Source organism: Martes martes (genome assembly GCF_963455335.1).
Source record: "Martes martes genome assembly, chromosome: X".
Lineage (NCBI taxonomy): Eukaryota > Metazoa > Chordata > Mammalia > Carnivora > Mustelidae > Martes > Martes martes.
Window position 1 is genome coordinate 19438323 of NC_137897.1, and position 144179 is coordinate 19582501.

Below are 144179 nucleotides of genomic sequence, written 5' to 3' on the forward strand. Positions count from 1 at the left end.
AAAATACTGTAACACTCTTTCCATCTGTATGGAATCTTTCCATACTGTATCTTTCCAAACAATCTTTCCATACTGTAACATCTATGCTGTCGCTTGAGTGGCAGCAAGCTGTCCTGCTGTATTCATGTGGCCTTAGGTACTTACTGTTCCTCTATTGGGGGACGTTCAGGTTGTTTCCAGTTTTTTCCATTTCCAACAGCATAGCAGTAATCGCCAATGTAACTAAATCCTTCTTCATACGAATTTTAAAAAGGAGACTATCACAAGACGTGGTGAGATGTTGTTCATCGAAGGTCTTAAAAACATGGCAAATAGTGATTCAGCCAGTTTCACTACAGTGCTGTATGGAAGCAGGGAAATGGATTTAATGATCTCAGGATCCAATGGTGCTTGACACCTTTTATGTGTCTTTATGACGGTCTTAGTCTGTTGGGGCTGCTCTAACAAAAATATCATCCACTGGTGGCTTAAACAAAGTTTATCTCTTACAGTTCTGGAAGCTGGGAAGTCCAAGATCAAGGCACCGGCAGACCCAGTATCTGGCGAGGGCCTGCTTCCTGGTTCATAGGCGGCCTTCTTGCTGTGACCTCACACGGAAGAAAGCATGAGAGAGCTCTCTGGGGTCTCTTTTATAAGGGCGTAATCTCATTCATGAGGGTCATCCACCCCCATGACCTAATCACCTTCCCAATACCCCACTTCCTAAGACTATCACATGGCAGGGGGGAGTAAGTTTTAGCATATGAGTTTTGGGGGACCACATTCAGTCTGTTGCACTGACTAAGCAATTCACGTACTCACTTTACTCATTGGAGTGGTGAATTTGTAAGAGTAATGGAGGAGGGAAATAAATTCTTTTGTGATTAGAGAGAAATTCAATTATTTTAAACAGAAAGCACAGTACCAATCTGCTTTTATCATTTAAGATTTATCAGCCTCAGAGTAGCTGGCAAATTGAATTGTGATACATCAGAAAGTATTAACTATTTTCTGAGACTTAGCTGAGACTAGTTTTCAAAGATTATTTATTTATTTGTTTTTTAGAGAAAGCGAGTGCAAGAGAGTGAGAGTGAGTGTACAAGCAGGGGGAGGGGTAGAGGGAGAGGGAGAGGGACAAGCAGACTCTGCTCTTAGCACAGAACCTGACATGGTGTTTGATCCTGTGACCCTGAGATCATGACCTGAGCCAAAATCAAGAGGCAGGTGCTTAACTGAGCCATCCAGGAGCCCCTAGTCTTTTTTTTTAATACTGAAAAACTGAAGTTCACATTTTTCTCAAAGATGACAGTAGGGATTTTTAGAGGTGCTTCTCCTCATTAGGTGCTGACTTATTTAATTTTAAGGAAATGAGTCATTTCTAAGGACTGATTCATAATGCAAATGGATGTGTATAGAATTCTGTCTCTCCATGACTCTCACGATCACATTGGAGATGTGTTCTGAAAAAATATTTAAAATGAAACAATATGGGACCGGGGAGGGAGACAAACCATAAGAGACTGTTAATCTCATGACACAAACTGAGGGTTGCTGGGGGGTGGGGGTGTAGGGATAGGGTGGCTGGGTTATGGACGTTGGGGAGGGTATGTACTATGGTGAGTGCTGTGAATTGTGTAAGACTGATGATTCACAGACCTGTACCTCTGAAGCAAATAATACATTATTATATGTTAATAAAAAAATAAAATGTGTTCAAATGTGACCCTTACAATCTGTATGCCAGATGCTGTTTTCTTCAACACCTGTACTCTTTATATACGTGAGGTTTCCCAGTTTTTTTCTCCATTTGTGATCATGGCTACCTTTGCTGTGATTTGTCAGGCTTTACCCATGAAAGAGAGATTGAGACTGAGCCCTTCCTAATTGAGGATGTGCTTCTACTCTCATTTTTCAAGTTTTCCATTTTTTTCCCATTGAACTCCAGGTTCCCAGCTGCTGCCTGGTGGTGTTGGTCACTATCTCCCTTCTTGGCTTTCTAGGGTGTCTTTCTAGGACTGTTTTTCTCAACCCAGAAGTTAAATACATTTCATGTGTTCCTAGATTTGATGTGACCCCCTTCGGGACCAGGAGTGGGGGTGGCATGGAAGACACTTCCCCTTTCTTCCTGTATTGGCAGTCAAGTGGTAGCATTCCGAAAGTCAGAGCTAGACAGAATGAGTTGAGTAAGACAGAGTTAATTTAAATAGCTATGAAGGGCCAGGGCAAGGCCAGGGTGGAGACCATCATTCACCTCAGGGCATTTGCACTTGCTGTTTGCCCTGCCTGGATCATCCTTTCTTCATTCATTCTAGTAGCTGTCATGAGCACCCAAGGGCTTGATGTTTTACCTTGCTTGCAGGCTATCAAGTTAGCTAGCCCCTGTTCCATGGACTCCGGCAGAGGACCTGATGCTTCTGGGTTAGAGACAAAGGACTTTGTTACTCACAGCAGCATCTGAGGCCCAAGTATCAACATTTTGTTGTGCTGCTTGCTGGAGTGCCATTTCTCACAAAGAGATATGAAGAGGGCTGGATGACACCAGCCTCTGCAGTGGGTTGTTTATAGGAGGGGAACCAAGAGTTTAGGAAACTGGCATGAGTGAAAATGAGCAGTAAGCACGGCTGTCTTTCCCTCCACAGGAGGCTTTATCTTTATTTTACTGGAGAGTAGTGCTTCTGTGATTAACTTTGGAGAGAGAAATTATCTCTGTCTTCCATGGAGGTGTGCTATATGAACATCCTTGAAAAGCTATCCAGAACAAAGGCAATCAGTCAGTGCCTTTGTTCCCAAATTCTGCAAAAATGCATGGGACCCAGGGAGAAGTGTCTCCCCAGTATGACTTGCTTTTCATTTCCTTTGGGTCTCTGTTCAAATGTCACCTTGTCAGTGGAGCTCACCCTGAGCATCTTATATCAAATAGCCACTTGTGATCACTTATATCAAATAACTCCTTATCATCATTGGAATACTAAACTGTGTGTACTTAGCTTTATGCTGTTGTTGTCTGAAAGCTGCAAACTCTGTGATGGCAGAGACTTTGTGTTATTCACTGCTGTATCATCAGAGCCTAGCACGGTGCCTGGTATATAGTAAACATTCCATACATATTCACTGAATAAATGAATGAATCAATACATCACCACCACTCAAGGTTATGGAAAAGGTCTATTTTCTTTTTCTTTTTTAAGATTTATTTATTTATTTGAGAGAGAGAGAGTGAGAGACAGCGAGAGCACAAGCTGGGGAGGGGCAGAGGGAGAGAATATCCAAGCAGACTCCCACTGAGCAGGGAGCTCAGTGCAGGGCTTGATCTCATGACCCATGAGATCAGGACCTGAGCTGAAACTGAGAGTCAGATCCTTAACCGACTGAGCCACCCAGGTGCCCCCAAATGGTCTATTTTCACATTCCAGATATAAGATTTTATTATATTAAACTGGCTCTATTTCCCTGTATAATCTGCCTGCATCACCTCCAACTGGGAATGCTGTTCAGAGTATCCAATTCTATCCAGACTGCTGCCTTTCTGGCCTCTCCCTGGGACTGGTCTGTGCCTCTCTGCATATTCGCTCCTGCACTTTCGTCAGCTGCAAATCCTGCCTCTTTACCTTGTGATTTTTTTTTTTTAAGATTTTATTTATTTATTTGAGAGAGGGAGAGAGAGTGCGAGCGTGCATGTGCGTGAGTCAGAGTTGGGGGAGGGCCGGAGGCATGGGAGAGGGTCAGGGACAAGTAGGCTCTGCGCTGATCAGCGCAGAGCCTAGTGTGGGGCTCAGAATCCTGAGTTCATGGCCTGAGCCAAAACCAAGAGTTGGACGCCAGCTAACTGAGCCACCCGGTGCCCCTGCCTTGTGATTTTTTAATCTGGCACGGCTTTATGTCCCAGCACAGACTGTGGCAATCCTTTTAAAAATCCGCCAGTTCGCCAGTTCTGATCGACTGGTTCTCTGAATGAAAGCTCTGATGTGTAGTGTTTGCTGATTTTCGTGGTGTAAATACTCTCACTGTGGCTGAGCGCAAGATACCACAGGTGTGACAGCTGGCTCGTAAACTGCCTGGATGTTTACCAATTAGCTTTCCTGAGCTGGTAGGAGCACACCACTATAATAAGGAAGTAACAACATACATATGATATCTGGGGTATTTTTTTACGTGGCAAAATAATATAAAAGTTTAAAGAAAAATATGTTCATGGTTCAAGAGAAGTCCTTACCCTGAACTGGTGATGTTTCTCGTTGTTCCTTCCTTATGCCCACATTCTCTACTAACAGTGTTTCTCACACTCCAGCCCACATCAGAATTACCTGGAGAGCTTGTTGCAACGCAGATGGCTGGGCCCCACCCCCACAGTTTCTGGGCGCATGAGGCTTGAGCATCCGCGGGTCTGATGGTTTTCCAGATGCTGATCTGTGGGTCCTGGGACCGTCCTTGAAGAGCCACTACCCTGGGGGCCTCACAGCCAAGAGATTTTGCTCAAAATCTGTTCCCAAGTGCTAAGTGGAAGCGCTGTGTTTTTGTAAGTCTACAGTGTACGTGGACCAAAGAGAGGAAAAGCCACAGAATTGAAGATCAAAGTTCGAGAGGTGCTTACAGAATAACTAACAGATGGTGGTGCTAGGTAACCAAAGCTCGCTGCTACAGGTCTTCCTGATGGTGAAAAGTGAGTTTCCAGGTGTGTGCGGAGAAATAAGCCCTCCTTTTATAACTGTGCTCTAGCTAATTTTGCAGCGGTGGGTTTCTTCAGGGCGAGTTTGGGCTGGAAATGGTTGGGATGAGGGCCTGAATCTTGAGGCTTGCTGAGTAAACTCTCCGTTAGATGAAACTGAGCACCAGATCACTTGTTTAAGGGCCTGCATCTCAAACAACCTTGAAAAAAATTATTTCCCCATTACCATGTGGTACTCGTGCAAGTAAGAGGGCTTGGGCAAAGAGGGAACACTTAGCCTTGATTAGATGGGACATATTAGCTTCCTGAAATCTTCTCACCTGGTTAAGCAGCTCTCAATCACAGATCCTGACAGGATAGACACTCAGTGTAGGAAGGATTCACAGGGCTCCGCGAAAGCGAAGGGGTGTCACACTTAGCCTGGGTGTCCGGGGCCATGCACAGTCATTGGCAGCCCTCCCACCTTCCAGTTGTGAAGGCCTTGTATGGTGCCTCTCCCTTTGAGATTCTGCAGAAGGATGATGCCGTCAGATGTCCTCTTCAGGGCTCGCGTCTTCACAACCGATCCGAGGCCAGGGCTGGCTAATTCACGGACAGCTCAGCCGAACAAGATAGGAGTAGGATTCACCGCAGGGGTGGCTCGTGGGACATGGTGGCTGTGAGGGCCTGATTTCCCTGGGTTTCTCTCTTTTGTCATTTGCCAGGGACCAAACCTCTTCGTGGCACTCAGGCCAGATTCGTTTGGACAGACTTTGTTTGAAAGAGGTAGTGAGGAGAGAGAGTTCATTATCAGACACCTTCTGGGCACCGTAGCCTCTGTGAGAGAATTACTCTTTTTCACTGGGGGAAGAAAAGGGGCCACATCTCTTTCTTGCTGGGCTTTCTCTGTGCTCCTTAGAAGAATCATCTTGATTGCTTTAGGGATTCCTCTGTGACAGCTGTAATTCAATGAGGCCACTTTCCCCTTGGTGGCCTGCCGTAATCAGCAGGCTTTATCTAGCGTGAAAGCTTTCTTTACCCTTGTGGAGGGACCAAACCCCGGGGTACTACAGGATATGTTGGGCCTCCAGCAGGAAGCCACTTACTTTTTCTCTGAGGGATCTGTAGCCTTCGTTATGACCTGGACATCTCTCTTTAAGTCAAGGGATCTTCTTGTCCAGAATAGTTCTAGTCCCCTTTTAGAATTAGCTGTCAGCAGTGCTAATGGGCCGGACTTAAGGCCTGCCCCGGTAGTTCTCAAAGTGTGGTCCCCGGATCATCAGCAGCCCAGCCCTTGTCAGAAATACAAGTTCCTAGGCCTCCCCACAGACCAGCTGGGTGAGGAACTCTGGGGGTGGGCACAGCATTCTGTGCTTCCACAAGCCCTCCAGGTGACTGCGATGCTTGCCAAAGTTTGAGAACCCCAGGCCTGTAGGAACGTTCAGGACAAAGCGACAGCGGTCGCTTTGAGGCAGCGGAACTGAGCTGTTTCTTGGCAGTCATCCTTTACACTCTGTTTGCATTTTAAATAATACGTACTCGTTTCTTCCCTGGCATCTCTGCTTAATGATAAAGTGGCACTCTGGCTGTTTACAAGCTAAGTGAAACTGTTTCTTGGTACGTACACATGTCAAGTCGTATAAATACAGGGAGACAAGCTCTTTAGTATCCATCTTTCAGCTCCTGGGACTATGTGGCTGGAACAGGCGCTCTGATGAACTCTCCCCTCCACTCCAGATCAGAACGTTTCACCTCTGTTATCATGCGCCCTTTCACTTGGCTTGGAATCTCAGCGTCTGCCTGGCAGAATGTTCTGTGATTGTAGCATGGAGGTAGGGCCTAGTTTCTGACGTGTCCTTTGATGTGACTCAACTCCGTGACCCGGTGGCAGGAGCGTCGGCCTCGCGGGGCCCCAGGTAAAGGTGTTTGCTCACAGGTCAGACCACCATTCACCTTGTGAACGTCAACACACACCCGGGAGTGCTGCCTCGGCATTTATGATACATCTGAGGGTACACACAGCTTTTTCTTTTCCTCCAGGGCTCTAACAGGCCAGAGCTGTAACGAATGAAGATGTTGAAAGTACAACCGGTTGGCTGGAAAATGGGTGGGACTACTAAGGAAAAGAAATGCCTTCTGGAAGAGATGGACGGTGAGCCAGGATTTGCTTAGTAGCTGTGTGTGTGTGAGCCTCTCCAAGCTTTGTTTCCTCGTCTGAAGAGTGGGTATAACATAGGGAATGTCCGTCTTAGGGTTTTTGTGAAAATGACGTGAAGTTATCCACACAGAGCTGAGGGTTTGCAGCGACGTATGTGCTCAGGGATCAGGAACCCTTTAAACATTTACAGATGTGGTTGTGACCACACGCACACATTCATCGTCACTCACATTTGTGTGTGCTCTTGCATGGAAGCGCACAGACACACACACATGTGTTTATAGGTGTGCACGCATACACAGACACACTCCCACACGCTAATATCTGAAGGAATACTAGGCTAGTCCATGAATAGGAGTGATCGGATCAGGGTATATCTCACACTAGTCCCTTCCTTCTTGCCCTCTTTATTTGCCTTTGCCTACTTGTTGTCACTTTTACCTTAAGGTGGGCCGTCATCCCCATGAAAGCACTAATGTCTTTGGGACATCCATCCCATCCAAGTGTCGCTGTGATTTGGGGTGGGAGTGGGATGGGGCATTCAGAGCAGCAGGCTCTGGGGCACGGAGGTTGTGAGAAAGCATCTGAGAACAGGAGTGGGACATAGAAGCAGATTCCCGGTGGTGCTTGCCTCCCTCACAGCGTGCTCAGGGCTGTACGCAGCAGAGGGTGGTACATGGTAACTCTTGGCAATCTCATTTCTCTGTCCCTTGGAATCGTGTCTCTGCACGTGTTTGGACATGGGTCTTCAGTCATCGGGAGTGAGGGGGGTGGAGTGCAGGTGGAAGGTTTCACAGGCCCACAGTCCTCACGCACCTTGGCAAGTTCTGCACTCCTTTTCGCTCACTCTGCACTTACATCTTGTGTCTTATTTCAAGATGCTGCATTTTCTCTAAGCCCAGAGCCCTTGCCCATGCTGTTTTTTTGCTGCCTGAAGTACTTTTCCCACTCTCTTGGCCCAGCTACGTCTCACCCTTCAGGCATTAGTGCAGCTATCACCTTCTGAGGAGGTAACGCCAGCCTCTTCTACATGGGGTTTGTGTCCCTGCCAAGTCCTCTGTAATACTCTGAGAATTTTCAACCGTTATATTCCCAGAGCTTAACACAGGGCTTATTAGTACATGGGGGATGTTAATACTTTCTGTTGAATAATTAAGTGAGTACTAGGTGGGTGGTGGTAGCTGGGAGGAGGAAGGAGGAAACTGGCATTGGGTTCCTTTCTTTGACTCTTCGCTGTCCTGGTTAAAATTCGTTCATGAACCCCTGGGATAGAAGCTATTCCAGAATGGAAACAGCTACAGTTGGAAAAGGGGCCAAAAAAAAAAAAAAGATGTCATCACAGTTCATGTGAATTTCCTTCAAATTCTAGGGCAGGACAAGAAATCTCTTATCCTATCAGCCCCGGGGGCTCAATTGTTAGCTTATGGCTCTGGGAATGTATCTTCCCCATAAGCCTAGTTGCAAAATGGGTACTTTATAAATCTTAGAAATAAACACACACTTTACCTTTTCTAGCTTTGTAGGTGGGAGCTCCAAGAGTTACTGGGGATTTGAACATTTCTTTCACAACACTGTGCAGGAAGTGGTTTCTCGTTTTCCTTTGAGTTGATGCTCTTGGTAATAACATTCACATACTAGGATGGAGGCAATTGTTTAGCTGTCACCCCCAAACTTAGTCATACCATTGATCTGACATCAGAAAGTACTTATGCTATTGATCTAGTGTCAGATGGGCGGAATAAGAGTAATAATGGGCCTTGATTGACAGCTCAAGTTGACAGATTATCAAGTTGCATTTTCCCACAGCCAAACTGCTGACAGGCTTGGAAGGTTTCCTTGCCCACACAGATCCCCTTGACCTTTAACTTCTTGTTACACGTGCTAAATCCAGTTCTCATTTGGATTGGAACGCTCCCAATTCAGCTTATTTCAGAAGAACAGACAGAGAGTCTAGAATGATCTAAACTTAGCTGAGAGTATTATACATATGAGGTAAACAGCAAATATTTGTTTAATGAATAAATAGGCAAATTTAAATGTATGGGTCGTGTACCAAGAGAGGTGGTCAGGTGACACTGACCATGGCATATCGGGTATTCAGAGGTAGACTGTCACAGCAGCTGAGACCAACTTGTGTCAGCCATGAGAAGTTAGCTGGAGCACCGATCAGAATAAGGAGGGGAGGCAGGCCCTCATGTGGCTTGAACTCAGGGGTGCCCAGAGGAATCCAGGCCCACTTAGCACTTTAGCTCTATGGCTCAAGGACTTTCTCCACTGTGTCTTCTTGAACCAGAAGCAACCACAGGGAGCTTGCAAGACATATCATTTCTGCTTCCCCTCAGTCCGATTGAAGCAAAATCTGCATTTATATATATATATATATATATATATATATATACACACACACACACACACACACACACATATATGTATATATTTTAAAAGATTAAAATAAAATATATTTATTTTAAAAGATTTAAAATAAAAGATATTTATTTTAAAAGATTTTGTTTATTTATTTGACAGAGGAAGAGATATAGCGAGAGAGGGAACACAAGCAGGGGAGTGGGAGAGTAGGAAGCAGGCTCTCTGCTGAGCAGGGAGCCCAATGCAGGGCTCCATCCCAAGACCCTGGGATCATGACCTGACCTGAAGGCAGACGCTTAACCAACTGAGCCACCCAGGTGCCCCCAAAATCTGCATTTTAACAAGATTCCCAGGTGATTCTCATTAAATTTTGAGAAGCACTGGTTTAAGAGTTTCATCCCTCTGCCCCCCTTTTAAGTAGGCTCCACACACAGTACAGAGCCCAATGTGGGGCTTGAACTTGAGACCCTGAGATCAAGACCTCAGCTGAAGTCAAGGGTCAGTTGCCCAACCGACTGAGCCACCCAGGCACCCCAAGTTACATCCCTCTTAAGATGCAAATATGTTGGGGGCGCCTGGCTGACTTAGTTGGTAGAGCATCTGACTCTTGGTCTCCAGGTTGTGAGTTTAAGCCTCACACTGGGTATAGAGATTACTTAAGTAAATAAAACTTTAAAAAATAGGTGCAAATATCCTAAAGCAAAATCCTTCCTGGGACCGTAGGAGTTTAGACTCTGGGTCTTTGGTCCTTAACCTCCAGGTGTGACCTTTAGAAGGTCAGAGTTCTTAGCTGTGAGGAACAGAAACATTCTTGGGCTGATCAAAGTAGTTGATTAGAAAGACTATTTCATAGCTCTCAGAGTGACTGAGAAGGATGGAGAACCAGGTTGAGAAACCACAACAAGGGCTGCTGGTCTGCTAGGACCTCAACCAAAGATGCGCCACACAGCCAGTCACCAAGGCCACTGCTGGCACTGTGAGGCAGTGGGGTATGGGAGCCAGTTTGTGTCAGCTTGGGAGGGCCAGTTACCTGCCTTTCTTCCCAGTTTGCCATTCAGGGATGTCCAGTTCCTCTGGAAGCTCCGTATCAGCTGTGCTGGAAGTCTTCACATCATGGAAATCCAGAAACACTGCAGATCGTGGCTTTGTTTGGCTTTGAGAGCTAGCTGGGTTAGCAGTACACCCCTGTGCCGAGTCCGTTACTGGTACCGCTGCCCCTGCTGCCTCTGAAAACTAGCTCTTACTATTGTAGCTGAGTTCAGATGGATATACACCTGTTCCCCGGCCTTTTTGGTATCAGTAGCCTGAGGAAAATGTCATTTGACCTGGGTCTAGATCCGTGTTTCCTACCTTCGGCTACACAGTGGAATTACCTGGAGAACTTTAAAAATTACTAATGCTGGCCTTCCAACCACAGAAATTCTGATTTAATTTGTTTGGGGGAGGGATTCTCAAAATGTAGTCCTGGACCTGTGGCATGAGCATCACTTGGCACCTTGTTAGAAATGCAACTTTCCAGGTTCTGACCTAGGCCTGCTACACCAGAAACTCTGGAGGTGAGGCCCTGAGTTGTCGTAAGTCCCCCAGATGGTTCTGGCGGAGCTCGAGTTTGAGGACCAGTGGTCTGGGGTAAGGTGTGGGCATCTGGTCTTCAAAAGGAATTTCCGGGTGGCTCAGAAGTGCAGCCAAGGTTGAAAACCCCTGGTTAACAACTTTTAAAGGGCTCCATTTGCCTTTGCTTTAGGGACGGCAGATGATTTCTTCAGAGGGAAAGACTTCTTCACAGGATGGTAGGCTGGGATTAAATAAAGTCTGAAATCCACATTTGTGGCAAAGATGAGTAAATTCCAATTTGGACTCTCAGAAGTCACACTAATGTGTCCTCTAATGACACTAGTCGGTGGGCTTGTCAGTAGACTACTGCCATTGGAAAGGATTTCATATGGTAGTTTCTAAACTTTCTGACTCTTAGGTCAGAACCACAGGGGGTACTGGTGAGAACACAGAGTTTTTGGACTCACCTTGTACTCAGTCAGCTTCTGGGGGGTGGCATTAGGTAGAGCCTGACCAGCTATCTTTTTTTTTTTTAATTTATTTATTTGACAGAGAGAAATCACAACTAGGCAGAGAGGCAGGCAGAGAGAGAGGAGGAAGCAGGCTCCCTGCGGAGCAGAGAGCCCGATGCGGGGCTCGATCCCAGGACCCTGAGATCATGACCTGAGCTGAAGGCAGAGGCTTTAACCCACTGAGCCACCCAGGTGCCCCCTGACCAGCTATCTTTATAACAAGTTCCCCACACCGCTCTCAGCAGCACCTTTTTTTTTTTTTAAAGATTTTATTTATTTATTTGAGAGAGAGACAGTGAGAGAGAGCATGAGAGGGGAGAAAGTCAGAGGGAGAAGCAGACTCTCCAAGGAGCAGGGAGCCTGATGTGGGACTCGATCCCAGGACTCTGGGATCATGACCTGAGCTGAAGGCAGTCGCTTAACCAACTGAGCCACCCAGGCGCCCCTCAGCAGCACCTTTTTAAACCACTGAATTAATGTGGGGAGGAGGTGGGGCATGACATTTATGACTTAAATGCCAAGAGAACCATTTTTGGTCTGGAGCTGATTCTGTGTATACTGCTCATAAAGCCCCTACAAAAATAAAAACCAGTAGGTTCTAACAAACTCCAGAGGGTAGTAGAAACCTTGGCAATTCCAGAGGAACATTCTATATGCTCTTGGATTTGAAAACAGCAAAAAGCTATACAAACTCAAAAAGCTATACAAACTCCTACATGTATTTGACCTTGTGTTAAGATAACAGGGGAGAGAAATGTAAAGAAGCAACTGTATTTTCACTTCAGTTTTTATTGGTTTTAGTAAAATGTATCATTAAAATTTATGTTCTGGCTACTTTTGGATCATAGCAAAAAACCAAGGCAAAAAACCCTTGGAGAGGATTGTACTGGGTAGACCTTTTTTTTTTCTTTCTAATGTTATGTTAGTCACCATACACATCATTAGTTTTTGGTGTAGTGTTCCATGATTCATTGTTTGCGTATAACACCCAGTGCTCCATGCAATACGTACCCTCCTTAATACCCACCACAGGCTGACCCATCCCCCACCCCCTCCCCTCTGAAACCCTCAGTCTGTTTTTCGGAGTCCACAGTCTCTCATGGTTTGTCTCCCCCTCTGATTTTCCCCCCTTCACTTTTCCCTCCCTTCTCCTAATGTCGTCCGTGCTATTCCTTATGTTTCATCAATAAGTAAAACCATGTGACAATTTACTTTCTCTGTTTGACTTACTTCACTCAGCATAATCTCCTCCAGTCCCATCCATGCTGATGCAAAAATTGGGTATTCATCCTTTCTGATGGCTGAGTAATATTCCATTGTATATGTGGACACATCTTCTTTATCCATTTGTCTGTTGAAGGGCATCTTGGCTCTTTCCACAGTTTGGCGATTGTGGACATTGCTGCTATGAACACTGGGGTACAAGTGGCCCTTCTTTTCACTACATCTGTATCTTTGGGGTAAATACCCAATAGTGCAATTGCTAGGTCATAGGGTAGCTCTATTTTTAATTTTTTGAGGAACCTCGAGACTGTTTTCCAAAGTGGCTGCACCAACTTGCCTTCTTACCAATAGTGTAAGAGGGTTCTCCTTTCTCCACATTATACTGGGTAGATCTTATCATTGTTTTAAAATTATAAATGATACATCCCTGATTTTCAGAAATACGGCTCTCTTTGGCTCTTTCTGACAATTTTGAGAGGTAGTTACATTTATACCCAAGATGAGGAAGCCAAGGAATTAAGTATATTGCCTATACTCTCAAGCGGTGAACCTGGAATTTGAATGTACGGTTTTTTGTTTATTTAACGTAACTGTTAAACTTGGGATTTCCTCCCTCTACTATTTTGTGATCGAGAAAGAATAACCTTGGAAGTTTTTTTGTAGCGAGTTGTTGGAAGTCATGCTGTGGGAAGGAACCAATGCAGAATGAAGACAATAGAGATGAGCTAGTTGATCAGAAGGCCAAATGAGGTTATTTTGTTCTCCAGTGATTTAAGCAGAGTCAATAAACCATCAGGGACTGTGAGAGAGATGAGCTGACAGCTGTGGAATAGTCCTGGATGCAGTTTTAATGCTAACTGGCTCCTGGTCCCTGGAGGTGCAAAGTCCAAGAAAGGTTTAGTCTGAGTTGGTCAGCTAAGGCCTGGGGAAGAAATTATATTTAGAGTAAGCAGTGATTGGTTACACTTGGAAGGTCTAAAAAGTGAAGAAGCTTTTTTTTTTCTAAAAAGAAGTTTGTAAAGTTTGAGAAGTGTTGACACTGTTTTATCTGTGAGTTAAGTAAGATAAGTAAGTATGATTTTATTTTACGGAGAGGAAAGTGAGCTTTAAGAAGGTTCTGGAATTTACCCAAGGTCAGAGATGATAGAATAGCAGAGCTGACTGGAATTTTCCGACTCTTTCTCACACAACAGTACTTAAATATATATTTTAAGGCATTTGTTATGGGATTCGTTAATAGTTAAATCTTATTAGAAATTATGTATTTCTTTTATATTCACTGGTGCTCATGCCAAGCTTAATGTTTATTCTTAGTGATTTAAATAAGACTTTATCGATGCCTGAGGCCAAGTCCAGGGATTCTGATTTAGCTGGACTGAGGTGTGGTCTGGGATTTGGGATTTTTAGAAGGTGATTCTGATATGCAGTAAAGTACGAACCAGTGGACTGGAAAACTCACCAGCTCTTAGTCTCTTATCTTGTCTTTGCCCTCTTTTGGGAACATGTTTGGGAACATGAGGCTATAAACAATGCAGCTTCTTTAATCTGTTAGCATAGGAGTAGACCAAGGAGTAGCCTGGCGAACTCACACTTCTAAATGGGAAACATACATTGCACACTCACTTGGTCAAATTTTGAGGCTTGTCCTTGATTCATCCAGACACCTTCCTGAGCCTGCCCTAGTTAAAATTCAAATGCTGGCTAATTTCCACCATCATCATTGAGGCTTTTATTTGCTCTTCTAATACCATAGCACTTGAGACCTTGTCTTGGTGAGAGATGTTAGTGAATGCAATAAGATGTTGTTCTTGAATTTTTACAAATGTATTTATGCTTCAGTTTCAACACCTTGTCAAATTGAGAGAATAGCACCAACATCTGAGAGCTGGCAAGGAAGTCGGATGGGGTGAATTTATGCCGATCTGCTAGAACCCTTGGTGACACCAAGTAGCTCTTCCTGAGTGCGAGCTATCACAGCTACTCACCTGGCTTTGTTTTCCTCGGGACTTAGGCTCCTAAGACATTCAAGACTCAAACATCAATCAGATTGGATGATCTTATTCTAACAAGTGTACAAAAGAATGGTATAACCCGGGTTCAGATGCAACATATATATTATTTGCTGTTTTTTCAAGAGAGGGTATGGGGTATTTGTGGATCAGAAATGACATTAGCCAGAGTTGAGCTTATTTACCCCCATTTTCTCAATATGAAATCCACTCGCAGTCTAGACTTCCAATAAAAATAACAGTAGGTAAGTTTTTTCATTAATTTAGATCTGAATTAGGCATTTGAGCTACATAGACATCAGCTTAGAAACCTAGTGTTTGTGTTAACTTCCAGTCCTTTCCCTTGCAGGATTTTTGCTCCTTCCTGGAAGATCTACTCATAGCTGTCAGGTGATTTTTAGCTCAATTCTACCTTAGGTGCATATTATTACTTTTCTAAGTGTGCTCTTTCCTTGGTGAAAGAGGCCCATTTTAAATGTGTCCTTTGGGTATAAGATGGACTTTTCATGTCCTAAAAGTAAGGACAAGGAGAAATCGATAAATATTTCCTTTTGGACTTGCACGCTTTTCTTCCGAAACACCATGGCAGTAAATACAGAAACTTAGAACAACAACAAAAAGCACCACTGCAACATGTGTCTTGTCATGCTCTCCTCACCCCTACACCTGATTTCAAATGTAAATTGCACGGCATTTAGCGCTAATGAAAATATTCTAGTGAAGGAAATTGTTAAGATTTTCTGGCGCTCCCGTAGGGGTAATATTAAAACCCCCCGTTACTAACATCTCACTCTGAGAAGACAAAAATGTGCACTGAGAATACAAAAGCCCTGTTGGCATCTAAATGTGGGCCAATTAATTTGCTGTTATCGACATATGGGTTTACAAGGAGATGTAAAAGCAGGACCCGGGAAAGCTATTGAGATCCCCGTATTGCGGGGCTCCTTGACCCTGGATTTTCAATGCTTGCTTAATCATGGCATTCTGCTTTCTATTTATTTATACAGTTGCCTCAATGAACAAATTAATAATTATACAGCACATTGACAAACATGCCGGGTAATATTTGCCAGATTTTAAATTAATTTAATTCAAGGGCCACTTCATTTACAGGATTCATCCGCACATCAGGCATCAGCCTTACCTCGTTGCTATTCATGCTACACCAAGATTTTTCATCATTTCCCCCCTTCCTTTCTTCTCTGCAGACAAAGACAGCACAACTTGCCATGCCAAATAAATAGACACTAACAGGCAGGTGGAAGACAGATAGATGACAGACAAATAGGACTATAGATAAATGCACAGATGACATAAATTCAGAAGGAAGGATAATAGCTGTTACCATGATATGTGGAAAACAATTAGATCCAACTAAATTCTTGTATTTATTTTCTCTTCAGCTCCAATTTGTAATTTATCGTCTCTTGTTTCACACCCACAGACCTTCTTCACAATTTATAGAGTGGAAATTCAAACAAATAGCTTATCATTCCAGAAATGATCACTCTTCTTGGAAACAGAAAAACCATGGAAAAATGGAACTTCATGGGCTTGGGCAGCCAAGCAAATTTCTGGTTGCTCTGGACAGTAGTGAGGTTTGAGGAAGAGTCTGAGTGAGACTGGATTACATTGAAGGGGTCAGTTGTCTTGAGAAAAATTGCAAAAATTACACTTGTAGCTAAACACGAAACCTTGGCTAATAGGAGTGACACTATGGAAGTTAGTAAATCTGTTCTCATGTATATGCCTTCACTCAGCATATAAAAATATTCACTGATCCTGGGTTTCTGCCCTTATAGGAAGGGCTGGATGTCGGGGGGTCTTCTCTTATATTCATGGGCAGTAGTAAAGTCTGATGGTCCTAACGGCTTAGCTCGAATAACAGAACTGCAAACCAGATCCCATTTGAGGGTTTGCAGATTATTTTTCATGCTGCTCATGCTCTAATATTTGGGGCATTTGCTAGTCATAGTTGGCTTATAGGCTTTATAAACGCATATAAACCAGTTGGTGGTTCATACTTAGAGGAGATGAAAATTTTTCCTGCGTTGCATTCATAAATTGTTACGTATCCTGGGTGCGGATTGATATTTATTATAAGACTATCCTAAGATTGGTAAGCACTTTGCATGAAATCAGCACACTATATGGTCAATTGTATCTTAATAATATCTACCACCCAAAATACAAACATAGATTACTATCGTATGTGTGTTTACCACACTATCAAGATATGATGTTTTTTTCTCATGAATGTGTTCATTACAGTTGCTGTAGGTTTTTCTGGGTGTGGGGGGTGGTGCCGATAAAGACAAGTCTTTTTGGGGGGAGGCAGTAAATAATAAGCCTAGGGTTATATTACAGAGTCCAAGAATACTCTGCTGGTGTGCACAGCTGTTTGTCCCGAGGAGACTGTTGTTAGAATATTATATTTTCAATTCCTAAGCATGGACGGATGCTTAGGGGCAAGGCTATAGAATGGCTCTTTTTAAAAAAATGTAGTAACCACTTATAGAAAAATCTGACAAAGACTAGGCAGATAATTTTAGTGCAAGCTGCCTTTTGCTTCAGTACCCGAGATAATTGTCTCAATCTCCCTTTTACTCTGCAGGGTCACAGATGTCAAAAGGCATTCCCACATGAAAGTTGAAATTATGCAATACATAGCCCAGAAATTATGTGTCTTACTAAAAAAACCTGGGTAGACCTATATGCCACAATAATTATAAAAATTATACTAGCATTTATTTGGTTATGTTAATATGCTATTTGTATTAACTAGTTTTACTAATTACCTAATTACTGCCCGCTAGGGTAATTACTCATCTTGATGAAATGAATGTTGAAAGGTGAACTCTTAGGCATGAATTTGGTAATCATTTTCTTACCCAGAATAATAATGTTGAGGGCAGATGCTCAATTCGTTTGATGCTGTCAATGATTGCAGAGCTAGAACGAGATTATAAGGATTAGTCATAAAGCTAGTATACCTACATAGGAGGTTGGAGCAAATAGGTGTACATTAGGAGCACTTGGTGGTGTTTCCTTGATTAAAAGGGGGATTAAAATGGATGTTTCAAAGCAATTTTAGGAAGGTGTAGGGAAAGCAGCAAGGATGTTGGCACCAGATGGCCTGGAGTTTGAATCTTAGATTCCTAGGACTTGGAGGAAAGCAGCCTTGCCTCTTTGAGTCTCACTGTCCTCTTCTGTGCAACAGCGACATGGTGTTCAGTGTCCTCGTCTAGCTTTGCTGTGAGAAGCGAGTTAGACAATGCTTGTAAGTGTCTGGCACTGAGGGAGCAGCTTTTGAATCTATTCTTTTATTCTCCAGGATTTGGATTTTGTAATCTTGATGTATAGCTTAATTGTTGATAATGAAGCAAATTTTGAAATAAAAGTTACTAGAATGACTAATGGCGTGAAGAAGAAAGGATCCCTATTAACAAGTGTGTTTCAATAGCTAGACCCCAGTGTCGCTAGCCCTAAAATGTCCCGGTCCTGGTTATATAAGACAAGTGCAAATGGCATGGCTGTCACCTGTGTGAATATTAACAGCATGAAGGGAGCAACTTGTTTCCTTTTTTTTTTTTTTTAAGTAAATTCTACTTAAACTCCCCAGCTTGGGACTTGACCTTATGACCCCCAGATCAAGAATTGCCTGTGAACTCTTGATCGCAGTACAGGACTGAGCCAGCCAGGTGCCCTGAGACTTGGTTCCTTTTGTTTACTCTTACGTCTTCAGCATTTACCATAAATCTAGTACAGTATGCCCAATGTTTGTTGAATGGATAAAGGAATTAATGGGTAAATATCTGTCTAGATGCTTGTATAATAAATGGATCATAGTCTTTGTGTTCCCCATAGCTCTGAAGGTCACTTTGGGGAGCACATCATATTCCTCAGGCGATGAGACATTATCTCTGTGGGCAGTTTTGTGCGTGTTAGCTGCTGTGATGGTCTGGTGTGGTCTACACCATCCAGCTCTTCCCAATGTAACATTCAGTGTGATACTGAAGTAGACCTTGCTTCCCTCCCGTCATCACAGGTATGCAACTTATTTCACATCCCACCTTCCCTCTGCAGCTGCAGGTTAGCGTAGCTGACTCTGGGACTGGGTGAGAGATGGGGATCCACTTATCGCGGAGGGCAGGTCAGATGAGCCTTTTTTAGTTGGTGCGAGGACTCTCTCTGCCCACATTGATGGGCTAGCTATGGGGATTCCAAGGAGGATAGACAGAATCACTACCCAAGGAGTCCAGTGGGAAAACCAAACAACCAAATGAGTAGTTGCTGTCTTACAATAAATGCTCATGGGTCCATGTTCAAGTACAGAGGAGCATCTGCCAAACCCTTCCTGAGGTGGTCTGTCACTGGGCACAAAGGCCACATTGATGTCTCCTAAGAGGAAGAGCTTGCTGGGTGGACAAGAGGGAGGGGCTAGTCCAGTAAGTAACCTTGAGAGAGCCTGCATCATTTCAAACCCTGCCGGCTCTCTCAAAGATGTTGGTCATGAGAAACAGTGGAGTCACGTGACCATCAGTGACTGCAAATAGCACACTCACGGTGGCAGTGTGCTTAATGGCAAACGCCCTCACTGGCAGCGATGGTGCAGCGACAGTCGCAAACACGGCCATTCCCCCATGGATGGGAATTTGGAACAACACACAAATCAGGGGGGCGATTACTTGGAGAATTTTGAGTGGATGAATTTTTTTCTTTCACGAAGCAGCTATTTTAAATTGCAAGGCGCTCCTCATGCATTTGGTGGGAATAGGGTTGTATGCAACATTTCAGTGACACATTGAGACTCTAAAGAGAGGTACACCCACAGAGTTCCTGAATTTTTGCCTTAGCAAAGGTCAGAGAGGGCCCTCAGTGTAGGTCGGAAACAACACCGGCAATTCATTTCTCCCTTAACGACCCGTACTCAGTCTTTGCTTCTTGCTTTCACGCGCACATAAACAAACAGAACAGGACCTTGTGTTTTATGCAACGCAAGCAGATGAGAATTCCTTTTTCTTGTTTTTTTTTTTCAAGAGCTTTTAGGTATAATTCCAGTCATTTCTAGTATCATTTAAAAGCCTTTTAAAGAACAGCCTTCCCTCCCAATATTGACAGCCAAGACAACACCTTGGGGGAAAGGAGGTGGAGAAGGACTGAGGTGTAGATGTACTTGACTGAAAGAGCCTCTAAATTATGTTGTCAAAAAATTATAGCAACACCACTTTAAATGCTTTTCCCCCTATAATGCTCTCTCCTCCAATCCTAATGTCTCCAGTTTGTTTGTTTTGTGTGATCCACCTACAAGGTGAAGTTATGTTGTATTTTGGGGGGGGGGGGGTCACTTCTTATAATGTTAAACCGAGGTCCCAATGCTCCAGGCAGGAAGTGTTGGCTGCTAGGGTAACTGACAGTCTGTCTACTCCTGTTAACTATCGACCTGCTTTTTGGAGCTCTTCTCTAACTGCCTTGAGTTCTTATTATCTTCTTAGAGGACTTTGAGCTTATAATGCAGTCCTGATTCAGAGTCTCCAAGAATGTTTTCCTTGGAGGATTCCCTTGGTGAACCCGGGGAAGCAAGAGAAATAGGTAAAGTAAGGCCGGGGGGGCTTTGGAATTCCCTGCATTTAGGGAGTATCTGATAGTAGCTGAGAAGTCAAGGCACTCCTCAGTCTAGAGAGAGCGTCCTCAGAGGGAGGTTTTTGAGAGAAGCCATTTCTAGCCTCAGTGTGTGAGCAGAAATGTTGCCATCAGTAGCACCTTTAAGTCAAGGCATTAGGAATAGGAAGTACTAAGAAGGTGGGGATGCTACAGCCTTGTCTCTCACATGCTTAGATATCCCCAAATGCAGATTTTCTTAGGGACTGATGAGAGTCCTGTGGACTTTATGTCAACCTCAGTGGCTCTCTGGTTAAGGTTTTTTGCATCTGCCCATCTATCCACATATCCATCCATTCAGTCATGAAGCATTGAGCACCTACTGTATGTCAGCCTTTGTGCTAGGTATTTGATGCTGTGTGTTTTAGAGGTTTCTAGTTTGAGGCTCAAGGACATCACACATTTGATTGTTGCCAATAGAAATTTAAGACTTGCAGTTGTGGTCAGTGCCTCAATGCCTCTTGTCAATTCTTTCACTTACTGGTCTTTTCTCTTCTCAGAGTTGTTCTAGCTGCTATCCACTCTCCTTGAATCTGCTCTCAGTCTCTGAGCACATTTGTAGCAAACTGCCATTCAATTCACCCTTCCCTCCTCTATTCTTGAGAAAATCAAGGCCAAGAAGTTTGTGGCAGAGACCAGTTCGTTCTTCAGCAAACCATTTCTCTTTTCCAACTAGAAACACATTTTCCAACATCACTCGGTCTGGTGTGGCCAGATGCCTCAATTCAAGGTAATGCAATGTGGGCAGAAGTGGTGTATTTTACTTTCAGGCTTGGCTCATAAAGTCCTTCCAGGCTCGATCCTCCATTTTCTTCCAGTGGAATGGAGAGGGCTCCTGAGGCTCTAGAAGAGGGCAAAGCCCCAACATAGAAGAATCCTGGGTCCCTGAGTCACTGGAGGAGGGCTGTGTCTGGCCAGGGACCCCTGCCCTGGATACCGTGGAGGAGGGAGGATTAACATTCACTGTGTCTAGTCGCTGAAATTTAAGGATTGTTGTGGCAATTAACATATCCTCCTGTGACCAATTTGAGATAGGACCATTTGTAATTTTCCCCACATAGCCTACTGGTTCACACATTCTTCCGTCTGTTCTTCTTGCCTCCCCCTGTACTAGAATTGAGACTCAGTGAGGGTAGGGATTTTTATTTGCTTTATTCGCTGGTACATCACAAGCACTTAGAACGGTGCCTGACACATAGCGGATGCCCACAAAACGTTTACTGAATGAGTGACTATGCCCAAGAACATCTTCTCTTCTCCCTAAATCTACTTCTGTCTTACTGTCAAATACTCTTTCTCCGTGCCGTGTTTCTTTCATTTCCCCATTCTGTTGACCATATTCCCTCAGCACTTGGTTTCTTCCATCCTCAGAACATTCCCCTTGGGTCTCACATATTTTTTCTGCCAATTATCCCATATACCTGTCCCTCCTTCTGTACTGTGCTGCTGCGAGAATTGTCCGTGATCACGGTCTCTACCTCCCCATATTCCACTCACTTGGCAAGATACCGCACCGGCCAGTGAAGAAGTCAGACTAGCTCATTTGCTTATTTGCTGTCAGATCTTATTCTTTGTTTTCTCCTTCTCAGCTCTGTTTGGTGGGGAACACCTGCCTTCCCCCTCTGGCTTCTGGGCAGGTGCAGCTTTGGGCTGCAGTAGCAGGCAATGGAGGGTGGAGGGAGGAGCAGGAAATGGAAGAAGCCAGGCTGTTTTTCTCTTTTTCTCCCTCTCCTTCAGGTGTCATCTCTGGTGGGACTGTGTATTCTCCTGGGCTCCAGCTCTTTTACAGAGATCCTCCCTTTGTGGCATCAGTGACTGGAAGGCAGTCCCGCAGTGCTCTAGCTTCAGCCGTGGTGATCCCAGATTTGGGCTAAGGTAACACCACACTTCTCATCATCCTGCAGCCCTAGGCATGATGGTGGCTTCTCGCTGCTCATAATTTCTGGGATGGCTCATCATTCCCTATTGGGCCTCTCAGTTTTTCTATCACCTGTGACCCTTTTGCTGTATTAGATTCCCTCTGGTTGAAATACCTAGTGCTGTGGACTAAATCGTGCCCCTCCCCCATTCGTTTGTTGAAGCCCTAACCCTACTACGGTGGTATTTGGTGATAGGGCCTTTAGGAAGTAATTAGGTTTGGATGAGGACATGAGGGCAGGGTCCTAACGAAGATTGGTACCTTCATAAGAAGAGACACCAGAGAGCTTGCTCTCTCTCTCCCTCTCTGCCATCTGAGGACACAGCAAGAAGGCAGCCACCTCCAAGCCAGGAGGAGGGCATTTACCAGAACCTGGCTGTGCGTGCACCCTCACCTTGGGCTTCTAGCTTCCAGAACTGTGAGAAAATAAATTTTTGTTGTTTAAGCCCCTCTGTCTGTGCCATTTTGTTCTGTCAGTCTGCGTGGAGTGGCCTCTCCTTTCCTGGTTAGACCCTGACTGATACAGTCACCAGTCATTTAGTTCTTACTTTATTTTTACTACAATTAACCTACTGAACACTATTTTTAACCTTGTTATATTCTCTTCCGTTGGCTTCTGTGTTGTGTGTTACTCTCTCAGTTCTTCCCTGGCCCCCCAGACCATTCCATCTCCATTTTCCTCGGGCTTTTTCTTCTTCATCCTCTCTTAAATATTCTCTGGCTTTTAACCGTCGTGCTTTACCTGTTCTCCTTGGGTGGCCTCATCAGATTCAGTGGTGGTAATCGAGTGATTCTCAATTCTAAGCATCGGTTCTGGTCTCTCTCCTGAGTTCTAGACCTATGTATTCTCACTGTCTCCTAGATATCTCTACTGACTCTGGATGTCAGAGTCAGCATATCCAAAATGCTCCCTAAACTGCTTACCAAATCTTCACATCCTGTGCTTTCTTTCCTTGTGAATTGAGCCTCACAGAAGCCAGGAATCCAAAAGTTGTATATGGCCCTGGCAGTCCTGCCCCCTCACCGAGTCTTGCTCGAATGGGTCTTCACTTCTCACGGTCTCTCCTGAGTCTTTGCCCTGTTGCAGCTCCGCACTGCGGGGGTGACACATCTTTCCTTGCTTTTACTGTGATACCAATCTCTGTACTGTTCTCTCTGCTTCCGGTCTTGACCCGCTGCCCTGTCTCTGCTGCATACTGCCAACAGAGTGATCTTGAAACAAATACAATCATATTATTTCTTCATATGAAATTATTCAAAAGTTTCCCACTGCCTCAGGAATAAAGTCAGGAGCGGCACAGTTTTCCGGGGCAAGTATTTCTTGGTTCCTGGAATTCCAGGAATCTCCCTACCACCTCCTTTAACAGTGTTAAGGTCTGGAGGGGGCTCTGTTCCATACCCTCGGGAACCTTGGCTTCTCCCACCTTGTGAATCCTCTCTCCTCCTCTAGGTCCTCGGAGTCCTCTCCATTCAGCCAGATGGCTGATGGGGAAAGAGCATGAGCTCTTTTGGTTGAGAATGAGAGGAGGTTTATGGACCACGTTTGGAAGTGGTACACATCACTTCGGCTTACACTCAGGACTCAGTCCTATGGCAACATCTAACTGCAAGGGAGGCATAAAAATGTGATCTGGCCATGTGCCCCAAGGGAAGAGGAATATCAGTGGTTTCTGCCACAGTGAGCTGAAGAGAGGCAGCCTCTGCCTTTCCGAACCAGTTCAGGAGTTACTCCTCCCAGGCTTTCCAGCCCAAGGTTGCTCTGTCCTGTGTAACCCCACTGTACCCTACTCCCCTCAGTTGCGGCATGTATGGTATATATCGTGCTGTGTTACACTTAGTTCCTTACATGAGTGGCAGTGAGGGACCTATTGATTAGGGGATAGGCACAGTGCTTAACTGTTTGGGGAACATTGGCACCTAACCCAGTGCCTGGACCAGAGTTAAGGCGCAATGAACATTGTTTGATTTAATCATTAAACAAATTCATTGTAATTTTTTGAAAGGTATTTTAAGTATGCTTCAATGGTAGTTATCTTTCTAAATGAAGAAATTTTGCTAATTTTCTAATTAAGTCTCTGTTGATTTAATTCTCAGATTAAGTCCTCTTTCGGGGCCTCATAGCTCACCAAAAGATTATAATTCTCCACACCTTAGGTCACTCAGTAATTAGGTTTCAGGGCTAAAGGGCACGTGGAAGCACATTTAAAAATTTTTTTAATTTTTTAATTAACATATAATATATTAAGCCCCAGGGGTACAGGTCTGTGAATCCCCAGGTTTACACTTCACAGCACTCACCATAGCACATACCTTCCCCTATGTCCATAACCCTACCACCCTCTCCCTCCCCCCTCCCCCCAGCAACCCTTAGTTTGTTTTGTGAGATTAAGAATCTCTTATGGTTTGTCTCTCCCCCCATCCCATCTTGTTTCATTTATTTCTTTCCTACTCCCCAAGCCCCCCATGTTGCCTCTCAGCTTCCTCATATCAGGGAGATCATATGATAATTGTCTTCTTCTGATTGACTTATTTCGCTAAGCATAATACCCTCTGGTTGCATCCACATCGTCGCAAATGGCAAGATTTCATTTCTTTTGATGGCTTCATAGCATTCCATTGTATATATATACCACATCTTCTTTATCCATTCTTCTGTTGATGGACATCTAGGTTCTTTCCGTAGTTTGGCTCTTGTGGACTTTGCTGCTATAAACATTTGGGTGCACGGGAAGCACATTTTTTGATCATTCAGATGGGAAGATAGCCGTTAATGAAGGCAGCGGTTGCCAGTTGGGTAGGGAGTGTGTTGGGTTTAAAGGAAGCATCAGCTCACATACGGTTGTGAGTGGAGATCAACACGGATGAATCACGCTTCTTGGGTGCCTGATACACATGTCCTGTAGGGGTTACTGTGAGGCCCATGTGGGGGGCTTTGGAGGAACCAGTCAGTGATCCTGTCTGGGCCACAAGTACTCTGGGTGCTTTGGAAGAGCGATTTGTCTGGTGCCCTTCAGAGGACCTTCTCTTGCATTCTGAGCCAGGGCCACATAGCTTAATGTAGAGACAGAGAACTAAGTTGTACTCTAATTGCTCAGTGTGCAGAACATGCCCTGTCTGGCTGCTAGAGGGCAAGTATGGGTATAAAGTGTCGTTGAAAATTGTTTGCCTTTTAAAAAACTTTGGCTGTTCAGCCTGATAGACACTCGAAGGCACACAGGGAGATTTCAGGAATCACTGATCCAATGCTATTCAAGTCCTGATGCTCAGGATCCTGCAGAAGTGGCTTAAGGGGTGTGGGGAGGAGGAGGAGGAGGCTGAGGGTGGTGTGGGGGTGTCCGGACAAAGCCATAGCAGCTGCCTTTTGACCGCTTGGCGTGTTAGGATTCTGGAGACTTTCTGGAGAAAAAGATGGGGAAGGTTATTGCTGAAAATACGTGAAAACCTCCTATAAGCCCTTGTTTATAGATGGGGAGGCTGAGGATGAATGAGCTGAAGTCACATAACTGGTTGGTGGTGGAGTGTGTGGTGGAAGCCAGGCTCTCCGTTCCCCCAACCAGTGACTTTCCACGCAGGCACAATGATTCTCTCTGTCTCACTGACACTTAGAAGCAAATTAACTTGTTTTAGGATGACCATATTACACATTTTATACACAACACATTCTTTTAAAAATAAAAGATTTTATTTATGTATTTCTCTGAGTGTGAGAGAGAGAGTGAGTGGGAGGAAGCAGGAGAGAGAGAGACTCTGAAGCGGACTGTGCGCTGAGCCCAGAGCCCCACGTGGGCCTGATTTCATGACAGTGAGATCATGCCCTGAGCCGAAACCAAGAGTTGGCCGCTCAACCCACTGAGCCATCCAGGTGCCTCTGTACACAACACATTCTTAGTTCAGATCACAGGCAAATATCACACAGCTCTTCTAGAAAAAAGAAAAGTTGCAGCCAATAATGAGCAGAATTTAAGTCCTTTGCAGCCATGAGAAGAAAATGTAATTGGACTTGAAACGCCCCCTTGAAATGACCCTTCGAGATTGCCTCTAACACCTGAAATTATGAAACCTTAAAAAATCTTCCATTATGGAGAGCATGGCTCTGTTCAGTGAATGCCCATTTATTGTACTCAGAGATAAATTAAAAATGAGCAAGTTTGCAGATGCCAGGGACCGAAGGGAGGGATATGCTGCCTTTGTCACTTTTGTAGTCAGAAGTGCTGGAGTAGCTAGCCGACAGTCAGCGCTCCCTTCGGCACTCATCCACAAGGTGGCCACAGCTCACCCTTTCACCTGCTCAGAAATGCTCCCACCGCCTTCCCACCCCCATCCCCAGTTTTGGCACATCCACCATGCTGGGAATTTGAAGTACATTAAGCAGTGTTTTTAGAAGACAAGAATAAATATGATTTCATCCCTAATCAGTGAATTTATGATTTTTTATGAAATGGCTGAATGAGAAGCAACAGATAATGTTTTCAGCTGAAAACGGATGTAGCAAGGCTCTTGTGAAAAAAGCTCACAGGCAGTTTTATTGGCTGTTTTTTTTTTTTTTTAAATCCTGACATGAGGAAAGGAGAGGATGCTGATATCTTCAAAGAGATGACACATGCCATGAAATAATTGTGTGGGCTTTCTGTGCTCAGTGGCTGTGCTGCTGTGGTAAAGTGTAGAGCTAACAGGACAGGTACATTGTCCTGCGCTTCTCAATGCGTTTTGAGATTCTTGGTCTCCACAGAGCTTTATTTAGGCTGCACAGGGAAGTGGGGGCACTGGGAGCACTGGTGTTAGACAGTTGGAGATGCAAACCTTGGTTCATGACCGTGGCACTGAAGACTATCTAACCTTGTCAAGCTTCCTCAGTTTTAGCTGTGAAATGGAGTAAGAATACCTTCCTTACAGCCTTGTTTTAGAGATTACGTTAATCGCATGTGTGAAAGCTGGTAACACGCTGCCTGGCTCATCACAGCCGTTCAATAACTGTGAGTCCCTCTTGTTTGAGTGTGCAGCAGCAACTGCGGGTCAGCTTATTTTAGTGGAGAAATAGTATGTAATAGAAGACCTGGAATGAATAAGCCACACTGTGTATGAGAATAAGACCCAAGAGAGCTGGAGCTTCCGGGTTTTTCTCCCCATGTCTGCTCAAGTATTAAGATCCTGTATGTCTAGCAGCAACTTCCCATAGGATAAAAGGAATTAGAGCTGAAGATGAAAAAAAAAGTAGTAGTAATCATCGACCTGGAGAAAAAGCAAGTAATTTTTCTAGAGAAAGAACCAACAAAGATTGGGTGTGAGGGTTGTAGATGGGGAGTGGAGGCAGGGTGGGGAGATGTGCCAGCCAGCCAGCAGATGGCTGGGTGTCATTGTCACCGAGAACCACTGCCTGGGTGCTGACTGAAGAGTCAACACAATACAGCGGCTTCTGAAAATAGGACACAATTTTGTTGAAGGGAATAATATTAGGTTGAACCACATGAAATTGCCATTTATGAAGGCCAAACTCAGTCAAATGTTGGCAATTTCAAATGATTTGACTTAACATTTTGTCCATTAGGAGGACAAACATTGGAAGGAATTGCTACAGGGAGGCTGTGGGGTTTTTACTCCTGAAAATATTTGATGAGAGACTAGACAATTATTTGTCCTGGGTGATTTAGACATCGAGTTCCCTGAAAGCTGGGGGTAGATGAGATAATCTGTCAAGATGAATTTATCTGCCTGTCTCCTTGAGAACAACTCTATTCTTCTGGGATGCTAATAGAAATGGTGGGTGGAATCTGGGCCTTTATGGAAAAAAAAATCTGTCAATATTTTCCTCCTCCACTGTGTGTTGCAGGGACATTGCTCTACATCAGGGTTTTTCAGCCTTGGCATTGATATTTGCAGTAGGATACTTTACTGTTTGTTGTGAGGGGCCGTCCTGGGCACTGTAGGATGTTTGGCCTTGACCCATTCGGTGCCAGCAGCACCCCCCACTCTTGTAAAAATCCCTAATATTTCCAAACATTGCCAAATGTCCTCTGGAGGGGGAAAGCAAAATTGTCCCTAGTTAAGAACCACTGCTCCAGATAGCAGTCCCCAGCCTGAGAACTTGTCTGCTCAGGTCCTGCACAATTTAAGGCCTGACATGCCTGTGGGCCCTGACTCCTTTTCCTGCCCTAGGAAGCTCTTGGGGGTTCTCACTGAAGTAACACGCTTACGGATTCTGAAATGCTGAGAGGTTCTTCCGGCTTTTTGAAGGAATGCTTGATTGGGATTTATAGAAAACTTAAATCCAGTGGGGAATCTGGTTACCATCGTCATTGTCATCTATTATATATTACGTTCTGGGGCTCTGTGACAAGGCATTTCTGCTCGTTCCTCCTTGTCCTCCGGGTGAGGCCAGCCTGTGCAGTGCGCGTGCCCCTCTGCAATTTAGTGGTGACGCAGGCTCCATGAGGTGTGCCGCCAAAGGCCCCATGCACGTGCACAGCATCTGGGGGGCAGTCTGGCTCCAAGGTGCATAAGGTAGACGGATTTGTCGGCATTCTTGGACAATTTGAGCCTTTATAATTGTTACCTGGGGGCTTGTCCTTTCCTGAATGTTCCCTCTCACCCTTTTATTATCCCTCCCAGCCGGGATTGACTCAGTGCTTCCTTCCTTCTTTTTTTTTTTTAATATTTTATTCATTTATTTGACAGAGCATGTAGGAGCAGTGGGGAAGGAGAAGGGCAGAGGGAGAGGGAGAAGCAGGCTCCCCACTGAGCGCAGAGCCCCGATGTAGGGACTCGATCCCAGTACCCTGAGATCATGACCTGAGCGGAAGTCAGATGCTTAACCGACTGAGCCACCCAGGTTCCCTCAGTGCTTCCTTCCTTCTCCCAGTGGAGAGCTTCATTCACTTTCCAGGTTCAGGAAAAGACAGTCTCCAGAGAGTAGTAGCTGAGGGGTCACGTGGTTTGAAGCGGCCAGTGGGATATCTCCATCTCTCGGTGCTTCTGCCTGTATGTGCCGGGAGCTGAGAAAGGTCTGTCCCATGGTGGCTGTCCCCACTGCCAGTGAAGCAAGCCAGCCTCTCTTAGTCCATGTCTCTTGGGGCACCCCATATCCCGAGAGCATGGAGGGGAAGTGCCGCTCATATAGGGCCAGCTCGGAGGGTGAGCAAGTGGCCAAGGACCAGGGCTGGCTGCTGATGACTTTCTCTGTGCTGCTGAAACCTAAGTAGTCTCCCCACCCTGTGCAAAAGCCTGGCAGTGTTGCCAGCTGTGAATATATGTGTGAATCCTTTGAAAGCTGCAGAACTCCAGATCCGGGAGAGTCCAACCTTCTTTGCGAGGTCATTTATATAGCCGTCTGCAGTCATGTCCTCCCGTACTGCTTCACCTTTCACATCACAGGTTCCTAGCCCTGGCTGACCACATGAATCACGCGGAGAGCTGGGAAATCGTGTGGATGCCTGGTCTCCACGTCACACTAATTAAGCCAGTCTCTGCTGGTGGACCGGCTCGGGTGTCAGTAATTTTTTTTTTTTAAGATTTTATTTATCAGATGGAGATCACAAGTAGGCAGAGAGGCAGGCAGAGAGAGAGAGAGAGAGAGGAAGGGAAGCAGGCTCCCTGCTGAGCAGAGAGCCCGATACGGGGCTCGATCCCAGGACCCTGAGATCATGACCTGACCCAAAGGCAGAGGCTTTAACCCACTGAGCCACCCAGGCGCCCCTCGGGTCTCAGTAATTTTAAAGCTACTCAGCTCATTTTAATGGGCAGCCAGGGTAAAGATCGTCAGGCTTTTTCCCCCTTACACATCCTCACAAGATTCCTTCATCTGTCTAGGTTGGTGCTTGTTATGTGTGAGTGTGCATCAGAGTCTCCTGGAGGGCCTCTTCAGACAGGTTGCTGGGCCCCATCTCCAGACTTTCTAATTCAGTAGGACTGGGATGAGGGCACAGAATTTGAATATTTAACAAGCTCCCTCCTAATGCTGGTGGTGCTGGTCCTGGGACCACCCTTTGAGAACCACTGGTTTATGGCTACCTAAACTCTGATGGCTTGCTGCACTGAGAATTTCTCTAATGCTGTCCTTGTTTTTCATGGCTACTCTATTTTCCTCTTGTTTCTTGCTCTTTTCCAGTGATAAATCCTTCCCTTTTAATTCTCATTCACTCATTCATTCACGCATCCAAAGATGGTTTGTGGTAACTAATACATGTCGGAAATAGTCTTTTTTTCTTTCCATTATACACCCCCCTCCCCCCCCCCCCCGCGCCCCCGCTCAGTCTGGATACCATTGGCAGTGGTTGCTTTGCTGCCTCTGTTACTATTCCTGCTTTGGTCTTTGCCCTTGGAGGTCAATTTTTCTTTTTAAAGATTTTATTTTCAAGTAATCTCTACACCCAACATGGGGCTCAAACTCAACAAACACCCAAATCAAAAGTTGCATGCTCTACCAACTGAGCCAGCCAAGTATCCCTGGAGGTTGATTTTTATTTATTATTTATTTTTTGAGTTGAGGGGAGGAGCAAAAGGAAAGGGGAAGAGAATCTTAAGCAGGCACCACACCCAGCGTAGAGCCTGATGCAGGGCTGGATGTCACCACTCCGAGATTATGACCTGAGTCGAAATCAAGAGTCAGATGCTTATCCTCCCCAGTGTGAGCGTTGTGAATTGTGTAAGACTGATGAATTACAGACCTGTACCCCTGAAAAAAATAATATATGTTAATAAAAATAAAGAAATATGCCTTTTAAAACATATATATATATATATAAAAGCATTAGACACTTAACCAACTGAGCCACCCAGGCACCCCTGGAGATTGATTTTTGACATTGGCATGCATTTTAGTTTGGCACTCAGTTTCCTACTGAGATGAGGATTGTCTTACTTCTTCTGAGACATAGTTGGTTCTTCTTCTTTGCACTTAGGGGCTATGTGTGTGGGCTTTTTGCAAGGAAAAGGTAGACGCAGAATGATGGTCTGTAGTCATCTGACAAGGCTGGGGCAGGGAAAACCTTTCTGAAACATACATTAGGTCTGCTTTCTAGATCCTTTGCTCGTAGACATGAAGAGGTGGATGAGGGTGGGTGAGAGTGGAATCCCTTGTTCTGAGCGGTGTTGCGCTTATTTCTGTGTTTCTCTGCTCACTGACTCTTATGGGTTAGGGATCCACTTAGTGGAAGACTTCCATTCCCTTCTTGATTCTTCATGACTATGTTTCTTTACTATTACTGCATAACCAATTATCACAAACGTAGAGGCTTAAAACAAAAGCCACTTCTTACCTTAAAATTTCTGTAGGTCAGAAGTCTGGGCACAGATCAGCTGAATTTTCTGTTTTGAATCTCATAAGCCTGAATTCAAGGTGTCAGCCAGCTTATGTTCTCATCCAGAGACTCCACTAGGGAGGGATCCACTTCTAAGCATGGTTGGGGAACAGAATTAATTTCCTTGAGGCTGTAGAATTCACGAAAACTTGCTTCTTCAAAGTCAGCAACAGAGTCTCTGCTGCTTCAAGTCTCTGATCTCAGGACTCTTTTTTAAACAGGTACAAAAATTCAGGGTAATTTCTCTTTTGATTAATATAAAGTGAACTGATTAGGAATGTTAATTACATATGTACACCCCCACCATTGCCATATTCTGCTGGCTAGAGACAAGCCATAGGTCCTGCCTACATGCAAGGAGAGGGGATTTTTAAATGATGTGGGTCATTGTGGTTCATCTTAGAATTTTGCCTAGCATAATGACTATAGTGAAATGCCTGCCGAAAGCTGCAGAATTCTATAGGTACTCCAGAACTGTAACTATGAGGCCATATTACTACCTTTAGATAAATGTCTTATGAATGAAGCTTCTTGAGCATAGTTTGGAAGGCAATGTCTAGTCCTTGGAAAGTAGTTCTGCAAGTCATGAAAAGTAATTGATTTAGCAAGAACACCATTTTTCCTTTCTGCAATAAAACTGATCCTTGATTTATTCCTCTGTGCTGCATTCCATTTTTTATTCTAGCATATTTTCTAAATAAACCAATTATAAGTTATCTTCTTGTCACCAAAGATGAAAAAAGTGAACCAGCCCTTACCCATTTACTCTAAAATAAATGGGGTCTTCAATCAGAAATAACAAAGCTACTCAGACTGAAACTCCTCATAAATCACATCCCTTTGGGTATGTGTAACCAGCAGGGTGAGCTATTATATTAAAAACCAGTCTGAAAACCAGTCTGCAAATCCCAGTCGGGAGGACGCGTGAGAGCAACTTTACCTAAGACAACTGAAGAAGAAGCATCGGTGGCCCTAGAGTTTTGCCATTCCACAGCGGCCTGGTAATCTCTTACCATTTTCCAGACCTTAGTGTGACCTGACTAGTGTGAAGTGTGACGGGCTTTTATGCTGTCGGCACTGAGAACAGTGTCTTTCTTTGGCTCATCCAGGAGAAATGATCAGGAGGGCTAAGAATGAAGTGTTGACAGGTGTAACAGAGTGGTGAGAAGGAGTTGTGACAGGCATGTGGGGGAGAAGGGGAGGGGTGTGGTGACCGGGGTAGCACTGCTGGGACCAATGAGCTCCATCCTCACTTCAGACTTTCCAGTGACCTCCTTGAGACTTCTAGGCAGCCCACTCTTAAAGAGATAGTTCTAAAGTGAGACGCTTAAGTATCTTCTGTCCCATAGAATCCAGCCAGTGGGTCCATCATTTCAAATTACCTTTCTCCGGGATTTTTTTTTAAAGATTTTATTTTATTTATTTGACAGAGAGAGAGAGAAAGAGAATGAGCGAGCGAGTGCACAAGTAGAGGGAGTGGCAGGCAGAGAGAGAGGAGGAAGCAGGCTCCCTGCTGAGCAAGGAGCCTGATGTGGGGCTTGGTCCCAGGACCCTGAGATCATGACCTGAGCTGAAGGCAGATGCTTAACCCACTGAGCCGCCCAGGCGCCCCATCTTTCTCTGGGATTTAGTTGCATTTTGTTTTTATTATTTTTTTTTTAAATTTTTATTTATTTATTTGAGGGAGAGAGATGACAAGTAGGCAGAGAGGCAGGCAGAGAGAAAGGGGGAAGCAGGCTCCCCGCTGAGCAAGGAACCTGATGTGGGGCTTGGTCCCAGGACCCTGGGATCATGACCTGAGCTGAAGGCAGAGGCTTAACCGGGATTTAGTTGCATTTTGTTTTTATTGTGTTATTTTTAACTGAGACATGAAAGCCATGGTTCTGTTGTATCGTAGAACTCAGTATTATGAGCAACATTTAGTAGTGTTTTCCATGAGTCTCTGGACGAAATGCTTTTCTAAATGCTATTGGAAAAAGTGGGAAGACCTTGAATGCAAGATGTTGTCCTCAAACACACTAAAGATAGATTCTGACCGTGAGGTAAAGCAATAAAATTTCAATGAAATTCTATCAGAGGACATTAGTCTTGTGCATGGATATGCTTTACTTTAAAAAAGCTTGATTGAACCTTCAGTCTAATGATTACTTATTAATGTTACCAAAGAATCCTTTGTTGTTCGAAAGGATTCACTCAAGGGTTCCTTTAAATAGTGCCTTTAAATGTTTGTTTATAAACTATTAACTACTTGACAGAGAAGCAGGGAAACTTAAACTGTTGGGAGCCATTGCCAGTTGAAGATTAATCCAAAATGTAGATAAAGCCACTCTCTGATTATAATGTGAGTCAATGAGAAAATATAATTAAATTCATAAAAATTTAATCACAGAATTCTTCAGGAGTATATCTTTTGCAAGAAAGGAGATACACCTGTGGAGCATCTTTCTATCGGGTCTGCACATCCTCCTAAAAGTCATTGTCGCACAGATCTCTACTTGGCCCATTCAGTTCTCATGAGCTTTGTTCACCTTTTGCTAATACTACTCTGCTTTGTATTTCACTTCCCTCACAGTGCCTGGCACATTGCCTGGATCACAAATCCCTCGTAGGTATTTGCTGATTTGATGCAAGACTCTACTTAGACAGTAGGCCAAGATATGGACATCACACATATGGCAATGAAGGGTTGTGATAAGTCCTGCTATAATTTTCAGTCATTTTTGAGGCAATGATTAGGATTTACACCTCTGGGCTAAGGGAACATAAACATCGACCTGAACTTAATAAATTCAGAGTTCTCCTCTCAAGGACAGTTCCCACATAACTTCAACCCCAGTGAAGTAGAAAGGAAGGCATATTCTTCCATTTATTATGTGTGTACTCATTTATAAATGTGTTCTTACTGTGAAGACACACAGAAAACTGGACAAAACAAATATAAAACTGAATGAATTAATATAAGGTCAGCACCCTTTTAAGTGATGTCCAAGTTAAAGTAGAAGTAGAAGCTTGCCAGTCACCTAAGAAGCCCTAATGGCTTCCAAAAGACCCATCCCAACCTCACCTACCTATCTCCCTACTGGACTTTGACACTAATTAGGGCCTGCTGTTTTCTTAAATTTTCTTCACACAACTGTGTAGCCTTGAACCCTATAGTTCAGTTTTACCTGTTTCTTAAAGGATATACCTAAAAAGTCAATTTTTAAAAAAGATTTCATTTATTTATTTGACAGAGAGCGAGAAAGGGGGGAGAAGTGCAAGGGCACACAGCAGGGGGCCGTGTAGGCGAGGAGAGTAGGAGAAACAGACTCCCCACTCAACAGGGAGCCCAATGTGGGTCTCGATCCCAGGACCCTGGGATCATGACCTGAGCTAAAGTCCCATGCTTAACCGACTGAATGACCCAGGTGTCCCAATAAGTCTGTTTTGATCTAAAGTCCCCCTCCCCATCTTGGTCTTATTCCCTGGCAGTTTTTTCATTGAAGAATCTGGGTCATTTGATCCGTGGCATTTTCCACAATCTTTATTTTACTGATTGCATCCATACACTTAAGTTTAACATGTTCCTCTGTCCTCTTGTTTTAACCTGTGGAATGGTAGTTCCATCTAGAGCAGTGGCTGTCAGTGGAGGGTGGGGGGTTGTGATTTTGTCCCCATTGCCTGAGAACATTTGGAAGTGTTTAGAGACGTTTTAAATTTTTACAATGGAGTAAGTGATCCAACTGGTATATCCTACAATGCACAAGACAGACAGATCCCCACAGTGAAGACTACCTAACTCTAAATGTCATTTGTACTGAGGTTGAAAACTTCCAGTCTAGAGATTTGTTCAGATGCACCATCAGTTCGTTCCTTCTTTATTCTTTTCTTTTCTCTTCTTTCTTTTCTTTCCCCTTCCCCTTTCCCTTTTCCTTTCTTCTCTTTTTTCTCTTCTCTTCTCTTCTCTTCTCTTCTCTTCTCTCTTCCTTTCTTTTCTTTTCTATTTTCTTTTCCTTTCTCCTTCCTTCCTTACCTCCTGCCTGCCTGCCTCCCTGCCTCCCTCCCTTCCTATAGGTGTCGTGCTCTTTCATCGGTGAGCACATAACATCTGGATGTCTCTCCTTCTGTGGTGTTAGCACCCTTTGATGCTCAGTGCCTGGATTAGTGGTTGAGAAACGGTGAGGTTATCATTCACTAACTTCTTCATTTATTGATTGGAATACTTCTATATAAGATATTTCCCTTCATCTATCATTGGGCTAACAAGTGCTACAGTTCATAAAAGAAAGGCAGGATAAATACTCGATTCTTTTCCTTCATTTAGCAGTCTTCAAGATAATAACTTGGTTTCCTGTCATCCTCCAAAGGCAACACATTATCATCACCGTCATCGCCATTATTGATGTGTTATCTGCGCACCCTGTGCTGACACTGATACCGTGCAGGTCCTGTGGGGGTCAGTGCATTGTCTCGCCTTCTGACATGGTTGTTTGGGAATATCTTGCTACCTAGTTTGTTATAGGTATTGTCCATGGGTTTTTGGTTTCGCCAACTTTCTCTGTCTAGTTTTAGGGGGGAGATTTGAGCAGATTCAGAAAATATACCTTCACTGCCGTTATCTTCCTAGAATCCCTCATATTTATTTGGTGTTACATGATTGGGACTTAGGGACTTTGTATTTTATTTATTTTTTTAAAAAGATTTTATTTATTTATTTGACAGAGAGAGAGAGATCACAAGTACACAGAGAAGCAGGCAGAGAGAAAGGGGGAAGCAGGCTCCCTGCTGAGCAGAGAGCCCGACGTGGGGCTCGATCCCAGGACCCTGAGATCATGACCTGAGCTGAAGGCAGAGGCTTTAGCCCACTGAGCCACCCAGGCGCCCCTGTATTTTATTTTTTTAAGCAGTTGCCACGTGGACAAGTACATACTTCTGAAAAGAAATCAATTTGGTGTCATGAAAAAAAGAAAAGGCTTGGAAAGTAGGCTTGGGGGTCAGATCTTGACTCCTGTATTAACCAGATGTATGCTACTGGATTAATTATTTAATCCAGTTGAGCTTCACTTTGCATTAGTGAAGTAGGGATATTAAGATCTGCCTTATAGGATTTAACTGAAGATAAAATGAGATAACATCCATTCCTTCATTAATTCAACAAATACTTATTGCCTGTTCCATAGTAGGTACTGTTCTGGATCCAAGGTAAACATCAGTGAGCAGACTGTTGTGTTCTCATAAAATTTTCATTCTGGTGGGGGTAGACAGAGAAGCAAATGCATATATGAAATAGGGAATATGTCTGATGGTAAGAACTGTTATGGACAAAAATAAAACAATGCCGGGTGAAAGGGCATGCCACAATTTTCTTAGAATTTAAATAAGGTGGTCAGGAAGGATTTCATTGAGGATATGAAGGTGAAGAAGCAAATAATGGACATGTGGATAAAGAACATTCTAAGAAGAGGGAATAGCAAGCACAAAGGCCCTGAGGTGGAAGGATCTATATTGTGTTCCAAGAAAAACAAGGAGGCTAATGTGATGAAAGTGGAGTAAGTGGGGAATATAATGGGAGCTGAAGTCAGAGAATTATTTTTAGGCAGGGTGTTGTAGGATCTGATTTACTCTTTAAAAAAGTTCATTCCAGCTGCTGGGTTGAGAACAGACTGTAGTGGGGCAAGGCAGTATCAAGGAGACTAGGCAAGAGATAATGGTGGTTTGGACCATGAAGTAGTGAGAAGTGGTCAGATACAGAGCGGTCAGATTTAGAGGTAGAGCCAAGAAGCATTGCTGATGGATTTGGGTATGAGGGGCTAGAAAGGAGAGAATTCAAGGATGACTCCAGGTTTTTTGGTATGAGCAGCTGGATTAAAAGAGCTGTGATTTACTGGGATAGGGAAGACTATGGGATGAGTGAGTTTTGGTGAGACTATCAGGAGTTTAATTTTAGACACAAAAAGTTTGAGGTACATATTAGATATTTCAGTGGAGTTACTGAGTTAGCAGTTGAACATGCTGGTCTGGAGTTCAGGAGAGGTCTGGAATGTAGATCATATTTGGAAGTCATTGATATAAAGATAGTAAAATGAGATCACTAGAAGAGTGGGTTTAGAGAGAGAAAAGATGAGGTTGTAGAACATTGTAATATTTAGAGGTTGGGGAGATGAAAAGACACCAACAAAAATACTGAGAAATTGTCATTAATGAGGTAGGAAGAAAACCAGGGTGTTTTGGAACCATGGGGTTCTGGAAGCCAGTGAAGATTGTTTTTTAAGGAGGGAGTGATCAGTTCTGTCAAATGCCATTGCTAGATTAAGAGAGATGAATTCTGAGAATTGGTCATGGGGTTTGGCCATGGAAGACTTCTTTCTTTTTTTCTTTTTTTAAAGATTTTATTTATTTATTTATTTACTTGATAGGCAGAGAAGCAGGCAGAGAGAGAGGAGGAAGCAGCCTCCCTGCTGAGCAGAGAGCCTGATGCGGGGCTTGATCCCAGGATCCTGGGATCATGACCTGAGCAGAAGGCAGAGGCTTTAACCCACTGAGCCACCCAGGCACCCCAGGAAGATTTCTTTCAAGTGGTGTATGTGGGGTAGCATTGGTATGGGGAGCAAAGCCTGGTTGTAGTAGATTCAAGAAGTAACTGGGAAGAGAAATAGAAGCAGGAAGAGTTTTCCCAAGGATTTTGGCTATAGGATATAAAATCAATGCACAGAAATCAATTGCATTTCTATATACTGGCAACAAGACAGAAGAAAGAAAAATTCGGGGTTAATCCTATTTACAATTGCACCCAAAACCATAAGATACCTAGGAATAAACCTAACCAAAGAGGCAAAGAATCTGCACTCAGAAAACTATAGAATACTCACGAAAGAAATTGAGGAAGACACAAAGAAATGGAAAAATGTTCCATGCTCATGGATTGGAAGAACAAATATTATGAAAATGTTTATGCCACCTAGAGCAATCTACACATTTAATGCAATCCCTATCAACATACCATCGAGTTTTTTTTCAAAGAAATGGAACAAATAATCCTAAAATTTATATGGAACCCGAAAAGACACTGAATAGCCAGAGGAATGTTGAAAAAGAAAACCAAAGCTGGCGGCATCACAATTCTAGACTTCAAGCTCTATTACAAAGCTGTCATCATCAAGACAGTGTGGTACTGGCACAAAAACAGACACACAGATCAATGGAACAGAATAGAGAGCCCAGAAATGGACCCTGAACTCTATGCTCAACTGGAAAGAATATCCAATGGAAAAAAGACAGTCTCTTCAACAAATGGTGTTGGGAAGATTGGACAGCCACATGCAGAAGAATGAAACTGGACCATTTCCTTACACCACTCATAAAAACAGACTCAAAATGGATGAAAGACCTTAGTGTGAGACAGGAATACATCAAAATCCTTGAGGAAAACACAGGCAGCAACCTCTTTGACCTCAGCTGCAACAGCTTCTTCCTAGAAACATCACCAAAGGTGAGGGAAGCAAGGGCAAAAGTGAACTATTGGGACTTCGCCAAGATAAAAAGCTTTTGCACAGCAAAGGAAACAGTCAACAAAACCAAAAGACAACTGACAGAATGGGAGAAGATATTGGCAAATGATATATCAGACAAAGGGCTAGTATCCAAAATCTAGAAGGAACTTATCAAACTCAACGCCAAAGAACAAATAATCCAACCAAGAAGTGAGCGGAAGACATGAACAGACATTTCTGCAAAGAAGACATCCAGATGGCCAACAGACACATGAAAAAGTGCTCAACGTCACTCGGCATTAGGTAGATACAAATCAAGACCACAGTGAGATGTCACCACCACAGTGAGATACCACCTCACACGAGTCAGAATGGCTAAAATTAACCAGTCAGGAAACGATAGATGTTGGCGAGGATGCGGAGAAAGGGGAACCCTCCTACACTGTTGGTGGGAATGCAAGCTGGTGCAGCCACTCTGGAAAACAGTATGGAGGTTCCTCAAAAAGTTGAAAATTGAGCTACCCTGTGACCCAGCAATAGCACTACTGGGTATTTAGTCTAAAGATATAAATGTAGTGATCCAAAGGGGCAAATGCACCCCAATGTTTATAGCAGCAACGTACACAAGAGTCAAACTATGGAAAGAGTCTAGATATCCATCAACAGATGAATGGATAAAGAAGAAGCGGTATATATATACCATAGAATATTAAGCAGCCATCAAAAACCCAAAATCTTGCCATTTGCAATGATGTGGATGAAACTAGAGGCTATTATGTTAAGTGAAGTAAGTCAATCAGAGAAAGGCAATTATCATATTATCTACTGATAAGAGGAATTTGAGAAACAAGACAGAGTCATGGGGGGAAGGGAGGGGAAAAATAAGATGAATCCAGAGAGGGAGACAAACTATAAGAGACTCCTAATCTCAGGAAACAAACTGAGGGTTGCTGGAGGGGAGGAGGTGGGAGGGATGCGGGGGGCTGGGTGATGGACATTGGGGAGGGTATGTGCTATGGTGAGTGCTATGAATTGTGTAAGACTGATGAATCACAGATCTATACCCCTGAAACAAATAATACATTATATGTTAATTAAAAAATTGAATAGAAAAATGGGGTAGTACCTGGAGGGGTATGCAGGATCATGACAAGATTATTTTTTTCAAATTTTATTTTAAAGATTGATCTACTTATAGAAATTTTGAATGTTGGTGGGAATGACCAGTAGAAAGGGGAAAATGGATTATGTTGTTGGGGGGAGAATTGCTGGAGAGATGTTCTTGACTAAGCAAGAAGGATGGGTCGTACTCTATAAGTAGAAGACTTGGCTTTTGGTCCTAGCAAGGACAGCCCATCCACAATATCCGAAGAGAGGGTAGAACATACAAAAACAGATGCAGGAAGGTGAGTAGAAAGCATGGTGAGAGCCTGTAGGAGTTCTCTTTTTATTGTTCCTGACTTGCATGTAGCAGGAAGCAGGAAGCAGGGCCATCAGCTGAGAGTACGTAATAGGAAGAGACACTGAGATCTGAAGAGAGAGAAGGTATGAAAATGATGTCCACCAGGAAAGTGAATGGATGAAGGAAATACAGTGGGGAGGTCAGTCTTACTAAGGACCTGCTTGGGGTCATGATGAATTTAGAGTGAGAACAGTCACTGTAGTTGTGAATTTATTTCTCTAGCAACATTTCGGTTGCGTGGGTGCAGGTCTGGAGTCAGCAGAGATCCGGGTTTAACAAAGCGTGGGGTTTCACTAGGCAATGATGACAAAGAGAGAAAGGAGCAATGAGGTTGACAGCACATGCAACATCAGTGCTGACTGATCAGGGAGTTTCTGCTGGCTGAGTAGGAAAGTGAGACGGGGAGGTGAGGGTCCTATCGGTGGGGTAGCAGCAATAGTCCTGAAAGATAGAAAGTGGTGTTTGCAGAATAGAATGTTTGAAATTAAGATAATTGAGGGGGTGCTGTTATTGGTAATGTTAAAAATCTTGGATGTGGCCATGGGACTGGGTGGTTGAGGTAGGCCCAGTGCTTGCCATGCAGTAGACTTGTCAGTAGATGTTCAACCTTCCTTTACTGTTCTTTGATGAGAGCCCCGTAGATCTGGGCCCTACTTAGCAATGAGTTCTTTCCTTTAAAATGAACCAAACAATCCAGCAGCACCTTTGAAATCCCTGGTCCACATCCCTCATTGCAAATTGAAGGTGTAGGTTTTACTTTTCATAAATTATGGCAGGTAGCCCAAATTTTGGTACTGGTACCTATGTGTTGCTGATTGTTAATTAATCCAAACTTGTTTTCCCTTAGATAGGACCTCAGAATCCTTCTCAACACAGTATCCTGGTCTCTACCAACCAGTAGGAGTTGGCATGTATGACTAAACCTATCTGTCATCCTTGAGCTGCTGCTGAGGTCACTGAAAAGTTGCTTTAGTTTATCAGTTTGGTGAAACTCCATTATTTCTAAATAAAGGTCTTGAAACATATTTAATTTTCCAGCATGGGACTACATGCTTTCCTAGGAGAGAGAGGAAAATAGCTTTTAATTCTTAGTAATGATTTTTTACTTACATGGTTTCTATGGTTCCATCCAGGCTTCCTCCAGGACAGCCCTATGGAAGAAGGCTTTTTTCTTTTTCCTTTTTTTTTTTTAAAGATTAGCTTAATAAAGAGAAAATGGTGGGAAATTAGTTTCTCGAGGATACTTTTATACCAGATCATTATTATTAGTTAGAGTTTGTCCTAAAGAGTGGCACTAATTTGGAATGTTAGGTTTTGAGCGTGTATTTTAAATCTTTAAATTATAACTATTCAGATAATTGTATTGGATTATTTTAGTTTTATCCGAGAAAGCAAAATGAGTAATGCTTTAAAAACTATTCATGTTTCAGAGTAACTTTGGATTCTAAGTGACTAAAAACATGAACTGTGTCTGAGTCACTTTGCTTTAACTATATTTTGGGGGTTGCTTGATTTATTTGATTGCTTCAAGCAGAACACATTTGTGTCCTAGTGATGGCTCACTCTCCCCCTGCTTTCACGGGGGTGGAACACTTTGGAGATGCAAAGTGATTATTTTTGGTTTCATCCGTCAAAAGGAATAGAATGAGATAAAAAAGCATTAACGTCTTTTTTCTAAACTTAAATTTCTAGCAATCTCAAAAGGTGACTGCTTCTTAGCACAGATGTTGGTAGAGTTTATTTGATTGCAAAATTATCGGAATAGGTGTTTTGAAAGTTATCTCTTTGGCGAAGGTCCAATTAAATCTTGTTTAATGAGTGAAGAATAATGCTAGGTAGCGTGAGGATTATAGAGAAGTATTATTCATGGTTCCTGCCTTTGGTGTTTCAGAGTCTCGTTGGGAAGGCACGTTGTGCTAAGATGAAAATGCCACAAACATGCAGAACTGTGCATGTTCTGTATTAAGTGTGCACATCTGACAGTAAAAACTATAGGGCTTCATGAGGAGGGAACTTCCTGGCTGGAGTGGATAGAGGCCGCAGTATAGCAAGGAAACCCTAGAGCCGAGCCTCTACTTCTTAGGAGCTGTGAGCGCTTCCACAAGTTACTTAACCTCTCTGGACCTCACTTCTCTTGTTCTATGAAAGAGAGCCATAAGCATACCTATCCCATAAAGGAGTGTTGTGGATTAAATGAATTAATGTAAATATCTCATATGTGTATTGACTCACTAACCAGTGACCGAGGCATGGACAGCTATATATATGGAAAGGAGTCAATAAATCTTAGTCATTGTTAGGGGATACAACTTTCTAGAGTTGTGTTTTGAAATATTCATTTTTTTCAAATTAGTAAAATAATTTGCTGTCATCTAGTAGTTTTGAGGAAATCATAGTTTCATTCCTTTTCTCCTTCTTTCTTTTCTACATATCTTAGTTCTTCTTCACCCAATCTGCTTCTTTTTCTGGATGTGCTCTCTGTTTCTGTATATCTTTCTCTGATACTGCTCCTCTCATCTCCACCCAGTATTTAATATTTTGTAAGAAATCAGCTAAAACTCAAGAAGCATCCATCCAGTGGGGTTTTGGCATCTATGGCAATACTGGAGTGTGGTAAAGTTATTTCTGGCAGGGCAACTGTAGTCCACTGGAGAGTCTGCACACTGCTCCCATCAAAGCCCTCTTCTCATTGGCTGTAATCTTTCAGGGGCTTGGAATCAGGGTCAACTAGCAGACAACTCATCAACTGTATGATCTCACTTATATGTGGAATCTAAAAATGTCAAGCTCATGGAAACAGAGTATTCTACCCTGGGTACGCAGGGCTGGGGGTGGTGGTGGTGGTAGAAATGGGGAGATACTGGTCCAAGGGTACAAACTTCCAGTTTTGACTTGAGTAAGTTTTGGGGACCTGTTGCACAGCCTGATGATTGCAGTTGACAATACTGTATTATATACTTGAAAGTTGCCAAGGACTAGATCTTAAATGTTCTCAGCACAAAAAAGAAATGGTGATTACGTGACTTGATGGAAACATTAGCGAACACTACAGTGGTAGTCATTTCACTGTCTGTGAGTGTTTATCACACGAACATGTGGTGCACCTTAGACAATGTTGTATTTCAGTTCTATCTTTTTTTTCCTAAAGATTTTATTTATTTGAGAGAGAGAGAGTGAAAATGAGAGAGTACGAGCAGGGGGAGCAGCAGAGGGAGAGGGAGAAGCAGACTTCCCACCGGGCAGGGAGCCTAATTCGGAACTCGATCCCAGGACCCTGAGATCATGAGTGGAGCTGAAGGTAGCTGCTTAAGCAACTGAGCCACCCAGGTGCCCCTCAGTTTTATCTTAATAAAAAAAAAAGACAAAGAAAAAAAGACTCGTAGAAGTAAGGAAGAATATGGGGTTAAGGAGTGTGAACATTTTAAAAGATTTTGGTAAGTGTTGCCCAGTCATCTTTCAGAAAGTTGAGCCAATCTGCAGTCCCTCAGCTGTTCTGAGTAATATCCATCCCCCTTCATTTTGTCAACTGTTGCTACTTTAATAAGAAAATGGTATCACATGGTTATTTTAAGTCACAAAATTTATCTTTGCTCACTAGTGAGACTGCATATTAAAATTTTTTTCTTTTATTTTTTAATTTTAAAAAAAGATTTTATTTATTTATTTGAGGGGGGAGGGGTAGAGGGAGAGGGAGAGAAAGTCTCAAGCTGACTCCACACTGAGCTCAAATCCCAACACCGGGCTTGATTCACGACCCTGAGATCACAACCTGAGCTTGAAGCCAAGAGTCGAGCGCTCAGTGCACCACACAGGTGTGCCGTGAGATTGTAAATTAAAAATTTTTTAATATAAGAAATCCATGGAGTTTTTGCTTAATTGTTACATATCATCCTTCAAAAATAGTTTTTTCAGTAATTTGACTCACTTATATTAGAAACATACAAAATGAACGGGCTTTGAATCCATCTTTCTGCCATCTCCCAGTATGTAAAATACCTAAACGTTGGTCTGTTCCTGTCGTAGCCACTCACACCAGATGTAATCAGAGTTAAACCGATCACTCCCGGAACTGGCTTTAACAAAGTGTGTGAGATGGTGGACTTTCTTCTTACCATGGAAGGAATGGGTGAAGGCTCTAACTAACCCTCTTTCCCTACCTGATATGTTGTAATACAGTGCGAAGGACCTTAAAAAGTCGGTTTCCTGAAACCTTAAGGGAAGACTCATCTCTTTTAGGCTCTGCCACATCTTTCCCACCTCTGTATCCTCAGGCGGAAAACCGTGGTTTAAACATGGCATCCCAATGAGTCAGGAAATGACTTCATTTCTTACCAAACCGCATTTCTCTTTAATGGGAAACCCTGAAATAGATGTGCCTCGCATCCCTGCTGCAAGCCTTTGCTGTCATTTAGAGGAGCTATTGCTCTATCAGAACTCACACTGAAGCCTATTATTCCAGGGAGACAATTTTGTTATAAAGAAGCGATTTGTTATTTTAAGACTTGGCAAACAAGCATAAGAGAGGGGGGATAAAGTTCATTTGGAGAGATGGCAATAACTCTCGGTGAGGTGTGCTTTAACCTCACTTTGTTTTGTTTTGCAGAAAGGGGCAGGATTTGGCACCAGCTACAATTCTGTAACATGAATTTATCAGGCTCTGCCAGCTCTTGTTCATTGCCCTTGAAAATAGATTGCTCGTCTTTTATACACCTGCACGTGATATTCTTTCTGTTGTTTAAGTGGAACATAGTTGGAAGAAACACCCCCCAAAAGCAGGACCAATGCCCTGTGATCATAATCAGGAATTGGTGGAAACTGACACATGACAAAATAATTTGTACCGGGTTTTCTAAAGCCATGCTATGTCTCCACCAGTGATTGCCTGTGCTGACTTATCGTTTATTCCAAGTCTCATTGGAAGCAATTACAGACATTTTAAAATAGGCAGTCAAAATAACAAGTCATTTAGACTGGCAATTATGCATTATATGTAGTTGTCCTTTCTATTAGAAGATGACACTATTGATGCTGTAACCTCTCCATGTAAGAAAAAAAATACTGTGGCTGAAAGGCTGAAGCGTGGCTGTCAGATTCTTCCCTTTGGATCACACATGTCGCCTGTCATTTTGCTGTGAACTCAAGCGGCAGGCTGCAGGCGTCCTGGCTTTTCTTCTCCACCTCTTAGCCTCATGGTCGAGGCCTAATTAGGCATTATGAGCCGGCAAAAACCACATTTACAAAGTCAGCTCATGTTGGAGATGGTTTCGAGGCTTTGGTGAAGGTTAGAGGCTTCTGGGTTTCTTGAACTTTAACCCACTGGAGGTGCAGTTGGCTCAGCAGGCATTTCCTTTAAAGTGACAAAATAGGGTCGCTTTGCTGCCAAGCCTGGTGTCCTTCAGAACTTTAGAATGAATGACCCGTGCTTGGAGAGGCTGTGAAGACACAGGATTTCTTTGTCAAATTTATTATTTGTGGAATGCAGCAGTCTAACTGTGTGTAATGTGTTCCGTTGATTTGCAAAATGGGCTGCCTCCTTAAAAAAGTCAAGTTGTAAAAGGCTGTGTCTGTCGCAGAGTGGCTGAGTTAATAAGCAACAGCTGGGGCCGAGTGATGTCATGTGCCACCTGCATGAAAGGCCGCTCAGAGGCTCACACCAAAAGACAGTGCTCCAGAGAAGTGGATTTCAGACCTATTATTATTATTTTGTATTATTATTATTATTATTATTATTGCCAAGTATACTTTTTCCCAGTGAAATCGTTTGTAAAATCCCCACATTTATCACAGAGATCCAAGCTGACTTGCTGTGGATGAAGTTAGAGTGGGGAGCCCAAGACTCATTTCAGCTTTCCCACCTTAACCAAAAGGCCTTAAAATTCCTCCTTGGAGTTTTGGGAATTGAGAATGCACCACAGGAGTGTTTTGGGTAGTGGGATGTGTGTGCCTCAGAGAACTGACAAGATGATTCATTTGGGTGTTGGAAGAAAATGCTAGTAATTCTATTTATCTTGAGTTCTCACTTGTCTTTTAACAGTTTCTGTTTTCGTATGTATATAATAATATACTGATACACTGGCACCTATAATTTATAAATAAACATCACATCTTAGAGGAGCTTGCTCATTTTCTTTTCCAGTAGAAATGCACCATCAAGAATATTTGAAGGCTGCTCATCTAGAAGTCTGGAAAGATGGTCCATAGGAACAGTGTAGATGATTCATGGACAGATTGTAAGAAAACTGGCCGAGTTGTTCTTGGCCGAGTGAGCAATGAGATGGTGTCACCAGGGGTGAGGTGGAATTTTACACTGGACTCTGTAGTGGGCTGCATGACAGCCCCGAAGGTACCATGTCCTAATCCCTGGAACCTGTACATACTACTCTGTTTGGAGAAAAGGTCTTTGCAAGTAGAATCATGTCCAGGATTTTAAGATGGGGAGATAATCCTAGATTATATACATGGTCCCTATGTGCCATCTCAGCTGTCCTTAATATAGGAGAGGTAGAAGGAAATTTGACACACAGGAGAAGTCGGTGTGAGGACAGCGGCCAAGAGGGCATTGATGCAGCCACAAGCCAAGGAATGCCGCAGCCATCAGAACCTGGAAGAAGCAAGGAAGTGAATCCCCCCTGGGGACCCGGCGGGAGCGGGATCCTCCTGCTGGTTTGATGTTAGCATGGTGCCGCTGATTTCCGACTTCTGGCCTCTAGAACTATGAGCGAGCAGATTTCTCTTATTTTAAGCCACCAAGTTTGTGGTAGTTTATAAGCAGCAGCTGCAGGAAACTAATAAGTGTGCCTCCTTTTCTTCACATGAGCTGTTTCCGATATTCCTCTCTATTTCTAAATACGAAGGTTTTTTTTTTGATTTATTAATTTTATAACAGTCTCTTGACTTCCTATAAAGGTAGATGAGAATTTTGTTATTTTATTCATCCACATAATACATGCTACATACATTTGACCTTCCCTCATTTTATTAGTACATGTGGATGATTCAGGAGTCAGTATTTACAATATTAGAACTATATAAATATCGTTTACCCCTGAGTCAAATTATATCTATGATTGCTTTTCTTTTCTTGTATGACTTACTGTTTTTCTTGAAGTGAATAACTGACCTATTTTTATTACCTTTCCTTTGAATTTTTTCCCTGCATGCTCCATCAAATCTTTATATACCGGTCAAAATTGTGTTCCAGGGGCGCCTGGGTGGCTCAGTCGTCCCTGCTCGGTGGGAAGCCTGCTTCTCCCTTTCCCACTCCCCCTGCTTGTGATCCTTCTCTGGCTGTTTCTCTCTGTCAGATAAATAAATAAAATCTTTTTAAAAAATTGTTTTCTAAATGGAAGACTAAACAATTGACTTTTTCCCTGTGGAATCTCCCCTCTAGAGCTGTTTATCCCCTGATGGCTAGTAGATTCGAAGGCACTTGGGGAGCTGGCCTAGCGGTGTCCCCGTGTTGTGAATCTCTTCTTACATGGGTCTCATGTTATCTAAGGTTCTTCCCTTTTTTGTGCTAGAACATATTTCCCTCTCCCCATAACTTCCTAAAAAGGATGCTGGTATATCTATGTCTCAAGGGATCTACAGCTAATCTCACACTTAATTTGTAATTTGGTTGGTTTTAAAATTTGATTTTGGAAATCATTTTTCCTTCCAGTTGTGAAGGCATTTTTCGTTGCCTTCTAGAATCCCTTGTTAGGAGTTTTTACAGTATTTTGATCTACATGATTTTAGAACATTGTCTTTTCCCCTTTTTTAATTTTAGTATGACGAGCCTTAGTATATGTCTTCTTTTAATTCATTGGGCTGAATTCTTGAAGGCCTCTTTTCTTTAATAGGCATCTGTGTCTCAGTTCTGGGATGGTTTCTTATATTAGTTTTTCAGTAATCACTCCTCGCCCCATTTTGTTCTCTTTTTCTGTAATCACCGTTGTTTGGATGTTGGATCTTTTGGATTGATTCTCTTAGGTTTCTTGGTTTTTCCCCTCCTATTTTCCATGCCCCTGTAACTGTACTATTTTCTGGGGAAGTTTTCCTTTATTATCTAAATCATTTCACTTTAAAAATTTTGGACATAAAACTTTAATTTCCAAGAACTTTTTCCTGTTGAAATGCCATTCTCTTCTTATTTTATGGCTGTATTATCTTTTCTTAGCTTTCTGAGGCTTAATGACATTTTGTGAGATTTTCTTCTATTCTCTGCATTCTCTGTTTCTTCTGGGTTTCATTTTTCTCTCTGGCTGCCTTTTGTTCTTTTTGGTTCCTTCCTTTCTTCCTCCCTTCCTCCCTTTCTTTCTTTCTTCTTTCCCACCTTCCTTCCTTCCTTCCTATCTCTCTCTCACACACACAACTTAAGATATAAGTCATATAGCCTACAATTCTCCTCTTCAAAGTGCACAGTTTGGTGTTTTAAAAATGTGTCTGCAGGTTAATGCAATCATCAACACAATCTGAACAACACAATTAGAACATTCTCACTCCCACCAAAAGAAACCCCATACCCAGTAGCATTCCTTCTTTATCCCTCCCTACTCTTCCCGCGTCTTCAGCTCTGAGCAGCCACTTATCTGCTTTGTGTTTATATAAATTTGTCTATTCTGGACGTTTTATCTAAGTGGAATTACATGCTATGTGGCCTTGGTGTCTGGCTTCATTCAGTTCCAATAGTGCTTTCAAGGTTCATCCATATGATAGCATGTACCAGTATTTCTATTCTTTTTATAGCTGGATAAAAATAACAATCCATCATATGATAGATCACATTTTCTTTTTTTTTTTAAACCACAGTTTTGAGGTATGATTGACGTAACAAAGAGCTGTATGTATTTTTTTTTTAAGTAGGTTCCACACGCAGCATGGAGCCCAGTGCGGGGCTCAAACTCACCACCCTGAGATCAAGACCTGAGCTGAGATCAAGAGTCCAACACTTAACCGACTGAGCCACTCAGGCGCCCCAAGCTGTACATATTTAATGTATACAACTTGAAGAATTTGGAGGTAAGTATTCACCTGTGAACTATCTCCACAATCTATGCCATAAACATATCCATCACCTCCAAAAGTTTTCTCCTCCTTTTAATTTATTATTATTATTATTATTATTATTTGTAATAATAACACTCAAAGTAAGATCTGCCTTCTTAGGAAATTTTTAGGTATACAAGACAATGTAGTTAATAAGAGACCGTATGCTGTGTAGTAGATCTCTAGGATTTAATCATCTCGTATAACTGAAACTTTGCATTCTTTGACTAATTCCTTTCTGTTTCACTTTCCCCTCAACCTGGCAACCCGGCAGGTTCTATTCTCTGCTTCTGAGTTCAATTATTTTATTTTATTTTATTTTTTAAAGATTTTGTTTGAGAGAGAGAGAGAGAATGAGCAGGGTGAGCATGGAGCTGGACTCGGGACTTGATTCCAGGACCCCAGGATCATGACCTGAGCTGAAGGCAGACATTTAACTGACCAATCTACCCAGCCACCCTGGGTTTGATTACTTTAGATTCCTCATGTAAGTGGTACCATGTAGTATTTGTTCTTCTGTGTCTGGCTTATTTCACTTGGCAGATGTCCTTCAGGCTCATCCATGGTGTTGCACATGGCAGGATTTCCTTCTTTAAAGGCCGAATAATATTTCATTGCATGCATATACCATTTTCTTTATCTGTTCAGCCATTGGTGGACATATAGTTGCTTCCGTATCTCAGCTGCTATGAATAAGGCTGCAGTGAACATGGGAGTGCAGGTATCTCGTCAACATCCTGATTTCATTACCTTTGGATATATGCCCAGAAGTGGGCTTGCTGGGTCATAGGGTACTTCTGTTTTGTTTTTTTTGAGGAAGCCCATGCTGTTTTCTGACTGTAGCAATTTACATTTCGCCAGCTGTGTATAAGGGTTCTCATTTTCCCACGTCCTCACAAATACCTTTTTTTTTTTCACAAATACCTTTTTAAAAAAAAATATTTTATTTATTTATTTGATACAGAGAGAGAGAGATCACAAGTAGGCAGAGAGGCAGGCAGAGAGAGAGGGGGAAGCAGGCTCCCGGCTGAGCAGAGAGCCCGATGTGGGGCTCGATCCCAGGACCCTGAGATCATGACCTGAGCCGAAGGCAGAGGCTTAACCCACTGAGCCACCCAGGCGCCCCAATACCTTTTTTTTTTAAATTAATAATTGCTATCCTGACAGGTATGAGATGATATGTTATTGTGGTTTTGATTTGTATTTCTTTGATTATTGGTGATGCTGAGTGCCTCTTCATATACTTACTGGCCATTTGTATGTCTTCTTTGGAAAAATGTTTTTTAGGTTTTTTGCTGCTGAATTGTAGGAATTCATTATCTTTTTCAGTTATTAGCTCTTTACCTTACATATTGTTTGTAGGTATTTTCTCCCATTCTGTGCTTGCCTATTCATTGTGTTGATTCTTTTTTTTGCTGTGCAGAAGCTTTTTAGTTTGATGTAATATTATTTGTCTAATTTTGCTTTTGTTGCCTGTGCTTTTCGGTCATATCCAAGAAATCATTGCTAAGGCCAATGTCAAGAAGCTTATTAACTGTGTTTTCCTCTAAGAGTCTTACTGTTTCAGGTCTTATGTTTATTTATTATTATTTTTTTAAATTTAATTTTTTCAGTGTTCCAAGATTCATTGTTTATGCACTACACCCAGTACTCCATGCAGTATGTGCCCTCCTTAATACCCACCACCAGGCTCACCCATCCCTCCACACCCCTCCCCTCCAAAACTCTCAGTTTGTTTCTCAGAGTCCACAGTCTCTCATGGTTCATATCTCCCTCTGGTTTCCCCCAACTCACTTCTCCTCTCCTTCTCCCAATGTCCTCCGTGTTATTCCTTATGCTCCACAAGTAAGTGAAACCATGTGATAATTGACTCTCTCTGCTTGACTTATTGCACTCAGCATAATCTCCTCCAGTCCCGTCCATGTTGATACAAAAGTTGGGTATTCATCCTTTCTGATGGAGGCATAATATTCCATTGTATATATGGACCACATCTTCTTTATCCATTCGTCCATTGAAGGGCGTCTTGGCTCTTTCCACAGTTTGGCGACTGTAGCCATTGCTGCTATGAACATTGGGGTACAGATGGCCCTTCTTTTCACTACATCTGTATCTTTGGGGTAAATACCCAGTAGTGCAATTGCAGGGTCATAGGGAAGCTCTATTTTTAATTTCTTAAGGAATCTCCACACTGTTTTCCAAAGTGGCTGCATCAACTTGCCTTCCCACCAACAGTGTAAGAGGGTTCTCCTTTCTCCATATCCTCTCCAACACTTGTTTACTGTCTTGTTGATTTTGGCCATTCTGACTGGTGTAAGCTGGTATCTCAATGTGGTTTTGATTTGAATCTCCCTGATGGCTAATGATGAACATTTTTTCACGTGTCTGTTAGCCATTTATATGTCTTCTTTGGAGAAGTGTTTTTTTCATGTCTTCTGCCCATTTTTTGATGTGATTATCTGTTTTTTGAGTGTTGAGTTTGAGGAGTTCTTTATAGATCTTGGATATCAGCCCTTTGTCTGTAGTGTCATTTGCGAATATCTTCTCCCATTCCGTGGGTTGCCTCTTTGTTTTGTTGACTGCTTACTTTGCCATGCAGAAGCTTTTGATCTTGATGGAGTCCCAAAAGTTCATTTTCGCTTTTGTTTCCTTTGCCTTTGGAGACATGTCTTGAAAGAAGTTGCTGTGGTCGATGTCGAAGAGGTTACCGCCTATGTTCTCCTCTAGGATTTTGATGGATTCCTACCTCACATTGAGGTCTTTTATCCATTTCGAGTGTATCTTTGTGTATGGTGTAAGAGAATGGTTGAGTTTCATTCTTCTATATATAGCTGTCCAATTTTCCCAGCACCACTTATTGAAGAGACTGTCTTTTTTCCATTGGATATTTTTTCCTGCTTTGTCAAAAATTAGTTGACCATAGAGTTGTGGGTCCATATCTGGGCTCTGTACTCTGTTCCACTGGTCTATGTGTCTGTTTTTGTGCCAGTACCATGCTGTCTTGGTGATCACAGCTTTGTAGTAAAGCTTGAAATCAGGCAACATGATGCCCCCAGTTTTGTTTTTCTTTTTCAACATTTCCTTAGCAATTCAGGGTCTTTTCTCATTCCATACAAATTTTAGGATTGTTTGTTCCAGCTCTTTGAAAAATGCTGGTGGAATTTTGATCAGGATGGCATTGAAAGTATAGATTGCTCTAGGCAGTATAAACATTTTAACAATGTTTATTCTTCCGATCCATGAGCGTGGAATGCTCTTCCATCTTTTTGTGTCTTCTTCAATTTCTTTCATGAGTGTTCTGTAGTTCCTCGAGTACAGATCCTTTACCTCTTTGGTTAGGTTTATTCCCAGGTATCTTATGGTTCTTGGTGCTGTGGTAAATGGAATTGATTCTCTAATTTCCCTTTCTATATTTTCATTGTTAGTGTATAAGAAAGCAGCGGATTTCTGTACATTGATTTTTTATCCTGCCACATTACTGAATTGCTGTATGAGTTCTAATAGTTTGGGGGTGGAGTCTTTTGGGTTTTCCATATAAAGTATTATGTCATCTGCGAAGAGAGAGAGTATGACTTCTTCTTTGCCAGTTTGAATACCTTTTATTTCTTTTTGTTGTCTGATTGCTGTTGCTAGGACTTCTAGTACTATGTTGAACAGCAGTGGCGAGAATGGGCATCCTTGTCATGTTCCTGATCTCAAAAGGAAGACTGTCAGCTTTTCCCCATTGAGAATGATATTTGCTGTGGGTTTTTCATAGATAGATTTTACGAAGTTGAGGAATGTTCCTTCTATCCCTGTACTTTGAAGAGTTTTAGTCAGGAACAGATGCTGTATTTTGTCAAATGCTTTTTCTGCATCAATTGAGAGGACCATGTGTTCTTCTCTCTTCTCTTATTGATTTGTTCAATCACATTGATTGATTTGTGAATGTTGAACCACCCTTGCATCCCAGGGATAAATCCCACCTGGTCATGGTGGATAATCTTTTTAATGTACTGTTGGATACTATTAGCTAGGATCTTGTTGAGAATCTTGACATCCATATTCATCAGGGATATTGGTCTGAAATTCTCCTCTTTGATGGGGTGTTTGCCGGGTTTGGGGATCAGGGTAATGCTGGCTTCATAGAGTTTGGAAGTTTTCCTTCTGTTGCTGTTTTTCAAACAGCTTCAGGAGAATAGGTATTATTTTTTTCTTTAGGTCTTATGTTTAAATCTTTAATCTGTTTTGAGTTGATTTTTTTAAATAATTTTTTATAAACATATAATGTATTATTAGCCCCAGGGGTACAGGTCTGTGAATCGCCAGGTTTATACACTTCACAGCACTCACCATAGCACATACCCTCCCCGACGTCCATAACCCCACCACCCTCTCCCTACCCACCTCCCCCCGGCAGCCCCCAGTGTGTTTTGTGAGATTAAGAGTCTCTTATGGTTTGTCTCCCTCCTGATCCCATCTTGTTTCATTTATTCTTTTCCTACCCCCAAACCCCCCACATTGCATCCCCACTTCCTGTTTTGAGTTGATTTTTCTGTATGGCATAAGATAGGATCCAATTTTGTTCTTTTGCATGTAGATAACTAGTTTTCCCAACATCATTTATTTACTGTTTCTGCATTATGTATTCTTGGCACCCTTGTCAAAGATCAGGTGGGTTTATTTGTGTGGGTTTATTTCTAGTCTCTCTCTTCTGTCCCATTGGTCTATCATATTTCTTTTTTTTTTTAAAGATTTTATTTAATTTGACTGACAGAGATCACAAGTAGGCAGAGAGGCAGGCAGAGAGAGGAGGAAGCAGGCTCCCTGCTGAGCAGAGAGCCTGATGTGGGACTCGATCCCGGGACCCTGGGATCATGACCTGAGCTGAAGGCAGAGGCTTTAACCCACTGAGCCACCCAGGCGCCCCAGGTCTATCATATTTCTGTTTTTATGCCTGTACCATACTGTTTACTATAGCTTTGTAATGTATTTTGAAACCAGGAAGTGTAATGCCTCCAGCTCTGTTCTTCTTGCTCTAATTTACTTTGGCCATTTACAGTCTTTTGTGGCTCCATATGAATTTTAGAACTGATTTTTCTGTTTCTGTAAAAAATGCCGTTGGGATTTTGATAGAGATTGCATTGAGTTTGTAGATTGCTTTGGATTGTATGGACATTTACACAACAACAATTTTTCCAGTCCATGAACACTGGATGTCTTTGCATTTATTTGTGTCTGCTTTAATTTCTTTCATCAATGTCTTAGAGTTTTCAGTATATGCCGTTGTCCTTATCTATTTATCAGTTGATAGACATTTGGATTTTTTCCACGTTTTGGCTGTTATGAATGGTACTGCCATGAAGATTAATTTACAAGTTTTTATGTGGACCTGTATTTTCAGTTCTCCTAGGTATACATGTAGGAGATGAATTGCTGGGTCTTATGGGAATGCTGTATTTAACTTTTTCAGGAACTGCCAAACTTTTCCACGATGGCAGCACCATTTTACATCCCCAATGTATAAGGGCTCTAGTTGCTCTCCATCCTTGCCAAAATTTGTTACTTTCCATCTCTCTGTAGATGTGTATAGGTAGTTAGGTAGGTAGGTAGGTATATGGATAAGTATATGGATATGTGTGTGTGTGTGTGTGTGTGTGTGTGTGTTTGTGTGTGTTTGTTTAGCTCTCCTTTTTTTTTTTTTTTTGCCATCCTGGTGAGGGTGATATGGTACCTCTCTTGTGGTTTTGATTTGCATTCCCTAATGACTAATGATGCTGAGCATATTTCATGGACTTATTGGCCATTTTTGTATCTTTTTTGGAGAAATATCTATTCAGAATCTATGCTCATTTAAGAATTTGGGTTGTCTTATTATTGTGTACGAAAAGTTCTTTATGTAGATGGGTTATAAGTCTCTTTGCAAACATTTTCTTCTTCTCTAGGTCATCTTCTCTTCTGTGATGACAGTCTTTCAAGTACTAAAAATTTTCATTTTGATACAGTCCAATTTATTATGGTCAATGCTTTTTTCATCAGAAATTTTTTCTACTCAGATCATGAAGATATTTTTCTGTATTATTTTCTAAAATCTTCACCTTTCACTTTTAGTTTTTTAATCTACCTGGGAATTGAATTTTTGGGGGCATATGTGAATTCAAAGTCCCAATTCAGTGTTTTGCCATCAGATAACCACGTGTCCCAGGCCCACTGATTGAAAAAGCTTTTTTTCTACGCTGTTTTGCAGTGCTCTAATACATAGATCAAGTGCACAGGTATGTGTAGCTTCTTTTTCTACAGTTCTTGCATTGGTATTTTTGTCTTGATCACTACAACTTTATATTATATTTTGATATCTGCTAGGTGAGATCTGTCCACGTCGTTCTTGTTCAGGTGTGTCTAAGCTTACTTTGCCCTTGGCATTCCCATAATACATTTTAGAATCAGCCTGTCAAATTTGACCAAAAATATCTTTTGGGATTTTCATTAGGATTGTATTAAGTATATAGATCAAATTCAGGTAAATTGGTGTTTTCAAAATGTTAAGATTTCTAAACCACAAACATGGTAACTCTCAATTTATAAAGTTCTTTAAAATCTTTAAGTGACATTTTATAGTTTTCCCCCTACCACTCTTAAACATCTTTTGATAGATTTATTCTAAGGAATTTGGTATTTTTTGATGTTATCATAAATAATATCTTTTAAAAATCTGAGTAAACTGCTCGATGCTGTAACATAGAAACCCAATTTAATTCCTGTGTCATGTATTTTTGGCATATTGATTTTCATATCCAGCAACTTTGCTAAATTATCTTATTATTTATTTATTTATTTATTTAAAATTTATTTATTTGACAGAGATCACAAGTAGGCAGAGAGGCAGGCAGAGAGAGAGGAGGAAGCAGGCTCCCTGCTGAGCAGAGAGCCCCATGTGGGGCTCGATCCCAGGACCCTGAGATCATGACCTGAGCCGAAGGCAGAGGCTTTAACTCACTGAGCCACCCAGGCACCCCTTATCTTATTATTTAAATAGTATGGATAATTTTGCATTTGCTTTTGGCCTAATCATGTCACTTTCAAATAATAACAGTTTTTTTCTCTCTAATCTTTATTACTTTATTTATTTTTTCTTGCCTTAATATGCCAACTAAGGTGCTTAGTAAAATGTCATCTAGTAATAATGGCAAATTAAATCAGTTGCTTTTCTAATATTAAGCTTTTCTGGCATCCCAGGTATAAATTCACCTTGGTCAAGTTGGATTTCATATTATGTTAGATTTAGTTTTGTATTTTTTGTTTGGGTTATTTGCCTGAGTTCTTGAATGAAATTGCCTGAGTTTTTTTTCTCATAGTTTCTTTGTCAGATTATCCTAATCTCATAAAATAAGTTGGAGCAATGTTCCTTCATTATCTGTTCTCTGGAAGAATTTGTGTAATATTGGAGTATTTCTCTACTGAGTATTTTGTAGAACTCACCAGTGAAGGGAACTAGGCCTGAAGGTTTTTTTTGTAAGAAGGTTTTAACTACAGATTCAGGTTCTTTAATTATTGTGGGATTTTTCAGATTTTCTCATAAGTTAATGTTGATATTACATTTCTTTTAAGTAGGCTCCATGCCCAACACGGGCCTTGAACTCACAATCCTGAGATTAAGTGTTGAGTGTTCTACTGACTGAGCCAGCCAGGTGCCCCCGATATTACCTTTTTCTAGGAATTTACCTATATGTTTAAATTTCAAATGTTCTTAATGTCATTTTATTATCTTTCTTAATGTCTGCAGAATCTAGAATCATCATCATTTTTCATACAGAACTTTGGATATTTGTATCTTTTCTCTGTTTACTTAATCAGCCTCCCTAGGGGTTTATCAGTTTTCTTAGTCTTTTGAAAAATCAGCTTTTGGATTTACTGCTCTTTTCTGTTACGTACTTGTTTTCTATTTCATTAATTTTTTCCCTTTATTATTTCCTTCATCCTTTTTTTAGTGGTTATATTTTGCTTTTTTCCGCTAACATTGGCATGGATGCTTTCTAGTTCACTAATTTTCATTCCTGTCTCTTTTTTCTAATATAAGCATTTAAAACTCACAAACCTTGTTTTTTTTTTCTTTTGTCCAGGTGTCACTTGACCTTGTCAGTAACGTTTTATATAATCAGTGTTCAGTTATATTGGACCTCATATTTACCGTTCCATTTTGATCTTCATTCTTTCAGTATATGCCTTCCATTTGGAATCATTTTCCTTTTCCTTAAAATATTTCCTTCCAAGTGTCCTTTGGAGGAAGTCTGTGGTGATATACTTTATCAGTATTTGTTTGTCTAAAAAGGTACTTATCTCACCGTCATTCTTGAAAGATACCTTTCTGGCATATGCAATTGTAGGTGAGCAATTGTTTTCTTTTATCACAATGAAAATATCATTCTACTGGGTTCTGGCTTCAGTTATTGAAGACAACTCTTGATATAACTGCTCACTTTTTCTTTCTTTCTTTCGATAGAGAAAGCGGGGGAGGAGGAGAGGGGGAGTGAGAGAGAATCTTAAGCAGGCTCCATGCTTGGCACAGACCCTGATGTGGGGCTCAATCTCATGACCCTGAAATCCTGACCTCAGCTGAAACCAAGAGTCAGATGCTTAAGCAACTGAGCCACCTAGGCGCGCCCTGTAACTACTATCCTTTAAAGGATAACTGCCATCCTTTTCTTCTGGTTCTCTTTGCCTTTGATTTTCTACCTTTTTACTCTGATGCATTTAGATGTGGACTTCTTTTCTTTTGTCCTGTTTGAAATTCCCTGGGTCCTCTAGTCTGTCATTAGTGGTGGAAAATTTTCAGCCAGTATTTCTTAAAATATTGCCTCTGCTCCATTCTCTCCCCTCTTTCATTTGGATCAAATATATTTTAGACCGTCTCACTGTGTCTTCCATATCTCTCACTCTCTTTTCTTTCATTTTCATTCTTTTCTCTTTGGGTTTTATTCTCTCTCACTTCTTTTGACATTATCTTTCAGGTCACATTTTTCTGCTTCTGCTCCATTCCGTCTGCTGCCAGATACATCCATTGAGTTTTTAATTTCAGAATCGAGTTTTTTATTTTTAAAAGTTTTTTTTTAACCTACTCTGTCACTTTTAACATCCTGTCCTTGTGGATATTTTCAAGTTTGTTATGTATTACTTTAAACATTGCTATTTTGATATCTCTTTTTGATAATTACAGTATCTGAAGTCTGTGCACATCTGTTTCTGCTGTCTATTTTTATGCTTTTTCTGATTAATGTTGTTTTGTTTCCTGTGTCCCTTGTCATCCTTGACTGCTTATGGGTCTCTGATTTGTGAGGTTCTTTGAAGCCTAGGAGGAATGTGCCTTTCTCCCAGGGATGCTCTGGGCTTGATTCTGCCAGCTGCTCAGATATATTCCCAACCAGAGATGATCTCAAACTGGGTTCCTTGGCCGACCCAGGTGCAAATCCATTTGAGGACTTTTCTGTGGCGGAATATGTCACCGACTATTTTCCTATTCAGTTTTTCCTCTGCCAAAGCGGAGTTTCTCTCTAGTCTTATGGTCTTGGGAACTAGTGGTTGATTTTGGAGCTGGTTGTGTTGCCTTTATGACCACAGCTCGATATGTGAAGGCTCTTCTGGAGACTGCCCATGCCTGGCTGACCCTAGGCCTCGATTGCTTTCCGCTCTGAACCAGATGTGTGGCGTGGTGTATGCAAATACCCTGTGGGCAAAAATGGCTTTGGTGCTCTGGACAGTCTTTCATATAAAATTTTATCAGTCTTGGAGCAATTTAATGCTTTTAATGCTTTTATGCTTTTAAAGTGATTTAAAGTGATTAAGAGAGTTTTATCCTCTCCCCCTTCTCCCAATTGCAAAAGATGGTTTGATCTGAATAACCATTACTGGAAGCAGAAAGTCCAAACTTTGGTATTTATATTCTGTTTGAGTAGAGAGTATTGGTGAATTTCCTAAGGAACTCTATTCTTCATTTCTAGGACATTATTAGACATAATTCTTTAAGTCTCGGGAGGTTTAAGTAATCTGTGTTCTTCTCAGTTTTCTTTTCCCCATGTTCAAAGAAACTCTAACCTACTAAGCACATTATCTGCCATTGAGAGGTGCTAACTAACACCCTTTTTGCTTACTTCTAGGATTTTACTATTTTCACCTCAATGTAAATTAGTTTCTTATGTTACTTGGTAGTATTTCAGAAAGCGAAGAACCCATTCTCAAGAGATGGATTTATAAGCCAGGTGAGTTTCTGAAAGACTGGCAATGAGAAAGTAGTGGCCCTCATGGTAGGCCCTTCTATCTGTTCTGGCAATAAGAGCATTTGTTGGAAGGGATAGATGTGGAGAAGAAGATTAGATGTTAAGTTTGGGAAGAGGGATACAAGGGTACTCGGGAATGTGTTTAGTACCTGCTGGGTGCCATGCTAGTTTTTGTATCCTTTGGTTAAATACCTAGTAGTGCAATTGCTGGGTCATAGGGTAGCTCTATCTTTAACATTTTGAGGACCTTTCATACTGTTCTCCAGAGTGGCTGTACCTACAGTTTGCATTCCCACCAACAGTGCAAGAGGGTTCCCCTTTTTTTGCATCCTCGCCAACACCTGTTGTTTCTTGTGTTGTGGATTTTAGCCATTCTGACAGATGTGAGGTGATACTTCATTGTGGTTTATAGTTTGCATTTTCCTAATGATCAGTGATGCTGAGCATCTTTTCATGTGTCTCTTGGCCATCTCTATGTCTTCTTTGGAAGACATTCATGTCTCCTGCCCATTTTTAAATTGGATTATTCATTTTTTGGGGTGTTGAGTTGCAAAATTATTAAAGTGCCAGAAGTTAGCCGTGGGAAGACTTGGCTCATCCGCAGGATTGGATAATCATCTTCTAAATTATTGTCTGTTTATAGGATTCATTTCTGTGGTGGCAAAAGTGGGAGCTGTAGTCTACAGACCTTTTCCTTCTGGAACCTCTTCTGGTGGTAAACGCCACATCTGCAAATGTGGCTTTACATATTCCTTGGTTGTAGCATTGGGCAGGATTTGCCCCATGATTTCTGAGTGGAAGAAATGGCAAATGCAGAATTAAATGTTAGTTATTTCAGCTTGTCTCTGAGCAATTGCTGTACTTTCAAAGGCCAGAGCCTTCAGCTGTTACAGCACTGATTGGAAGTAAAGAGCTGGCTCTCAGGAGAATACTTGCTGAAAAGAACAGGACTGTGTGGCTTTGCCTCTTTAAGAATTCTGCTGCTAAACCCTAGGCTGCCCTGCCTCCTTGCTATTTTTGTCCACTGGCAATTTCCCCTTGAAACGTTATCATCTAATTCTCCCCCAGGCTTTACTCAACCGTGTGTTGAACTGCTAAATGCTGCTTCAGCTAATGCCACCATTCAACAGAGCAATCTGTACGCAGTCTGTAGAAACCAGAGAAAAAAAACAACAACAACTCCCCTTTGACCTTTGAGGCAAATAGCTCTCACTCTGAAGACTATGATGATTTTGCTTACAACAGCTTTCGGTAAAGCCAGACATCGTACAGTAAACTTTTGGGAACTCATTGATGGCCTGTATTTTGTCTTGACAGCACTGACCTCTCTTCGACTGGCTGCGATACCATCGCTCCTTAGATTTGTGCCTGAATCCTTCACCTTAACCTGTATAATGCTAGGGTCATTCGGTATGCCCCAGTTAATGGGACAACACCCTATGGAGGAAGCATTGTTCTTCCCATTTTATAGGAGGAACCTGCAAATCAGGGAGAAAGTTAAACGTGAGCGTCTAACCAAGTTTAGTTTGACTCGAAGGCCTGTGCATTGCCAGTTCTGCATGGCACTTCTTGCTGTCCATCTGAGCAAATTTCTCTCCCAGGAATATTGCAGGCTGAGAACAGTATTGAAATAATTGACTCTCTGGGGGCTTTTCTTATGGCGGGCCTACTTTTGCAGTTGAAGACTGGGGACTTGGCAAATGAGTATGTATTCTTGTTATAGGGTTTCCTGGAGTGGGGGCAGAATCCAGCGTGTGTGTATCTCTGGTCATCCAAGGGAAGTGAAGAGATGAGAAAAAAGAGCTGTAGCATCATTAACAGGAGCTTTAATTGTTAGACTCTTGCTTGGAGATTTATTACATTCTTTAAGCAATAATTATTAAATATCTATCATTGCCAGGCATAGTTCTAGTATTGGAGGTAAAGCAGTGAGCAAAGCAACCAAAAATCTCTACTCTCATGGTGCTCAAATTCTGATAGGTGTACAGGGAGGCAGACTATACACAATAAAGATGTAAAAATGTGTATATACAAGATTACAATAAATAGTGATATGCTAGCTTTTAGCTTCTGTTCCACTACTTGTCCCAAATTGGCTTTGTCTTTGGCCATTAGAAGTTCAAATAGCCAAATACTTACTTTATGGTCATTTCTTGCATTCAGGGACGTGTGAGATCATTGACCATTGGATTGTATAGGTCACCATTAAAAATAATGAACGTAATGTGAGTGCTGTGAATTGTGTAAGACTGATGATTCACAGACCTGTACCCCTGAAACAACTAATACATTATATGTTAATAAAAAAAATGAATGAAAAATGAATGAATCAGTAGAACAAAAAAGGATATCATTGTAGATTAATTATTAATATCTAGTGTTCTGTTTGATTTAGAGTACAGAATCTCCTTATACTGGATTGTATTAGTTGCTTGGGGCTGTCGTGAAAAGTACCCTACATTGGGTGGCTTAAGCAACAGAAATTTATTGTTTTACAGTTCTGGAGGTAGAAGTCTGAAATCAAGGGGTTGACAGGGATGGTTCCTTCTGAGGGTTGTGAGGGAAAATCAGTGTCTAACTTCTGGAAGCCTTAGGTTTTAGATGGCTTTTTTCCTATGTCTTCCCATTGTCCTCTCCCTATAAGTGCCTGTTCCTGTGTCCAGAATTGCCATTTTTTATAAAAATACCAGTTATATTGGATTTGGGCCCACTCTAATGATCTCATCTTAACTTGATCATCTGCAAAGACCCTATTTCTATATAATCTCACATTCACAAGTCATGGAGATTAGGACCTTAATATCTTTTTCCTGGGCAAAATGCAACTCATGACAGATATGTTGATATATTTAAATCATGTTACCAGTTGAAACTTAAATGTGTATTTGGCATTGCAAGAGTAAGATGCTATAATAACTAGTGACAAATGTAAATGATTTGTTTTTTTTTTTAAATTAATTTTTGAACAGATGAACTATTAAAATCTTTCAAATAGTTAAATAGGGATATCGATAGACAATAGTAATAGTAAGAGTGTAGGTCAGATAACTTTAGAGAGATCATTAAATACTTTTTGGAACAGTGGGATTTATTAACATGTAAATAAAAATAGAAGGCAAAATATTAGAGATAAAATGATACCATCATGATAATCTTTATTGAATTGTTTGATGTACTAACACTCATAGCACTAAAAGTAATCGTTAAGAATGGCTTAGGCTATCATGATCTCGTGGTTTCCCAGTGGACAAAGTGCTTTCAAGGGATAAGTCTTTATTTGCTGCGTATTCCAAATAGAGTTTATCTTGTTCAGTACTATAAAATTTATATGCTGTTTGTGGTAGATTGAATCATTGGTCTCAGCTCTTCAGTGTCTTTGCCGCGGCCTCATGGAAGATAAAGACTTCTTTCCTGCCCTTTGACTTTGGGTTTTACCACGTGACTTACGTAAGTGAATGGAATGTTGGTGGATAAGATGCAAGCAAAGATTTGAAATATGCTTCTATAATTAACTTTTCCTCCTTTGGCCTCCTGCCTTTCATCATGAGAAGAAGGTGCTTTGGAGCTTCTTGTCCAAGAAGGAGGAGGGACATGTGGAGCAGACCTGGACCTAACTCATAGCCTTGAATCACAGCTGAACCCACCCTGTATCAGTAAAACCCAACTGCCCCATAGATGCATGAGCAAGAAATAAATGCTTACTGACGAATTCCATTGAGATTTGTGTAGATGTTTGTTATGCGGTGTTACTGTGGCAGTGCCTAATGGATATGTTATTACTACAGAATATTTAAGTCTCAATAATGACATCTCTCACTGAAATAATCCAGTAAGATGAAGTCTTACCAGTTAGACCTGCCCTTGGATTGAATTTCTCAACCACTTGATATTATCACTTAGAGGTCACCAAGGCCATCATAAGAAAACTTTATCTTTTGGGAAAAGGGAATGGTGACTTTCCTTTTAAAACATGACAGCTTTTTTTAAATTTTAGCTTTTTATACTTTTTCAAATGGTATCTCTTTAGTAGAGGCGTCACTTTCAGAGAAGGGTCATCAGCTGGCATGAAAAGGTACTTTTTCAAAAGATTGCTCAAATATGCTTAGAAGTTGTTCAGAGTGTGGTGGATCTGCTGCTTTTTAGACTGTAGTAGCTTTTTGCTCTTCAAGAGCTCATCTTGATTACTTAAGGGTTGTGGTTTCCCACTTTTTCTTTGCAAGAAATTGTTTCTGAGTAGAGCATAAAAGAAAAGAAAAAATGTGTTTCATTTCTTGTGATGCTTTAGTATGGGTTTGAACAACAAAACTGAGTCCTGCTGAAAAAAAGGAAAAATGTTTTTAAAATCTATTTCAAGGGGCGCCTTGGTGGCTCAGTCATTAAGCGTCTGCCTTCGGCTCAGGTCATGATCCTGGAGTCCTGGGATCAAGCCCCGCATTGGGTTTCCTGCTCAGTGGGAAGCCTGCTTCTCCCTCTCCCTCTCCCAGTCCCCCTGCTTATGTTCCTTCTCTCGCTGTGTCTCCCTCTGTCAAATAAATAAAATCTTTAGAAAAAAATAAAATCTATTTCAAATTCACAAGGAGTTGCATTATGAAATGTTCAGTCTCCCAAGTGACACAAGAGCTGTATCTTTTCCTGACAGGACATTGATAAATGGTTCAGATACATGGGGCTTTTACTTTTCAAACTCATTCTGTATAGATGATACTTTTCCAGTGTATTTTGTAAAGTTGATGAATCACACTGTTGTAGCAACACTCTTGGAATGGTGTTCTGAGACATTTAGACCTATTCAGGTGATTTACTATATTCATGTTTGAAAAACAAGACACAAAAAACTAAGGACATAATTTATTTAACATGTGTAGGTTGTAAAATAAAAATAGAAAACAAAACTCCTTCATCAAAAGTATTATGGGTTGAATTGTGTCCCTCAAAAACAGATGTTGAAGTCCTAATCCCCAGTTCCTCAGAATGTGACCTTATTTGGAAGTAAGGTTGTTGCAGATATAATTAGGGCCCTTCATCTAATATCACAGGTGTCTTTAAGGAAGACAATGTGAAGACAGAGGCAGAATAGCAGGTGATAATAGAGGCAGGGATTGGAGTTATGCACCTCAAATCAGCCAGTGCCAAGGATTGCTGGTCACACTGGAAGCTAAGAGAAAGCCCTGGAACTGATGCTTCCCTAGAGCCTTCAAAAGAGCATGGTTTTCTTGACACCTTGATTTCAGACTTCTAGCCTCAGGAGCTGTTGAGACAATAACTTCCTGTTGTGTTAAGGCACCCAGTTTGGCGTTACTTGTTACAATGGCCCAAGGAAACGAATCCAGTCAGTGTTTAGAATTAAAAAGTAATCCCCGTTTGGTTAGGTGTCAGGTAAAATAAAGATGTGATCTAATACATATACTTCTAAAAACAAACGACAGCATCACAAAACCATATTTAGATACTACTTCTAAAGAATCTCTTTATACAGATAACACATGGCTATGAAATAGCTGATTCCCAGGCTTTAGAGCAAAGGCAGAAGTAGGTAGCAGGAAATAAAGGTTCAATTCTTCTTCCTACTCCTCAGTTTAACCCAGGAGGTAAATTTGTTTTTTTGTGTTTGTTTTTGTTTTACCTAAAATTTGACTTCCCCACTTAATGCAAACCGGCCAGATACCACTCTTCTCTAGCTGTCTTCATTCGTGTTCCTTATTTATGAGATGAGTGACGACGGAAGCACGAGCAGACTACTTAATGATACAGGACTGGGAGCATAAGGAATTGACTTTTCTGACTTAAAAATTAATGGCATATTTAAGATATAGTGCTAACCATGAGAACTGCTTTCAGAGCCAAAGTGTATAGTAGAATCCTATTTGGGGTTAAATGATCTATTTTAGATAGATCTGGCAGGATGTGCCACAAAGTGTAACAATGATTATCCCTGCGTTTAGAACATGTGGTGATCTCAGGTTTCTTTCCTTTTACTTTTTTTCCCTTTCTTTCTTTCTTTCTTTTTTTTTTTTGGCTCTGCTTCCCTGTAATTCCTCCTATAGCTATGTATGTGTTTTTAAATTTTTTGTTAAGCTTTCCATTTTAATTCCAGTATAGTTAACATACAGCATAGTGTTAGTTTCAGGTGTACAATGTAGCAATTCAGCACTTCCATGAAACACCCGATGCTCATCAGGAAAAGTACATCCCTTAATCCCCATCACTGGTTTCCTCCATCACCACCCCCCACCCAGTCCCCTCCAATAACCATCAGTTTGTTCTCTCGAGTTAAGAGTCTGTTTCTTCGTCTTTATCTCTTTTTGTCTCTTTGCTTGTTTTGTTTCTTAAATTCCACGTATGAATGAGATCAAATGGTATTTGTCTTTCTCTGACTTACTTCACTGAGCATTGTACTCTCTAGCTCTATCCACATCATTGCAAATGGCAAGATTTCTTTCTTTTTATGGCTGAATAATATTCCATTATTGTATTCTGATTATAAGACTTATTTATCCATTCATCTATTGATGGACCCATGGGCTGCTTCCATAATTTGGCTATTGTAAATAATGCGACAATAAACACAGGAGTGCATGTATCTCTTTCAGTTAGTGTTTTTGCATTTTGTGGGGATAAATACCCAGTACTGCAATTGCTGTATTGTAAAGTAGTTATATTTTTAATTTTTTGAGGAAACTCCCATACTGTTTTCCACAATGGCCGCACCAGTTTGCATTCCCATCAACAGTGCAAGCTGGTTCCTTTTTCTCTACAGACTCGGCAACACTTGTTTCTTGTGTTGTGGATTTTAGCCATTCTGACAGGTATGAGGCGATAGCTCATTGTAGTTTTGATTTGCATTTCCCTGATGATGAGTGATATTGAGCATCTTTTCATGTTTGTTGGCCATCTGTATGTCTTCTTGGGAGAAATGTCTGTTCATCTCTTCTGTCCATTTTTAATTGGATTATTTGCTTTTTTGGTTTTGAGTTATCTTGGTTCTTTATATATCTTGGATACTAATCCTTGATCAGATATGCCATTCACAAATATCTTCTTCCATTCAATAGGCTGACTTTTAGTTTTGTTGATTGTTTCATTTGCTGTGCAGTAACTTTTTATTTTGATGTAGTCCCAATACTTTATTTTTCTTTTTATTTCCCTTGCCTCAGGAGACATATCTGGAAAAATGTTGCTATGGCCAATGTCAGAGAGATTACGGCCTATGCTCTCTTCAAGGATTTTTATGGTTTCATGTCTCACATTTAGGTCTTTAATCCATTTTGAATGTATTTTTGTGTATGGTGAAAGAAAATCATCCAGTTTCATTCTTTTGCATGTGGCTCTCCAGTTTTCCCAATACCATTTGTTGAAGAGACTTTTTTCCATTGGATATTCATTCCTTTGTCAGAGATTAATTGACCATATAACTGTGGATTTATTTCTGTTTTTTTTTTGTTCTTTTCCATTGATTTATGTGTCTATTTTTTTTAAAGATTTATTTATTTATTTGAGAGAGAGAGAGGAGAGAGAGAGGGGCAGAAGGAGAGGGAGAAAATCTCAAGCAGACTCTCCACTGAGCCACTGAATGACCCAAGCACCCCTCTATGTGTCTGTTTTTATGCCAGTACCATACTGTTTTAATTACTACCACTTTGTAACATAACTTGAAATCTGGAATTGTAATACTTCCAGTTTTGTTTTTCTTTTTTTAAGATTGCTTTGACTACTTGAGGTCTTTTGTGGCCCATACAAATTTTAGGATTGTTGTTCTAGTTCTGTGAAAAATACTGTTGGTATTTTGGTAGGGATTGCATTAAATGTGTAGATTGCTTTGGGTAGTATAGATGTTTTAGCATTATTTGTTCTTCCAACCTGTGAGCATGGAATGTCTTTCTATTTCTTTTCGTTATCTTGAATTTCTTTCATCAGTGTTCTATGGTTTTTAGAGTATAGGTCGTTCATTTCTTTGGTTCAGTTTCTCTCTAGGTATTTTATTGTTTTGGTGCAATTATAAATGGGATTGTTTTCTTAATTTCACTTTCTGCAGCTTCATTATTAGTACATAGCAATGCAACAGATTTCTGTACATTGATTTTGTATCCTGCAACTCTACTGAATTCATTTATCAGTTCTAGTAGTTTTTTGGTGGAGTTTTCAGGTGTTCTACGTAAAGTACCATGTGATCTGCGAATAGTGAGAATTTTACTTCTTCCTTACCAGTTTGGATGCCTTTTATTTCTTTATGTTGTCTGATTACAGTGGCTAGGACTTCTAGTACTATGCTGAATAGAAGTGATGAGAGTGGACATCCTTGTCTTGTTCCTTTAAAAAAAAATCTTATTTATTTATTTATTTTAAAAAAGATTTTATTAATTTATTTGACAGACAGAGATCACAAGTAGGCAGAGAGGCAGGCAGAGAGAGAGGGAGAAGCAGGCTCCTCACTGAGCAGAGAGCCTGATGTGGGGCTCGATCCCAGGACCCTGGGATCATGACCTGAGCTGAAGGCAGAGGCTTTATCCCACTGAGCCACCCAGGTGCCCCTATTTATTTATTTTTTGAAATTCTGTTATGTTAGTCACCTTGCCTTGTTCCTGACCTTAGGAGAAAATCTGTGTTTTTCACCAATGAGTATGACATGGGCTTTGAGTTTTTCATATAAGGCCTTGATTACATTGAGATATGGTCCTTCTAGACCTACTTTGTTGAGATTTTTTAATTTTTTTCTTATCATGAGTGGATGTTGTACTTTGTCAAATGCTTTTTCTGTATCTATTGAAATGACCATATGGTTTTCCTCGTTTCTCTAACTGATGTGGCATATGCTAGTTGTTTTGTGAATATTAAACCACCCTTGCAGCCCAGGAATAAATCCCACTTGATTGTGGTGTATAATTTTTTTTTCAACCTTTCAAAGTTTTATTTTTTTTTATTTTTTCCAAAAGATTTTATTTATTTATTTGACAGACAGAGATCACAAGCAGGCAGAGAGAGAGGAAGGGAAGCAGGCTCCCTGCCAAGCAGAGAGCCCAATGCGGGGCTCGATCCCAGAACCCTGGGATCATGACCTGAGCCGAAGGCAGAGGCTTTAACCCACTGAGCCACCCAGGCGCCCCATGGTGTATAATTTTTAAAATATGTTGTCAGATTCGGTTTGCTAATATTTTGTTGTGGATTTCTGCGTCTATATTCATGAGAGATATTGGCCTATAGTTTTCTTTTTTTGTGGTGTCTTTATCTGGTTTTGCTATCAGGTGATACTGGCCTCATAGAATGAATTTGGAGGTTTTCCTTCCTCTTGTAATATTTGGAATAGTTTGAGAAGAACAGGAATTAACCCTTCTTTAAATGTTTGGTAGAATTTGCCTGTGAAGCCATGTGGTCCTGGACTTTTGTTTTTTTGGAGTTCTTTTTTTATTACTGATTTAGTTTCATTGCTGGTGATTGGTCTGTTCAAATTTTCTGTTTCTTTCTGCTTTAGTTTTGGGAGATTATATGTTTCTAGGAATTTATCCATTTCTTCTAGGTTGTCCAATTTTCTGGGTTTTCATAATATTGTTACAATTATTTATATTTCTATGGTGTTGGTTATTATTTATCCTCTTTCATTAGTAGTTTTTTTTATTTGGGTCCTCGATCCTTTTTTTTCTTAAGGAGTCTTGCTAGAGGTTTATCAATTTTGTTGATCTTTTCGAAGAATCTGCTCTTGGTTTCATTTCTCTGTTCTTGTGTTTGTGTGTGTTTGTTTAGTTTTTATATAGCTTATTTCTGGTCTAATCTTTATAATTTTCTTCCTTTCCTGAGTTACAGTTAATTTTTGTTACAGTTAATTTTTAAAAAGTTATATAAGAAAGGGACCTTGGGGGAATGTTGCTGGATTCTAAAGAGGTGAAGGTGTTTCAAGAATGGGCCAAAAATACTTAAGTACTTAAATATTTGCACAGCACTTTGGCTAACAGGTATAAATATACAGTTGATGGGTTTGGGTGCTGGCATGTAGCTTGGGTCATCTGAGTAGAGTGATCTGTCCTCTATCCTATACAATAATAAAGGGCAAAAGTTGAACCTTAGGGAGTCACATGGTAGGTCATGTGAGTGAAAGAAATAGGGTCTGAATAATAAAAAAAATATTATTTATATTTCTTCATCCAGTATTTATACTCCTATTATGTGGTTAGTACTGTACTGGATGCTGGAGGTGTTATTAAAGAAATAAAAGATATGGTGGTTTGCAGTCTGGTTAAGGAAACAAACATGGGCGTGTGACTAAATTAGTCTCTTAACTCCCTGGCTAATATCTCAGGATAGTCATCTGTCTTATGAGGACTTATTTGATATCTAGCTTCCCATTCAGAGTGTATTTCCACGAGTATAAGAATACATGTGTGTTGCATTTATCTTGATTTTTCTGGAGCCTGCCTCTCTGGTGGCGGCGGGCAGTAAACGTTAGTTGAATCAGTCAATGGGCAGTAATGTGAGAGTTTAAGGAGGAGACTAATGAAGGCTGACGTGATGGAGAAAGCCTTATGGGAAAGATGGAACTTGCACAAGGTCTGAAAAATGGCAGATGTGATTAGGAAAGAGGGATTTTAGGAATGGAAGGGAAAGAATAGAAAACTGCTCTCTAGTTCCAGATAGAAGAATGGAGTACAGATGCCTGGGCTTTGAATTCTGGATAGTAGGGAGAGAGAACATGATTACAAAAATCCATTATGGGTTTTCTTAAAAAGGAAAAAAAAAAGGAAGAAATAGCCAATATTATAAGTGACTAATTTCCTTAGGAAAGATTACTGTGTGAATCATATTTGAAGAGTATGATGAAATGTTAAATGCATATAGAGCTTCTTTAAAGTTCCAAGAATACGTGAAGGTGTCAGATGTTCACGGTTCTCTTTTAAGCTGTCAATTAAAAAGAATAAATCAATAATATAATTAATAATGTTTTCTAGGAGCTGAGAAATGTTGGGAACCATTTAATATTTTAGCTTGTTTTATCCCCTCAATAATCCTATTATTATTCTCAGTTTACATTTGAAGAAAATGAGACATAAGAAGGTTTGAGTAACTTGGCCATAGTAAGGTACTAAGAGACAGAACTGGGATATGAATTTAGCCAGTTTGGCTTCAGAATCTGTGAATTTTTTAAAAAATTTTTAAATTTTTTAATTAACATATAATGTATTATTAGCCCCAGGGGTACAGGTCTGTGAATTGTCAGGTTTACACACTTCACAGCACTCACCATAGCACATACCCTCCCCAATGTCCATAACCCCACCACCCTCTCCCTACCCCCTACCCCCCCAACCCTCAGTTTGTTTTGTGAGAATTAAGAGTCTCTTATGGTTTGTCTCCCAGAATCTGCAAATTTAACTGGTGAATTAAGCTTCTCTATTTATACTGTACCTGTAAGATAAATGGAAAATGTAATCATTAATTTAAACTATTATTTAAATCATGAACGTGAATTTGAGAAGGCCAGGACAGTCGAGGAGTGGGTAAATACATTAAGATGTTATGGTATATAAAATGATGATAGAGATTCTTATGTGAAGTAACATGTTCATTCTTGCATATTTGCTTAGAGAAGCACTGTCTAATAGAAATACAATGCAAACCACGTGTGTACTTTTTTTTTTTTTTTTTAAATTTTATTTATTTATTTGGTGCAGAGAGAGACAGAGACCACAAGTAGTCAGAGAGACAGGCAGAGAGAGGGGGGAAGCAGGCTCCCCGCCGAGCAGAGAGCCCGATGTGGGGCTCGATCCCAGGACCCCGAGATCATGACCCGAGCCGAAGGCAGAGGCCTTAACCCACTGAGCCACTCAGGCGCCCCCACGTGTGTACTTTTAATCTTATTAATAGCCAGATTAAAGAAGTCAAAAGGAACAGGTGAAGTAATTTTGATATTTTATTTAACTAAACACATCCAATGTGTTATTGTTTTAATATGTAATGATAAATTATTGAAGTTATTTTATATATATTTTTTATACTACATTTTCAAAATCCAGTATATACTTTGCACTTCCAGCACATCTCAACTTGCACTGGCCATGTTTCACGTGCTCAGTAGCCACGGGTAGCTGTTGGCTGCCATATTGGATAATGTGGGCTTAATAGGCTAAATGTCTTAGGAGTAACCCTTTTATGTTTTTGTTTCCATGCATTGTTCTCACTTTCTTTGCTTTTTTTTTTTTTTTTTGGTTTTTGGCATGTATATCATACACTGTTATTTAGTTTGTCTAAAAGATTTGATGGGCCTATTCCAATGCCTTATGAAACCTCTTGTGTTAATAGCAGAGCCCAGGAATTCTGAGCTTCCTGCTGCTTTTGAAACTGTATAGATTTGATTTTTCTATACAATGAATCTAATCTTGTTTTTTTGATGGATCTTTTTTGGGGTATACACAGATGAATCGCTAAGTACTCTCTTTTGTTTTGTAGCCTGGTTTTCTTTCTTGCAAAGGGAGCCCATTTGGGCTAATGGATCAGATTCATTGGTTTCTTTGTTTTTTTCCACAAAACACCTTAAAATCTAGTTCCACTTTCAGAGGGATTTCAGCAGTATCAGTGTCTTTTCTGAAAGGTTCACAGGGTCTTGGTAGTTAACTTCTTTCCATTAGGACCAAGGGACCTAATGAGGAGCAGTTATTTTTTTCAAAACTGTTACACCTTTTTGGTGTCTATTTGCCAGAAGTTAGATCAAAGTACACTTAATGACTTAAAACTGAAACGTGAACAGTGGTTTGTAATAGTGATAGAAACAGATTACTAAAATAAAGTCTGGAATTCCATGAATGTTGTCTTTGTATTGTATAATTCTATTAACCATCTACTGAACAAGAAGTGCAGATTTATTTTAAATATATATATTTACAATATATATCATATATTATATAAATATATTTGTAAGTATATATAAAATATATGAAAGAAAATAGACAAAAAGAAAACCTAATAATTACATTTCTTCACTTAAATTTTATGAAATTTTTGGTAATTAGAAGAATTTCAGGTGGTAAATTTCATTAAATTAAATAACTGAGAATCTAAGCAAATGCAGAAAGGATATTATTTGTAAAATTAATAAGACTTTTCTGGCTAACAGTTTCTTTCGCTGCAATGAGTGACATTGACTTGGGAATAAACTGTAGCAATGTTGTGGTCCGTTAGAAGAGGGACAACTTTGCTTTCTCTGTTAACTACTATAACAACTAAATAGAGTGTTGTCCCAAGGAAGTTCAAAGTGTATGGTTTTTATACCAAATGACCATGAATAACCAAAAACATTTCTTGGGCTGTCCTAACCCTCATTCATTGAGTTTACAGAGAATTTTGGGGTTAATCTTGCTACCCACTGGATGTCACTGTTGCTGCACCAAAAATGTCAAATATTCAAGCATTTTTTTAGTCCCCCAACAGGCACATAAGGAAGTGTCAGTTAGGGATATCAGTGATAATGCTGTGAGATGGAACAGAGAAGACCAATAACTAGGTTTTCAGGTTGAATAATTAAAACGTTAGTTTGTACCATTCTTGATTTTCACCACAATGACAGTCGATGAAACACTTTCATGTTGCAACTGGAGACTTTTGTGAAGTGACCCAGCGCTGTCTTTGATATCACAGTGGTGTTTTCATCATTTGAAGCAGGGCAGATGTTTTTACATCTGTTCCTTCCTGTCCCAATGAGGATTGAAAGGAGTCTTGCTTGATTGAGTCCCCTTAGATAAGGAATATGGAAATTATATTTTTAACCTCGCTGTGACTGGATTGCTAAGTACGAAGTAGGAGAAAACATCTTTCTTTTGATTGTTTGTGAAAGCTTTCCACTCCAGTGGTGTAGAATCCATCCATATTAGAGCTGTCAAATCTTCTCAGGAATTAAGAATACCTTTTGTTGTTATTTCCATTTTTTCATTTGTTTACCTCTGGTCAATTGAAAGGCACTTAGTGGTGTATAAAAGACGACAGAGCATTGGTTTCACAAAGAAGTTATGGGTCTTGAAGTTTATGTACAGTTTCCAAAGAATGAAAAGTGTTATATGGAGTTCCCATGGAAGAAGACTTGGATTTAAAATGTTAGAATTGGAAATGAGTATCTTTGCCTTTTTAGCATATGATGATCTTGACTAGGTAGTATTGACTTTAGCTAGCTTTCTGACCATGCCATATTGAAATGATTCAGGGAGACTATCACACTTACTGCTGAACTCCTTGGGAGCTTGTTGTTTTCTGCTTCCTTTCAGCATCTCTTCCAGTGCTCAGCCTGGTGCTGACTGTAGAGTAGGTATTCAGTAACATTGGTTGCATTGCATTTGACAACATGCTAATCAAGGGTTGTGAAGATAGACTAGTAGATGTCTCTTGTGGTTTTAGGAGCCTATGATCTAGTTGAGGAGGAGGCGTACTGACAGCAAACAGTAGAAGAATACCTTTATAGCAGGACCATTCACAAGAGCACATTGATATTTGCTTGACTAGTTGTTAGGGCTTATCTATGTGTCTGGTCAGGGGGTGTTATAATTTAGAGAAACAACATGTTGAGAGGCAACCCTGGATGGAAACATCAAAGTCATCTATTTAAAAATATGTAACATGGGACGCCTGGGTGGCTCAGTTGGTTGAGCGGCTGCCTTCGGCTCAGGTCATGATCCCAGCGTCCTGGGATCGAGTCCCACATCGGGCTCCTTGCTCAGCAGGGAGCCTGCTTCTCCCTCTGCCTCTGCCTGCCACTCTGTCTGCCTGTGCTCGCTCGCTCTCTCTCCCTCTCTCTCTCTCTGACAAATAAATAAAATATTAAAAAAAATAAAAAAAAAAATAAAAAAAAAATAAAAATATGTAACATATTTTAAAATGCTGCCTTTGTTTATGTGGTCTTCTTCTTTTTTTTTCCCAAAGATTTTATTTATTTATTTGATAGAGAAAGATCACAAGTAGGCAGAGGGGCAGGCAGAGAGAGGGTGGGGGGGAATCAGGCTCCCCGCTGAGCAGCGGGCCCGATGCGGGGTTCAATCCCAGGACCCTGAGATCATGACCTGAGCCGAAGGCAGAGGCTTAACACACTGAGCCACCCAGGTTCCCCTATGTGGGCTTCTTAATATATTGTCTTTGCTTGACTCTTGGAAGTGTTAAAGGGAGAGACGAATTGTTAGGGTCTTGCTACTGGAGGGGAGGTCTGCAGACAGCAGCACTGGTGTCAGTCAAGACCTTGCTAGATATGCACAAGCTCGGGCCCTGCTCAGACCTACTGAATCAGAATCTGCATTTTAACAAGATTCCTCAGCAGACCATATGCTCATTAAAGTCTGCAAAGCACAGATTGACAGGATCCTTTATGTTAGCAACAGGTCAAGGAAGTATGGCTGCCTTTTTCTAGGAGAGAATAGAGGCAGAGAACAATAAATACAGTGCTGTTTACTAGGGAACAATTAATGAAGGGAAAGTGTAGGAATGTTGTTAGTGAAATTTTTATGAAGCAGTTTGGAAAAGGCTCACCAGCCTTGAGGAAGCCATTCTAAATTGGCTAAGAAATGGAGAAAGTGAACAAGTTCAGACTGATCCTTGCCCCTCTCCAGCTGCTTAATTTCCATAGGGACACTGCTCTGTTGATTCTCCATTATCAAATGAGCCTTGCTGATTTTTCCTTTCCACCTAACCCCAACCCCAGGGCAATCCTAGCTAGAATTTTGCTTCATTGCCAGACATTTCTTTGGGAGCCGGGGTTGCTCACTTTGTATAATAATATTTTACAACTTAAATTGCCTCCTCCGACAGATTACTTCGATAACGAGAGGACCAAGGACCTGTGGATTCTGTAGAACCTTCGTTTAACAGGATACCAGTGAATGGTGATGCACAGATGGGCTGGGATGAGCTTAATTCATTATTACACACACACTACAGCTTTGTTTATTATTAATGACATGGCAGACATTTTCCTTAGCTCTGGAACTGAATAAAGCAATAACCCCACCATAAGGGAGAGAGGAATGGGAAGATAATAAATATTTATCACCAAATCTCTCTTTCCTAGCAACCACAAATGGAGGAGGAAATGAGCATCTAATTTTTTTGAGAGCCCGTGCCAGGAAAACAAAAGCTTTAAAAAAATTTCATTAATCAAGCAGATTGATTGCTGTGGGTTCTAGAAATCTCATTACAGTTTTTTAATAGAGGGAGATGCAATGATTGAGCGCAGTTGAGACACTCTTGGAGACCTGTAATCTTGGCCAGATGCCACTTGCAAAAATGACTGTCATCTATCAGGAGTATTAAATAATACAATCTGGTGGCTCTGTTCACAGAACAGTATTGTTTTGTTTGTTTTCCTGGGCTAAATACACAGTATAGCAACAGAGTCATAAAACTGCATTGTCTCACATAGCATTTGAGTTTGCATATCAGGGAATTTACTAATATATTGGAATTGTGTTTTAAAGATGATGTATAAATACATATGTGTTATGGACTCCCCCCCCCCTTTTTTTAGTATGGCATGGGGTCCTTGAAGGAGTCTAAGATCTTCAAACTCTGTCAGAAGAACAGCTCAGCTTCTTTAGGACCAGGAACCAATTTCCTCAATTTATGCATTTCACTGCCATCGTTTAATGCTAAAGAGGAAAAGACAGAGCTAATATGCATTTCTAGTCCTATCCCTGTTAACTAGTGATCCTTGTGACTTTGAATAAATTCTTTGGCTCTCTGGGCCTCAGCTTCTTTGTTTGATAAGTAATGGGATTGAAAAAGAAACTTCTGGGCATCTGGGTGGCTCAGTTGGTGAAGTGTCTGCTTTCGGCTCAGGTCGTGATCCCGGGGTCCTGGGATCAAGTCCTGCCATGTCGGGCTCCTTGCTCAGTGGGGAGCCTGCTTCTCCCTCTGCCTCTCTATCCCCACTCTCTCATGCTCTCTCTCTGAAATAAATAAACAAAATCTTAAAAAAAAAGAAACTCCTTGAGGCCCCTTCTTGTATTAAGAATTCTGACTCCACACCTCCACGGCTAGCCTTGGTTTTCTTATCTGAATTCCTAGCCTTGGTCACCAGTGTAACTTCAGCATCAAGAGTGGTATGTGTGTGTGTGTGTATAAAATTTTTCATGTTTATGATGTTTTTGTGATCTTACTCCTTTTTAACCCTTTTTTATTCACCTGAGCTATATTTTATCTTTCTTTGATATTATTTGACCTATAAACCATGAAAGAAGTCTGGTTTGGCATGTCTCGGTGGATACATAAGAACTGTGATTAAGGCAAGCAGCACAACTGTAACTGGTAGTCCACAGACTTTTCTTTGTGGCCGTGTCTGTTGGATGATGTTTCTACTTGGGTCAGCCTGTGGGGCTAGGTCCTCCCTGAGTGAGGAAAGAATCCTGAGGAAATAATCTTCTCTCTTCCTCCAGAAAGGAATAGGAAGACAAAAGGAATGACTGATAGGGTTTGGAAACAAAATGCATGAGTTCTAACCATGTCTTGTGCAGCCTTTGTGATCCAATGTCCTTCCTGGGTGTTATATGTAGAAATGTCTTACCAAATGGAATATTTGTCTCAGTGCACCAAAGACTAAGGTATGTACTATGCACATTTTGCGTACCAGATTAGACATTCTCAAATACTGGATTAAATGATCATTGGGCCAGATTTCATGGGGTGAATGAACTACTCAGCACAGCAGATAATGCATTTCCCATTTTCTCAACTTTGTTCCTGACCATTATGATGCTATTTAATGCCCTGGAGATACAATTTACTAAATGGTACACTAGTAGCCAGAACAAGTTAATGCACTTCTCAAAATGTCTACCTTATACCCAGGGAGCAGCTAATTCCTCATATTATCACATCCAATGTATTATAGAAATGTCAATATGACCATCACTATCAACATTTCATGCTTACGGCTTCTTTGTTATACTATTAAGATACAGACTTCCTCCACCCCCTAAAAGGGGCTCATTTGTAGAAATAAGGCATATCTATCCCTATGGGTTGAGCTAGATTTCTAGTTCTTTTTAAAGATTTTATTTATTTACTTGAGAGAGAGAAAACGAGTGAGAGAGAGCATGAGTGGGGTGAGGGGTTGAGAGAGAAGCGGACTCTCCGCTGAGCAGGAAGACAGATGTGGGGCTTGATATCAGAACTCCGGGATCATGACTGGAGCTGAAGGTAGACGTCTAACCAACTGAGCCACGCAGGTGCCCTAGATTTCTAATTTTTAATAATGTGCATATTTAAATATCCTAACTATTCTTGAATTTAGTACCATGAAAGAGTATTTAATGATATTATCAATGATGATCATTGGACCAAAATGCACATCTTTAATAGTACATTTTTGTGGTTGGTAATTTTAAATGAATTTATTCTCTAGTATTCATTCAAATACCTGTACAATTCTGGACCAGTATTCTGTGCAGCTCTTGCATTTTCAAGATTCATTTTCTAATCAGTGAAATCATTTACCTCTCTCAGATGCTAGGCCAGCAGTAATGGAACTGAGAGAGTTGTTAACTATGACACTCTGACTTTTCTCTCATCTTTCTGGGAAAGGCAGGAAAAAGAATTGCCTTAGCATCATCTTTCTTTACCCAAAGAGGAAACAGACACTAATCAACTTTCATTTCTGCACCCAAATTCAGGAGCTCAGCCGTTCACAGTGTCACAGTGCTGTCTGTCATGTGGGCTTCTAATCATGAAGTCTTCTTAAAAGAGTGGCCAGTACCTCAGATGTGTATCGCAGGTGTGATCTGGTGCATTGCCCAGGACCATTTCACTTCTCCAGAGGGGAGAGATGATGATGATGGTGAGCAGAGTGGTGGCATCTCTCTTTAAAATTCCCATCGTGCAGTGTGAATTAGAGCTTTGTAAAATACGAGACAGTATGCTCTGTTTTTACAATGATAAAATCAATATGTTTGGAAAGATTTACATTTTCATCAAGGAAAGGAACATGGCAGATTTAGGCTTCTAGCAATTTATTGCAAGCGACAATGTTGGCAGAAATGATTTAAGGAAATGAAAAAGCACTGACCCTCTAAAATGCTTTAGGAGAGCAATATTAGAAAACCAGATGAGGTGATAATATGTACTAATTTATAGTTGTCTAGCATTTTTTGAGAGTGCCATATAGAAGCCAAATTTTTGTTTCTCTTTTTAAGTCATTTGCGCATTGGTGAAAAGGATAAATTGGGAAGGGCAGGACCATGAAATTGACAGTGTCTGTCTAACTCTGTCTGAAGTCAGTTCCATTTTGTCTTGTCACATCTTTCACATTAAATCTGACTGTTCTCAAATATCTTTCACCAATTTTTTAGTGGTAACCAAGGAAACACAGTAAAGGGGACCCATCTCTCCGGGGATTGGCTCACTAGAATTTCTATATCTGTTAGAATTTCTGTCTTCTCATAATTTCTTATGGTTAGACTAAAAGTTTGCTTTTGATTTTTAACTTTGGGAAAGACCATGAGAGGGCATAAAATTATTTTAAAATAAAATGATTTTGCCAGAGGACTCTGTTATCAGGTTGATCATTATCTGACACTTTGAGAAGTTCAAGCAACTGTTTATTATTCGTCCTAATAGATGGGACTAGAGACATCACTAATAGAATTCCACATGTAACCCACAGATTATTACAGTTTGGTTTTTAATGAAAAGTGATAGCACTTTCATTTAAAATGTCTATTTATTTATTCGAGAGAGAGAGAGAGATAGAGTGCAAGAGCGTTAGCGTGCACGTATGGGCAGTGGGGAGGGGCAGACGGAGAGGAAAAGAGAATCCTAAGCAGACAATACACCCAGTATGGAGCCGGATGCAGGGCTCCATCTCACAACCCTGAGATCATGATCTGAGCTGAGATCAAGAGTTGGATGCTTAACTGATTGAGCCACACAGCCATCCCTCCTTTAAAATGTTTTAAATAAGAGGTCTGGGCATTCACCAGTACTTGGCAGCATCTCTAGGTGAGGTTTCCCTTTTTGGAGTTTTATAGCACTGTATACTGTCTATTCATAGTTCTTACTGTTGGCTGTGTTTTTCATCTATTGATCATTGTCTTTCTGCCCTTCATGAGGGCAGGAACAGAGTCTGTTCCTGCTCGTCATTGTGTTCTCTGTGGTCTTAAGCAGCGCATGATACAGAGCAGGCTGTCAGTCTTTTGATGAATGAATGGAATGAACATGGTACAGTCATTGTATTTCATAACAGTCCTGATATGAAATAAGAAAGATAAGACATACTTTTTAGTAAAAAAATAATATGTCTTCCTTAGATTACAAAATGGTTGCAGATATTTTGGAAAATATAAAAAAAAAGAAAACATGCAGGGATATGTAGAAATTAATATTTTGGTATATATGCTTCTAGTAACTTTTCTTTACCTGTATTCACCCAAATATAAACATATTTCCTCTCTCCAACCAGTATGCAAAATACTGTTGGTAAACTTTTCATTCTAATGGCATATTGTGTTTCCCCATTTTGAATTATTTTTCTATCACATTATTTTATTGATTGTAAAGTGTTCCTTTAAATGGATTTGCTGTTATATATTTCATGAATTTCTCCATAATGGAATGTGGGCATCACAGAGTATGGTGTGGAATGAAAACATAGTTTCTGTTTCTACTTATTTTTTTGTATAGAATAAGGAAGAAAGTATATAAGTATATAAGTTGACATAGGTGCCTCCATTCAGTTCCTTATAAAATAAGGAAGAAAGTATATAAGTATATAAGTTGACATAGATGCCTCCATTCAGTTCACATATGAAATGATTATGAGCACTGTTTGGTCAAGGGGGATCCAGGAGGAAGAGAGAATTCCAAAGGGGCTTGATGGTGACTCTCTCATTTGTTGTTTCAGTCTTTCATATTTCAGTTGACTTGTGTCCTGTTCAGTAGATTTATAGACTATATGTCAACTATATTATATATTAACTAGTCTGTTTGCCTCCAAATAGACCAGTAGAGTGAAAGAAATTCTACTAAGAAACAGAGGATTCAGAGACTATTCTGAATGTAGGTGTAAGCAAACCATGAGAAAATGGCAGAATTGATTCTTTTAATCCTCGTGTGAGTTCTTCCTTAGCCTCATTGTGGAGTGTGAGCAGTGATGCCTAATCAGATCTGACAGTAGAATACTTCCTAGTATTTAAGTGCATGCATGTACACCCACACACAATCTATATCTTCAATATAAAGTTACCTAAAGGATACAAAAACACAGATTCGATGGGGTACATGCGCCCCGATATTTATAGCAGCACTATCAACAATAACCAAACTATGGAGAGAGCCCAAATGCCCATTGACTGATGAATGGATGAAGAGGATGTGGTATCTGTATATAATGGAATATTACTCAGCCATCAAAAAGGATGAAATCTTGCCATTTGCAACAATGTACATGGAGCTAGAGAATATTATGCTAAGTGAAGTAAGTCAGAGGAAGACAAATACCATATGACCCTGCTCATATGTGGAATTTCAGGAAAAAAACCAGATGAACAAATGGGAAGGGAGAAAAGAAAAAAAGGAGAGAGGGAAATGAGTCATAAGAGACCCTTAACAATAGAGAACAAACGGACAATTGATGGAAGGATGTGAGTGGGGGATGGGCTCGATAGGTAATGGATATTTTTAAAATCAATCTTTAGGTTTTTTTCAAGATTTAATATTCATTTTGAGAAAGAGAGAGAGAGAGAGAGGTAGAGGGAGAGGGAGAGAAATCCTCAAGCAGACTCCCTGCTGAGCATGGAGCCTGATGCAGGACTTGATTCCAGGACCCCAGGTGCCCTGGGTGATGGGGATTAAGGAGGGCACTTGTTGTGATGAGCCCTGGGTGTTGTATGTAACTGATGAATCACTAAACTCCACTCTAGAGACCAGTATTGCACTGTATGCTAACTACTAAAATTTACAAAAATAAAGTTGGTGTCTGAACACTATGTGAGAAAAGTCTCCATGTGTAATGGAGAATGCATTTTGGAAATAGATCCTTGGGACTGTTTCTTTCCTCATGAGATTTTTGTCACTGAAAACCAGTTTAACATATAATTATCACACACAGACACAGACACACACACACACACACACAGGAAACAGAATTTTTCAACACCTTGAAAATTTTTCAGAAAGGAATTTTGGTGGAATTTGTAACAGTTTGTTAAAGATACAAAGATTTGGCACATTCTGAATAGTTTGCAAGGATAACGAATAGCATTAAGGAAGGTGGAAATTTATTGGTCTATTGCCCCTGAAGCCATTGTGTATAATTGGTTATTGGGAATAGAAAGCAAATATAATAATTTGGTAAGCATGGGCAGTGACACATTTCTCTCATTTCTAAGTACATATTTGTATGATATGTCTTTTTTAGTTACAGCAGCTATTAAAACTAAGAATTATAATAAACTGAACTTATGATCAGAACTTCAGATTGCTACAGTAGAGGTGTTAAACCAAGATTTAAAAAGGTGAAGCTTATTCAATCATATCACTTTTCCCAGAACAGTTGTAGTATGATAATATTTTGGGGGAGAGAAACAAGGTTTTGGTACCATTAAGAAATGACGTAAAAATTACTTCAAAATATTGCTTTTACAATGTTTATTTCTTTTAAAATAATTTCTGTTTTGGGGAAAGCTATGATGTATATGACATTTTCAGCTCTACATTATATTATAATATATATATTATATGTATATTATATATAAATATTATATTACAAGTAAATTAATTTTAACCTATTGAAGATACTATATGTTTTTAATGATGAGTCTGCAGTAAATATTTGGGATTACTTCCATACAAGAAATGGAAATTAGAGTAGGCATTAAATGGGAAAAAGACTTCCAAAGAAATTATAATTTGTAACTATACGCAGGAATTGGTCACACCAAGTCTAATAAAATGTCCCGGTAAGCGACTTTAAATCTTCACGATTTATAGCAAAACACATTATCTCTTTGGGCATTGGGACCAAAGCCAGATACACCTGGGATTTTATCATCTTAAGACCTAGTTAGCTCAAGATCTTAATTTTGATTCCTGGGACATTGCTTCTTTAACTGTGAACTCCTTCACTTTCCTCTATGTGTGGAATATGCTCTTCATTCGCTCTCTTATTCCCAGATCTTATTATACTTGTCTTCTTGTTCATCTAGACTCAGCTGCTTCAAAGCCTCCCTGAACATCCTGAACTTTCTGGCCTCTTTGACCAGTGCTGGTCTTTTTCCAAGCCTCATTCATCTCCACCGCTGCTCTTAAACTAGACGAGCTATGGTAAGTATATTTATTGGAAGCTGCCAAACCGCTTTCCAGAGCAGTGGTGCCATGTTGCATTCTCACCAGCGATATGTGAGTTCTGGTTGCCTTGCGTCCTCACCGGCACTTGGTATTATCAGGTGTTTTGTTTTAGTCATTGCTTCCCCCACCCCCTCCCCTCGCTGTACTGAGTTATAATTGATGCGTAACACTGGACCAATTTAAGGTGTACACACTGATGACTTGGTATACATATATATTGCAAAATGATGACCATAATAAGGTTAGTTAACATATCCATCACCTCGCATAACTGCTATTCTTTTTGTAGTGAGAACATGTAAGATATACTCTCTCAGCAGCTGTAACAGAGTATAGTTAACAATAGTCACCATGCTGTAGATTAGATCCCCAGAACTCATTTATCTTAAAACTAGAAGTTTGTTCCCATTGACCAACATCTCCCCATTTCCCAGCCCCTGGCGACCACCGTTCTACTCTCTGCTTTTGAGGTCAGCTTTTTTTTAGATTCCGCATAGACGTGAGATCATACAGTATAGGTCTTTCCGTGTCTGACTTATTTCACTTAGCGTGATGCCTTCAGGGTCCATCCATGTTGTCGCAAATGGCAGGATTTCCTTCTTTTTATGGATGAATAATTTTCATTGCATGTACAGACCACATTTTCTCTATCCACTCATCCGTCCATGGAAACTTAGGTTGTTTCCATGTCTTGGTTATTTTGAATATTAATGCTGCAGTGAACATGGGCGTGCAGATGTGTCTTTGAGTTAGTGATTTAATTTCCCTCGGATAATATACAGCGAAGTGGGATGTTGGATCACATGGCAGTTCTATCTTTAACTTTTTGAGGACTATCCGTACTATTTTACACAGTGGTTACGCCAATTTACATTCCCATTAACCCTGCACGAGGGTTCTCTTTTAATCACATCCTCACCAGCATGTGCCAAGTCTAATCTTTTTGGTCATAATTTTCCTAGTCGGTGTAAGATGATAGCTCATTGTGGTTTTGCCTTGCATTTCGCTAATGACTAGTGATACTGAGCATCTTTTTATGTGTCTCTTCGCCATTTGTATGTCTTCCTTGGGAGGATGTCTTCTTCAGGTCCTCTGCCTATTTTTAAAATAAGATTCTGTCTTTTTCTTATTGAGCTGTAGAAATTCCTTATGCATTTTGGATTTTAACCCTTCATCTGATACATGGTTTTATAATTTTTTCTCCCCTTTGGTAGGTTGCTTCTTTCTTTTGTTAATTGTTTCTGCTTTGCACAAGCTTTTTAGTTTGATGTTGTCTCGTTCGTTTATTTTTGCTTTTGTACTTGTACTTCTGGTGTCACATCTGAGAAATCATTGCCTAGACCAAATGTCAAGGAGTGCTTCTAAGAGGTGTACTATGGTGTCTGCTGTTTTGGGATGGAATGCTTTATCAATGTTAATTAGGTCAAGTTGATTGATAATGTTTTTCAGGTTCTCTACATCTTAGCTGCTTTGGGTCATTCCCACACAAGTACAGGGGAGGAACTTATATACAAAGTTAAAGGATCCCCTTCCCAAAGTTAAGGGAAAGCATCTCTCCTTTCCAGGATTCTTGTCATATCCTGTGGATCTGAGACGCCCGTCATGATGGCCACTTGGCCAGAAAGGCAGCATTTCTCTTCAAGTTTTAATTTCCTGTGCTGCTACCTTAGAGAGAGAGAAGGGGAAGGGGGCAGAGTAACCAAGGATTTTTCCACAATATTCATGCCGTGGACTTATTTTTCTTACTCTTTTGTCAGAAAGTTTCTCTTGGAGTTTTGGCTCTCTATCATGCTGATGCGTAGTAGGTTCTCCACAGAGAAAGGCAAGGAGAAAAAAAAAGGAAAAAAAAATAAGAATTCTCCTATACCATTCTACTCGCAAACATCCCTTTCCCTGGTCCTCTGATCAGGAATATGGAATTTCTCTTAGAGATTTTGTTGAAGGATCCGCTGCACGATTTTGTAACTGGTGTCAAAGCTGAGGGAGATAAGTGGGGGAAGTATGTGGAAACTTGTTACCATATGGGCCGATTGTTTAAATTTGGACTTCTCTCCCAAATTTTCTTGCTGTTGTTTACTTTACAGAGTCCTTGGGACTTTTATATCTGGAATATTTAGTTATCACCATTGGGGGAGAGAGACAGTGGTAGGCTTATTTCAGCTTGGCCAGCACTTCAGTCTTGATTTGTGTTTTGAAAAGATCAATCTCTGGACCAAGTTAAGAGAGGATGCAGTGAGGTTAATGTGTAGATCACTGTGGCAGTCTACTTAACAGATGGTGATAGCTTGTGTTAGGATGGTAGCAGCTGAATTGATGGGGAAGGTATAGTTCTAAGAGACATGTGAGGGGCAAAATTAATTGGATTCAGAAATAAGTTGAAAGCAGGGAATGAAAGGGAAATATAAAAGATGATTCCTGTCATACTGGTTTTAGAAAATGGATGGATAGTGGTACCGTTTGCTGAGGTGGGAAATACTTGAAGAGGACCATGTTTGGGTATGTGTTTGTGTGGAAGGAAGGGCATGGGAGGTTCTGAGTTCAGTTTTGGACATGTAGAGTTTGAGGGGCACCTGAGACAGCTCGGCCAAATGTCAGGCAAGTGGATGTATGTAGACACAGCTTTGGAACCTACAGTAGCTTTGTACCGGAGATAGAAATCTATGAGCTATCTGTATAAAGATGGTAATCAAAATCAGGGTTATGATTTTACACCAAGAGAACTGGAGAAGAGAACAAAAGAGGGCCCCAAACCATGTCTTGAAGAATCCAGACATTTAACGGCCTGGTGGAGGGTAGACTATGAAAAGGGGTCTTGGAAGGAATGAACAGAAAAGTAAGAGGAAACCAGGAGAAGAGTGTGCGCTGTGGAAGCCATGGACCGAGAGTATTAGACACTGATTGGATCATAGTGTCGCATGTTCTCGAGATGCCAAAGAAGCTGAAGACTGAAAAATGTCCCCTTGGAGTTTAGCAACGTGGATGTCATTAGTGACTTTAGTAGGAGTCACCTGGTGGTAGGCAGATTAGAATGACTTGGAGAAGGACCGGGAGATGAACAGACAGAGATTACACACATAGACAACTCTTGGGAGAAGTTTTGCTTTGAAGCAGAAGATGGAGATAAGTCACTATTTACTTGGAGGTTATGAGTTAGAAGGAGGTGTTGTTGTTGTTGTTGTTTTTAATGGGAGAAATTTGAGCATGTTGGAGACCTAATGGGAACAGTCTATTTGAGAGAGGGGGTTGGATGTATGAGGGAGGAGGAATAATTGAAAAGTCAGTTTCAGTGCAGGGGTGTGGCAGAGGAAAATGGGATCCAAAGCATCAAGGGATTGGCCTCCTGTGGAAGGCGGGCCTCAATCTTACTGTAGAGGGTCAGCCTAAGGAAAGCACTCAGAATGGGCACAGGTGCCTGTAGGTTTCTGTGTTTGGTCAGAAAGTGGAGTTCCTGTCTCGTGGCCTCTACTTCATCTATAAAAAACAGTGGGTGATATCATGTCCTGAGAGTTGAGGGGGCAGTCATGAGTGTTGCATTCGGGGACACTCTGAAGTGTGAGGGAGCGCATGGTGTGGAGCGCAGGAGAATGAACTATGGAAGGAAGTGTGGTAAGCCACGGCCCCTTTTCACCCCACACGTCAGACATAGTGAACTCCTTGTCACTGCATCATACTTGTACTCCTTCTCTCCTGACCTTTCACTGATGTCATCCCTCCTGCCTGGCACGCTTCTGGCACCTTCATGTAAGGACCTGTACTCATCCTCTGGTTCTCAGTTTAGACGCACTTCCTCTAACAAGCCTCTGCCATGGTCAGGTAGGTTAGCTGCCCTGCGCATGTGCTTCCAGAGCCTTCCTTACCTTGTTCCCTGCAGTCCCTGCTGTTGGCATTGCGCGTCTAGCTGGTCACCTCTCCCACTCAAAGGCCAGCTCTCTGAGGTTCAGGAACCACACGTTTAGGGATGATGATGTCACATTTAGCCCTAACCTGTCGCACATGGCCTGTCACGGATGAGGCACTCGAGATACACTTGCGGAATGAATGCAATGAATGGACTATGACCAGCGAACTGATCACGGGGCTAGGAGGAGGGCTGCCCCTGTCTGGGTGACAGGTAGAGTCCACAAGAAGCGCTGCCTCATTAACTCACGTACCAGCCACTTGGCAGCAGAGGCAGGAGGGGGACCATCAGAGAGAGGTGAGAGAAAGACTTGTTCTTCTCTCCTGGTGAGAAGTGCTGGAGGGATTATTGACCCATGCTGTTCTCTGACGGCACTCACTGGGGCTGTTGTCGGTGCTGAGGGTGGGGGGGCACTGGCCAGAGGGGGCACTGCCATTCCCAGCGAGGCTCCTAGTCGCCTGGGGACCAAATGTGGTTGTAGGTCTTGGTGGCTGATTTTGACTTAACTTAATGCTGTTCATTATTTCAGCAACCTGAGAATAACAGCCGGACTGTGTGGGATGAAAGCAACTTTTCATTGCGGGCAAACAGATCATGGCAGCTCTCTTGGAGAAATATCACTTGTTAGTTTGCAAAAATAAATCTGCTTTTTTGTCCTCGTTCTTAAAAAATGCCAAATTGCAAGATGTGCGTGTGTGCGTGCTTGCGTGTGTGTGTAAGATGAGGCCAGGACAGATTTAAACTGGAGGAAATGCTTTACAGCTAGGCGGCCTCCTTCTCCTTCAAAGGCTGATAAGCACAAACGCCATTTAGGCACTGGATTTACAGATACTTTCGTGCATGCCCTGCCAACTCACTTATCTTCGGGGGATACTAGTTCACGAAGAAAACAAGTTATACCGGGAAGTACAATGACTCTCCTAAAATACCAAGAGCTTAGCGGTAAGAAAGCCAAAACAATAGGCCCTTTTCTATATTGGGTAGATTCTCTAGACATCTATAAAGGTTTGCTACAAACAGCAAGAAAGTAATAGCTGTAAATGTTACTCAGTGGGCAGGGTAGGGAGTGGAGATCGCGCCTCCCAGTCTCCAGTTAGAAGCTGTGACTGGCGCTCCATCACTCACGGCAGGAGCCTCTGCCTCAATTTTTCTTTCTCTTTGTTTAAATTATGACTCACTCTTGCTTTTCATGGTGGTGGGAGCATTTTCCAGGTCTTTCCTAGGATTTCTGTTTTGGCCTGTCCCCGGAATGACCGTCTTCCTTGAGGAGACCCAGCTCGGTGTTTCCCAAGGAGCGCCTGCGAAGCTGGGGAGTTTTGTGTTTGCAGCTGCCCAATAATGCAGTCGGCTGTAAATCCCCCAGGAGAACGGCATTTTGGGGGCTTCTCTTTCATGATAGGCTGCTTAATAAATGTGGCTTGGAGGGCATGGGGTTGATATCTGCCTCCGCTGAGAGCTGCTCGGTGAGTGTGGCATACGGTGAGCACTCGTGTCTGCCATCACCGTGTCACGGGAGGGCAAAGTGTCTGAAAAAGAGCTTGGCTTTGGAGGAGGCCTGACTTTGCCTTTGAGAATACATGGGCCTCTGGGTCTTTCTCCATGGCTTAAAGAAATTGATTTTTAATATAAGGAGGGACACTAAGTGTTCCCATTAATTCCTTTCATATTCGAAAACAGAAAACCGGGAGAGCTTTGGTAAGCCATACATGTATCTGATACGCAGTTACACAGAACTCTTAAATTTGAAAGAAATTATTGACTACCCCCAAGCAGTTCTATATAACAAGTCCTCATTTGTAACCTCTACCTAAAGAGCAAGTGTGTGCCACAGTGGTTGAGAAGGGGGCTTTGGGTTTAGAGGATGTAGGTTCTGCTTTTTGGACTTGGGCAAGCCATTTGACCCTCTTCAGCCTCTGTTTTCCTATCTGTAAAATGGAGAAAATAACAGTACTGTATACTTAGGACTGTTGTAAGGATCGAATGAGATCATGCAATTAAAGTTTGGCACACTGCCTGACAGTGCTGAATAATTAATTGTTCGTGTAATTTAACAGAACTTTTCGCTATTTTTTTCGAATCTCCTTCCAAGGAAAGTAGATCCAGTTATATAAAGAACTCTTTGTTCTGCTGTACATCTTAATAGTTTTGGGTAAGCAGATTTGGGATTAGACAGGGGGAGAATGGAATTCCTCTACCCACCCCTCTTTCTTACTCTCTTACCCCTTTATTTTATTGATTTTCAGAGCGTACATCACTACCTGTTGTGGGTTGAAGTGTGTCCCCCAAAAGATATGTTGAAATGTCCATTAGTTTGCTAAGGCTGTCATAACAATACCATCGACTAGGGAGCTTACACAACAAAAATTTATTTCCTCATAGTTCTTGAGGCTGGAAATCAAATCCCAAGGTGTAGGCAGAGTCAGTTTCTTCTGAAGAGTTTCTCTTTGGCTTGTAGATGTCTCTCTTCTTCCTCTTTCTTCCCGTGGTCTTCCCCCTGCACGTGTCTATGTCTTAATCCCCTGTGCTTATAAGGACACCAGTCTTGTTGGATTAGGCCACTCCAGTGACTTCATTTAAACTCAATCCCCTCTTTAAAGACCCTTTCTCCAAATACAGTCATTTTCTGAGGTACTAGGGATTAGAACTTCAACATGAATTTGGGACAGTTTAGCCCATAACAGAGTCCTAACCTCTGGTACCCATGAATATGACCTTATTTGGAAATTGGACCTTTGTAGATGTAATCCAATTAAGATGTGGTCCTGCTGGATGAGGGTAGAAACTCTAAATCCAATGACTGGTGTCCTCAGAAAGAGAGAGTGATCCAGAAACACAGAGAAGACATACAGGGAGGAAGTCCGTGTGAAGATGGAGACAGAGATTGTAGTTATGTTGCCACAAGTCAAGGAATGTGGATTGCTGACCACTACCAAAATCTAGAAGAAATAAGGAAGGAATCTTCCTTAGAGCCTTCAGAAGGAGCATGGCCTTGCTGACCTCATGATTTCAGACTTCTGGCTGCCAGAACTGTGGGACGATCAATTTCTGTTGTTTTCAGCTATCTCGTTGTGGCAACTCTTTTTGGCAGCCCTGGACAGCTAATACATTATCTGACATTATATCTTTATTACTTGTCTTCTCTATCTTCCACTGGAATATAAGTTCGAGGGGGGCAGGGACTTGCCTGTCTTATATTGCTAGCAAAATGGATATTTAGTGAATGAATGAATGAATGAATGACGGCAATTTCCAAGAAGAGCATGAGGAACAGAGACGGGAGAAAGAAAAAGGGGTGGAAAGCATTGAAAAGGCAAATGATCACGAGTCTCATATACTGTTGGCCCTTGAACAACATGGATTTGAACTGCACAGGTGCACTTACCTGTGGATTTCTTTCAGTAAATATATTGGTCCAGTTTTTGAGGATTTGCAACAATTTGAAAGAAACAGACCAACCACACAGCATAGAAATACTGAAAAATTTAAGAAAAAGGTATTATTTTAAGAATATGGTATATAATACATCTGCAAAAATACGTGTTAATTGGCTGCTTATGTTATCAGTAAGCCTTCTGGTCAACAGTAGGCTCTGAGTAGTTCAGTTTTGGAGGAGTCAAAAGTTATACGTGAATTTTCAAGTGTGAGGGAGGTTAGTGCCCTGAAATCTTGTGTGTTCAAGGGTCAATGTGCACTAATCTACCAGGGACTGGAATTCTGGTGGGGCTGGGAAAGGGGTTGAGTCCAGTTTGATGTGGTAAGAATAGAGAAAAAAAATATGGAAAATGGGGCCAGAGGAACCGTGGGGGCTTAAACCTCTACTGAACAGAAATTGAGGGGATGGCGTTGGACTTTCAGGGATCATGGAAATGGCAAGACTGAAACCAATTACAGCTAGATCCCCAAGGAGCACGAAGGCCGGCTGACATCCGATTTACAGTGAAGACATGTAGCTTCCTATATTTATCCTCCACATCCCCTACATTTTCCCATGACATTTATCTTCTAGCAGTTTTCCTCCGAGTTTGAGGAAACGTTCTCAAACTCATTCTTAGTCTCTAGTTTAGTTCTCTGCAGTAGTCCACCTTGCTCCACTGTATTTTTTTTTTTTCATCTGAAAGCAATCTTTCTTGACCTTAGGTGGTTCTGCTTTTAGGAATGAAATGTCTTTTCAAATTTTAATGTAAATCCAAAAGACAGATTTTTATACTATTCTCCTTTACTTTTTAAAAGAAGTTCCTTAAAACTTTTCTTGTCCCAAATCTGTATAGGGTGTTTGTATTTTGATCTCTTGGCTCTCTATCTCCATTCGGTAAGGTTTTGCCATTTGTTCTTCCTGATATCTATGCTTAATAGTTGCTGGGATTGACGTGTGTGTTAGAGGGCACGGATTGCATGGAGCACTGGATGTTGTCCGTAAACAATGAATCTTGGAACACTGCATCAAAAACTAATGATATAATTTATGGTGACTAATATAACACAATCATAAAAAAAGTTCTGGGTTTTATTCCCAGTTTGGCCCTTTTTGAGCTATGTGCCCTCCGCTCTTTGATCTTGCAGTGTCAAACTCTCTTATTTCTCTGTGATCCTTAGGAATAGAAGGCATTTGTCTAGATGGAAAGGAAGGGAGGGTATAAGACGTTGAAATCAAGAACAAAGGCACAGACGTTGGAGTGAGGGTGATCTATATAGGGACTAAGAACAAGGTGAGATATTGCAAATGTTGTGGTTGCCTTTTCTTCAGCTGTTCCCTCTTTTCCCTGGCCAGAAGAGCCCAATTTTTTTTTTTTTCAGGAGTTTACGCTCCTTTCTACAGCCCTGGTGGTCCCTCTTCTCTTGCCAAGTTTGGACATGGGTATGTGATACAGTGGCCAGAGAGTCATGAGGGGACATTGTGGGGGCTTCTTCAAAAAGCTCTTCTTGTTCAAAAGAGAGCAAGAGACAGAAATGCCTCCTCTTCTCCCAGTGGACGCATTTGCATGTGATGCCTTGAGCACCAGAGTGTGAGCCTGAGGACAGTCTCCCTGTGGAGGATGAGCTCTGGGGCCTGGGATATGAGAGAGGAGAGGAAGAAACCAGGGTACTTGATGATGTTGTGAAGAAACTGAATGAATCAATCTTAAAACTTCTGTCTTGGGGCGCCTGGGTGGCTCGGTGGGTTAAGCCTCTGCCTTCGGCTCAGGTCATGATCTCAGAGTCCTGGGATCGAGCCCCGCATCGGGCTCTCTGCTCAGCAGGGAGCCTGCTTCCCCCTTCTCTCTGCCTGCTTCTCTGCCTACTTGTGATCTCTCTCTCTGTCAAATAAAATAAATAAAATCTTTATAAAAAAAAAAAAACAAAACTTCTGTCTCTCCAGACGTTGTCAGTTAATAAAGCCAATGGGACTGTGTGGATTTCCTTTTTTTATTTGCAACCCAAAGCACAGAAAATGATATAAGAGGGACCAGTGTAGGTTTGGCTGGCCTGGGAAATAGATGTGGTTAGGTCAGAGGGAGGAAAAACATTAAGAGCTTTGAAAAGCAGGTAGAAGAGTTGAGGTTTGGTGTGATAGATCACAGAGAGCTGCAGAAGCCTTTCATAAACTGAACTTGATGGATGTAGCCTTTTAAGCAAGATTCCCTCGAGAATGGTGTGATGGCTGAAGTGGTGCAGGGAGGAATCTGGACTTAAGGCCAAAGAATCTGGCAGTGGTCCCAGTGTGAAACAGTAGGCGCTGGCCTGGAGTCTTGTATTCGGGGAAATCACTGGGTACTTTTGCTTTTGTTTTTCTTTCTTTTCTCCTATAAGGCCTGGTGGAGAACTTCCTTTCAGTGAGACAGGTCGGCTGTCTCTGTACCACGTCTTCGGTATAAGATGTTATCAAGGAGTAGGTTGCTAGCTTGTCAAAAAGAGAGATGGCTGCCTGGCAAGTGGGAGATGGAGGAATGAGGACAAATTTTTTTTTTTTCTTAAAACTTTATTCATCTGAGAGAAAGAGAGAGGGAGAGACCACAAGCAGTGGGGAGAGGGAGAAGCAGGCTCTCCGCTGAGCAGGGAGCTCAACGCGGGACTCGATCCCAGGACTATGGCATCATGACCCCAGCCAAAGGCAGACGCGCAACTGACGGAGCCACCCAGGTGCCTATGAGGACGAATTCTTTCTGAGATACCAATAGCAGTGTCCCCGTCTGTGCTTTCCATACCTGCTCTGTGTGCTGCCTTCACTGACGTGGCAGAACCAAAGCAGAGGACAGAATCTGTACTCTCCGATGGCAGGTAGGCACGTCCAGCAGCATGTGCCATCTGCTCTGCGCTAGGAGCCTTTAAGGCGGAACAGTTTATTCTACCTTAGACTTTGGACACCCCCAGGGATACCTACCTGCCTGATATTCCTTTGTAAAGAAAATAAATGTCTATGTAATTCTTAGCTCAGTATGAAAAGCTCCAAAATAGAGTCCTATTTTCAGGTCCCATGTTAAGCTAGTCTGATAACTGAATATTTGGATTTAAGATAAAATAGTGTTTCCGTTGTAAAAATGTTCACCAACAGGTTACTTTAAATAGTAACTTTTTCTGGTATACATTAGAATACAACTAAATTTTCAGTTGACTTTACTAGCAACATGTTTCTTTTGTAAAGTAAACTCCAACTGCAAAGAAAGTTATTTTCATGCTTGGTAAAGACGCATTGTTCTAAATAATGATTACAATGGAGGAATTAGAAGACACACACAGCTTTTACCCAGCAGGGAGTGTATTTTGAGACTCAGTAAATTTAAGCTAATCTGATTTTTTTAAAAAAGCACAATTTCTTCTCTATACAAATTGTATCTGTTAGAGATCGCATTTGGCAGAAAATCCCAGAAAAGCTGACAAACAGTGGTTTAAAAATTAATGGGATTATTTGTCTAATGCTTCAGAAATCTAAGAGAAAACAGCTTGGAGATGCCATCAAGGAATAAAATTCTTCCTGTCCTCCTGTTGTACCCTCCTAACCAATGGCTGTTTCACTTTGAGCACTACCAAAGATTCAGAGAAGTGGAAGAAGGGAAAAGGAAAGGAGCATCAGCTGACTTTTACTTGTATTTCATTGCACAGGACTGAGTCCCAGGGTCACTCCTAGAGGTGAGGGAGTCTGAGAAGGTGAGCTTTCATCTGTCCTGCCTTTATAGTATCACTGGAATGATACTGAGTTGGACAATTTACAGTATATACTTCAATAATGTCAGTTTCTTTGAGAGAAGAAAGAATGGCATATAAGGACGCATCAAATTTCACATGGCAGACTGGCTAGATTTTGACACCATGCCCTTCAAATCTACTTATATGGCATGTTAGTCTGTTGCTGGTCGATAAAACAGAGCTATTCTAAATAATCTGGGAACACAGTGGTTTACTCTAGGAATAAGAGCTTAGATGAATATTGAGAAACTGAGAATGAAGGTCAGGAAATCTGTCACCCCCAGGAGGCCAAGGAAGCAAATGTTGGAGACCTCAGTGAGAAGCACCAAAGTCAAATGCTTTCTGTGGTTAGTGTGATCTTCAAAGTCTCTGAGAAGCTCCCACCTCCTGGCAGGAACTAGGATGGGAGGGTTTTCCAGTGGAACCAGAGCCGTGAGGATGTGTAGTTTTGCCCTACAGCAAAAAGAGAGTGGGGCAGAAGTACTCTGGATTTTCTCTTTCTCGCACCCTCTGGTCTTGTGCCTGTGCCTGCCACTGGCTGAACCAAGCAAGAAAACCCACTGACCTGTCGGGGTCAGCCTCTCTGTGATCTAGAGTATAAGAAAGGGATCCAAAGGCAAATGGAAAACGATTGGTACGGTGCATGTTTGCGTGCATGAGCGTGTGATGCTTGAGGATGGAAAGGGATCTTCAAGGGCTCTGTGTGAACTGGCATCGTTCCTGGTGCTCCAGTCCCCTGTGTATTTTGCAGAATCCTGGGGACCTAAGTTTTGACTGACCAGTGCCATGTACTGGCAGCGTTGTTTCTCGGCTCTTGGGCCCTGCTTACGTCCATGCTGGTTTTTTTTTTTTTTAAGATTTTATTTGTTTACTTAACAGAGAGAGAGAGAGAGAGAGAAAACACAAGCAGAGGGGCAGGCAGAAGGAGAGGGAGAAGCAGGCTCCCTGCTGAACAGAAAGCCCAATGCAGGGCTTGATCTCAGACCCTGGGATCGTGACCTGAGCTGAAGGTAGGTGCATAACCGACTGAGCCACCCAGGGCCCCCAGTCAATGCTATTTTCGTTTTGTCCTTATGGCAGGCCCCCCCCCCCCACCAAAGGCAGGCTCTGATAAGATCAGTGCTTAGCAAGATTATACTTGTGCTGACTGTTCTGGTCCAGTTTGAGTTCCTTTATAAATGAGGAGAAAAGTGGGATAATTTGCAGAGATGAGGAAGGGTGTTTAAGATCTAGAGATGAGGGTTAGTTCAGTCTTCCTTTAGAAAATACCAAGGTTTATGTAGAAGTTTTAGTATTGGTTGGAGAACAGGTCTTTAGTTTAAGAGTTATTTGATTCATTGAAGAAGTTGTTATGAATTTTATATTACTGCCCTAAATTTACTCAGGAATTCAGAGGCTAGAACCCTGTATGTACCTGGGAAAGTTGATGTCTGTGGCCATGGTAAGAGCTTCATTCTGATTTTCATCATTTATTTTAACATCTAAAACTGGCAAAGTGATTTTATTGACTGTCTTCGTGCTAGGTTATCTAAAGGCAGCAATATCTGATTTTCCTGCTGAGCGTTCTTTATGTTCATCTTGTCTTTGGGACATGTGTGGAATGTGAAATTGGAACACTGAGCCTTATTGTTAAGTCTGTTCATTTACAGCATGTTGCAAACCTGCACACTCAAATTCAGGTTTAAACATGTATCTGTACATTTGACAGACTCATAAAAATATCCTATAGTACATTATGGTAAATGAGATAAATCAGACAGAGAAAGACAAGTACTGTATAATCTCACTCACATGTGGAATCTAAAAAAGCTTAACTCTTCTTAGAACCAGAGAGTAGAATGGTAGCTACCAGGGGCTGGGGGTGGGGGGCGTGTAGGGGAGTTGGGGACATGGTGTTTAAGCACATGAACTTGCAACCAGGAGATACGTAGGTCCTGGAGAGCTAAGGCACAGCACAGTGATTAGAGACAGCAGTATTGTAATATAAGTTTCAAAGTTGCCAAGAGTCTAGATCTTAATTGTTCCCACCACAAAACAGAAATGATAATTGGGCCATGTGATAGAGGTGTGCGTTACCTCCACAGTGGTAGTCATATTGCAGTGTACAAATGTATCACGTGAACATGTCACACATCTCAAGATCTGTGAGGCCTGTGGTGAATAATGTCAGTGCTGTGTCCAAAGTGCTAGATCCAAAGAGGTATTTTTTGAACATTTGACATTTGACTTCCAACCGCTAGCGCCTGTGGATCATTCTCAGCCTGCCCTCAGTCTCGCCCTCCACATGTAGAGAGAGAACTGCCTGGGGATCTGTGTTCCCTTGGGGTGGCTCTCAGCCAGATGAGGGCTAGAGTGTGAATTGTCTAGTTCCATTATCTCTCTGGTCAGGGTAACTCAGGAGGAACTTAAACTCCAGAGGCCCCCCACCCCCACTCCTCAGGATCAGGCCGATGGGACACTCTATAGATCTGGGCCAGAGACCACTTCCTTGTTTGGCCTTGGAATTCTGATTATTCTGTGACAGGTTCCTGCAAAACTTAGCAGCTTAAAACAGCGGTAGTGTCTTAATGCAAGGTTTCTAAGGGTCAGGAATCTAGGAGTGGCTTGGCTGGTGGTTCTGGCTTAGGGTCTGTCATGAAGTTGTAGGTGAGCTGTCAGCTGGGAATGTCATCATCTGAAGCTGGAGAATCTGCTTCCAAGGTCATTGACATGGCTACTGGCTAGAGAGCTCAAGTCCTTGCCATGTGTGCCTTTATGCAGGACCGCTTGAGTGCCTTCAAGACATGGCAGCTGGATCCTTCCAGAGCTAGTGAGAGAAAGAGAGAGTGAGAGAGAGTGTGAGTGCACCCAAGACAAAAGAGGCAGTCTTTTATGACTTAATCTTGGGAAGGATATATCGTCACCTCTGTCGTGTTCGGTTGCACGTGGAAACCAAGCCTGGTACACGACAGGAGAGGCCCACACAAGGGCATGCATACCGGGTGGAGGGAGCCACCAGGGACCATCTTGAGGGCTGACCGTTATACTTTCTCTTTCTTCCTTGTTTCTTGCCGCCTCGTCTCCTTGAATGCTTTCCTATGGTAGAACTTACTTAAGCAATTACTTATACACTCATTCTTGCCTTAGAATCTGTTTCTGGGGAGCCTGGCCTAAATTCATGCTAATTCTTTGTCTAAAATAGGTCAGCAAACTACAGTCTGTGGCCCAAGTCCAGTGCGTGGCCTGTTTCTCTACAGCTCTCAAGCTAAGAATGGCTTTAATATTTTTAAGTGAAATCAAAAGAAGAATAATTTTGGAAAGTTTGAAAAGCAAAATAATTTTTCATAAGGTAGGAAATTTTTCATAATATAGGAAAGTAATATGAAATTCAAATTTCAGCATCCATAAATAAAGTTTTATTGGAGCATATTTCTTTATGTTTGCCTGTGGGTTTGCTCACACTTCAATAACAGTTAAATAGTTGAGCCAGTTGCCACATTGCCTGCTGGGCCTTAAATATTTATTCTCTGGCTCTTTACAGAAAAAGTTTGCTGACCGCTAGTGCGAAATGAGCCAGCTTTGTGTGGTTTGTTACATTCTGAGCATGTTCACTGATCTAACTTGACCATTGGTCCGTAAGTCTTTTCAGTGTCCTGATGTCACTCTTAGTTCTTTGCACTGCCCTTTTGTCACTCCAGGTAGAAATGAAAATGAATTATTTAGGATTTTCCAGCCCCACTCTGGGGAGTATCTTTCTGCCATGGGGAGGGGCCGTATTTTTCTGCCTTGGGAGTCTGGTAGAAGAAACACAACTCTTGCTTGGTTCTGTGTGTGTGCCGGTTGTCAAAACCCTAAATGACTGTGGCTTGATTCTGAGAAGAGGGAATTTTTAAAATTATATTAAATAGGAATTTCAAATAACTTGGAAAGCAGCCCTGCAAATATCTTTGATGCTTTTATTAACACCCTACCATTGCATGTCCTGAAATTTATTTCCAGAAGCAGGTGGAATTTGATTTTTGTTGGATCTTGGGGGAATTTTGGGATAATGAGATGCAATTCTATAACAAAGTGTTTCCTTGCCTATCAGGATTATATAAAAGGGGTGAATTAGTTAACTGAAAAATGCTTTATAATTTCAATAAAATGTTCCTTCTCTGCTCTCATTATCTTCGCCCAGGCCTCTGAGGCAGGCGAGGTAGATTCCATTCCTGTTTTACTGATGAGGGAATGGATAAAATGCTGGATTATAACTTAGCTAATTACATAGTGGTGAAGCTAGAGCAAGAATCTAGGCCTCTTGACTTCTAATCCAGTGTTCTTTCTACTCAGCAACTTGACTGTTTGCTGTGTGCCGAGCCTTGTATGAAACACAGTGGGAACTTACAGTGAAATAGTACTTACAATAGTACTTAGGTTTAAATGCCACTTTAAACTCCCCCCTCCCACAAACATTTATTTTCTCCACTGAAATTAGTATATATTAGATTACTCTTGTTCATGCTGTCTTGTTTAGTAGCTGTCAAGTGAATTTCTATACACTTGAATTTTACATTATAATCGATGTAACACAATTGGTGTCTAGAGGAAAAACCTTTTTTTTTTTTAAAGATTTTATTTATTTATCTGACAGAGATCACAAGTAGGCAGAGAGGCAGGCAGAGAGAGAGAGACGAGGAAGCAGGCTCCCCGCTGAGCAGAGAGCCCGACGCGGGGCTCAATCCCAGGACCCTGGGTTCATGACCTGAGCCGAAGGCAGAGGCTTTAACCCACTGAGCCACCCAGGCACCCCTAGAGGAAAAACCTTTTATCTGTTAACTCCTCCTTTATTGGTTCTGGGTTCCCTATGAAACCGAGCTAAAGCAGGAAACCCATTGTAATTTTAGGCTTTGATTAATAACTCTATATGCAAAGGATATTTTAGATGTTTTTAAAGTTAAAATGGGGAAACACCTTCTTGGCTTGACAAGTCATATGGGTTTTAAAAGGATGAGAAGCAGCACTTTTCGTGACACTGGAAAAAGAGTGTTTCACAGGAGGGTCTCAGGGTAGAAGCTGGCCTCATTTACCTACCTGGCAAATAGGGAAAACAATTTAAGGAATTTGTCTCTATTATTTGTCTTACCATTTTGAAGATGTGCAATCTTTTTTTTTCCCACTCAGTGTGTGCTCATTATAAAAAATATGGAAACTGCAGAAAGTTGACCTACCCAAAGGCATTTATTATAAAATAACATTTTTGTGTGTTTCTGCCTAGGTAATTTTTCCTCTCAGACTATACAGCACATGCTTGGGTGAGTCGTTTTGGTTGTTTGCCCTAGATTTTAGCACACGGAGTCAACTTGGATACTGGGAAAAAAGGCTATAATGCTTTTCTCTCTTTTACAAGAATTTCAGTTCTTGTCTAACTGGAAGTAATTTTTCATCATAGACAGTGTCCCATCATGTGTTAATATTTTATGCTTACGAATCATCATCTTTCTTCTCATTAGGATTATGGATTCTGTTAGATGACCAAACGAGAGGTCATTCTTTTTCCTGGTACCACAGATACACTTTTGACCGACAACGCTGAAAAGAGAATAAAGCGGTTTTTTACATTTTTAATTTTTTAAAAGTTTTAATTTTAATTCCAGCATAGCTAACATACATTGTAATATCAGTTTCAAGTGTACAAAACAGTGATTCGGCACTTCCATACATGACCCGCTGCTCATATGAGTGCCCTCCTTAACCCCATCCCCTGTTACAACCATCCCCCCACCTACTTCCCCTCTGCTAACCCTCAGTGCGTTCCCTAGAGTTAAAAGTCTGTTTATTGGTTTGTGTCTTTCTCTCTCTCATTTTTTTAAAAGACTTATTTATTTATTTACTTGAGAGAGAGAGAGAGAGAGCACACGCATGCATGAGCAGGACAAGGAGCAGAGGGAGAGGGAGAGTGAGAATCCTAAGCAGACTCCTTGCTGAACAGAGAGCCTGACACGGTGCTGGATCTCAACCCTGAGATCCTGACCTGAGGCCTGAGATCATGACCCGATCTGAAATCAAGAGTTAGATGCTCAACCAACTGAGCCACTGGGGTGCCCCCCCACTTAATTTTTCCCTTTTGGTCATCTGTTTTGTTTCTTAAATTCCACATATGAGTGAAATCATATGGTATGTGTCTTTTTCTGGCTCATTTTGCTTAGCACATTCTCGCTAGCTCCATCCATTGTTGTTGCAAATGGCAAGATTCATTCTTTTTTATTAAAGCTGCTTTTTTGTAAATTTGCCTTTAATCCTGCTTACATATTCTGTTGATGTATTTTGAACATCTTTTATTTTCGTAGTGAATCATTTAAAAGAGAGATCATCATGGACTTCTCCAGAGTGAATGACAAATTCTTTCTTTTGTAGTGGCTTCCTTTTTTAACTACTAATTTTCTTTTATGGTCTCATAAATATTCAGTGTGTTGAAATTTTTAGTTTTTGAGTAGAAAATCTAAGTCAGTCTTGTGGGACACATACACACACCCCCACACACACGCACACACAACTTCAGTATAGCCTTTGCATGGGTTGGTGACCGTGATCTGATATTCCTAAGTGTAAACTTTTTAAGTCCTGTGTTTTTTTTTTTTAATGAGACTGTGTCCCTCAATTTATGGATGAGATTAGCAAGAGATTTTCTTCCCTCAGTCCCCACCCCTCTATGAACTTCCACAGAAGGTAAGAGTCTATCTTTCCTGTTTGTGAGTACATCTATCATTGAAGATCAATTCACCAATAGCATGGCACGGATTCTACTGCAATGCACAGTGAATGTGGTGGCAGAGTTTGGAAAACTTGGGGCAATAATTACGGATAATTACACATGAGGGAAGAACTCAAATGTGTCCTTAGGCCTTTGAGGTATAGATGGAAGGTCTCCAATAGTTTCTATTATACCCCCATAAGGCTTAGTGTCAGCATGACTTACAAGTGCCATTTTCTTTGGCTAGCATTTCCTCCTCCTCTTGCTAGTGGTCTTTACTCCCATAGTCCCCATCATCGGGAAAGAAATATCAGAAGACAAATGTTTGAATTCACATACTAATTTAGTGAAGCTAGATGAAGACTCAAATGAATGTTTGTTTGATGTTAGTCTTTTAGGGTTGCCAAGCCATCTGCCTCATTCAGCAATGGTCTCATTATTTTTTCCAGCTTATTCTGCATTTTGTTGATAGATTTATTTAATGGATTTTTCAGTTGCTGTTTGCCAATCTTGCTCCCTCTTTCAAAAACCACCCAACACAACAAGAAATTATCTGTGATGGTTTTCCTGCATTCTGATACTGTTAGTAGGAGCCAGGTGGAGTCAGTTGGGAAGTCGAGATACCACTTTAGATGGAGACGTCTTTCAAGGGAGAGAGTTGACAGTTCAGTCTGGGAAAGAAGCTTTCCAAAGGTCATTCTGCTTCACATGTGTGCATTGTTTAAATAGTTGATGAGTCTCATTCTGTGGAGTAAGTTGCTAACCTTATTAGCTTTTTTAGCCCTGGGTCCTCATTTTATTTTGGGGGCGGGGAGGGGCAGAGGGAGCGGGAGAGCCAAAGTCAAGAGTAGGCTGCTTAGCCAACTGAGCCACCCAGGTGCCCCCAGCCCTGGGTCCTCTCACAGCATGGGAGTTAATATCTTTCCCTGGCATAAGCATGTAACTGTGCTCGTTGCTAGAATCGGGACAATTGTATTTGTCATCTACGGACGTATTTAAAATGTATCTGTATTGACATTTGCTTATAGCCCATTTACTTCCAGAAGAGTATTGTGATAGGTCGCATGGAATAAAACTGAAAAGATAATTAGAAGGAGGAGATAAAATTTCCGAAGTTAGAGAGGTTAATTAAAAAACAGTAATTTAGGGATGCCTGGGTGGCTCAGTCGGTTAAGCCGCTGCCTTCAGCTCAGACCATGATCCCAGGGTCCTGGGATCGAGTCCCGCATCGGGCTCCCAACTCCACGGGGAGCCTGCTTCTCTCTCGGCTTCTGCCTGCTTGTGTGCACTCGCTCTCTCTCTCTCTCTCTCTGACAAATAAATAAATAAATAAAATCTTAAAAAAAAAAAACCCCAAACCCCAGTAATTTAAAATTGTTTTTGGTGACATAAATTTGGAATTTAGGGATCTGTGACAAACAGTGGGTAAACTTACCTTCAAAAAAGATACTTTACTATAAATTGTTAAAATAGATTGAATGACCTCATTAAAACCTTATTGATGAGGTTGAAATGAGGTATCACAAAGTGGGTGTTGGCTTCCATAGGAGGGAGAGGTGTTCCTTCCTTGATGCTTTCCTCCTGGAGAAGGCCGGACAGGAAGTTATTTCTCTTTTTGGGAAAGAAGGTCTGAAATGGTGGAGAGTTCCCCACCCCCTCCACTGTCTTCCCTCTGGACATCTGAGGAAGGCAAAGTTAATTGAAAATGGAGAAGCCCATTTTCTAGTGATTTTCTTTGAGAGAGAAATTATTTCAGGTTAATAATTTCTACCTCAAAATTAACGTACGTCTGGAGAGTGTTCTCAGTCATGTACGACCATGGAGTGCTAGGGAGGGAGAAGTGATTTGGGATGGAGGGACTTTTGGGGGGAAGGATACCCACTGATGGGTGTCCTGTAGACTGGGGCTTTGGAGAATCATAGATCATTATGAGGACCGGAAATGGGGTGGCTTTGTATACGGGCAGGTGGGGAACAGAGGAAGGAAAGGCCAATCAGAAGGAAGGAAAGGCTTCCAGGAAGAGTTGACCGTGCATTTTGCATTGGGCCTTGGAGAGAGATGGGTCAGAGCAGCGATTGCTCTTGTGTGATATGGAGAATGTGCTTAGTGCTGCCCTTAGTGTGCTGCCAGAGGGCCTCGGCCTTCGCGCTGTGAGAACGGATTAGCCAGACGGGCAGGCGCTCAATACAGAACTGCTTGGAAAATGAGGCGGCTCGAACCCGGCCACTGGTTGTCTGTATTTCCTGGGAATAGATTCTGGCAGGCTTTCAACTGGACGAAGACCCTACATTGGAGAGGTGGCGGCAATCCGCGTGCGTGCTACTCAGCCCCTTCCTTGCGCTGGGGGAGCCCCAGATGACCGGACTAAGACATTCTTACTCTCCGGCCGCAGTCTAACAAGGCAACGCCTGATGGATGAAGAGGGTTGGGGTTTCGGCAGAGTTGGAGGAGCCTCAGTACCGCTCACACCCTCTGGAGAAGTGGGGTGGACGCCACCCTCCGCTGGGGCTCAGTGGGGCAGCTGCGGGCTTCTGAGCTGTCGGGTGGTGGCACCAGTGCTTCGCTGAATGCCCATGGGATAGGTTTTGCTACTTGAGGCTGTTCTTTTTTTTTTTTTTAAAGGTTTCATTTATTTATTTGCCAGAGGGTGCCAGAGTACAAACAAGGGGAGCTCAAGTGCGGGGTGGGGGGTGGGGGTGGGAGCAGACTCCCCACTGAGCAGGGAGCCCGATGCGGGGCTCGATCCCAGGACTCCAGGACCATGACCTGAGCCGAAGGCAGGTGTTCAATGGACTGAGCCCTGCAGGCGCCCCTGCTTAAGGCCGTTCTCAGCTCACCCCGCTGTGTAGTTCTCTTTCTCATGTTGCAGAGTTGTTTTTATTCCCACTACAGCCAGAAACATACACAGAGATAAAAAATTTTTTTTTCCCTGAGTTTAAAGGAAGAATGAAGAATGTTACTTGGGGGGAATTGTGGAAAAAAAAAATCAAAGTAAAGCAGGTCTCATAACTTGCAAGTCCTAAGCAGTGCTCTGAGGACTGAAAGTAGACCATGTGTATCTTCAGGTGACCCAGTTTCCCATGTAGTTTGTGTTTTAGTTCTGAACTTTATATAGATGGGAGAAGAGTGAAAGAAAGGACAAATGAAAGGAAGGAAGGAAGAAAAGGAAAGGAAGAAAAAGTGTATATATGTATGTATTATATATATATATGTTTCTCATATGCCTAATAGAGTTATGGAATCAGGATCAACATACATTACATGCAGAGTAAAAACTAAATATAAAAATCAGAGGATTTCAGACTATTTCTGCTTTATGACTCTGTTATATACATACACTATGTGAGTTGGTAGAGTGAGATATGTAATAACTGAGATGGTAGATTGAGGAAGGAAGCCCTATCAGATGGCTGGACCCTCTTCTAGAGCAAATCTCTAGGATCTTAAACTCTTTAATGGGAAAAAGCCAGAATTTAGTCCTGTACTTATGCCTTTCAAGCATGTTGGTCAAAGTTTTGATAGTCAGCTGAGAATTTTTCTAAAGAAGTTCTGCTTGACTAAGGATATTGACCATCTACCATTAGGTAAAATTTAACTTCCTTGGAGGAAAAACAGGTTTCAGCCCAGTGGCTGAAGGTGATTGCATTCTGCAGGAAATAGGAATATTCTATGTGAAAGTGTGGTTCCTAGGGAATGGGGAGGGAACCTTCCAAAGTGGACTATCAAGAGTGACAGGCATTAGAACCATACAGATTAATATTTTCTTAAAATATATTTTAAACAGAAATGATTTGACAGGGACACCTGGGTGGCTCAGTGGGTTAAGCCTCTGCCTTTGGCTCGGGTCATGATCTCAGGGTCCTGGGATTGAGCCCCGCATCGGGCTCTCTGCTTAGCGAGGAGCCTGCTTCCCTCTCTCTCTCTGCCTGCCTTTCTACCTACTTGTGATCTCTCTCTGTCAAATAAATAAATAAAAATCTTCAAAAAATAAAAAAAAAACAAATGATTTGACAAAACAAGTTTTATATTTTCTTTATTTCACAATGCTTGTTAGATACCAAAATGAGTTTTCTGGGCTTAATCTTTCTAGGTTCTGCTCTTTAAAAAGACAGGTGCACGTAGGTAAAGAGAACTTTTTGGGCCACCCGCACATAAGGCAAGCGATGAGTGACGAACAGCGGAGGTGCCTTCGAAAATGAATCCCTGTTTTCCCACTTTCTGTGAAGGTGTCCTGATGGTTAGGGAGACACAGAACTTTCTCCTTCCTGTGGCAGATAGGAAAGACACAGAATATAGAAAATGATGGTGGTGGGACAAGGACTCTTCCCTCATCATTCTCCTGTGGCAGAGTTGTCAGGAGATTTCCAGGTGCTTGGAATGCAGTCGGGGCCCGACTAGTCTGTTTCTTAGCTTGAAGGCGCCTATTGATTTTGCTGCCTTTGAGCTCCGGCTGGAGAGAGGGGTAGCGCCTTAACAACAAAGCACAGCAGCCTCCCCTTCCTGCGACCCTCGCTGTGGGGGTGGAGTGGGGTGGAGGGGGGGGGGTGGTGGGTGCCTAGTAGATTCGAAAACTGATCTTTCAGCTGGTACCCCAGCCCCAGCCATTTTCATCAGTCAGCAGGTGAGGACACTCCGTGGCTTCTGACCGTTGCTGGCTCTGAGCACGGGACGGCTTTGCCTCAGAAGACCCACCGTGCAGTGACTGTTAATTGCTTACCCTTTGTGAGTTTTCCTGGGCTCTCGTCCTCTCTCCTCAAACCCATTTGAAAGTCTCCATTACAAGGTTGCCTTTCCCCGCTTGAGTTGGATTGGCTGAGGAGCTCTGCAGAGCTGTGATTTGTCATCTCTGTTATTGTTTTCAGCTCTCAGGTGACTGGGGATTAGACAGCCGACCAGGCCAGGGACGTGGTGTTGGAGACCATGGGGCCCTGACCACTGGGTCATTCTGAGTATCAAATAGCCCTTACTGTGTAACAGTAAATATACTCCTTGTGTTTCTAGCAAAATCAGTCACATGAGTGTTCACTGAGATGACGAATAGAAAAGTCTTCTTGCTGGTAGCTTTTTCTTAAAAGGAATCATTTTAGGGCTTGGAAAGAGTTTCAGTGCTCTAAACTTCTAGAAGTAAGGGCAATTGTCTTTCTTATGATTATAAAAGTGATGCATTCAGAGTTATACAAAGGCTAAAGTGTAACATTATAAAGATTAAAAAAAAATCCTCCATGACCCTATGGATACACAGATTTACAAGACAGGATTATTCTCTTTAAACAGTTTTGGAAGTCTGCTGTTTTTCTTAACAGTATCTCATGACCTTCTTTCCATATCAGATAATGGAAATATATATCATCTTTTTTAAAAAAAGATTTTATTTATTTATTTGACAGAGAGAGAGAGATCACAAGTAGGCAGAGAGGCAGGAAGGGGGGGGGAGCAGACTCCCCACCGAGCAGAGAGCCCGATGCTGGGCTTGATCCCAGGACCCTGAGATCATGACCCGAGCCAAAGGCACAGGCTTAACTCACTGAGCCACCCAGGCACCCCTATACATCATCATTTTTAAAAACAAAATAATATTCCTTATATGGAGGAATCATAGTGTATTTAATCAATCTTTCATTTTCTCCATATTTTAATAAATATTACAAACAGTGCAATAATTTTGCACTGTTTGTAATTGCAATAATTTTCTTTAACCTGCATCTTCATGTGCTGTCTGATGATATCTTCAGGAAAGTTATTAGAAGTAAAATTGCTGGATCAAACTGTATGCATATTTGAGTAGTTGAATGGTGTATCTATATCAAAATGATCCTCCAGGAATATTTTATCACTTAGCCTTCCTACCAGCAAGAAGATAATATCCATGGGTATTATCATTCTTTTTGTCTTTGCTAAACTGGCCAGGAGACAAATGGTATCTCATTTGAGCTCTTATGATTCCTAGTGACGATGGACATTTTTCATATTTTATAGGCCTTTTACATTTCCCTTTTGTGAACTGTTTGCTCATAGCTCTTGTCCATAGAAAATGGTATATTTTTGTTTCTTTTTTATTTACAAGAGTTTTTAACATATCAATGATATTAAGCCTTTGTCATATTTATTTTGCTCATGTTTTGCAGGCTTTCTGTAGAGCCTAGTAATTTAGAGGTTAGACCCTGGAGCCAATAATGTTTGGGTTCAAACACTGGCTATGTTACTTACCGCTTGACCTTGGTACCTTATACAAGCATTCTGTGCCTTAGTTTGCTCACCCCAAAATAGGGAAAATAATAGTATCTGCCTCACAGGGCTATTAAAATCAAATGAAATAAAATATGCAAAATACTTAGGATGGTACTTGGTGCTTAGTAAGCACTGTCAGTACTTATTTCTTTATGATTTTTTAATGTGATGTATTTTTATGCAAGTCTCTTAAATTTGTATATATTCAAAATGACTGTTTCCTTTGCCATGAAGAAGCTTTTTATCTTGATGAAGTCCCAAAATTTCATTTTTGCTTTTGTTTCCCTTGCCTTTGGAGATGTGTCTTTTTTTTTTTTTTTAAGATTTTATTTATTTGACAGAGATCACAAGTAGGCAGAGAGGCAGGCAGAGAGAGAGGGGGAAGCAGGCTCCCTGCTGAGCAGAGAGCCTGATGTAGGGCTTGATCCCAGGACCCCGAGATCATGACGTGACCTGAAGGCAGAGGCTTTAACCCACTGAGCCACCCAAGCACCCCTGGAGACGGGTCTTGAAAGAAGTTGCTATGGCTGATGTCGAAGAGGTTATTGCCTATGTTCGTCTCTGGGAGTTTGATGGATTCCTGTCTCACATTGAGGTCTTCCATCCATTTTGAGTTTATCTTCGTGTATGGTGTAAGAGAATGGTTGAATTTCATTTTTCTGTATATAGCTGTCCAGTTTTCCCAGCACTATTTATTGAAGAGACTTTTTTCCACTGGATATTTTTTCCTGCTTTGTTGAAGATTTTTTGACCATAGAGTTGAGGGTCCATATCTGGGCTCTCTGTTCCATTGGTCTATGTGTCTGTTTTGTGCCAGTACCATAGTGTCTTGGTGATCACAGCTTTGTAATAGAGCTGAAATCCGGTAATGTGATGTCCCTAGCTTTGTTTTTCTTTTTAATCATTTCCTTGGCTGTTCAGGGTCTTTTCTGGTTCCATAAAAATTTTAGAATTGTTTGTTCCAGCCCTTTGAAAAATGCCATTAGTATTTTGATCGGGATGGTGTTGAAAGTGTAGATTGCTCTGGGTAGCATAGACATTTTAGCAATGTTTATTCTTCCAATCCATGAGCATGGAATGTTTTTCCATCTTTTTGTGTCTTCTTCAATTTCTTTCATGAGTGTTCTGTAGTTCCTAGAGTATAGATCCTTTACCTCTTTGGTTAGGTTTATTCCTAGGTATCTTATGTTTTTTGGTGCTGTTGTAAATGGAATCGATTCCTGAATTTCTCTTTCTACACTTACAGTGTTAGTGTATAAGAAAACAACTGATTTCTGTGCATTGATTTTGTATCCTGCCACATTACTGAATTGCTATACGAGTTCTAGTAGTTTGGGGGTGGAGTCTTTTGGGTTTTCCATATAAAGTATCATGTAATCTGCGAAGAAAAAGAATTTGACTTCTTCTTCTTTGCCAATTTGAATACTTTTATTTCTTTTTGTTGACTGATTGCTCGATGCTGGGACTTCTAGTACTATGTTGAACAACAGTGGTGAGATTGAACATCCTTGTTGTGTTCCTGATCTTAAGGGAAAGGCTCTCAGGTTTTCCCCATTGAGAATGGTATTTGCTGTAGGGTTTTCATAGGTGGATTTTATGAAATTGAGAAATGCTTCCTCTGTTCCTAACTCTGAAGCACTTTAATCAGGAAAGGATGCTGTATTTTGTCAAATGCTTTTTCTGCATCAATTGAGAGGACCATGTGATTCTTGTCTCTTCTCTTATTTGTGAGTTCTATCACATTGATTGATTTGCAAATGTTGAACTACCCTTGCATCCCAGGAATAAATCCCACCTGGTCGTGGTGGATAATCCTTTTAATGTACTGTTGGATCCTATTAGCTAGGATCTTGTTGAGAATTTTGGCATCTATATTCCTCGGGGATATTGGTCTGAAATTCTCCTTTTTGATGGGGTCTTTGCCTGGTTTTGGGATCAAGGTAATGCTGGCCTCATAGAAAGAGTCTGAAAGTTCTCCTTTTGTTTCTATTTTTTGAAACAGCTTCAGAAGAGTAGGTATTCTTTCTTCTTTGAATGTTTGGTAGAATTCCCCTGGGAATCCATCAGGTCCTGGACTCTTGTTTTTTGATCATTGCTTCTTGTTGTTACTGGTTCTGGTTCTAGGTCTATTCAACTTGTCAGTTTCTTCCTGTTTCAGTCTTGATAGTTTATAGGTTTCCAGGAAGGCATCCATTTCTTCCAGGTTGCTTAATTTATTGGCATATAGCTGTTGATAATAATTTCTAATAATTGTTTCTGTTTCCTTGGTGTTAGTTGTGATCTCTCCCCTTTGATTCATAATCTTATTAATTTGGGTCCTTTCTCTTTTCTTTTGGATAAATCTGGCCAATGGTTTATTGATCTTATTCTTTCAAAGAACCAGCTTCTAGTTCTGTTGATCTGCTCTACTTTATTTCTGGTTTCTAATTCATTGATCTCTGCTCTAATCTTACTTATTTCTCTTCTTCTGCTTGGCTTAGGATTTATTTGTTGTTCTTTCTCCAGTTCTTTAAGGTGTGAAGTCAGTTTGTATATTCCATATTTTTCTATTTTTTTGAGTGAGGCTTGGATGGCTATGTATTTCCCCCTTAGGACCACCTTTTTCATATCCCATAGGTTTCGGACTAATGTGTTTTTGTTCTCATTGGTTTCCATGAATTGTTTAAGTTCTTCTTTGATTTCCTGGATCAATCTTTCCATCTATAGTTTCTGCCTGTGTGTCATGCTTAAAAAGATCTTCACTTAAATATCATTAAAAAAAAAAAGCTTCACCCATATTTCCTGTTGGTACACCTTTTAACATTCAAATCTTAAATCCATTTGACAGAAAAAACTCTAGCACTTCTTTTGTGGCATTGTGTATTGGCAAAGCTGAATTTATAATCATCTTGGATATGACTCATGGTGATGACTGTTGAATATAATTCCTAACGCAGTATTTCGTTCAGGGAGATAGTAATGTATTTGACAATCACAATAAGGCATGTACCACAGTGTCTCTCTGTGGAAAAATTTGAGTTCGGTGTAGCTGACAGATTTAGGTGTGCAATTCTAGAGAATTTCATTTCCGCAGTGTCATTTTTCATTAGGTTTAAATGATAGAAAAGTAGATATTTGAGCCTGCATCAGAGTGTAAGATGAGAAGTATGGCCACAGTGTTTTGCAGTTTATGCTACCAAAGATTGGAGTCTCTTGTCCCAACCCTTGAATCTGAGTTGGCCATGCCCCAAAGCCTTTCTTTGTCCTCTCGAGTGCTGCCCTGGGATCACCATTCCACGAAGAAGTCCGGGATGAAGGACTAAATGGAGAGAGAGGCCCAGCTAGGCTGTCAGTGCCAGCTGAACATAGCTCCAGCTCATCTACCAGCCAGATACGGGTACACGACTGAGTCCAAGAGAGATGCCAGAAGAGCTCCCTAGTCAACCTGCAGAATGGTGAGACACAATAAATTATCGTTATAAGTCTCTGAGGTTATGAGGTGGTTGGTTTCCAATAATAAATTGAGTGCGGGATTCTTTCAACTGTGCGACTTTGTCTCCGTTCTGACTGCTGTAACAGGAATACCATAGCCTGGGGGGCTTAACTAACAAACATTTATCTCTCACAGCTCTGGAGGCTGGGGCCTCCAGATTCAGATTCAGTGTTTGTAAGAACCTGCTTACAGATTCATAGACGGCCAGATTCACGTGGTGTCCTCACTTGGTAGAACATGTGAGGGAACTCTCTGCGGTCTCTTTTTATAAGGGCAGTAGTCACTTCTGGAGCTTCCCAAAGGCCCACCTCCTAGTACCATCACACTGGGATTAGGTTTCAACAGAGGAATTTTGAGGAGACACAGAAGTTCAGTCCATAGCAAAATTTTCTTTAAGAGTTTGAGGCAGAAAAACTATGGGAAGAGCCAAGATGTCCATTGACAGACAAATAGATAAAGAAGATGTGGGGTGTGTGTGTTTGTGTATGTGTGTATATATATACATATATATGTGTGTGTGTGTGTGTATGTGTGTGTGTGTATATATATGTATATAATGGAATGTTGCTCAGCCATCAGAAAGGATGAATACTTACCATTTCTCAGTGTGTTCGAACTGGAGGGTACTATGCTGAGTGAAATAAGTCAATCAGAAAAAGATAATTATTGTATAGTTTCACTCATACGTGGACTATGAGAAACAGTGCAGAGGATCATAGGGGAAGGGAGGGAAAACTGAATGGGAAGTCATCAGAGAGGGAGACAAAGCATGAAAGACTCAACTATAGGAAAAAAACTGAGGGTTGTTGGAGGGGAGGTGATTAGGGGATAGGGTAATGGGATGTTGGACATTAAGGAGGGCATGTGATGTGAGAAACACTTGGGTGTTGTATGCAACTGATGAATTACTGAACTCTACATCTGAAACTAATGATGTACTTTATGTAGGCTAAATGAATTTAAATAAAAATAAAAAAAGTGTCTGTGGCGGAAGAGAAATCTAAGCCTTTAACAAAATTCTTCTTACCTTTAATTGCCAATCAGAATCTATCTTCTTTTAGGGCACCTGGGGGGCTCAGTGGTTTAAAGCCTCTGCCTTCAGCTCAGGTCATGATCTCAGGGTCCTGGGATCGAGTCCCGCATCGGGCTTTCTGCTCAGCGGGGAGCCTGCTTCCCTCTCTCTCTCTGCCTGCCTCTCTGCCTACTTGTGATCTCTGTCAAATAAATAAATAAAATCTTTTAAAAAAAAAGAATCTATCTTCTTTTAAAATCATCTACCCTCAATTTTGGGGGGCTATATTTTGGAGGAAGAGTACAAGCGTATAACTAAAACCGAGCTAATGTTTATGGAGAGCTCCCTGGACTAGCCACACCCTTATTACATCCATGAGCTGCTCTGTTGCGATTTTGCTACATTGGGTGCTGCCTAAGTGTCAGGTAGTGTTCTGATTCAAAATTCCTAGACCCGTTGTCTCTGAGGTTCTGAAATTGCCCTATGATTTGGGGTTTGATTCAGGAAACCTTTGCAATGCAGTGCAGCATTTTTGTGGAGTTGGCATAAATCATGTAAAACAGGTAAACCAGTTTACCTTTCTGAGTCTTAGTGTTTTCAACTGCAAAGCGAATTGCGTGAATCTTATGAACCATAAATTCCTTTTCAATTCAAAACATCTATGATTCTCCTTCCCATTACATTTCTCTGGAGAATTTTATAGGAGTGAAAAATATTGTATAATGCTACTTGAACCTCATAACTTTAAAAATGCCTTATTCAGGGGCACCTGGGTGGCTCAGTGGGTTAAGCCTCTGCCTTCAGCTCAGGTCATGATCTCAGGGTCCTGGGATCGAGCCCCGCATCCAGCTCTCTGCTCAGCAGGGAGCCTGCTTCCCCCCCCCCACCTGCCTCTCTGTCTACTTGTGCTCTCTCTGTCAAATAAATAAAAAAATCTTTTTTAAAAATGCCTTATTCATTATAGCGTTTATATATTGCTTTCAATTTCTAATTTCTGACTTTAGTCATTTTTCCCCTATGCTTTAGGCCAAATAAACTCAAATTATGATATGATATTCACTGATAAATTCCTCATTTTTACCAATAGAATCTGTACCACATATGCTTTAGTCTTTAAAATGATTAAACTAGAGGACAGCCTGTATTTAAGAGGGTGTATAACAATCATCCACCAAACTTGTGGCTCTAAACAAATGCGGTTATTTCTCACCATGCTGTGGATCATCTGGCTGGCCCTTCTAGTCTGGGCCAGCATAGCCAGGGTTGTATGGTTTAGTCTGGCCTCATTCTTATGTCTGCTGATTGGCTTGAGGTCTTCTAGAGTAGCAGGGTTAACTTGGACACATATCATCATCCAGTAGACTGGCCTGGCTTTGTTTCCTGGTGGTGTTTTCAGGACTCCCAAGGAGCCAGCTTCGGTACGCAAGTACTTTTCAAGTCTTAGCTTCCATTGTATTTGCCCATGTCTGATTGACCAAAGCAAATCACATGGCCAGGCTCAGATTTCAGGTGGGGGGGAAAATAGAGGCCACCTCTACTTTGCACAGTCCTGGTGCAAACTATACAGTATAGATGCAGAAATGGAAGGAATTTATGGCCGTTTTTGCTACCTGCCACAGCATCTGAGATTGTATTCTCGGCTCTTGATCGTTGCTCTATCATCTCTCACTGAGCAGTAAATCTATCTTAATTTCCTGAACAGAATTTCCTTGGAAAAGCCATTTCATTCCTTTTTATAAGATTGATAAGAACCTGTATTTTACTTCAAACATATTATAAGCTAAGTTTAGAAAACTTACAGAATGAAGACAAGCATGAAGAAGAGAGTAAAAATAATGTCTAATTCAACCACCCAGAGATAACTATTGTTTTTCTTTAACTTGTGTAAGGATCTAATGTTAGAAAGATTAAGAAATATGCTATTAGTATATATTTTACTATTGTGGTTACATAAAATGCTACGTATATGTAATAAAATGTATTCATAAAACCTTTAGGTCCATTACTTGAAAATACTTCGGCTATCTTTCTCTAGAACTTGGTTATAGTGAGTCTTATATTAGTTAGTGTATAGAGTAAACAAAAAGCTCTCGAAAATACTGTGGGTTAGATAAGGCATATAAGTTGGATGAGATGCTTACTTCTGTCTCAGGTAAAAGTTCAAAGGTAGATAGTTTAGGTTGGATAAACATTTCTGCTCTACCTGGTCATTCAGTGACCCAGGCTAGCGGGTCAGCTTTGTCATGTTCATTATGTGGCTTCTAGATCTTAGTCCAGGGTCGCAGCTGTAGTTGTGGCTGTTTTTCAGATACCAAGAGGGGAGAAAGAAGTTCTTGGAAACATCTTCGTCCCTGAGATGATCTCAAAGTTGCACATGACTTTCTTGCACATCACATCAGCCTAAACTTAGACAGCTACGCCTAACTGAAAGGGTGGTGGTATACCAGAAAAGACTTGGGGAATTCATTACCAAGAGAAAGAAAGAGAAAATGGATATTGAGGGATAGTTAGCAATTTCTTTTATCTTAACCAAACTATGTATATCTAGACTACATTTCCTCCTTAAGCATGAAGGCCTAATGGTGTGGATATCTTTTGCTTTGTTCTGTCCAGTGTTCTTTCCTCTCTGTTGGGGTAATAGCACTTAAATTTTCCTTTGGAAAATTCTCAGACCATGAACTTTGGGTTGGGCCAATATGCCCCTCCTTGCTACACTTCCCCTCATTGCATGGTTGGGTATGTGAACTTGTACCGAACAGTGGAACTCGAACTTGAGCATGTTTTTTTAGGACATAGTGAGAAGGTAAAGCTTTTTTCCCTCTTTTGCTGGGAGAATTGAGTCGTTGGGATGAAACACAGAAAAGAACCCACTGAGAGAAGTAAAGCTACAGAATGGAGAGAGAGAGGGAAATGGTATCTGGAAGGTATTGTTTGAGTCCCCAGTTCAAATCATTCCTGAAGCTGGGATCTCCCTGGATTTTTAATTACATAATTCAAAAAGATCCCATTTATTTTTGTTATCTTGTGTGAGATTTCTGTCAATCGCCATTGAAAGAATTCTGTTAAATCCACCACCATCATCCTTACTAAACTTCATTTCCTTTAGGTCTCATTGGTTTTCCATCTAGGAGTGTTTGAATTCAAATTCTGTCATCTAAGATCAAGACTGTTCCCCAACATGGTCTCACTGTTAAATTTATTTTTGAGTCTTTTCCTACCTTCATGTCTTTGGTGGAATGATATCATAGATTCAGGTATTGGGCCTTAGGGCCATGAATGGTTACTGAATTTCTCTCCTCCTCTCAATTCTTCTCTTTCTCTTTAACCTTTTGTCCACCTAATCCACAAATATAGACAGGAGGATCAGAACTGGGGAGGGCAGAGGGTAAGTCGTGGTGGCAGAGGAAGAATTATTTTGAGCCATTAACTTACCTTTGTTCCAACACTTCAATTGCGGTGATTGGGTGGTAGAATTGGTCCAAAGAGTCACAGCAAATTGAAAATTGTCAGTAAAAGTGTTGCTGCCAGTATTGTGAGTGGCATTGAATAGGATGTTTAAAGGGAGGCCAGTGGCATCCAGCAGAGACCAAGCCATTTGAGTGTCATTAAATTCATTATATGGCTTTTTGTGTTGCTTTCACTTGTATTCCATCTGCTAACAGTTTGGGGGTTAAGGCCAAACATTTCCCTATGCCTAGATTTCTTTTTGTAATGTGCCTACTACCAGTATCAAGGCATTTAGACATGCTGTTGCTGCATTACTGAAATATTCAGGACAAATCACTGTGATATCTACTGTGCCTTCCTTCCATTGTGGTAACTGATTTTTGAGCCTCTGTTGTAAGATTATTTATGGAAAGACAGAACGATACACCTAATTAAGGGAATCCCAGATTAAGTCATTCCCTTCCCTCTTCCTAAAGTTTGTGGAACTTAATCTCTGGTACATGCGCATACAAAAGGAATATTCCCTGGGATGGGAAGGCCAATTAGATACATGCTATTGATTTCAGTCTTCTGATGGGAAATCTCATTATTATTGTTTCCCAAAATGGAGGGCATGGTAGTGAAACTCACAGGTCATTAAATTACTCTATTCAAGTTATGTACTACACATCCCTTATGAACTGTGTCCATTTCTGGCCCCATGACCTACTCTTGGCTGCCTCTAACAATACCCTTGAGTTGGGCAGTAAGAAGTGCAGGGAGAGGGGGCGGCACAGAACATTTCCTTTAGACAGGCTGACGCCCTTGGACTCTATTATTCGGCGTGCACCAGTAGAGCTCCCTGTGGCAATATTTTGAATAGACTTGAAACTTCACCTTTATGAATCATTTTGACCAGTGTGGGTGAATTTCAGCACTATATGACCATATTATAGTCTTATTTTAAAAAGACGTTTCTCCTCATCCCCACAGCGGATCTCTTAGCTGACTTTTTGTTATTTTCCCTTGTTATTGTGTCTCAGCAGGAACCATATTGGAGAAAATCAGCAGATCAACAGAATGCTGCCGGTGTGCTGGAGCTTTTGTTTGTGCCTGTGTGCCAGTGTAAACATGAACAGCATTTCATTCACCCAACCAGTGCTCATTATAGGAAGCCATTTCCACAGCATGGTATTCCACAATTCTGAGGAAAAGTTGAATCCACTATTACTTGAATGAAACTGAGAATAAAAGAACCCATTCTTAGTAGAGAGAAAATGTCTTCATGCTCAAACTGAAGGAAATCACCACAAATAGGCCATCTGATGTATGTGTATATATATACATTTTATCGTTGTTAAACCCAAGCAGACCAATTCATTGGACTATAATATGAGCTCAGTCTTTGATTATTTTTTCTGCATTTCTCTTGATTGTTTTCTGTGGTTTTCCTTTTAATATATTTTTATTGCTATGGGATTTTTTTTTTTTAGAGTTAAAAGATCTCATTAGCATTCTCCAAGCCCTTAAATGTACATGAGCGTCCCGTTTTCATTTTGTTTGCACATGTTATTCCTAGGGGCCCTAAAGAAATACAGTAAGATGAAAATGAATAATGTGATTGAAAAAAACAACTCCCTTCTCCCATTTGGCAATGATAATCTTTTCTTAAAATGCCCATTTGTTTTTTTTTTAAATGAGTTTTATAGGTCAACCCTCATACAGCTGTTTTCTTGTTGCACTCAGCCAGTGGAGATCACAGTAGGTGGGAAATCCTTTGAGTTATCCAATCAGAACCTTCAGTGTTTGATACAATTATAACTCCCTAAAGGGAAGACTGATGTGGTTTAAATCTGCTTGTGGTTGGGTGTGAGGGCTAAAAATGAGAGATCTGTGTTTGAAAGCTCTGAGTGCTAAGAATAGTCCTGGTAGAAAGTAACTACCTCCTTTTCAAGAAAATAATAGCTATTATCTTTGCAATGATGATGTTCTCCTTTAGAGACATCATCTGAAATTGGCATTCTTACTATATATACGGCTCAACAAACTTTTATTGTGAATGTACTATGCTCTGAAATGGGCTTTATAAATATTTATAAAATTTTCTATTCTCCCTAACGATCTTGCATATTATTTTATAGAGGAAAAAAGTTCCCTGAGGCTTGGAGAAATGAAATAAGTTAGCATCACAAACTGGTAAGTGCTAAACCTGAATTTGGACCCATGTGTACCAAATATTAAAACCTATTTTTTTCAGCATCAAATTGCCTAGATGTACAAAATATGCATTATTCCCAGAGAGAAGCTATTCATTTTGGCAGTGGCTCAAATATCCATTTTAGTGGAAAATATTCTGTGGGAGTCAAAGGAAGGTAAGCGAAACACAAGCCACTCTGCCATTGGTATTCTGCAGAGTTTCTCTGTTGATTTCACTCCCATTTTAGAATATTGCATTTAATTACCTGTCAAACATATATCTTAACTTTCTGGAGGCAGGAGGGTCAGCCCAATTAGTGTTGTTATTTTTCCATTTAGTTTTCTGAATATACCTAATGCATTTTAAATCTGTCCTCAACAATAACAATTTTAAGCAGAGAGCTTCTTGAGTAAATCTTTTAACCCTGAGAATCTTGAAATAAATTAACTTAATTTTGAAATTATAGAATCGCTGAGAACATCCAAAGGTGGAATATATTGAACCTCTTTGTTTATCTTTCAGGGTAAATACATATAATTTCCCAAATCCCTTAGACCATGAGCTTCCTTAGTAGAGTCTGGAAATATCTTTTCTTTCCCCCCTAGAAACTGAGCATGTCCAAGAACTTTGTAATTTTCTTTTTCAAAGTTGAAATTTTTATTCTGTGTGCTGTTTCCCTCTGGATCTGTCCTTGTATCCCTATGTCACGCTCTCATGAAAGAGGGGCCTCTTGCTTATATTCTTGAAGGTCATTGGAGAAGGAAGGAACACTCCCAGTTTAGTTGGCTAGAACATAATGTTGATGAGGCCAAGGCAGCACGATTATGTTAGAAACCAGTTCAGATTTTTGGCTCAGTTAGCAGAAATCATTTCCAACTGGAACATTCAGACTTCTAATAAGCATGACCTTTACTGCAGTATCTAGATTCCACCAAGGAGAAAGATCTCATTAGATATTAGCTGTCTATACTAGGGACACTGTGTGGTTTACAAGCTTATATACAACTTATCTGATGACTTCATTATTTCCCACTTTTTTTTAATGAGGGTTTTTGCTTTATCTCTGGAAAATTATGAACCTCTCATCTGCTGAATATGTTAAACACTCTGTTCAAGCACTCCCGAACCAAATGTCGGTTACTTCACTGAATTGTTTGAATAAGCCCTGGGAATTGGTCCAGACACGTGGTCCCATTTACCATCCTATTAATTACTGCCCTGGAATCTAATGTATTTTCTGAAATATGAATTCAGTTTCCTATGGATTTGACATCACATTGGACTTTTTAATGCAAAAGTTTTTCTGACTGTTCAGCTCCTTGTCTGTGGTGGGGATAAGTTCAGTTTCACTCCTGAAATTCATAATGTCAACAGGATATTACATAGTATTTTACAGGTTCCAAAGGTGTGTTCAAGGTTACTGTCTCATTTGACTATCAGAACAACCTTGTGAGGTCAGCGGAATAGATACTTTTCAATCCTTTTTATGTACGTGGAAACTGAGAGGTTAGTAGGTAGAGACTTGCTTCGTGCTTAAACATAATCTTCTGACAATTCATCCACTGCTTGTTTGCTTGTCAGGACAGTTTGACAAATACTTTTTGTAAGTTATGTTTGTAGTGGTTGTGTTAGGGATACTGTTATCTGATTTCAGATGAAATATAATAAAGTTATTTCATTGGTGTCTTATTATAACCTTCATCTGATGTCAGATTCACAGAGAATTGGGGATTTATTTTTTGAATACTTAAAAGATCAGTGTTTTCAGGAACATTGTACATATTATTTTCTGGTTCAAAGTTCTTAAGTTCTTTTGGCAGACCTCAATCTCTTAAGTATTTGATGTATAAGTTGTTTGTTGTAAACTTGCACTGTGATAGCAGCAAGCAAGTTAACAAGGGCTTGGGGCTTTGTGTATGACATGGACTTCATGAAACTAATTTAATATAATGTCTTAAGATCTGTTTGAATAGTAAAATGTGGTCCACAATAGCCACTCAGAAGTCATAATGAGTCATTGGTAAAAATATTCAATATGGGGAAAGCTCCCCACATAAGCTAATTTATGCTGACCAAAAAGAAATATATGGCCAAAGGCATTAAATATTTTAAGAAGTAACTTTTGGGATGCCTGGATGGCTCAGTCACTTAAGTGTTGGACTCGATTTCAGCTCAGGTCATGATCTCAGTGTCGTGAGATTGAGCTCCACATCAGGCTCCACACTCAACGTGGAGTCTGCTTGGGAGTCTCTCTCCTTCTGTCCCTCCTGTTGCTTGCACATGTGCATGCACTCTCTCTCTCTCTCTTTTTCTTTCAAATAAATAAATAATTTTTTTTTAAAAAGTAACTTTCAATATCTGCTCTGTGTATTACACCGAGGAGGATGTAAAGAAACATGATTTAGTACCAACAAGAGCTTGTGATCTAGTTATATACCTCCATGCAAATCATTGAAGAATAACGCAGTAGCCCTCAGTTGGTGTTTATCCCTTACTGGCTTAAAGAAAATCGCTCCAGGCAATGGCAAGGGGGCATCAAGGATTCTCTTTTCTTGAAATGTACATTAATTTTTTAAAAAAGATTTTGTTTATTTGACAGAGAGAGATCACAAGTAGGCAGAGACAGGCAGAGAGAGAGGGGGAAGCAGGCTCCCTGCTGAGCAGAGAGCCCCATGAGGGGCTCGATCCCAGGACCCTGGGATCATGACCTGAGGTAAAGGCAGAGGTCTAACCCACTGAGCCACCCAGGCACCCCACATTAATTTTTTATTGTGGTAAAATATATGTAAGATTTACCCTTTTAACCCTTTTAGGTGTACAATTCAGTGACATTAATACATTTACATTTTGTACAACTGTCTCCACTCCATTTCTAGAACTTTTTATGCTCCTAAACAGAAAGTCTTTTTTTCCCCCCCAAACAGAAACTCTTTACCTATCAAACAACAGCTTCCCATTCCCCCCTCCATCTAGTTCCTGGTAAACTCTGTTCTAATTTCTGTCTCTTGGAATTTGTTCTAAATATTCCATACAAGTGAAACTGTACAGGAGTTGTCCTTTCTGTGTCTGGCTGATTTTACTTAGCATAACATTTTCAAGGCTCATCCATGTTGTCAGGATCTCATTCCTTTTTAAGGCTGTGTAGAATTCCATTGTGATTATACACTACGTTTTCTTTAGCTGTTCATCTGTTCATGAAAAATATATGTTTTGGGACATCCCTTCTCTGCCACCCCTTTTTTGACCAGCAGCTGTCTGAGACTACCCCATCACTGTTCCTTATTATAGGCTCAATCTTGGACAAGAGTGAAGGGGAGGGACAGTAGTCCAGATCTCTCAAACAGAAGTACGGGATGCTGACTCAAAGTTTAATTTCAGGTAAACAACAAATACTTTTTAATTTTTTTAAAGATTTTATATATTTATTTTAGAGATGGAGAGAGTGTAAGCAGGGGGAGGGGCAGAGAGAGAGGAAGAGACAGAATCTCAAACAGACTCCCTGCTGAGTGCAGAGTCCAGTGCAGGGCTCCATCTCACAATATCAAGATCACCACCCGAGCTGAAATCAAGAGTCGGTCGCTTAACTGACTGAGCCACCTAGCTGCTCCAACAAATATTTTTTTGATATAAGAATGTTACATGCAGTATTTGAGATATGCTTAAATATAAGTTGTTTATCTGACATTTAAATTTAACTGGGTGTCCTGTATTTTATCTGGTAACCTCTCAAGTTCCTCAAACATTCCCCTCAGACGGCTGGCCCTGGTGCCCTTCCCTGTGCTCCGCTCTGTTGATTGTCCAGTGTCCGGAGAGTTCCCCATTCTCCACCTCTAGGCTCCAAGGCTGAGTTATACTTAGGAGTTTGAGCCTGAGGAGACAAAGGTATGGTGGGAACAGAGATCTTAATTCCTCTGTGCCGCAGAGGGTATGTTCCCGGCAGTGCGTTGTCTACCCATTATCCAATTCCAAAGCCATTTCTACATTTTTAGATATTTGTTACAGAAGTATCCTACTTCTCAGTACCAAAATCTGTGTTTGTTTGCTAGGGCTGCCATAAGAAATACCACAGAATGGGTGGATTAAACAGCAGAAATTTATTTTCTCACAGTCCTAGAAGCTAAAAACCTGAGCTTAAAGTGTCGGTAGGGTAGGTTTCTTCTGAGGCCTTTCTCCTTGCCACAGTGATGCTGCCTAACAAATTACCTCAAACCTCAGTGACTTAAAACAACAATTTATTATTGCTCACACATCTGTGTACTAGCCGAGGGCCTTCTGATATAGGCTTGGTTTGGCAGGGCTTGACCCAGCCTGCCAGTTACATCCAGGTTTCCACATGTCTCTCATCTTTCTTGGGCCAGTGGGTTAGCTGGGGCTTGTTCTTATGGATATGGCCGAAGTGCAAGAGAAGTGAGCTAAAATACATAATATCTTTTAGTGTCTGAAGTCTTAACAGACATAGACACTTCTGTCCTTATTCCACTGGTGAAACCAAGGCTTATGGCCAAAGCCAACGATAATGACCTGGGGAAACTTGCTGTACCTCTAGGGGGAGGGACTGTTGAGCAACTTGGCCAGGGTGTGTAGATAAGGGAGGAGTGAAGTTTAGGACCTATAAGTAATGAGGTTTACAGAGAGTATCTAAGGCTCTTCACTTTAAGATCTTTCCTAAGTAGAAGTGAGACCAACTTCAATACAGAAGATGTAGGCTTAATATGACCTGGTGGTTAATGTTGTTGGAGAGTGTGTGGGCCATTGTCACAAATATCCAAGAACATGGACCTGCTGTGTCCTAATACTGGCTTACCCAAGGAGATCTGTTCTAGACACTTCTAGCTGGATTGGCTCTCTGTCTTCTTCCTAACTTCTAACTCCTTTTCTTTTTCTCTGCTGTGAGACCCTTTCACATGTGTTAGTAGCTCGTATACTGGCTGGAATGAAGGGTACATTTGGGAAACTAAAGCTGGGTAAATGATTTGGGGCCAACTTGTAGAAAAGGCAAAGGGTTTGGAATTTCACTATGCTAAGGGAGACCCTGAAATGTGTGTGTTTGTTTCTTTTTTTTTTTTTTAAGATTTTTTATTTGTTTTTTTGAGAGAGAGAGAGGGAGCATGAGAAGGGAGAAGGTCAGAGGGAGAAGCAGACTCCCCAAGGAGCAGGGCACTTGATATGGGACTCGATCCTGGGACTCCAGGATCATCACCTGAGCTGAAGGCAGTCGCTTACCCAACTGAGCCACCCAGGCACCCCTGAAATATGTTTCTTATGGAAACTTAAGATATTCGGGGGGAAATTAAGTAAAAATTTTACTTAAGGTACTAAATTATCTTTTGTAAGCTAATTAACGTTGATAAAATATAAAACCAAAGAAATCTTTCACAACACTTAAAAAGTTAGTAAATATTGTTTAATTTTAACATTTAAGATTCTGTACACTCCCATGGTTCAAATTCAGAACAGCATAAAGAAGTAAACATTCAGAAGCTGTGTTCCCATTATTATTCTTGTCCTCCCTGATCCCTATCTTGTTTCTATGAATGCACATTTACTTTAGTTTATTTGCTCTTCCAGTATTTATGCTGATGCAAATGCATATTTTTTTCTCCTTTCTCATATGGAAGGTAGTAAGCTACATGCATTGCTCTTGGATTGTTCTCATTAATAGTATATTATGGGAATCTTTCTGAATAAGTACATAGAGAGCTTCCTGACTGCATCTGCACTTACTGTGTGAGTGTCTTACAGTGTATTAGTCAGCATCTTCTTGTTGGACACTTGGCTGGTTTCTAGTCTCTTGGTATTACAAATGATGCTATGAGAAAACAACCCATATACACATTATTTTTTCTATGGGCAGATATACCTATAGGTTGAATTCTTAGAAGTGGGATTGCTAGGCTTGAGGGCAAATTTATTTGTAATTTTGGTCAGCATTGCCAGATTGTTCTTCATAGTAGTTTAGCCATTTTGCCCTGGAACCGGTCATATATAAATTACAGATTTTTGGATCTTATGAGTAAGATTTGGCTTCTTAGAAAATGTTTAAGGGTCTTGTGTTTTCATCTGCAACTGGGCGTGTCTTGTGTCCATTTTTCTATTGGGGTGTTAATCTTTTCCATCTCAATTTCTAGAACATTTTAAAAAAAATTTACAATGGAGATTAGTACTTAATGCCATGTGTCAAATAAATTCTCTCATATTATTTGTCTTTTGACTTGGTTAACATATTTTTTTCCATGAAAAGAATTAGTTAATTTTTATTTCAGTGATTTGTATCTTTTCTTTTAGGCTTTAGGACTTTAAGTCATAACTAGAAAGGCCTTTACCGTGCCACAGTTATCAGACAACTCTCTTATGTGTCCTTCCAGCACTTTAATGGTTTTAAAGCTGATGGTTAAACATTTGATACATTTGGAGTTTATTTTGGTGTACAGTGTGAAATATTGATCCAAGAGCTTTTCACAGAGCAAGCAAGGCATCTTGTAGTGCCAGTTCCTCTTCATTTTTCTTCTTTTCTCAAGTTTTTCTAGTTATTTTTCCAGATAGACTTTTCAATCAGCTTGTGTCCTATAAAAAAATCTATTAATATTTTTATGAGGATTATATTCAATTTATAACTAATTTAGGGTAATTGATACATTTATGATGCTGAGTTTTCCTTTCCAAGGGTCTGTGTTTCCATTTTTCAAGTCTACTTTGGAGTCCTTTGTGATTATTTCATAGTCTTTCTCATATAGGTTTTGTCCAGTTCTTGGTAAGTTTATTCCCGGGCGTTTTATCTCCCTCGCTGCTCTTGCATAGAGGGTCTTTTCTTCCATTGTGTTGGGTTATGGTTATTGTTTGGGTGTGGCATGACTGTTGGGTTCTGTGTACTAATTTTATATCCCACTTTCCTTCTATTTGTTTTCCAGTAGATTCTCTGTAGTTATCCAGGGATATAATTATATGAGCTGCAAATAGGGGTAGTTTTGCCTTTCCTTTCCAATAGTTATATCTCAAATGTCTTTCTACTGTTTAATTTCATTGTTAAAGATCCAAGTAGCATATATTAGCTAGTTTTAATCTCTGTCAGTATGATCATGCCTAGACTTAAATTATGATTTAAAAGCTACCTATTTCATGTCTTTTCTTATTCATATCATAGCAAGATTCCAAATGTCAGCATTCTTTTTTTTTAAATTTCTTTTCAGCGTAACGGAATTCATTGTTTTTGCACCACACCCAGTGCTCCATGCAATACGTGCCCTCCTTAATACCCACCACCTGGCTCACCCAACCTCCCACCCCCGCCCCTTCAAAACCCTCGATTGTTTTTCAGAGTCCATAGTCTCTCATGGTTCACCTCCCCTTCCAATTTCCCCCAACTCCCTTCTCCTCTCCATCTCCCCATGTCCTCCGTGTTATTCCTTATGCTCCACAAATAAGTGAAACCATATGATACTTGACTCTCTCTGCTTGACTTATTTCACTCAGCATAATCTCTTCCAGTCCCGTTCATGTTGCTACAAAAGTTGGGTATTCATCCTTTCTGATGGAGTCATAATACTCCATAGTGTATATGGACCACATCTTCCTTATCCATTCGTCCATTGAAGGGCATCTTGGTTCTTTCCACAGTTTGGCGACCGTGGCCATTACTGCTATGAACATTGGGGTACAGATGGCCTTTCTTTTCACTCCATCTGTATCTTTGGGGTAAATACCCAGTAGTGCAATTGCAGGGTCATAAGGAAGCTCTGTTTTTAATTTCTTAAGGAATCTCCACACTGTTCTCCAAAGTGGCTGCACCAACTTGCATTCCCACCAACAGTGTAAGAGGTTCCCCCTTTCTCCATCCTCTCCAACGCATGTTGTTTCCTGTCTTGCTAATTTTGGCCATTCTGACTGGTGTAAGCTGGTATCTCAATGTGGTTTTAATTTGAATCTCCCTGATGGCTAGTGATGATGAACGTTTTTTCATGTGTCTGATAGCCATTTGTATGTCTTCACTGGAGAAGTGTCTGTTCATATCTTCTGCCCATTTTTTGATATGATTATCTGTTTTGTGTGTGTTGAGTTTGAGGAGTTCTTTATAGATCCTGGATATCAACCTTTTGTGTGTACTGTCATTTGCAAATATCTTCTCCCATTCCGTGGGTTGCCTCTTTGTTTTGTTGACTGTTTCCTTTGCTGTGCAGAAGCTTTTGATCTTGATGGAGTCCCAAAAGTTCATTTTCGCTTTTGTTTCCTTTGCCTTTGGAGACATATCTTGAAAGAAGTTGCTGTGGGTGATATCGAAGAGGTTACTGCCTATGTTCTCCTCTAGGATTCTGATGGATTCCTGTCTCACGTTGAGGTCTTTTATCCATTTCGAGTTTATCTTTGTGTATGGTGTAAGAGAATGGTTGAGTTTCATTCTTCTACATATAGCTGTAAATAACAGCATTCTTAAGTGCCATGCTGCTATGCCCTTAGGCTTACATGCTAGCCTTGAAGGTCTGCCTAGGATACTTGGGGCTTAGGGCTGGTGGGTGGGTAGAGGGCCCTCAAGGCAGGATGGTTGTCCGAGGCACTGATCTGGTGCAGAGATGACTTTGTAGCTATTTGTGGGCTGGCAAGGCACAGGCAGAGTGACAGTGCAGTTAGAATCACATTTTACTCTTTGACTTACACCTGCTGTTTGCGTTTCCCTAAGTCTAAGTTTGCCCTCTTTTCCTTCCTTTCGCCCTCCTCTCCGTACTCTTCCTCCTTGCCCTTCCCTTCTTCCCTATTTCGTAATTAACAAAATTTAAGGAGGTTTTCTGACATTCAGAGTGGATTTAAATCTTATGCCATCTCTTGAAGATTACTTGAAGTAGGGGCCCATGGGAGGGGAACCCAACAGATGATGGGGGAAATGTTTTTAAAACTACAAATCTAGGCAGCTCTGTTACATAGGAAGTACAGTGCCGTGTGAAATTTGACCCCGTGAGGGAGTGGCTCTCATGTTGAATCTCTGGCAGGAAGTGACTCTTCCCTGGAGAAAACCAGAACCACAAACACCCCTCCCACGGCTGGCTGCCAGGCAGGATACTGAGGACATTGGAGGTCAGAGGACCCAGAGGAAAGCCAATACGGGTGAAGTGGTGGGACTAGTTGATTAGCCGCAGGCTGTTTTCGCAGAGCACAGTGAAGGAGCGCCACTGATGGAGATTAGGGAACTCTGTGTAGCTCCAGACGGAGATGGAGCCCATCCGTATTGTTACTGCAGGCTCACATGAAATAAAATCTCACCACAGTGAAAACCTGGTCCGAGACCAGAAATGTATAAGCCGCACAACAGGAGAGCCACAGAACCTGGCTCACATGGGAAGAGACAGATAGACAGGGTCCAAGCAGAGACGGTTTTCTTACCCTCATGTGCTAGTGGCTTGAAAGAGCTGGAAATTAAGAACCGTGGCATATTCCATTTGTGGTTTGCTAAATAATTTTGCTTGTTCAACTGGCTGTCGATCCGACTTTTGTTCCACGGTGGGGATCCAGTCTTTATTGTTGTTTTCAGCAAAGTTCTGCCTTATCAAGTCCTCCAGAAGTTGTTGTAGTCCTTTAGGTTGGGAGGAACTAACTGACTGCGTGGGGGGGAGGCTCTTGGGCACAGAATGGATAAAAAACAGGCGGCAAAGAAAACCCCCTTTACAGAACGTTGCTTTTGTAAGTTTCTGTCTGTTCAGGTGTTTCGGGCCGGGTGGGCCTTCACAGGTGTTAGCCAAAAGGGGAACAGGGCCTGTGGGATAGAATAGGGAGGTCCTAGCTAGATGTGCAATTTGTGGTTACTTAATGGTTGTGTTTTTAAAAAGATTTGTTTACTTATTTATTATTAATTAATTTATGAGAGAGTGGGGGGAGGTGCAGAAGGAGAGGAGAGAGAGAATCTTAAGTAGGCTCCACACCAGGGGTGGCGGCCAACTCGGGGCTGCATCCCACGACCCTGAGATCATGACCTGAGCCCAAATTGAGAGTTGGGCATTTAACTGACTGAGCCACCCAGGTGCCCCCCTGTGCTACTTTCATGTGTAAGACAGGAGTAATATCTACCTCCCAGAAATTTTGTGGGAGAATCAGTACGTGCCGGGTGTAAATGTTTTAGCCCTATACCTGGAGTCTGCAGAGCGCTGTATGAATGCTGAGTAGTACCAGTATTATTACAACTGCATTTATCATCAAGGCTTGGCCTGATCCCTCATTAAACTTCCAGTTTATTTTTCTCAACTGTTCAAACGAAGACGCAGAATGAAGTTAATTACAGCCCTGGGTTTCTGAAATTCCCAGAGGATTAGGGAAGAAAATTGCAATATTAGACTTGTGGTATGAGTCGACTAACTGCGGTTACATGGCATCCTCTTGACCCACTCCAGATCGGGTGTTTAACACCACAGGGCTCTCTTTCTCTCCAGGCCTAAATTGAAGGATGGAAGAACAGCTGCCTTTCTTTTTTCCTGTGGTTGCGAAACCTGTAGATTATAGGCCTGCCTTTGAGAAGTTTTTCAGAGTATGACAATTTTGAGAACAGAGGAGTCCCTTATAAAGCTCCTATTATGATAAAAAAAAACCCCACCCTATCCTCTTTAATGTTCTCTTTCTTTGTGTGATACTGTTGTGCCAATTTTGTACCTTTTTCCCCCTTCAAGCTGTATCTAGCCAATGACTCTTCACTAAACTCACAAGGATATTCTCTCCTCCAGCAAACTAATAGTGGAGACTTTTAACCCTCAAGCAGCATTATCTAATCTGTAAATTATTTTTCTTCTCACTTATTTTATGTATCTTTCTATTTGCTGGGTTTGTTCCCTGGTTCTGTTATCAGAAATCTATGACTCCTACTCTTCTTGTCACAATATCGTTAGGAGCCATAAAGAACACTGTCTTGCAGTGATTAATTTAGTGGGATTCTTCAGGTTGATTTAATCAGCACTAGACGGGAAAAGCAAAACTTTTCTAATTTTTCTACTTGTACCATATAAATTAAACCGAAAACGGTTAGACAGCCATGTAAATGCCTTCTCTTATCTTGCTGGCTTTTAGCAAAATTTACAACATATAACATCTGTTGTCTTTGCCTGAGTAAATCAAATTTACCCTCTTTTATCTTCAAGTTTATCAATAGAAGGTAGAGGAGAAGTAACAAGCAATTAAGATACTTCAAGCTCCTTGCCTTAAGGCTAATCAAACACATACTCTATAGCTTGGTAATAATACCTTATAATTTGGTGACTGCGAACCTTTTATTATATGCCTTTAGTCATTTGTAATATGACTACAGTGAGTTTCATTTTTCAAAAAGGTTGAAGAGCTAATTTACTTCAGTTAATTTCTTAACCCAGAAAAGAACTTTCCCTGCTTTTAAACGTTTTTATTATCTGCTCACATAGTATAGAAATGGTTTTATGAATTTTAGATCCCCTTGATGACAATGGGACCAACAATGATGGCACAATATCTCAATAAATTGTGATTTTTTTGACGCAAGTAATGCGATTAAAAAATAACAATAGCTAACACTTAGTTTCAACTGCGTTTCAGCTGCTGTTCTAAGTGCTTTATAGACTTCGAACATTTAACTGTGTCCTCATAACAATACATTTCTATTGCCAGTTTTTACAGAAAAAGAAATGGAAGCGCACATTAAATTCCTTGTCGAGGTCTCACTCGCATTAAGCACTGGAGCTGGGGTGTGAGTTCACATTCAGCCTCCTACCCCACCGTCTTTCAAGTACCTGAGTGCTTCCCAACCCTGCCTCCCTTCAAGTTCCCAGGTCACTCTCTGCACAATGTAGCAGATTAAAATGACTTTGATTTTGAAATGAATTTGTTGCATGGCTTCCTCATAAATCTGGCCCCAAGAAGGTCTTCTGTGAAGTTGCCATGAAACATTGCCCTACGGGGAGACTGTGATCCAGATGGCTGCAGGTGACAGGATCTGAATGAAGTGAAAACCTTCTGCAGACCGTGAGTGGTGTGAGGACAGAGACTGTGTTTAGTCTGTTTGCCGATCTGTTCCCAAAGCCTAACGTTAAGACTTAGGACACAGTAAGAGCTCATAAAAATATGCATAGAACTGCCTAGTTCTTTTTTTTTTTAATATATTTTTTTTATTTTTTTAAGATTTTATTTATTTATTTGACAGAGTGAGATCACAAGTAGGCAGAGAGGCAGGCAGAGAGAGAGAGGGGTAAGAAGGCTCCCCGCTGAGCAGAGAGCCTGATGCGGGGCTCAATCCCAGGACCCTGAGATCATGACCGGAGCCGAAGGCAGACACTTAGCCTACTGAGCCCACCAGGTACTCCTAGAACTAATCTATTTTTAAATGGAACTTTTACTACCAATTCTCTTTTTTTTTAAATTTAATTTTATTATTTTTTTATTGTGTTGTGTTAGTTACCATACAGTACATCATTAGTTTTTGATGCAGTGTTCCATGATTCATTGTGTATAACACCCAGTGCTCCATGCAATCCGTGCCCTCCTTAATACCCATCACCAGGCTAACCCATTCCTTCACCCCCTTCCCCTCTGAAACCCTCAGTTTGTTTCTCAGAGTCCATAGTCTCCCATGGTTCATCTCCCACCCTGATATCCCCCCTTCATTTCTCCCTTCCTTCTCCTAATGTCCTCCATGCTGTTCCTTATGTTCCATGTATAAGTGAAATCATATGATAATTGTCTTTCTCTGCTTGACTTATTTCACTTAGCATAAACCGATTCTCTAACCACGTGTTTTCATCCCCAACTTTTCATTTTAATACATATCTTTTTTTTTTTAAAGATTTTATTTATTTATTTATTTGACAGACAGAGATCACAAGTAAGCAGAGAAGCAGGCAGAGAGAGAGGAGGAAGCAGGCTCTCTGGGGAGCAGAGAGCCTGATGTGGGGCTCGATCCCAGGGTTCTGGGATCATCACCTGAGCCGAAGGCAGAGGCTTTAACCCACTGAGCCACCCAGGCGCCCCAATACATATCTTTTTAAAAAAGATTTTATTTATTTATTTGACAGAGAGAGACACAGCGAGTAGGGGAAGAGGGAGAGGGAGAAGCAGGCTTCCAGCCAAGCAGGGAGCCCAATGCAGGGCTTGATCCCAGGACCCTGAGATCATGACCTGAGCCAAAGGCAGACACATAACTGCTGAGCCACCCAGACAGCCCTCATTTTACTACATATCCTAATTGAGTAGATTTGGTACTCATGTAGTCTTATTTTCTAAGAATGGCTTCTGTGTGTTTCATTCCCTGAGTTTTTCATGGTTCAGAATGTGTGCCTGTTGCCTTTTTCTTTGAATGGCATCGTAACTGGGTATAATATTCTTGGTTATACTTTCCTTGAGAATGTTGTAGACACATTCACACTTTTCTGTCTTGGACTATTATGAGAAGACTGATCCAACCCACTTGCCCCACCATCACTTTGGTTAATTAGCTTTCTTTCTCCAGAATGCCTGAAGAATTCTTTCCTAATCTTTGACATTGAGTAACCCTAACCAGAATCTGAGGAATGTCCTGAGTAAGTTTTTCCTGGACCTGTGTGCTTTTTTTTTTTCCTGTGTGCTTTTTTATTTTGCATGTTATGGCTTTCTGATATCTTTAATGAGTTCTCTGCTTTAAGGACACCAGTTACCTTCCTTTTAGATTGTTTTTGTGTTTCCTTCATTATTGTTAGCTTTTCTCTGCTAGCTTTGACTGTTTTTACTTGATCATTGTGATACCTCAGGTTTTTTTTTTTCCCCTTGCCAGCTGGGTGAATCTCAACCTTATTAATTCTGTGCTTTCTTCTCTCCATTTTATCTATTAGACCTCAGTTTGTTTCTTAGATCTGAAATCTGTTTTCAACTCCATTTGTCATCTAGCTTTTGAGCTTCTATTCTTTTCTGTTAACGAGAATTTATTTTTTTGTTTAGTTTTTAAAAAAAATAGGTAATATTTGCATAGGTCATAAATGAAAGAACAAACCTATGGGAAAATACCCACTCTCATCTTCTATCCATCCAGTTAACCTGCCCCGGACATTTAACTAGTGTTATTAGTGAGTTCAGTGCCCTTTTGGAAATTATGAATATTCAAGCAAAAATAAAAATCTAGTCTTTTATTTTTTAAAGATTTTACTTATTTATTTCACAGACAGAGATCACAAGTAGGCAGAGAGGTGGACAGAGAGAGAGGGGGAAGGAGGCTCCCTGCCGAGCAGAGAGCCCGATGTGGGGCTCAATCCCAGGACCCTGGGATCATGACCTGAGCCGAAGGCAGTGGCTTAACCCACTGAGCCACCCAGGTGCCCCCAAATCTAGTCTTTTAAAAAGCTCTTTTAAACGGAGCTCCTATTATGTTGTTATATGGTTTAATTATTTGTGGAGTAGTTTCTTTCTGTTCCTTGGGTAACATATTTCCTCAGACTTATTTGTCTTTTTTTCCCTTTTCTTCTGTATTGGGTTTTTGGTGTGGTATGCTTGCATGTTTTCCTTGCTGCCTTTATTTTTTTCATACTTAACTTGGACAACTCTGTCTATAATTTTTTATTGTTCTTCTACAGTATAGAAAACTTCCTTATCATATCCCACTTTATATGAGATTAATGTTATTTGCACTTTAAGCCACAGTGCAAATTGGACATTCAGTACTTAACTTCTGTTTAATCTGGGGACATGGCAGAGGATAGATGTTAAATAATGAAGTATGTATTTATTTTATTTTATTTATTTATCTGAGAAAGAGAGAGTAAGGGAGGGGTGGAGGGAGAGAATCTTCAGGCCGACTCCCTGCTGAGCACAGAGCTTGACGTGGGGCTTGATCTCATGAGCCATGATTTCATGACCTGAGCCAAAACCGGAAGTCAGACGTTCAACCTACTGAGTCACCCAGGCATCCCAAGGGAGTGTTTATTTTCGTTGAAATCTCTGGGCTTTCGATCCATTGTTAAATGCCCTGGACTAGGTATACTCCACCTAGATGAGATGTATATCTTGTTCACAGGGGGACAGCAGCTGGACACGGGAGACTTCAGCCCTGTCCCCCAATTCAGCCTGCATCCCTGGAGCCCTCACGTCATGCAGAGTTTGGCTGCTCTTAACTGCTGTTTCTCTGCGGCAGCCATTTCCGTCAGTGCCCCGTGAAAAGAGGGCAAGGGGAATGATAGCAGCTTAGTTAGATTCTCTCCAAATTTGGGGGCATGAGTGAGAATTTCTATGATCTTATTGATACAAAATTTAGTATCTGAAGGGTGGGAAAAACTTAAATGGTCAGCCTTGCCCCATACCATGTTGGCTGGGTTTGGAATTTTGTTTCCTTCCTTTGCCATCAATTTATGAAGTTTATGGCATTACAATGCGATAAATTCCTCATTTGGTTTAGACTAGTTGATTTTTTTTTTCTGTTTCCCCTTCTAAGTGATTTCCCAGAAATCTTTTTTGTTTTTCACAAAGGTATTTGGCTTATACGGTTCCCTCTATTCCTGGCCGGTAACCAAATTTGAACGTTGTATGGGAACTGTTATAATACATGGGAAATGTGAACGAATGCTTCTGCTTTGTTTGAAGTTAGTCTGCTTATTGTTCTTGAATTTTAGGGTTTTTGGCAGATTGAGATGACATTCTGGAATTTCTTTGAGTCCATCCCTGAGCTGTTGGTGTTGTGTTTGTGGTTCGTGCTGTTTGTGCGGCTGTGGTGTTTGTGGCCCCGTCACTCCAAATGGCCAGAGTCTGGAAGACACTGGAAAATCTGAGAACGATCCTGGCTGGAGGATTGAGGGAGGCCTTTCCAAAGAGATGGCGTGATGGCACCTCACTGCGCAGTCCTGTGTGGCCTCGCCGCGGAAGGGGGACAGACTGAACGCACAGCTTTCATGTCCGAGCCAGCCAGGCCGCCGCTGTCATCTTCCCATCGCTCACGAAGGAACAGGTTGCTGCTGCCACTGACTTGGAGCCAAGGTAGCTGGTAGAAGGGGGCTGCAAAACCAGGAGCCAGCGGAGTGAGAATTGGAAGCATTTGAGAAAGGGAGTGGAAGAATGCGGGACCCTTCCCACGGCCCCGCGGAGCCCTGCCAAACCCTCCAGACGCGCCAAGCCCTCCACGTATTGCTGTTACATGCCAAGTTTTACCAACTGTGACATTCATATTTCTACATCGCAGTTTGACTTTTTTCCCCAAAGGACGTTTAAGACAATAAATGTAAGTTTAAAAGACGCCAGAAACAGATCCAGCTAAGCTGGGACCCGAGTCCTGTGATTCGGAAACAAGTTGTGTTTTGGGGCAGGATTGAAGTCTTTTTGGTTTCTTAGGACCAATTATTGGGAGATATTTTAAAAAAAAAGTCTTGACAGGGGCATCAAATGACCCTTAGTCCTGGAGGGCCCAGAGCTGCTGGGATGGGCTCCAGGTGCAGAGCAGTGAAGTAGCAATAGACTGGGATTCCCTCTTCCTCTCTTTCCAGTTTTTGAATTTGCCCAGCAGACGTCGGAATGTTGTTACTCAGTGTGCGAGGCTCTTCACGCCAAAACCAAATGTCCTTTCCCTGTCTGAGAGATTGGAAAGTTCCTGTCACCTTCCTATCCGCCGGTAAAGTGCGTACGAACCAACATAGGTACTACTGCACCGTGATTGAGCTGTTAAGGATGCGTAGCTGACAGGGTGTCTGTAGGTAGAACTTGAGGGTAACAGTACCCACTGCCGGCCCCTTCCTCTTCAAGATGGCCCCCAAAGAAGCATAATAGGTCCTAGCATCGTGATGCAGAAACACCTTACAGACGTGGGGTGTTACCTCTTTATTGAGGCTAGATTTTAGGCCATCTGATGAAATACTGGGTCACTGGGGCTGAGATTGAGAGTGGGGGAGGGTTGATCAGTTATATGACATAGAAAACAGTCATAAAGGGAGATAATGATGGTCTTTAGCATGTCGTTGAAGAGAGGGGGCCCCAAGGATAGGGGGCCCTGGCTCAGTGACTCTTCTGAGAAACAGGTGTATCCCATCCCATCTTGTTTATTGTCCAAACTGGGACATTGTTCTAGAGGGTGAAGTGTGTGTGTGGGGGGGCTGGGTATTAGTAATTAATTCTGGGCATCAGTGCGAATAGGACTGTTCTGGCAAATTCTAACCCATTTTCCCTAACTCTGATGTTGTGTTCACTAAGCAAGCTTTTTTTTTTTAAGATTTTATTTATTTATTTGACAGAGAGAGAGAGAGAGTTCACAAGTAGGCAGAGAGGCAGGCAGAGAGGAGGAGAGGAGAGGAGGAAGAGAGAGAGGAGGAAGCAGGCTCCCCACAGAGCAGAGAGCCCAACTCGGGGCTTGATCCCAGGACCCTGGGATCATGACCTGACCTGAAGGCAGAGGCTTTAACCCGCTGGGGCTTACAGTTGGCTTTCCTGTAGAGCTTCAGCTCGTGAGAGAGGTGATGTCATTACCCTTACCTCACACGCAGGTATTTGCCTCCCCTCCCTCTTCCAAATATAATTATTGTGGTTTATTTTAGTAAATCAGTATTCCAAGTTTACATTATTATGTCTGTGTAAACGAGTTTACAGCTGAGCAAGTTATTTCCCTGTATTTATTCTTACTCTTGTTGGGGTTAATAATTGCTTAGTTTTCTCTGTACCTTCACTAATTCTGCCCCAAACTTTTGAATATGCTCATTGAAATAGTCAATAAGGAAATCTATCAGTTGCATTGTTGTTGTTGTTGTTCTGCACTATTGTTTCTGAAATCCCGTCTTTCTGTTCCAGCTGGGTTGTTGTGCAGGTCCCTCGCACAATCTGTATCTCTGAGCAGCCCCTTAGAGTCACTCTGGGAATTCTTTTGCCCCTGTCCTGTGTTAAGATCCCTCATGCATGCCTCTTTCCTGATTTAGACCAGAACTTTTCTGGACCTTTAATGCTCCTCGAAAAAGCTGAGAGATCATCTAGGGGTGGAAATTGGAGATTGACCCAACAAAGGAGGTCTGAAAATAATGGTGGGAGGAAAAGTCACTTCTTCCTTTCATCAAATAAACTAGTTACATAAGTGAGGGGAGGTATGTTTGGATTGTGTTTTAAAAGCATTCAGTTGGGGTGCCTGGGTGGCTCAGTGGGTTAAAGCCTCTGCCTTCGGCTCAGGTCATGATCTCCGGGTCCTGGGATCGAGCCCCGCATGGGGCTCTCTGCTCAGTGGGGAGCCTGCTTCCCTTCCTCTCTCTCTGCCTGCTTGTGATCTCTGTCAAATGAATAAAATCTTGAAAAAAAATAAAAGCATTCAGTTGACATCATACATTTATGGGCATCCGTTCTGCAGTAGGGACAAGACAGGCATGGGTCTTGCCTTCTTATATCTTCTCTACCAAAATACAGACAAGTGAGCAAGTAGACTACAGCTTGCAAGCAATATGGGGTCCTATGGCAGCATGAGAGGGGTGCTTAACTCTGGACTGAAGTGTGGGTTGAAGGAATAGACATCAGACATCACCTATTTTACATGATTCTGTGTATATGAAGTGTCCAGAATGGGCAAATCCGTAGAGACACAGAGCAGGTTGGTGGTCACCAGGGGGAGTGACCCATTAATGGGGGTTATGAGGCTTCCTTTTGGGGTGAGGAAAATGTCCCAGAAGTAGATAGTTGTGATGACTGAAGAACACTGTGAGAGTACTCAGATGTTGAATTGTGCACTTTAAAGTGGTTGACTTTATGTCATATAAATCCCACCTCAATATAAAAAATAGAGCGGGAGAGAGCACTTAGGAGACTTGTCCAGCAATAGCTCTGATGTGAGCTATATTTTAAAAGTATTTTCTTCATTCTAAAAGCATTGTATTTATGTAGTCTGTGAATAGTCATGCACTTGGTGCAGGTTTCAAAGAAGGACAGAGTCTCGAGAAAATCTAAGTTTACGTCCTTCCCCATCTACTAGTCACCCACTTCCTTTCCCTACGAGGAAGGCATTGCTACCAGATTCAGACATATTTTGAGCCTGTGCATAAGTGTGCGTGTTTGTGTGCATATGTGTGTAAAATAGTGTGCAGATGTATGTATGATAGTGTGTCTACATATATGTGTGTGTTCTAACATATATGTATTGTCAGAAATCCAGAAAGAGTAAAAATTAAAATGAGATCAGTAAAACCATATTTAGTGAGAGCTGATTGTCTACAGAAGCACAGTTCACGCGTCTTCAGTACCAAAACTGATGTGAAGCTCAGAAACTTGTCACTACAAGTTGGATTATAAAGTAAAAATGAGGAAATTATTAACTTTTGCCGGGATTGGTTATTACAGTGGGGGTTTCCAGACAGCAGGGGATTAGTTAAAAATGATTATCTCATATCATGTTAGGAAGATGACTTCAGTTTCCTTTATGATTATCAGAAACATTTATAAGAAATAACCTAAGTTAAGTTTTGGTTATGTTCATGAAATCAGCTCGATTTAGTTTCGCTGACGTGGCATACGTGGCTGTGTCTGCTCAGGGTCGGCGGGGGGGCAGGGGCGCTGCTTTCAAGCCTGTTCTCCATTTTATTTTAATGCTCTCACCTTAAAATCAAATTGTAACATACCGGAAACACATTTTGCATCTCACTTTCTTCATTTACTATATCTTAGAGATCATTTCACATCAGTGCATACAATGTTGCCTTGTTCTTTTTAACAGCTTCATAGAATTTGATTATTGGATCATAATTTATTTAACTAGTTCCCTGTAACGGATATTTAGAGAGGCAGGCTCTTTTCAGCCTTTCGCTGCTGTAGACAATGCTATAGTGACTATTGTTTATGTATATCTGTTGTTTGGCCCAGATGTGAGCATGGGATAAGCTCTTGAAGGAAGGTGCAAGCACCCTGGAGGGAGAGGAGGAGCTGAGGGAGTGTGGGAGAGCAAGTGGGCGAGGAGGCAGAACTGATAAAACGCGGTGGCGGAGGGTGTGTGATAGATGAGGGAGAGGGAGAAGTTTGTATCGCTCTGTATTTCCAGTCCCTAGCAGAGGGCAGGTGCCTAACCAATATTTTCTGAATGGAGCCACAAGAAGAGCTGAAAATTTTCTAGTATAAATTAGGAGTTCTGGTAAAGTCTAGTAAGTTCATTAGTAAATGAACCATTCTCCCACCCATGCTTGCTTTAATTTTCATGACCTCTCCCTCTCCGCTTTCCTGGAGGGCTCTCGCTTGACAGTTTACTGACAACCAGGCAGTGGCTGGTATCGAGCGACCCATCTGGGATGTCAGGGTATTTTTCTGTGTGTTGTAGAGCATAGCACGGGCAGTGCGGCGGGTAGGAAATAATCGCCAATCTGATTGTGGGGTACTGGCATTCTTGTTCTTAAGTCAAGTGAGTGTTTTATGAATCAGAACAAACATAGTATTTCGGTCTCCGGTTAATATCAAGGTGAATGATATTTAACAAAATTGAAATTTATGGTAGGTAGTGCTTTTAATCAGTGTTCAGGAGTACATCTGCTGCTTTCGCCATCTCTTCCTACCGAGGAGTACTTCTGTATCTTGTCTCCCTGTAGAAACCTAAATTTGTTTCTTCTCTGAATTTCCTTAAACTCTGCTCTCCTCCCTAATTAAGCTATGATTTAAAGGCTCGGTAAGATTAAAATGAAGCTGGTTTTGACCCCCACACAGTAAGCACTCAGAATTTCAGTAGATTCCTGATGTATGATGCGATTTCTCAGCATTAGTGATTGCGATAACCAAATCACCATGATAACTATGACATTTGTGTTTAGGACAATTTTCTACTGCCAACTTAAAAGTCGTAGAGAGCCTCATTTCATGTTGGCATGTGACTCTTTACATTCAGTAATCAGAATTAGTGGTTAGTGTAAAATTCTTGCCTGTGTGTGCCTAAATCTCTCTAAATACATGTGTACACACACACACACACACACACACACACACATTCTATTATCCATGTGATTTTGGCAACAAAGTATAAAATTTCTACTTGTGTGGTTTTTATTAATGTCACTTTTGGCATTGACTTTTGAGATTACTTGATTTACACGTGGTGGGCCAGATTCAATCATAGGAAAAAAAAATGTCCTCCAGCAACCTAGCAACTCCTTGGCTGCTATGTAAGTGGGAATAAAAGCATGAGAGCTTTTATAGGCAAACCTTATGGTTAAGGACATTTACTGTTGTAAAAAAGCTGAAATAAAAATCAAAAAGAGAATGAATAAAGAAACAGGATTGCCTTGCCTCCTGCCATCTTGGTTAGTAAATTAAGCATTTGATGTGCCCAGAAGTCTTTATTAATGGCTTAGACAATTCCTCCAGGGGCATTGCCAAAAACCCTAGTAAACTGATTTGGGGTTCTTCCCTTTTTCCTGCCCTTCTCTCCTTCAGTAGACACTGTCAGATTCTTCTCGTGTCAGGTGGACAGATTCATCTTTTTATCAGCAGTGTTTGAGAAGCTGTTTTTCCCCGGTCCTGCCAACACAGTGCACTATTTCATTTGCTTTTTGTAAACGTTCCTTAGCTTGATTTTATCTTTTCCAAAATTTGGTGACAGACCTTCATCATCATTCTCATCATAGACCAATTGTTATGCAACCACCTTTAATGTACTTAATGAGTTTGGAGAAGGAAGATAAGAAAGCTTCTAAACATTATCTTTTATGTTAACATTTACAAATATATTTTATTAAACGATATTTCAAGCACGCAAGACAGTGAAAAGAGTATTAGAATGAACGTTTTTGTTCACCACTGTACTGTGCTGTGATTTATCCTTTTTGCAGCATTTGCTTTAAGTCGTTTTTAAGAAATGAAATAGTACATATAGGTTTGAAGTTGCTTGTAATCCCTCCCTGATGCTTTTTATCTTCCTCTTTCCTCAGAAATGCCATTCTCAAGCACATTTTTACTTCTGCAGTACATTTTACAGTTTTCCATGTTTCAGTGACAGTATGTGTGAATTCTTTTGTGGCTTATTTTCTCCTTAACATCAGGTGTTTATTTATCCGTATTGATACATGTCATTTATTTTATTGCTTATAGTTTTATCTGAATATATTGTAGTTCATTTACCCATTCTTCTGTGGGTGGACATTTGAGTTATTGCTGACTTTCCGTTACTACACACAGTGCTATGACGAATGTCTTCTAATGGTGTCTTCACCTCTTTCACCATGGATAAGGATGTGTGTAGTTCAAAGAGCTACTACATCCGTCTGGGAGGAGGAAATTAGAGCATCATGAGGAGAGCAGTTTGGGCAGGGTACCATGGTGTAGGGGAATGGCTCTGTGTCCCCCCAAAAAAAGGTCCTTGGTATTTCTGGAAGTGAATTATGCAAAGTAGATGAGGAAAAGAGCCCAGTGTATTGGGCTAAGGCCAAAGGGATGCTTTTAGTGATGTTAACTGGGGGATTATTTGTTCAGGTTTTCATTTGAAAGACATTGTTCTGGTGGGTTATGTGGGAGTTGAACTGGGATTGGAATGAGAAGTGTTTCAATTTACATTCTTTGTATTGTAAGTAATAGAAAGTCAGATTCAAATTGGACTAAATAACAAGGTAATTTATTGACACACATAAGTAGAATGTCTAGAAGTAGCAAACTAGGTTTGACCCCACAACTGAGTGATGTAACCGAAGATAAAATTTTTTCCAACTCTGCTTTCCAGGGAGTCTCTACTACTTCCTGGCTGTAAGATGGCTGCCAGCAGCTCCTGGGACTCTATACTTCATGTCCTATGATCAAAGTGAGAAAATAAGAGACCTAGAGAGCATCTGTCACTGAATCAAACCAAAATTTTGATTGTACGTGTCCACTGAACCAGTCACTAGTTGGAGGGGGATAGAACTATTCCGATTGACTAATTCCATCTAGAACCCTCCCCGGAGGCGAGGGGATGGTGTTACTCCAACCTGGATAGCCTAAGTCATTGGGGGGAGTTTGTTTTCCAAAAGACAACCTCCCCAAGGCTGTTAGGAAGGTGGAATTGAGAAATGTAGACTTCGAAGGAAAGTAAGAAATATCCTTTACAGCATACAAATGAGTAAGCCTGGAGTGACAGACATATATGAAGAGGTGCTGGACCAGTGAAGACAAGGGGCTTTGGCCCTGAAAAGGGAGAGACAGGAGGAAGTGAACTTGAGAAACATGTAGAAAGCAGGACTCGGTGATTTATGATGAGGAGGAGACAAGAGTGGTGTATTAATTAGGCTAGGCTAAACTACCATAACATATTACAAATGTAATAGCTTCAACAGTCAAAGTTTATTTCTTTTTTAGATTCAGAGTGTGTTCTAGGTTGCAAATGTTGATGGTGGATGGATCTGTGCCAGTTTTCAGGGGTCCCAGTCCATCATACCGGGCCCATCTTCTGCATATATCTTCCAAGGTTGCTTTGATTATTGCCATTCTCATCCTCAGGAAGGGGGAAAGCACAGCAGAGCTTATTGGCCAGACCGGAAAGTAGGCCCCTCTCACTTCTGTTCTCATTTCATCACAGAGACCACTCTTAATGTGCAAGGGATATGTGCTGAAGGAGAGCGTAGATTTTGGTGGACAGCTGACAGTCTCTGCTGCAGGTGGAATGTGGTGCCTTCCGTGTTTCTGGCTTGAGCGTTCGACGACTGATGGTACCAGCAAATGTGTAGGAGACTGTAGGAGGAGGATGTGAAGTGGAGGAGAAGGGGAGATGAACGGTTCATATGGGGGTATCTTGAGTTGGAGGTGCACGTGCGCCATATAGGGGGAGATGTGTAGTTGGCAGATGGCTGCCAAGCCTGGTCTTTATGAAGGGAGGTCAGCATTAAAGATCTGGATTTGAGAGCCATCCATTATGAAGTGACTGATTCTTGGGGTAATTCTTGCTTAAAAGCATTACCTGGCATTCACCTTGATGCCCTTGTGCCTCTTCTCCGCTGTCCACTCCTTCAATCATGTGACATTTGAAAGCAGTTTATCCCTAACCAGTTTGACAGCTCAGTACTTGGGAAAGCTAAATTTATTCTTCAAATCTGGAGATGTCTCCTTCTCACGGATTGTTTATAAAAATGTCAAAATAATATCAGTGCTAGCTTGATGGCTAGGGGATCCCATTGTTAAAATGACTCCGACTAGATAAGTGCTTTATAATCACTGCCTTTGATTGCCTGTCTTTAATTCAGCTCTCTATGCTCAACAAAACAATTAAGATTTTAAACAAATTATCTTTGGGTTGCTCCTTATTCAAAGGCTTATTTATGTAGTTGTGCAGGATTTTTCCTTAGAGAAACTGTGTTCTTGTTCTTACAATAAGTTGAGTGATAGTATTTCCCGTGATCCTAGATTTATAATTGAGTCTAAGAATTTTACGTGAAGAGAGGAGGACCCATGGTTGCCAAGGTTATCTCTACTACACCCCTTGTGGAAGGGGTTGTGTTACTAGAAACCATCAGGAAGAGAAAGGATCATTGCTGGTGTTTTAAAATTTTTTTATTAATTTTTTCTTTTTTGCTTTGGAATTAAAGAACAGCAGTGTGTTTTCCAGGTATTTTCTTCTATTCTGTTGCATGGATTTTCAGTGTTAGAAGGGGCTTCAGAGATCATGACCTGTTCGTTTCACTGACCTCTATTATAACCATTCAGATAATCTTGTAGATTCTGCCTGGATACTTCCAGTATTGGGCAGCTCGGCACTTTTCTAGAAAGATCGTTTCCTTGTGTTTCCTTGATGAAACAAGGTTATTTTTCTGGTTGAGCTCAAATGTGCCTGCTTGTAATTCTCCTCATTTGCTCTAGCATAGCACATGTCAACTCTTTTGTATGATGGTACTTGAGCATTCGAGAAGTTGCTGTCTGACACAGGTATGGGAATATACATAGTATAGGTAACAGGCTCTACATTTAACTGCACTTCTGGACCATTTAAGAAGACACTGAAGTGCAAAGGAGGGAGAACGAGTATCTTGGTAACATTGATCTCTTTCTGGTCTTTATAAGAGTAAATTTCTCCCTAAGTCTACACTTTATTGTAAATAACAGATTTTTTTTGCCACCCACCTCCAGAGCAAAACATTAGTCAGTTAAATATTTGAAGACACCTGTAACAGTCATCCTTAGTCTCCTTGTCATTCATACACATTTATCCTGTCCATTTCTTATAAGCTGTGATTTCTAGAGCCTTATTGTCTTGGTCACTCTCCTCTATCCAAATAAATGTCAGTGTCTTTCTCAAACTGCAACATGTCCAGATTTGGACATGATATTCCGAATATTATCAGTATAATGCATTGCTCATTGCTTGGTGGAAATAGTATGTTCCAAAGCACTAGAAGTCTGGGGGAATAAGATGGTGGAAATAAGAATATTTTCAAGTGCTAGATGCACAGAATTTTGTGTGTGTGTGTGTGTGTGTGCGTGTGTGCGTGTGTGCGTGCACGCATGCATGCACTTTGAATTATTGTTCTGTTGACCTTCTATTTTGAAAGAAAATAGTTACTTTCAATTAGGTTATATATTTGTTACAAGAATCAGTAACTCAATGTGTTCAAACTTGAATAGTTGAATATATGATAGGAAATGGTGTCCTAGTTGTGAAATGTGCTCTTGTCTTTCCATACGTCTCTGGGGATTGAAGGCCACTTGACATGCGACTGCCATTATACCTTACTCTTTCACCTGGAAGTGATTTCTTTCTTATTGGAAATCTCTCAGTTCTTTCTTGACACTTGTCCCACTCTACATTGTACTATGGGGGCTTGGTATGTGTTTTAGTGTCCTCTGAGAGAGTACAGATTTTTAAGAGGATCTAATATGTTTTGTTTATGTCTGAATGCCTCAGACAGCCTAATCCAGTCTAGTCTGGGCTCAGTAGTCACTGAAAGAAGGCATAAATGCAACAAGGTTAAATATTTAAAGATATATGTAGTGTATTTATGGCCAGTAGTAGATTTAATTAGAAGTAAAAACATGTAATCTGAAAGAAACAAAAAACCTGACCATAAGGTGCAAAAATACTTAGTTGCACAGGAAGATATTAACAGCCTCATCCACTATAATATATACAGAATCTCGATGTTTCAGATTCGCTGATTCCTATTGGATACTTTATTTTTTTGTTATTTTTTAAATTTTTATTTATTTTTCAAAGATTTGATTTATTTTTTTTTTAAGAGAGAGAGAGAGAGGGCACATGAGCAGGGAGAGCACCAGGGGGAAGGGATCTCAAGCAGACTCCATGCTGAGCACAGAGCCAGTGCAGGGCTCTGTATCACCACCCTGATATTGTGACCTGAGCGGAAACCAAGAGTTGGACATTTAACTGACTGAGCCGTCCAGGTGTTCCTGGATGTTGTAAATAGTGGATTGAAATTTGACTTCTGCAAACCTATTTGTGCATGAGGAATGAGGTATCACTCTGGTGAGAGTCATTCTTACTGTGTAAATTAATAACATCTTCTCATCGTGAAGAGTTAGTGCAACCGTTAGGCAAAAAGGAAACATCTTTGGGATCTTATGGATGGTAATCTTTAAAAAAATCTATCATTTTTTGAGATTTACTATATTCTAAGCCACTGTGAAATGATAGAAAATAGGTATACTAGTCTCTGCCCCCAGTTCTGGGCACAGAGCTCCTAAAACCCTTGTAATTTCCTAAGTGACAAGAGCACTAGGAGCATCTTTTGTTCTAATGTTTGGTTTTTGACTTCAGTTCCTGACCCAGAACTCCTAAATCCCTTGGAATTTCTTGGGTGGTAGGAGTGTGTTGTTTTAGTGAAGCAATGCTTGGTACGTTCCTAGATAGTTTCAGGATGGGGGCTGGTAGGTTGGTGAGCACATTGGTGTGATGGGAGGGTGGCATACCTCGACTCCATGGGGACAGAAGCTCCTGTGCTTGTGACCCTTCCAGATCTCACCTTCTGTTTCTCTTCATCTGGCTGTTCATCTGTATTCTTTAGGGTAGCCTTTATTGTATGATACACCAGTAAATGTAAGTCTTTCCCTGATTTCTGTGAGCTATTCTAGCAAATTATCAAACCGAGGAAGGAGAGGGTCATGGGAACCCCGATTTATAGCAGGTCAGTCAGAAGTACAGGGGACAGTCTTCTAAAGTACAGGCCATCTTTTGGGACTGGGACCTTAACATGTATCTGGTGCTAACTCCAGGTAGATGGTACCAGAACAGAACTGAACCAGATGCCACCTAGCTGGTGTTGTAGAATTGCTTCGCGTGTGAAAAACCCGCATGTCTGCTGGCTGTCAAAAGTATTGTGAGTGTGAGAATAATGGTGAAAGCCAGGGAGTTTTTCTCACATCTGCCTGGCATTACCTCATTTCATCTCTGCAAATTGTC